This window comes from Oryza glaberrima, chromosome 1 (genome assembly GCF_000147395.1).
Source record: "Oryza glaberrima chromosome 1, OglaRS2, whole genome shotgun sequence".
NCBI classification, from domain to species: domain Eukaryota; kingdom Viridiplantae; phylum Streptophyta; class Magnoliopsida; order Poales; family Poaceae; genus Oryza; species Oryza glaberrima.
The window spans coordinates 18,505,301-18,645,257 of NC_068326.1; the positions used below are offsets into that span (position 1 = coordinate 18,505,301).

General features: G+C 43.2%; 14 protein-coding genes, 1 long non-coding RNA gene and 1 pseudogene across 21 annotated transcripts; 5 read left to right on the top strand and 11 right to left on the bottom strand.

Annotated features, from left to right (window-relative positions):
- Positions 1–10,704: 10,704 nt before the first annotated feature.
- Positions 10,705–15,144, bottom strand: LOC127759415 (cysteine-rich receptor-like protein kinase 15; annotated as a pseudogene).
- Positions 15,145–16,231: 1,087 nt separating this feature from the next.
- LOC127784928 (putative pentatricopeptide repeat-containing protein At1g64310) lies at positions 16,232–17,964 on the top strand. The gene has a single exon (XM_052312354.1). It carries the CDS (start codon positions 16,248–16,250, stop codon positions 17,958–17,960), a length of 1,713 nt encoding a protein of 570 aa, XP_052168314.1. The 5' UTR covers positions 16,232–16,247; the 3' UTR covers positions 17,961–17,964.
- Positions 17,965–19,845: 1,881 nt separating this feature from the next.
- LOC127784920 (lysM domain receptor-like kinase 3) lies at positions 19,846–23,060 on the top strand. The gene is made up of 10 exons (XM_052312342.1): positions 19,846–20,519; positions 20,823–21,026; positions 21,105–21,244; positions 21,341–21,430; positions 21,566–21,671; positions 21,857–22,008; positions 22,088–22,185; positions 22,259–22,397; positions 22,534–22,632; positions 22,724–23,060. The coding sequence occupies exons 1-10, from the start codon at positions 19,856–19,858 to the stop codon at positions 22,886–22,888; spliced, it is 1,857 nt and encodes a 618-aa protein (XP_052168302.1). The 5' UTR covers positions 19,846–19,855; the 3' UTR covers positions 22,889–23,060.
- Positions 23,061–23,124: 64 nt separating this feature from the next.
- LOC127784970 (WAT1-related protein At5g64700-like) lies at positions 23,125–26,065 on the bottom strand. Its single transcript, XM_052312402.1, has 7 exons — positions 25,886–26,065; positions 25,730–25,792; positions 25,099–25,215; positions 24,398–24,647; positions 24,144–24,302; positions 23,513–23,664; positions 23,125–23,401 (listed from the first exon to the last, which is right to left on the bottom strand). The coding sequence occupies exons 1-7, from the start codon at positions 26,056–26,058 to the stop codon at positions 23,281–23,283; spliced, it is 1,035 nt and encodes a 344-aa protein (XP_052168362.1). The 5' UTR covers positions 26,059–26,065; the 3' UTR covers positions 23,125–23,280.
- A 7,929-nt stretch (positions 26,066–33,994) lies between these two features.
- On the bottom strand, positions 33,995–37,994 carry LOC127784956 (WAT1-related protein At5g64700-like). 2 transcript variants are annotated; one of them, XM_052312384.1, is made up of 8 exons: positions 37,721–37,994; positions 37,582–37,644; positions 36,866–36,982; positions 36,459–36,708; positions 36,218–36,376; positions 35,602–35,753; positions 35,347–35,481; positions 33,995–34,378 (listed from the first exon to the last, which is right to left on the bottom strand). In XM_052312384.1, exons 1-7 carry the CDS (start codon positions 37,891–37,893, stop codon positions 35,361–35,363), a joined length of 1,035 nt encoding a protein of 344 aa, XP_052168344.1. In that variant the 5' UTR covers positions 37,894–37,994; the 3' UTR covers positions 33,995–34,378; positions 35,347–35,360. The 2 variants fall into 2 exon arrangements, with proteins under 2 accessions (XP_052168344.1, XP_052168351.1); XM_052312391.1 differs by lacking the exon at positions 33,995–34,378 and having other exon boundaries at positions 35,167–35,481.
- Positions 37,995–40,391: 2,397 nt separating this feature from the next.
- On the bottom strand, positions 40,392–48,350 carry LOC127784936 (WAT1-related protein At5g64700-like). Its single transcript, XM_052312365.1, has 7 exons — positions 44,452–48,350; positions 44,247–44,309; positions 42,897–43,013; positions 42,459–42,699; positions 42,223–42,381; positions 41,207–41,355; positions 40,392–41,113 (listed from the first exon to the last, which is right to left on the bottom strand). The coding sequence occupies exons 1-7, from the start codon at positions 44,622–44,624 to the stop codon at positions 40,921–40,923; spliced, it is 1,095 nt and encodes a 364-aa protein (XP_052168325.1). The 5' UTR covers positions 44,625–48,350; the 3' UTR covers positions 40,392–40,920.
- Positions 48,351–48,517: 167 nt separating this feature from the next.
- Positions 48,518–49,685, bottom strand: LOC127784980 (pentatricopeptide repeat-containing protein At4g38150-like). The gene has a single exon (XM_052312413.1). It carries the CDS (start codon positions 49,683–49,685, stop codon positions 48,657–48,659), a length of 1,029 nt encoding a protein of 342 aa, XP_052168373.1. The 3' UTR covers positions 48,518–48,656.
- Positions 49,686–49,790: 105 nt separating this feature from the next.
- LOC127784907 (pentatricopeptide repeat-containing protein At5g40400) lies at positions 49,791–53,117 on the top strand. Of its 2 annotated transcripts, XM_052312332.1 has the most exons (3): positions 49,791–52,108; positions 52,312–52,479; positions 52,668–53,117. In XM_052312332.1, exon 1 carries the CDS (start codon positions 49,793–49,795, stop codon positions 51,647–51,649), a length of 1,857 nt encoding a protein of 618 aa, XP_052168292.1. In that variant the 5' UTR covers positions 49,791–49,792; the 3' UTR covers positions 51,650–52,108; positions 52,312–52,479; positions 52,668–53,117. The 2 variants fall into 2 exon arrangements, with proteins under 2 accessions (XP_052168292.1, XP_052168283.1); XM_052312323.1 differs by having other exon boundaries at positions 49,791–52,479.
- A 308-nt stretch (positions 53,118–53,425) lies between these two features.
- Positions 53,426–55,089, bottom strand: LOC127784945 (putative pectate lyase 21). Its single transcript, XM_052312376.1, has one exon. The coding sequence runs from the start codon at positions 54,678–54,680 to the stop codon at positions 53,586–53,588; it is 1,095 nt and encodes a 364-aa protein (XP_052168336.1). The 5' UTR covers positions 54,681–55,089; the 3' UTR covers positions 53,426–53,585.
- On the top strand, positions 54,679–62,211 carry LOC127776851 (arginine-specific demethylase JMJ20). The gene is made up of 10 exons (XM_052303451.1): positions 54,679–54,715; positions 57,651–58,093; positions 58,190–58,336; positions 58,854–59,016; positions 59,175–59,292; positions 60,020–60,089; positions 60,195–60,275; positions 61,007–61,063; positions 61,137–61,248; positions 61,326–62,211. The coding sequence occupies exons 1-10, from the start codon at positions 54,679–54,681 to the stop codon at positions 61,811–61,813; spliced, it is 1,716 nt and encodes a 571-aa protein (XP_052159411.1). The 3' UTR covers positions 61,814–62,211.
- A 1,308-nt stretch (positions 62,212–63,519) lies between these two features.
- On the top strand, positions 63,520–70,343 carry LOC127760249 (disease resistance protein RPM1-like). 2 transcript variants are annotated; one of them, XM_052284473.1, is made up of 3 exons: positions 63,520–68,831; positions 68,910–69,017; positions 69,094–70,343. In XM_052284473.1, exon 1 carries the CDS (start codon positions 64,652–64,654, stop codon positions 67,367–67,369), a length of 2,718 nt encoding a protein of 905 aa, XP_052140433.1. In that variant the 5' UTR covers positions 63,520–64,651; the 3' UTR covers positions 67,370–68,831; positions 68,910–69,017; positions 69,094–70,343. The 2 variants fall into 2 exon arrangements, with proteins under 2 accessions (XP_052140433.1, XP_052140432.1); XM_052284472.1 differs by having other exon boundaries at positions 63,520–69,017.
- Positions 70,344–73,646: 3,303 nt separating this feature from the next.
- Positions 73,647–77,356, bottom strand: LOC127760534 (uncharacterized). The gene is made up of 5 exons (XM_052284816.1): positions 76,703–77,356; positions 75,764–75,928; positions 75,462–75,515; positions 75,233–75,379; positions 73,647–74,332 (listed from the first exon to the last, which is right to left on the bottom strand). Exons 1-5 carry the CDS (start codon positions 77,225–77,227, stop codon positions 73,949–73,951), a joined length of 1,275 nt encoding a protein of 424 aa, XP_052140776.1. The 5' UTR covers positions 77,228–77,356; the 3' UTR covers positions 73,647–73,948.
- A 9,444-nt stretch (positions 77,357–86,800) lies between these two features.
- Positions 86,801–99,886, bottom strand: LOC127781446 (uncharacterized). 3 transcript variants are annotated; one of them, XR_008018997.1, is made up of 13 exons: positions 99,639–99,886; positions 99,132–99,395; positions 96,802–97,215; positions 95,728–96,111; positions 94,923–95,120; positions 93,889–94,248; positions 90,413–90,850; positions 89,756–89,944; positions 88,932–89,180; positions 88,566–88,655; positions 88,331–88,375; positions 87,000–88,237; positions 86,801–86,848 (listed from the first exon to the last, which is right to left on the bottom strand). XR_008018997.1 is itself a non-coding variant. In XM_052308404.1 (12 exons), the coding sequence occupies exons 2-12, from the start codon at positions 99,363–99,365 to the stop codon at positions 87,278–87,280; spliced, it is 3,561 nt and encodes a 1,186-aa protein (XP_052164364.1). In that variant the 5' UTR covers positions 99,366–99,395; positions 99,639–99,886; the 3' UTR covers positions 86,889–87,277. The 3 variants fall into 3 exon arrangements, 2 of the variants coding, with proteins under 2 accessions (XP_052164364.1, XP_052164373.1); XM_052308404.1 differs by lacking the exon at positions 86,801–86,848 and having other exon boundaries at positions 86,889–88,237; XM_052308413.1 differs by lacking the exon at positions 86,801–86,848 and having other exon boundaries at positions 86,889–88,237; positions 93,937–94,248; positions 99,639–99,885.
- Positions 99,887–105,040: 5,154 nt separating this feature from the next.
- On the bottom strand, positions 105,041–108,685 carry LOC127763142 (uncharacterized). Of its 2 annotated transcripts, XR_008015680.1 has the most exons (5): positions 108,453–108,685; positions 106,981–107,317; positions 106,767–106,878; positions 106,480–106,648; positions 105,042–105,706 (listed from the first exon to the last, which is right to left on the bottom strand). It is a non-coding gene; the product is annotated as an uncharacterized LOC127763142 (long non-coding RNA). The 2 variants fall into 2 exon arrangements; XR_008015679.1 differs by having other exon boundaries at positions 105,041–105,706; positions 106,767–107,317.
- A 1,126-nt stretch (positions 108,686–109,811) lies between these two features.
- LOC127767399 (probable high-affinity nitrate transporter 2.4) lies at positions 109,812–112,301 on the bottom strand. Its single transcript, XM_052292732.1, has 2 exons — positions 110,986–112,301; positions 109,812–110,273 (listed from the first exon to the last, which is right to left on the bottom strand). The coding sequence occupies exons 1-2, from the start codon at positions 112,182–112,184 to the stop codon at positions 110,015–110,017; spliced, it is 1,458 nt and encodes a 485-aa protein (XP_052148692.1). The 5' UTR covers positions 112,185–112,301; the 3' UTR covers positions 109,812–110,014.
- A 21,971-nt stretch (positions 112,302–134,272) lies between these two features.
- On the bottom strand, positions 134,273–139,078 carry LOC127764403 (cysteine-rich receptor-like protein kinase 2). The gene is made up of 7 exons (XM_052289290.1): positions 138,063–139,078; positions 136,845–136,973; positions 136,628–136,764; positions 136,302–136,512; positions 135,791–136,025; positions 135,557–135,707; positions 134,273–134,791 (listed from the first exon to the last, which is right to left on the bottom strand). The coding sequence occupies exons 1-7, from the start codon at positions 138,862–138,864 to the stop codon at positions 134,465–134,467; spliced, it is 1,992 nt and encodes a 663-aa protein (XP_052145250.1). The 5' UTR covers positions 138,865–139,078; the 3' UTR covers positions 134,273–134,464.
- Positions 139,079–139,957: the final 879 nt, after the last annotated feature.

Here is a 139,957-nt window from a genome sequence, read left to right on the forward strand (position 1 = left end):
TATCTCTTTCTCCCAATCTCTTCCTCCTGATAGCACCTTCCCGTTCCATTGTTGCCCCAACAACGATGAGCATTTCACGAGCTCTTCCTCCCCCACCCCCAAGCAACGGCATGACGGCACCGGACCTAGCATAGGTGGCGGCGAAGAACTGGTGGCTTCAGGGAGCTAGGTTGCCCCTGTCCCCACATGTCAAGGTCCATTTCTCCCTGGGTGAGGTAGGCAAGCAGTAAAAGGAAGGCATGTAGCTTTTGATTGCTTTTACTGATTTTGTTCTTCAGTAGAATTATTGAGTGGCATGAACATCTAGGGCTCCAAGCATATCCACGGGGGTAACCAGAAAAAACTAAATAAAAAGGACAGGGTTTGAGATTGAGAAATTTGGTCACCAATTAGGTCTCAAGTATTGAAAGACTGAATTTTGTTCAGTTAATTTAGTTAGTAACCCTGATAAACTGAACAAATCAAACATACCGAGTTTTGCCCAAAATGCCGAAGCAGCCCAACATCAAACCCTAACTTCCTCACCTAACTTCTTCCTCCTGGCTTCCTCCAATTTTCATATCGCACACCTCACCTCCACCATGTAGAATGCCGCCACCTTCTCCTCCGTGACGCCCCTTCATTCTCAATCTCCCTCACACTACATCGCCTTCTCTTCCTCGAGCAGACGTACTCGGTAACTGTACGTCTCCATAGAAGAATTCCATTAAAGCATGCTAGCTAGCTTCAATTCCATCGGCTAGAGGGGTTCAGAGAGAGTCGATCGTTTCAATTCATGTGTTTTAAGTCTTTCACGTAGGAAGAACCGGTGAGATCGATATATATGATCGATCATTGGGAAATTATTCTATAAACTCTCGAGGTTGTGTCCTCTTGTTATTTGCATGTCACTTAAATAGTTATGGAAAAATTTGAAAAAAAAAATAAGATATATTAATGGCTTATGGAGAATATTGAACTTAAAATTCAACTTTTATATATCGCAACGAAAAAAAATTAATTTAATTTGTTTTTTTCGTTGCGACATGTAGAAGTTGATTTTTAAGTTGTATGTTTGTAGAGCAATATATTATATGTTAATATATCTTCTTAATTTTTTTTATAATTGTTTAAGTGACATGCAAGTAAACTAGCGTGGACATTCCCTCAAGAGATTAAAATCCACTTCCATCGATCATTCAGGGTAATGTCGTCGCTAGCTACATGTGCAGAGACGCACGTCCTATATACGTACGTTGATCATGCCGCTGTGGTCATGTCGTTGTAAGCTGGTGAGGTGGTTGCACTGTTGCAGCACCGGTGGCCCGGCGAGGTACGACGAACGCTCAAAACATTCACCACATTTCACTGACATGCATGTGAACTCACAATATTGATAGTATTGGTGTTTCATCTTAAAGTAGTATAGCTATGCCTCTTTGTATCTGGCTAATTTAGTAAGCATAAAAAGAATTAATGGCAAAAAATATGTAGCTGAATAGGTAGATAATTTTAGACTTTCGTTGCTTGCTGGGTCGGACACGTGTCTGCGGGCCGAGGAGGAGGGGAGAATAAGGGATGAAAGCGGGCCGGCTCGGCTGTGGGCTGAGCGAGGCCATGGGCTGAAAATGGCCCAGGTGTAATGAGGATTTTATTTAGATTTTTATTTAAATAAATGGTGAAATGATATTTGTATTATTAAAAATAGCAATTAAGCTCTGAAAATTCCAGAGAGTGTAATTAACTATGGAGAATTTAATAAAAATTAAATCCAGCCATATCAGTTTTATTTCCTACACTTACTTTACTTTTCAATTAATTTAAACACCTACCTACTTAAAAAATACAAGTATTCTGAAAATTTTAATTAAGTAATGTAAATCTTTCTTTAACTCCTCAATTTTATCATCTTTTCTTCCCGTTGCAACGCACGGGCACTTTTCTAAAAAAAATAAAAAATCAAAGATGATACAAAATCATTATCGTGTACGGAGTACAAATCACAACATAAAAACCGACCGATAATCCCCCAAAATAAAAAAGAAAAAAAAGTGGTGTTACCTATCATTTGAGACTTTTTCTAGCGAGCAAAAGTACCAAACAGTGTGAAAATAACTTTGGTTAAAACAAATAGTTTTAGTTTTAATACACCGTAGCGAAGCACGGGCATTTTGATAGTAAATATATATTTTTACTTACAAACTCGAAATCTAATATGAGTTAATTAGGATGGATCTAGGATCTGCCTTAGCTAGGTTAGTAGCGATATGGCGAACGACGAGCACGATCATCCATACCTAAGTTTGCTTTAATTAGTTACACGAGAATGTAGGAGCGCTGTGGGAGAGGACGTACGTTGACCTGTGATGGATTGGCCAACACGAGAATGTAGGAAGCTGTACTTTGCCCGCGCGCTTCATGCCTTCATGCAGAGCCACAACACAACACGAGAAAGAAAGAAAGAAAGGGCGGCCGTCCCGGCCGTCCGGCGCCGCATCATAAAATCCTCTTGAGCGACGTGTGACGGGCCACAGCCCACAGGGGCCTCTAATACCGGGCGCTGACGGCCAGCAGCATTAATCGCGCGCGTTCCAGCCCGCTACACCTATACTACCTCTCTGTCTTTGCATGGGCTGCCCATCATCCCAAGCGCCCTTCGTGTTTGTCAAGATGGGGGTTTTCTGGTGTGGGAAAAGTTCATTTGTGATCCCTCAGTTTGTCACCGAGTTTGAAATCCATTCCTAAACCACAATACCAAGTATAGCTCATTCCCGAACTCGCATAATCAGGTCAAATTTCGTCCCAGGGCTGTATGTCTTCTGGTTTTGTCTGACGTGGCATTTAGACTCCGGTCAGTTGTGTTGAGTCAACGTGGGACCCACGCAACCAATTTTTTCCTCTCCCCCTCTACCTTCTGCAAGAGAGAGAGAGAGAGAGGAGGGACGGAAAGAAGAGGGGAGGAGTCGCAGCGTCCCTGGCTCCTGCTCGCAAGCGGCAGAGACGGCGAGGTGTTGGGCATGGGGAAGCGTCATTGTCGCTGGGGTGTGGCTCGCACGCGTTCTAGACGAGGGAAAGAGGAGGGAACGAGAAAGAGGAGGATGCTAATGCCGACCCACCACCCCCATTATCCTCCCCTCTGGCTGCATCCCCCTCCCCTCCTCCTGGATGGCCTCAAGCAGCCTTCGCGCTGCCGCCTCCGACACCGGCTTTGCCTGCTATAGGGTCAGATGTTAAGTGGGCTCAGTGCCAACGATGCTGCTGACCCACCACCACCACTATCCCCCTCCCCTCCTCCTAGATGGCTTCTCACAACCTCTCCTTCGCCTCCTGTAGCCTCCGTGCCACTGCCTCCGACATCGGCACTGCCAACTGCAGGATCAGATGGTGAGCGGGCTCGATGCCGGCGACGCCGACGATGCCAACAGAGAAATGAGAAACAGAGAGGGAGAGGGAGAAAGAGAGGATGTGTCACTGACATATGAGATCACACCAAATATTTAACTTTTTTATTTAGGTTGGCATGTGGGTCCCACGCTAACTTGGTCATCATGTCAGCTAAAACCAGCCGCTATATTACCTTGGGACCTCCAGTAATCCGGTTTTGCGAGTTCGGGGATAGGTAATACCTGGTATATCAGTAACAAATTGAAGACCTAAAGTGAACTTATTACTTCTAGTATTAGGTCTTAGGGATGTTAATTAAACTCGGCATAAAGATGAGGAACGACAAGTGGACTGATTCCTTCCTGTTTCTACTTAGGAAAAAGTCTGACTTACACCCTTGAACTGTTGGCTGAGTACAAATAACCCCCTAGACTCAAAAACCAAACATCGCTCACCCTGAACTTTCAATACCGGATGAACCCTCTGTCATCTATAGAGGGGCGGCGGCGAAGATGGCCATGGCCTGTGTCGATCCAGTATTAGGAGGCGGCATGGTCTGAGGCCATGAGGAGGTCGAGGCTGGACCAGCGGTTGGAGACCGGCCAGGCACCAGGCAGTGCAGAGGAGCTTGCCATGGACGAGGGGCACAGAGCTTTGTGAGTAGAGATGGCTCTCCCTCCCCACACGCTGGTGATGAATCGAGATGGCGAGGAGGGTGGGATAGGAGTCGATGTGCCAATGACGTCAGATCCAAGCGATCAGAGGTATATCTCGAGCTCTCCTTAAGGGTCAATGCTGGTAGCGACAGGAAGCGGAGCTCGAGGTTGGGGTAGCCATGACTCACCACCTCATCCTCTGGCCTACAAGAAGGGGCGATCGGAGCGGGAGGATGTTGGAGGTGGTGGCCGAGGAGCCCGAGCCTCGGGGAAACATCCTCAAGGGCGACGTTCGATAACTTGCTGCCATCGTTTAGGCTCGGTGGCCCATCCATCTGACGAGGAGCTCTGCCTCCATACCATCGACCTCTGCCCCATTATCGCACTACCACCCCGTCGAGTCGTCCCATCTCCCTCGCTCTCGTATTTCTCCCGTAGGTGCGCTAGTGCTCCTCCTTCGTGGTGAGCTCAATGGGCCGACCACGGCCGCCATGCTTTAGAAGGGGAAGGAGAAGAAAGAACTAGTCATTTAGGAAGTCAAGAGAGAGAGAGGTGAGATGGGAAAGAGATAGAAATAGGAGAGAATTTGACAAGTGGTCTCAACCAATTTTTTTTAGAAAAATGTTTGCTGACGGACTGCCACGTAGGACCAAAACAACTCTGGGTTGACTCCAAAGAGTTATTTGTCCGGTTTGAATAGCTGATGGTGTAAAATGTCTGGTTTTCGAGTGTAAGGGGGTTATTCGTACTCACCCAGGTCTAGGGGTCTAATTCATACTTTTCCTTCTCTTTAAGATCTTGCATGCCCACAATTTGTAACGAGATTATGAGATTTTTTTTTAGGGGTGTTTTTCTTACCCTTTTTTTCAGGGGAACCTTTTTAGAAAGAGAGGGAGCGGTTTTTGTGAGGGGAGAAAGGAGAACAAATGTGATTTTAAAGTAGTTAAGATGTCCAGTCATCTTATCTCTTCTATTCCCGACCCGCTCAGAGACGGGAAGAGCAGGTGGGCAGCGTGGCTTGGTGATTCTTCCTCTTCCATAATGCCAATGAATTCGAAGCCCCATCATGGCCTCCCTCCAACGTGCTTCTCCCAACAATCAGGTTAGCTCTTTGCCGGTTAGTCTCCCCCAACCGCACCTCTCCTACCTAAGATATAGCTGTAAGCAGTACCACCACCTCTTAAACATGCTGCACAAGCCCGTTCCTCCCCGGGCACTATTCTCCCTGCCCAATGCCCTCTTTGGTCCCACGATTAACATCGCCACCGATTCCCAACGCCAGTCAGCCACTCCACCCACCATCACTCTAAGCCCAAACAATCCTCCACCCCTACTTCGGAAACCTGAGCTAGCTAACAATATTTTGAATACATGGCACATTGTTGTTACATTGTGGGATTAACTTTTCACCCTTGAAATAGGACCACATCACCTTAATGTGTATTTTTGTTTCTTCTTCATATCGGTGCTATCACTGCCACCATCACCATCCTTGCCCTTATATGTGCGATGCTTTGCACAATGGATACGCATCCAATCAATATACTCACCCTGATACAACATATAGCCATTTTGACATGCATGAATTTTTCGTACTTTTATTCTAAGTGGGCAGACAACCTTTTTGCTTTATACAATGTTTCTAAAGAAGATCTCCTATCAACGATAACAGCTCTGTGAAGCTTTTGTTAGTATAACCATTGTGTACTTTCATCTTTAGTAGTAATAGGACGACATGCAACTTAGTGTGCTTCTTTTTGCAACCAGGGTAAAGCAGCACTTTTGAGTCCTCTACCATGGACTTGAACTTCTCAAAGTCCCTGCCATTGGTGTAGCCCCTCTCTCCACAACATATGATCTGATTATATCAAGTTCATCAGTCTCATATCCACCTTTGTCATTCGATGCCTCTACACTGCCTTCTTCACTCTCTACATCATCATCCTTAGCATGATTGTTTTGAAATGTACAGATAGGCATGTGAGTGAACTTGTTGGGCATGAAACAGCCTCTCACTCATGCAATCAATGCTTGGACAAGGCAAGTATTCTAATGCATCCTATAATTCGGAACTCAAGTCATCACAATCATGAAGTAGGTCATTCCCCTGAAATACTCTAGGGAGCCACACGATGCATCGTACATCCATTGTTGCTCTATTTCAAATCTCGCTACCTACGAAATTATTTAAATTAAACATCAACAAATATATATCACTTACTAAAGAAATACAATACTAGACCTAGATTTATTTATTTTCAGTCCAAGACCAACATTATCAAAACATATGACCATCCTGACTTAGGGCCTGTTTGGCACAGCTCCAACTACAGCTCCACTCCTCCTAGAGCTGGAGCTCACCCAAACAGTTTCAGCTCCACCAAAACTGGGAGTGGAGTTGGGCAGAGCTCTCTCACAAAATGTCCTAGAGTTGTGGAGCTGGGTTTAGGCAGCTCCACAACTCCACTCCAGACTCAACTCTTGAAGTTATATTTAGGAGTTGAAGCTGTACCAAACAGGCCCTTAATAAAATAAATAAGTCTGCATCATTTACAGTAAAACTAGTGTATGATCTCTAAATTACTTGAAGATAATAGGTCACCTATATTTGTGGAAACATTACAATCCATAGTTCATAGGTCATCATATATACTACAACTTACTAAAAAGAACCAATGTAATCTCCTAGTTACTCAATTCTACTATTTATAGGTGACCTAGATTTATCAAATAAATATCACTATCCCACAATATAATTGCTATTGACCATAAAAGGGTAGCACTAATTAAATTGAACTCAAAATGAGAAAAATAGATCTACTTCAACAAGAGAAATTAGCGAATTGTGCTGATGAATTTAATAATCCATGAGACACAATTACCATAAAAACTTCTTGCAAAAAGAATCTAACATTGAATTCACAACAAATGAGGGAAAATGGAGAGAGAGAATAAAGATGAACTAACCTTTGAGCACCCAAACACATAGATATCTCTCAAATTTTCAAGTATATGGAGCAAAACCTTCCCCCCTCCCTATGACAAGTCGAGCAAAACCAGCAAGCCTTAGAGTATTTCAATCAGTGTTGGTATTATTTGGTTGCACTACAATCAGTGTTGGTATTTGCTACGCACACATATAAATCCACAAGTGCATGGATACCACTGTAGCACTTTCCCTTAGAGTATTTCAAGGATATCGAACACAAGGAACGTGTGTGTACTATCTATGAACAAAATTCAATCCAAGGACAACAACTGATGATAGTTTGGTTAGAGAGGATTCCTATGTCTTTTAGTTAGCTACTTAAGTTAAAAGTAAAACTCTATCGAATGCTTCAAGCATTGGCTCTCCCTTTGCCTGCCAGGATGAGTCTAGCCTTGAGCTCTATGATGTTCCCTAACATGGAGGGATATAAAGGACGAACATAGCTATCACCACCTACTGCCTACCTCACTTTCCGTGGAGCACACAACATACGAAGGTAATTTTCAACCTAGACACCATACCTAAGTTATTTATTACTACTCCAGCCTTGCGCAGAAGCTTCCTTTTCATCCAGAGTACTAGTACTAGAGCACTCAGTTGCACACTAAGCAATGAATCCGCACTGATGAGAATATATCACACTTAAAAAACTAATTAAAGAACATAAAAACTCGAATACTTAGTTTATAAAAGGAAGCATCCGCTAAGGTACAAGCGAGAGAAGAAGACTAACAATCCTAGCTTTCTCCAAAACTCCTTTGGAAGTATGCCGACAGTCCATCACTCCATAAAATTCTCGGAGGAACTCCGATATTTTGGGGCACTCCTTCAGAAGCTTCCCCTCACTCTCTACTCAAGCCAACATACTAAAGTAAAGTCTAAAAGTGAGTTGTACTCTATTTTGTTGTGCAAATTAGAGTGTGTATTAGCTCCTCCTTGTATAGTGTGCCAATGACGGTTGGAATGGTGGTTGTGGAGGTCGATGCACTGGTAAACGTCATTGGGAGACCATCAGGGACATCCGCGTGGAAGGTGGAGATGAGAGGAGCATGATTTGCGGAGGAACGATGCAAGGTCGGATTCTTCTCGTAAGTTTCTCTAGATTATCAATGAAGTTTGAAGGCAAGCCGAAACCGGTCATACCTTACCTGCTTTCACATAAAGAGAACAAATAAATTTTAACCTTTTTGGACCAAGCTTCACTAATCATAGTTATGATTATGAATATATGAAATATATTCTTTAACTAGGGCCTTCCCCGGCAACGGCGCTAGAAATGCTTGTTGGTATTTCTTACGGTCACAGATGAATCCACAAATACACGGATACTACTGTAGCATTTCACCTAGGAGTATTCTAAGGGTATCGTATTTATATTTCCGCAAGGAAGGCGGCGGTGTAAAGATAGGGTTCATATATCATTAATGAAACTATAGTTACTTTTACCATAGTCTAAACATGGGTTAATTGATAATATGATAAATGGTTAGTGTGACAGACAGGAGATTCACCTCTAATAAAGATATACTAGGCAATGGAGAAGAACTGAAGAGAGCTAAGGTTCATATGTAGATCTATACTAATAATGTTTAGTATACACTTAACACATACATGCTTACAAGACTAGGACTTAGTTCTAGGCACCTAGGTACTATCGAGAGACTACTTCCTATTGGTTTGCCAGCGTGGTTATGGCATTTACAAACTCTTATGTCATACCCGGACGTGGAGGAATATAAAGGACGGACATGGTTGTTACCACTTGCCACCTACCTCACGTTTCGTGAGGCATACCCGCATCCAACGACATTTAACTAACCTAAGCACCATGTTTATGTTAATAAATAATATCACTAATTCCTCTAGGACACCCATCCTTCATACGGACAAGTTAGAACTAGTACAGCCCGTTAAGATCATTGGACCGTTACCGTAGCATAGATCGACTAAGTGAAGTATATAAATGAAGTATAAACTATTCATAGAACACATACCTAATTGACTAGTACATAAACTATGAACCCGATAAGAAGATAATTACCTTATTAAACTATAGTCTTACAAGAGGAGTAAATTACTAAAGACATACCGGAATCTCCGAGAAGACTATAGGACCAAAGACTACTCCAAGCCTAACTGAACTACAACTAGAGAGAATACAATATATGGAATTAGAGAATTGCTCCTTGAGGTGCATGTTGTGAAGTGAAAAGGCCTTCACTATTTATAGCCTTGTAAAGACGGTTGTAAGGCGGTTGTAGAGGTTGGTGTAGTTGTAACTGTCATTCGGGAGCTCTCTAGAACATCCACATGTAAGGTGGTGATGAGAGGGGCTATGATTGGTTCGTCCAACCCTGGCCTGGACCCCACCTCTCGCCATCGACTTCACTAATCACTGCACGTGGGCCCCAATAGTGGTTGAGGACGGTTTAGCCCCAACTTTTAGTCGGTTTGAGCTTACTTGTGGGCCCATCGTTCCGTGTGCTCGCATGTGATTCACCAGAGGTATGTTTCTTTGCATGCTGGCTCATATAACTTTTGCATACATAGTATTTCTCCAATAGAAGTGGAACTACATTATTTATTACTAATATACGTGTAAAAAAATGTTAGTTCACCTTTAATTATTATGGTAGTTGACAATCGAAATTGGTACTTAACAACCGTCAACATTCGCTTTCCAGAGCCCCTAATTGCTTTGTTCCCAAGTGTTCACTAAAAATAGTTGACACATTAGATTCATCCAATCAATGTCATCATGTTTTGACCTCATGTGATGCCTCCAAGATCATCGAGGATGATGACAGATCCAAGACTGACCACTTGCTTCATGTTAACCACTTCATGCAGATCAAGCATGTTGACCATCGTCACTCCCTCCTTGTTCGGAATCATTCCAACCAAGTTATCTTGCATGATTTCCTGGCCGATGTTCATTCCAAACAGGATTCAAGGGCTACCATATATCGTGTAGAAAATATGGCATGCCCCTGAGACTTACGAAAGCACCAAATAACCATATAGAACACCTATACACCTATGAAAAGGAACCCCCCTCCCCCCTCCAAAGTAAGGAATTACATTCCAATCACATATGAAAACCAAGACCTTCTTGAGGAAGACTGCAGTGGACCTACTCGCGCTCACCAAGGACTCAACCGAAGATTAATAAAACTACCACTATGAGTCCTCGGATGCGTGAGGACTATGGTAGAAAGGCCTAGCCCTATGAAAGAGATGAAGGAGGAACCCAACAGCACAACAATCAACCCAAGCCATGACACTTAAGAAGCCCTCTTGAGATCTAGTCTTTGATCCACCAAGAGCCACTAAAGCCAAGCTTCCATACATCTGACCACCATCTTGTTGGAATCCTCAACGAGCCTAGCAGATTGGCCTAAGATAGACATATCCACCCATATATAGTTGTGTTCATATAATAATAAAGCAACAAGCCTACCCTGGCTGTCAAGACATAGGGTTATTACTATGAGGAGTGCTGAAGTCTGTATAAAAATACATGGCTTGTCTGACTGGCATCCCCCATAGGAGATAACACACGCAAATAGAATCTAAGTATACACGTTTCTATTGTAAAGATTTTTATCGAGAACAAAAGCAGATACAGTTCTTCAATGGAGCAATGTGCAATACAAAATATTTTGACACGAGATGACCCAAAACAACAATTGAGAACTATCTACCATCTACAACAGACAGTGTGATACCATTAGCACTAGGTGCCATAATAACAGTTGATGGCTCTTCCTTTGTCACCCTCATGTGGTAAAAAGCAGGGTACTTAGGCTCAGGTAGGGTCATACTCTCGCTGGTTAGCATCGCAACAACCTCTGACATAGTGGGTCGATCTGCGGCATTCTCTTGCACACAAAGCAAAGCAATGTTAATACATCGTGCCATCTCTGGTGTATGAGACTCTATTACTAATGATGTATCTATGAGTTGAAGCCATGTTTCATCTTTCCACATCTGCCATGCCTATAAAGATGAAGATAAAGATGGAGATTAAGATGCCATGTTACATCGTGCCTTTCAAAATATGTAAGTGATCTTCATGATTTTAGATAATTCTATGACTCTAGAAGAAGTGAAAAAACAAAGAAACATGACTTATGATGAAAACAATGCCGACCATGCCATTCAAAACTGTGTCCTTTCCATTTTCGGGAGATTAGGAACTCGAACCATTACATATTTATATGATAATAATACTTACGTGTCCAAGAAGGTTGATAAAGTCTCCATGCCGATGAAAACTTGATGTTCTTTTTCCACTGACAGTCTCGAGAATTAGCACACCGAAGCTGAATACATCAGATTTGATTGAGAAAAGGCCCTCGGAAGCATACTCTGGAGCCATATAACCACTGAAAGGATAGTATATATGTAGGAAACATTGAAGTCACTCGGCAGTATTGGCAGTATTATGTACAGTTAGGATGTATGAATTTGTAAGAATCTTACTAGGTCCTGACGATCCTTTTTGTATTCCCTTCAGTATCATTTGTGCTAAATATTTTTGCAAGCCCAAAATCTGAAATTTTAGGGTTCATTTCATGGTCCAATAGAATGTTGCCTGCTTTGAGATCTCTATGAATGATACGCAACCGAGAGTGCTTATGCAAATACAGAAGTCCTTGTGCTATCCCATTTATTATCGCAAGGCGTTTATTCCAATCTACTAAAGCTCTTCTTGTTTCATCTACAAATCAGTTTAACACAGATATGAGATATATAAACAAAGTAACTTTGACAGTTAGAGATAATAAACCAAAAATTATATACCGAAAATGAAGAAATCCAAGCTTTTATTTGGCAAATATTCATATACTAGTATTTTCTCCTGTCGCTGATAACAGCATCCCAGGAGCCTAACCAAATTTGTGTGCTGGAGCTTAGCTATGAGCTGAATTTCATTTTTGAACTCTGTTAAGCCTTGCCCTGAATGAGAAGCAAGCCTCTTAACTGCTATCTCCACCCCATCAGGAAATCGGCCCTAGAGACAAGTGCAAAAGAGATGGATTAGTGACACAAGTGTCAGTTTCAATTGTCTTTTGAAACTTGACTAATATTACGACCAACTTAATCAGCTAAAGCAGAGTGAATTGCGTTTTATAATATGCAAATTAATGAATAATATGTAAAACTGTTTGATTTGCCTCTATATGTAGGGCGTAGGCTCATGCTTGTGTTTTCTTTCCCGTCTCACCTTGTATACAGGACCAAAGCCTCCTTGCCCAAGTTTGTTTTCTTCTGAGAAATTACCTGTGGCCTCTAATACATGGGAAAAGTCGTAAACTGTGAATTCTGAACTCCTTCCTTCTAGTCCCCAAATTAGTGCTTCATCTTCATGCGTGTTCATCTTACCTAAATTACGAGTTAATGTGATACTTTCAGTTAATTTAGCTTACACACTCATACACATTAATTGCATATAGTACATTTCCATGTAGATAGCTGACCTCTTATATGCCTTGTCAATATGACGCAGATAAACAATGCAAGTAGTGGAGCTACCAAGGCAATGGCCAAAACTTTGCTTATCGGCTCTATTTAGTTATTAGTACGATGCAAATGGTCAGTTTGGTTACAAAGCTTGAAAAATGGAATGAAAGAAATTAAAGGGCATGTAATATTGTGCTTACTCTTGTATTTTGGCGTTGGTGGTGGCAGCGAGGCTGGCTGCGGTGCTGGACTTGGAACAATAGCATTCGACGCCGACGACCCGGAGCTCCACGTGGGCGCGCCAGTGTAGAACTTCTTCGTGTCGTACCTAGATATAGGTAAAGGCTCTAACCTTTTCAGCCTATAAAATTTAAGGACTGGGTCTAAAATAAGGGTGGCTACTTGGCTGAACTTTTGTTCATTTTTTATGGTGGAACTAAAAATATTGAGGGCTGCTATACAATAGTATCCCGTTGGGACAGAATGATACCGGTCAGGTATCTGGTCCTGATACCTTTGAGTTATCATGTCCTAATAGTGATACCTAACCAGTATCAGGTGATAGATCACTTGCGAGGTATCAGGTGAAACATGTTAGATATCAGGTGATTCCTACCACATATCAGGTGATACTTGCGAAGTATCAGGTGAAACCTGTCAGGTATCAGGCGATTCCTACCACATATCAGGTGAAACTTGTCAGGTATCAGGTGAAACCTGTCAGGTATCAAGTGATCCTTACCACGTATCAGGTGATACTTGTGAAGTATCATGTGAAACATGTCAGGTATCAGGAACCGGGCATCGCCGGTGGTCCCACCGTCCACGTCTCATGCCGGAGCTTGTCACTGGCGGCGGCATCCTCCACGGTACACGTCACGTCGGAGCTCATCGCCGGCGGCTACGTCCTCCGTCATCCACTCCTCATGCTGGAGCTAGTCGCCAGCGCGCCGCATCCTCCACCATCCACATCACGTCGGAGCTCATCACCAGCGGTCGCGTGGCCCGCGTCCTCCGTCATCTACGCCTCACACTAGAGCTAGTCACCAGCGGCAGCATCCTCCACCGCCGAAGCTCGTTGCGGTAGTCGCGTCCTCTGTCATCCACGCCCCACGCCGGAGCTCGTCGCAGACGGCCGCATCCTCCTCTGTCCACGCCAAGTCGGAGCTCGTCGGCGGTGGCCGTGTCCTCCTTGCTCCACGTTTATCCACTCTGGCGACAGCTCCATCCCCGACCGTCGCAACAACCCACGTCCATCAGCTTCGATGCCGAGCTCGCGCTGCTCCTCAACGTGGCACCTCTCTTCGATTCTGCGACGGCGGTCAAGCCCCGCGCGTCGCCGCCATCCTCAACTGGCGCGAGTAGTTGTGCTGCGTAACGATGACGCCTAGGGCGACTGACACCACGCCGCAACCTCACACGAAATAGGCTATCTCAGCCGCAACACCGCCGTGAAACGAAACCTGGTTGTGGCCATTCTTATCCGTAAGTGCGTGAGGCTGGGAGAGGATGACGATCCCGTCCTGAACGCTAGCAATGGTATCCCTGTATTTAGCATTTCCGAAAATATTTTGAGAAACACTAGGTAGGGTTGTGAAATAACCAAAACCATACTCCCTATTTCATATTATTAGTAATTTGACTTTTTTCTAATCAAACTTGTTTAATTTTGACCAAATTTATAAAAAGATATATTAGTACTTTCACAACAAAACAAACACATTATCAAACTATATTTAATGCTAGATTTAATGAAACTAATTTCATATTTTAGATGTTAAACTTTTTATAAACTTGATTAAACTTAATAAAGTTTGACTTAAAAAAATATCAAACGACTTGTAATTAATATGAAACGGAGGGAGGGAGGGAGTACCTCAGATTACACCACAGACCAAGAACACGCCCTCCTTGCCGCCCAGGGAAGCTCGCCACCGCCCGATCGCTGAAATTCGTGAGGCAGCTGTAGCATATATCTTCAATCAAGTCTGGCGCGCACTGCGCCAAGCAGTAGAACTCCCGCGGCACTGCGGTGGTGCTACTGCTGCTCCCGTCGTCCATCTCCATGCGGATCGCCGCGTAGTGCCTCCTCGTGGAGAGAACTTGCCCTACCACGTCGGTCAGCATCGTCTTCAAGAATCCGGTGAAGTTCGTCGTCGCCGTAGGCCGGCTGTCGTCGTCCCAGCCAGGTAGCATGGGCTCCGAGGTGAGGTTCATCAGGACAAGCGCGCCATCGACTATTTCCGAGGTGTTGAGACGGCGGACGGAGTCCATGTTGAGGATGTCCGTGTCGGAGAAGCGGAGGAGGCACTCGTCGTAGTAGATGGCGGCGTCCTTGCTGCGCGGGCACAGCTGCATCGCGCGCCTGAACGCGGCGTTGAAGCAGGAGCTGCAGGCGGGGGCGTCGTCCACGTCGCCGCGGCAGAGCGCGACGGCGTAGACCTTGTCCGGGTCGGCGCCGGAGGAGCCCTTGACGAATATGCCGCCGCCGGAGCCTTCGGGAAAGAGCGACGCCGACATGCCGTCGAGGTTGAGCTGGTACATGCTGTCGGCGGTGTAGTTGCTGGCGCCGCAGGTGTGCCATGGCTGGGCGGCCACCATCACCATGGGCGCCATCGCCATGCCATTGCCAAGGATGATGAGCAGCTGCAGGACGATGGGAATGATCATGGCTGCCTATCCGTTGACAAGGGGATGTGGATGTGGGTTTCTTAAGCAGCGACGAGCCGACGACCTAGGAATATGTGAAAAAAAAAAAGGTCACCGCGCGCTAGTTGGAGCGTTGCATGTGGACGGTCAGACTAGCTGGTAAAATGCAGGGGTACACCGTACACGTGTAAATTTATATACAGAACTGAGGTATATATTGATATCACAGGCAACTAGGCAAGACAGTAAAAAAAATAGTGGCTTTTCCTAAAAATACCACATCCGTCACCCAGCCGTTCGGTCAACAGATGCCTAAGGGAGAAATTAAAAGACCCAAAAGCTAAGTCAACTCAACTCGATCCACAGAGAGCGATAAGAACTAATAACTCAACTTGACTCGACAGTATAGGCAGGCGATGCTGACAAGGATCTGAACATCTGTGGAGGAAGGGAAGATGGTTGTTTGCAAGTTTGTTGCAGGTTCCCTCCTAATCTAGAACACGCCCAGCGGCACCGATGGCTGGTGCCGTCTTCTTGCCGCGTTGCCAGCGGAGAAGGGGAAGAAGAAAGGGGTACGGAGGGGCATTTAGATGTTCGGAATTGCTAGAAAACTTGCGACAGTTTTCTTAGCCCTTAGATCCGCTCCGAGATTCGTGCGGGCAACAAGGAAAAAAAACAGCGGAATATAGTGTCGTGGAGGGGAATCGAATTAGGGTGTGTTTAGTTGAGGAAATGAAAATTTTTGGGTGTCACATCGGACGTTTGACCGGATGTCGGAAGGGGTTTTCGGACACGAATGAAAAAACTAATTTTATAACTCGCCTGGAAACCGCGAGACGAATCTTTTGAGCCTAATTAATCCGTCATTAGCACATGTGGGTTACTGTAGCACTTATGGCTAATCATGGATTAATTAGGCTCAAAACATTCGTCTTGTGATTTCCTCCCTAACTGTGCAATTAGTTTTTTAATTTATCTATATTTAATACTCCATGCATATATCAAAGATTCGATGTGATGTTTTTAGGAAAAAAATTTTGGGAACTAAACAACAGGGCCTTAGAAGCATAGTGAAATGAAACTATGCACTAACCTATGTTCTGGCCTCTGACCGCGTCCATGGTATGCGCGGGAATCTCCCGCCCCTCACCGCCGCCGCCGCCGCCGCAAATGGCGCCGCCGTCCTCCTCCCACTCCCCCACGCGAAGCAGCTCCACGCGCGCCTGCTCGTCTCCGGCCCCGGCCCCACCCCACCCGACCACGACCTCCGCCTCCGCCTCCTCCTCCTCCGCTCCTACGCCGCGCGGGGCGACCTCGCCACCGCCGCCCGCCTCCTCGACGGGGCGCCGCCCTCGCCCCTCCTCCACAACGCCCTCATCCGCGCCCACGCCCGCCGCCTCGACCTCCGCGCCGCGCTCGCGCTCTTCGCCCGCATGCGCCGCTCCGCCTCGGCCGCCACCGCCACCGCCACCGCGCCCGACGCCCACACCTTCGCCTGCGTCCTCCGCGCCTGCGCCGACTGCTCGCGCCCCGACGTGGCCAGGGTCGTGAACGGGATCGTGGTGTGCGCGGGGATGTCCTCGCATCCTGTCGTCGGAAGCGCGCTCGTCAGCGCTTACGCAAAGCTTGGGCCAGTCGGCGATGCTCGCCGCGTGTTCGATGGATTGCCTGAGCCGGATTTGGTTCTCTGGAACTGCATGATGTCTGGGTATGGGTACCGGGGAATGTGGAACGATGGTCTTGATCTCTTCTCCGCAATGAGGAAAGCTGGGGAGCGACCGGATGGGTACTCAATGGTCAGCTTGGTCTCGTCTTTCTGGAATCGTGAGGCGCTAGCTTTCGGTCAAGCAATTCATGGAATGTGTATCAAGGGAGGTTATGATTCAGGACACCATGTGAGGAGCGCACTTGTTAGCATGTACTTCAGGTGTGGGTGCATGGATTCGGGCCACTCCTTGTTTGGTAACTTGCTGGATGCAGATTTGGTTACATGGTCTTCGCTAATTACAGGACTACTGCACATCTGCAAGTATGAGGAGTCATTTGGTTTGTTTCGGCAGATGTGCTACACGGGTAGGAGACCTGACAACATATTGGTTGCTAGTCTACTCTCGGCGTGTGCTTCGACGGTAAATATTAGTTATACCAAGGAGATACATTGTTATGCATTCAGGGTTGGAGCTCACACTGACATCAGAGTCTCGTCTTCTCTGATGGATGCTTATGCAAAATGTGGTTTTGCTGATTTTGCATATGGAGTGTTCTTCCAAATGCCTGATAAGAATTTAGTTATGTACAATACAGTCATATCAAACCTTGGATCTCACGGGTTTGCAACGAAAGCTATTGAAGTCCTTGATGAGATGGTAAGTGACAAGCCCAAGCCTGACAGCGCTACCTTCTCAGCATTACTTGCTGCATGTTGTCATGCGGGTCTCTTAGATGAAGGGTGGGAGTTGTTTAGGAGAATGAGAGATGAGTTCAACATAGCAGTTAAAACAGAGCACTATGTATATATTGTGAGGCTTCTTGCAACATTTGGTCAGCTCAAGGAGGCGTATGATCTTATACAAACGATGCCAGTACCAGCAGATTCCGGTGTGTGGGGTGCATTGCTTTGGGGTTGCTGTGTCCATCGTGATTCCAGCCTTGGTAGGATCGTTGCTGACAAGCTCTTTGAGTTATATCCAGACAAGGCTTCCTACAGGGTCATGCTCTCAAACCTTTATGCATCCCAGGAGATGTGGTGGGATGCTGAGGAGGTGAGGGAAGAGTTGTCGAATGAAGATGTGCATAAAAACACAGGGATTAGTTGGGTTGGCAATGCAAAGAAATAATGATTGGGCATCTATCACTAAGAAACACTACAAAGATCAAGTACAAATAAACTCTGTATTGTGTGCTCGGATAGAAATGTAATATTGTGAAATTACCTGAGACTTTATGTTTGTTCAAATTGCCTTCAACATATATTCCTTTTTGTTCTATTATTCACATAGCATTGTTTATGCTGTTCTTGTGTATAAGCATGCGATTTTAATATGCATCCATGAAACTCTCTGTTTCTAATTCATGCATTACATGTTAACGTTGTGTCGTTACATGAAGTCGAGCCTCCTTTAAATACATTGTTTTTGCTTTCTTCAGATGGCTATCTTGTACCTCTGTTTAGTTTCCATAATTCCTTGTAAGTAAGTTATATCTCACTTCTCCTGCTTCTGCAGAGTCAAACGTATATATAGATCTCTGCTTTACCAATATGTTTGTTACAGGTATGCTTAACTTGTATGACGTTCATTTGCTTTCTCCTCCAAAGCCCCTTGGATGACTTATCAGCCCTTATTTGTTATTTGGAGCTCAGGATCAATCAAGCCATTTCTGTTAGTCTGAACCTATCAGTTTTAAATTATGTTCTTTATTTAATGCTTATTTTTGTATTCCTAAAGCAAATGTAGATAAGAGAAGAATTATGATACCATATCATTGTGATACTTAAGAGAATGTTGTTATATTATGTTTCTATGGATTGAGCACTCACACCGCATTCATAATCCATTTGTTCATTTTATTTTCTCATCGCAAAAAAAAAATTACATGTTAATATTAAGGTTCTGCACCCACATATCTGTTTGTTTATTCCTGTAGTAAGTCATTGGAGATTTTTTTTTTCTGTAGAACTCTCTCTATTCTATCTGTTCCATTGATTGGTAGAGTATGTATGTGTACATATCAACATATGAGTTTATGGGCCTAATGGGCCTCAAAACCATGCACATGCACAAGTACACAGCCTAACAGTTTTTCAAACTAGAGTCTCAGATAATGGTATTGAAGCTTAGTCAACCTTAGTAAAAATGTGGGTTAGATACTTGCATGTTTATGAAAGCTGGAGAAAAATTATGCATACTTTTCATTAATTGACTTTACAAATTACACAAAATTCAAAATTCTGTGGTGGTTCAAATAGTTGTCACAAAGTTGTCGATTCAAAACTAGCAAGCCAACAGAGATGGTTATATTGATTATTGCACACTAACATGGTGGGGACAAACGTGTATTTTTTTTTTGTAAGAGGCTCATAACTTATTGCCACGTCAATAAATTCTTGGAGAAGTTCACAATATCAGTAAAATGTTCCTGTTCTTTGCTCAGGGAGTACTCTTAGCCAACTTATAGGTTCTTCTTACAGTGTAATAATTTGAATAGTCTCTCTGCAGCAGCAAGAAGGAATACTGGCATATCATTTTTTTTTCCATGTGCCTTGAACAGCCAATGCTGCTTCAATGTCTCTACATAATCATTCTGTGTCATGCTGTCCTTTTCAGTGAAATATATTTTTTTATGCTTGTAAGTGTAATCCAGTCCTCAAGCCTTGCAAAACAGGCCAAATGTTGGAAGCCAAAACAATCTTGACTCTTTCATAGTCCATGAGGTCAGCAGCTAGCTGACCAGATTTTTTTTAGTACTAAACCAGAATTTTTAGACATTGTAGGAAGCACCCTAACCTGAATCCTTAATTGTTTATGATGCCATCTTCCTATATGCCAAGACATGTGGAGCTTCAGGGAAGCGGATTAAACAAGGAACCATGGCATCAAGTTATATCACAGCCGGCATTGCCAGGCAATTGACATCTCAGGAAGTACCAAACAAGCATTAGAAGCCAGAATTGGAGTAACAGATAAACTACCCTCTGCAACCAAATCCCATTTGCCTTCCCTGTGGCTCCACCATGTCCAAGCATGGTTTCTTGTTCTTCCTCCTCTTCTTTCTGCAATACCTTCACACCATCATCTCTTTGCTTGATTCACCAGGAGGAAGCTTAGCATCACTTCCAGAATGGCAACCCATGCCATGCAATTCTGTATCTGTCAACCCCTTATGCAACTCATACCTCTATGTCACCCCAGAAGGGCGCAATTTGTCCGAAGTAGCCTCTGATTTCAGTGGGAATGCATCTCTTTTCCAGCGCATCATGCGGTTCTCTGGTTCGGAGGACTTGCTGGTGAATGTGCCGTGTGTGTGTGAAGTGATCAATGCCACCATGACTGGTCTCTTCCATGACACTAACTACAGGGTGAAGGATGGCGATACGGGTGACATTATCAACAGCAAGACTTTCAGTGGGCTCGCGTTGAATGTTGGTGATGGTCAGATCCTGCACAAAGAAGAGAAGTTGATCATTCACCTTCCATGTGGATGCTCCTCGACAGCGCCAGAGGGAGTGTTGTCTTATGCAGTTGAGGATAAAGATACCTTGGGGAACATTGCAAGCTTGTTTGGATCAAGTTCAAAAGATATCTTGGACTTGAACCCTAGTCTCAAAGATCCTAATTTTATAAAGCCAGGGTGGGTTTTGTTTATCCCGATGGGAGTTGCTGGTTCCTCAAACAAGAGTGAGTCACTGTTACTTTTTAACAGATTCTTTTATTTATTTATCTTCTGAAGTACTGAAAACTGTAATTTAAGACTTTACAAGAACAAGTATATTGCACTACTGGTACCGTTGACATGATATTAGATTTAGTGAACACAATAAGCAGATGGTTTCATGATTGCTATTCAAGTTTACAAACCGAAACTAATTTTCTTTCGATCACAGGATCTCAACTGCTGTGAAACTTGTATGTACTACTTTTTGCTCCTTTCTAACTGGATGCTGAACCTTTGCCTCTCCTTTCTTTGTTTGATGATTTTAGAGGTTCGTGGTTTACCAATCATAATAGCAGCATCCATATCAGCTGCCATGTTGCTCCTATGTGTGTTGACCATCATACTTCGCCTGAAAAGGAGATCTACTCTACCCAGTGTTGAAGCACCAGCGCATAAAATGGAGAAAATTCCCAGTAACACAAGCATTGCTGCACTGGAGAGTCGTTTCTATCCATCCATGAGAATCAATGGTCTTGTTCTTCTACCTTAAATATTATATTCGTGTTTTTACACATCCTTATTAATATTATTGAGTTGATTGGTTGCAGAAATTGATCCGTTCCAAACGGAGAGGCCTGTGATTTTCAGCTTGATAGCAGTTGAAGATGCTACATCTAATTTTGATGAGAAGAGGAAGATTGGTGAGGGAGGATATGGCAGTGTCTACCTCGGTTTCATAGGAACACATGTAAGAAACCTCTAAACTATCTTACAGAGGTTACTATAATCACAAAGCAGTATTAGATGATCATATCCCTATTCGAAATCGTGACCTTCATTGCAGGAAATCGCAGTCAAGAAGATGAAAGCAAGCAAGTCAAAGGAGTTCTTTGCTGAGTTGAAAGTGCTGTGCAAAATACATCACATAAATGTGGTACGTAGTTAGTTACCAGGAGGGAGATACCCTGGGTGATGATTGATGGAATGTTTTTTTTTTTTCCTTCGAACACATGATTCATGTAATGTGAAGAAAGTTTTTCTTTATCATTTTCAATTCTATTTTACATAGGTTGAATTGATTGGTTATGCTGCTGGGGATGATCATCTGTACCTCGTTTATGAGTATGTCCAGAATGGATCGCTTAGTGAACATCTCCATGATCCTTTGCTGAAAGGTATGTATTAAAATGAGAACCGGCATTTTCTTTTGAGGTAACAATTGTTATATCGATGTTCCAAAAGCAAACTATATATTTGGTGAAACTTACAGAATTATCAATGGAGTAACTGTTTCTCATATTATATGTGTGTTGCCCTTATTTAAGACTTACATGAGCTCTCTTTCATGTGATATTTATAGGCCACCAACCTCTATCATGGACTGCAAGAACACAGATAGCAATGGACTCTGCACGTGGTATTGAATACATCCATGATCATACAAAGACCTGCTATGTGCACCGTGACATCAAGACCAGCAATATTCTGCTAGACAATGGTCTACGAGCTAAAGTGAGCCATGCAAAACCCATCAATTTTCAGGTATGTCTGCTCAGATATTCCATCTGTTTGATTATCTTTTGTTTAACAGGTTGCAGATTTTGGCTTGGTCAAGCTCGTTCAGCGTAGTGACGAAGATGAATGTCTGGCAACTCGTTTGGTTGGAACGCCAGGCTACCTTCCACCAGAGTTAGTTTGATTTACATCTACTTGAGATGATGGTGTTTCACATGTAGTAACACTAATACCAGTAATCCTGCAGATCGGTTCTTGAGCTTCACATGACTACCAAATCCGATGTGTATGCATTCGGAGTAGTTCTTGCAGAGCTTATTACTGGTCTCCGTGCACTTGTACGGGACAACAAGGAAGCTAACAAGACAAAATCTCTAATCTCAATTGTAAGACCTGTTGCAGCCAGTTTTGAATGTTTCAGCAGAATTGTCGTTTCTCTGATTGGCACACTGATCTTTACCCAAGTGTGCTCAATATATATTTAATGAAATCAAAGGATCAAATTGGCCATTTTGTGAACAGATGAGGAAAGCATTCAAACCAGAAGATCTGGAGAGTTCACTGGAGACAATTGTAGATCCCTACCTGAAGGACAATTACCCCATAGAAGAAGTTTGCAAGGTTAGCAACACTGAAAGTTTGCATTCCGATTGATTCACTGAACATCCCAGTTAATTGACCGATGATAAGTTTTTTTTTTGTTGTGATTTAGTTGGCAAACATTTCGATGTGGTGCCTCAGTGAGGATCCACTGCACCGCCCTGAAATGAGGGAGGTCATGCCAATTTTGGCTCAAATTCATATGGCTTCCATAGAGTGGGAAGCATCACTCGGAGGCGATGGTGAAGTCTTCAGTGGCGTTTCCAATGGTAGATGATGGAGCAGCATTGCTTTGGTAATTGGTACAGAGAAGAATGCACTCCTTGTTTTTTTTGATTTGAAGGAGAGCTATTTGTTGTTGTGCATTTTGGGAATTTATATACTGGGTTCCTCACTAACTGTTGATGTAATATGTTTATATTGGACACTCCCTTTCCAAGCAGTTTCAGTAGCGACCAAATTAGTCATCAAATTCTTTAAAGAACATTTGACAACATAGATTACGATGCCATATATCACTCCAGAAACACACAGGTTAGTTTCTTTATATAATGCACAAAGGTCAGCTACAGGCAGTTCCTCTCTCTCCAATTGATTGAGCAGAAGAAAACACACAACACATAAACTGTTATTGACTATTAAGATAGGTCCATGAGAAAATAATCTGGTCTAGACTTGTGTAGCCTGAACTGGGAGTGTAGCTTCTTCCTTGCTGGCAATTGCTTGTTCAGCTTTCTTGGCCCAAAGAACGCAGTAGAGACCGCCAACCATCACCACTCCACTTATTATGCTGCAGGTGAAAATCCAAATTCATGGTGAATTCCATGACAATTTTTCATTTTTAAAGAGGTTATGAAAGGGCAAGAAGTGAGCTGATCAGTAGAAAGAGAGGTCATAATACCTTCCCAGGGTGACTGCTTCACCCAAGACAAATGAGGAGAGCACTATTGTGACAATCAGAGTTATGGGCATTGTCATTGCCAAGAAAACCGGTCCACTCTTGTCAATCACCCATACTTGCATGTAGTATGCAAGTCCAGACACAAGTGCACCCTGCACATAAATAGTGTTATCACAGTATTTCAGTTTGTTGTTTACGTTGACAGTGTTTGGATTAATAACCAAAGGCCTGGCCATTAGAAAAGAAATTGCCTCTTCATCAAAATCTTGGTTAAAAAGAAAAGCATGACAACATAAGTGAAACTATAGGATAGGGGGAAAAAGGAAAATTTAGGGAAATGTGTTCAGATGAGTTGATGAAATAACACAAGAAACTGTCAGAACAATGTGGAAATGTAGTTGTTCTATGGAGCAAATGTAATGTTATTCCATAAATGAGACCAAATATAACAGGGTAAATATCAAGGTTTCAGGATGTGCAAGTTCCTGCCAGACGCATCATTAGGATCGGAACACTTTTTTTTAAAAAAACCTGTAGTCTAATGACAAAATAAGATTGTTCAAATATATGAAAACCCTGAAGTAACCAATATTGGTTGAAAATTGGCACAGCCCGAGGATATTGCACTTACTGAATAAATCACGGCGATAAGACCTGCATCTAGTCCCAGCTTCCAGCGCGAAAAATCTCTTTCGACTGCTAGAGCAATGAAGAAACACTGAATGGTTGCAAAGACCATCTGGATAGTTGTGTTGAGTAGCTTAGAGGGATACACCTCCAACATAAGGCCCTGAGGAAGTACTATCTAGGTAAATATCATGAACACACCCAGAGTACTACTTGGTCTTGTTAACATTTTAAAGTTGCTCTTCGAAAAATCCATACCTGAAGAACTGTCCAAAGAGCCCAAGATGTTGTAGATAAAACTGTTAAAAAGATCCCTGATGTCCATGCCTTTGTAGTATAGGCAGTACTCCCAGTAGGGACGACATTTCGACTAGAAAGATGCTGAAGGTTCAGAGACTTCAATTCAGGTCCCTGGTAAAATGCGAGTATGATAACACCAACAATGGAGAAGAGTACACCAAAAACTTTTGCAATCCCATGGATCCTCTTCAAGTTTAAAGACTCCATCCTACAAGGTGCACAAGGATAAATATCAGAATCTGAATAGCATCCTCAAGTTTGTGGAAAAACGAACAACACTACATCATGTTTGCAAAATTTTTGGATGTAAATGTTTTTCAGTCTCTAGCAAGTTAGCTGTTGCCACTATTTATTCCATGGACATGATCTGAAGATAGACCGCTTTAAAAATTATTTCCTTTCACATTTTCATGATTTAGAAGGGATTTAACTGTAGTAAAATCCTATATGATGCTATGCAAAAGGAAAATATTGGACAATTAGCTAGCATAGTTGACTATTCATTTTAAGGGTCAGTTTACCATATGTCTGTTTTAGTATAGAACTTTGGAGTAGCAACATGAACAAGAATAGACAAATGAAAACCTTTTTTTTTACAAAGCATGCAAGATGTAAAAATGAAAAGCTTACCCCATTTTTTTAGATAATGAAAAGCTTACCCCATAAGAACTGCCAAGAAGAAGGCCACCACTGGTAGAAGGTTAGATATTGCAGATGATGATGTTGCTGAAGAATAACTAAGACCAAGGCCATATATGTTTACTGACCCAGCAATTCTACAAGAAAAGGAAATAGGCATAAAATGATCAATGCTTGCCATAAGCACAACAGCAAAAGGATTTCATAACTGATGCACATGGTTAACAATTATGTAGAGAAACCGAAATAACTAACTATCCTTTTGGTGACATTGTACCAATTAGAAAACCATGAATTGGATCTGTTGGGAACAGCGTAATTCAGGAATATTTCTGTAATTACAGATAACTAAATATATACTATGTATAACCCTTAAAAAGAGACAAAATAACCATATGTACTGCACTGTAACCAAGAACAATACAAATTCCCAATTTACTGGAAAAATATAAAAAGAAACGGACAAATAATTGAATATGAAAACAAAGGAACTCTACACACAGTAAAGCAAAAGGCAGAACATCAGCACAGAGTGCCTGGGTAATAAGAGCCACAAGTTGAAATTAATTCCATGCAATGTTTCAGGTAAACATCAATATCAGATAAATAAGATTAAAAGAAGTACATAAAGCATATGAAACTTTGGCTTACCCATATAATGCATGCACAAATAATTTTAGCAAGATTTTGTATGACAACGGTGAAGCAGTTTTCCTGCACAAACACACACAACAACAAGAACAAAAATAATCTCAAACATATGCTTCTATGGTGTCATCCCAACAAAAGTTAGCAAAATTTTCATACCTTTCTACCACAAAAGCAACTGGAACTAGGAATAGAATAGCAATTGCATGCCTGTAGAAAACAAAAACAGTTGTGCTCATGCCTCTATTGAATGCGATTTTGGTTACTATCTGCACACCTCCATATATGGATCTTATGAAGAATGCAACCACAAGAACTTCTCTATTCCCCATGAGATTAATTAGTGTAATTGAACTTGTATACGTAAACTTTGATTTAACGTCAGTTTATATAGGAGGGTTGATTCCTGTTGGACCCAGTTTGTAAATTACTTTGACATCAGCACACTCCACTATCAAACTGGATTTAGGTTGATTTTAGGTAAAAGTAGGACCCTCTAAGTCTAAGGTGATCCAGATAGGAAATGCATATTCACCATCACAGAACACCTAGGCTACCCCAACTTAATAACTCCATAGACAGAAAAGAGCTAACATAGGTATGGTTACCTATATGGTTGAAAGTTGCATATATGGTACTAAATACATACCGATGACATAATTACAACAAATAGCAGGACAAAGGTACTGTAATTCGAACAAAATGGCAGAAAATATGCAAGAATTATAGAATTTTCAATGCAAAGATTAGTATATACACTGTTTTTACGATAGATTTTAATACAAAGATTCTTGTTCATTCTAACTTGTTGTATTGTAGTCATTTGCTTTCATTCAAATTCCCGCAACAATGCATAGGGTGTCATCTAGTTTTTTCTTTGTGAAATAGGGATTGCTTCACCAATACTCTCAAAATTGGCCATTTAATTGTTCCATATGAAATATTCCTGAATTCCAGGGTTGGAGGGTGGGGAGCAAAGTAATGTTGCAAAATTAAAAAGAAATGCAAAATTCCTTACCTTTTTTCCTGTGGGAGAAATATGAAACAGCTAGCTAGTTTTGTTGTCTCTATGCTGTTTTGGGTTCAAGATTATTCAATGCCTAGTGTGCACACCACATCACATGCCTTTTGAGAACAAATACCACGTGCTATAACCAGTGTGCTAGCTTCATCAGCAGCTCAGAAAAGTGAGTACGAGAAAAAACATTGGGCAGATGGAAAACCGAATGGATGAGAAGGCATATGACGTTTTTCGTTCTGTCCTGATCCGTACCGATCAGAGAAGTACGTGTAGTGCTCTACCAATGAGGAAATGACCTGGCACATCACTTTGGTGTGGATCCTGATTCATGGGCCACTCATGTCTCATGTGTGCATCACTCAAGGAACTGAAAATTGAGAATGAAATGCACATTGTGATTATATATATGTTGTTGTGTTGGCTTTGGCATCGGTGGTGGAACTCGCCTGATAAGGCCTGGGCAGGTATGCCGTATGCACATCCCTGTCAGCGATGAAGAGACTACAAACTCCTTTTCCAATCTTTTCACGATGATAAGTCTGGACGATGGAGCCACATCAAACTTCTGGTGCGACGCGACAGCGAGCTCATGGGTGGGGTCGATATCCCCTTTTGGTGGGGGTCAGATGACCTCGATAAGCAAGACGACAATGAGAGAATAAAGGTCTAATTGTCTCTTCTCTATAAAAAAGAAGACCAAAGTACATGGCCGGTCCTTAAAGTTGGAGCGAGATGTCACTTAGGTTCATGATCTTGAAAAATCGATATTAGGGTCCGCGATCTTGTTTTAAGGACTCATTGAGGTCAGAGGACCTCTGACCGGGTTGACAGGCTTACGTGGCCGTCCAAAGTGGCAGCATATTTATATCCTCCCCTGGCGCATCCGATCCAACCCTTATTCTCCAAATCTTTTGTCAGTGTGATTACTATGGTTTGCGGTTGCCGGGTCGATTGGTGGCAGTGGAGACGCGGCGGCAGCAGTGACGATGACAATGACGACAAGGAGGGAGGCGGGTACGGCAGCGGGTTGGCGAGCATACGCAAAGAGGGAGAAGGGCGGGGGACGGTGGCCAGCCCTTCTCGCCGTCACTTGTGGCGGCCGCGGCGAGACCTGCAAGTGTTGGGTGGGCTGCCTCGAGTACCCTAAACTGCCCGAGTCGAGGTCGCCCTAGGTGAAGGGGAGCGGGAATAGCGAGTAGGGTGGTGGCAGCGGCTGGCCAACGGAGCGGGGCGGCGGGCGGCTTCTAGGGTTCGGCGGCGAGGGCGAGATGGTGTCGGAGAGGGTGAAGGGGATGGTGAAAGGGTTCGATGCCACTAATGGGTTCAGCTTCATCACTCCCGATGATGGCAGCGAGGATCTCTTCATCCACCAGTCCTCCCTCAAGTTCGATGGCTATCGGAGCCTCAACGACGACGATGTCATCGAGTTATCCGTTGGATCCAGCGACGACGGCCGCACTAAGGCCGTGGACGTCACGGCGCCAGGCAGTGACGCGCACACCGGCGGATCCCGTCCCAGCTGCGGCCATATCCCTACGGCTGGTCGTCCCCTCGTCGTCTCCTAGCCCTTGATGCGCTGCTGCTTCCTGCTCCGTGTCATTCACCACCGCTCGTCATCCCCTCATCGTCTCCCGGCTAGATGTGCGTGGACGACGCGAAGTAGCAGCGTGAGGGTGACCTCTGGCAAGCTCTCTCATGTCGTCCCCGAGCTCAGCCGCTGCCACACCGGGCTGCCGCCACTGCACCCCGAGTCGTCGCTGGTCCAACCTTCACCACTGTGGCCTCAAGCTTGTATAGAGCTCAGCCGCCGTAGCTCGACGCCCTCTACCCTCCACCGCTGCTCCCCTCTCCTCGGCCCTCAACCGCGTGCGGCGCACCATCGTTGTCTACCATCGGCCGTGTCGTCGTTGTTGTCCACCATCAACCGCCCATCGTCGTCCTCACCACCAGCGCTGAAAGAAGATTTGGGGAAAGAAGCTGTTGCATCGGATGCGAGGGAGCTAAAATGCAAATATGCTGCCACTCTGGATGGCCGCGTAAGCCAGTCAACCTGGTCAGAGATCCAAGTCCTTTGGATCTCAATGAGTCACTTAAACAAGATCGTGAATCCTAATGTCGATTTTTCAAGATCATGTACCTAAGTGACACCTCGCTCCAACTTTAAGGACCGACCGCGTACTTTACTCAAAAAGAACAACAGATCTTGATGCCCTGCCAATTCCTCTTGGTAAGATTATGCTTTGTTAGTACTATACCATGGCGTAAATAATAAAGAAAGATCTTAACTTTTAGAGGGGCCTTTAGTTTCTAAAGTAGTTTGTTAAGATTAGGGACACCAGCACGGACAAAGAGCCTTATAGTGAGTCTTCACCGAGAACTCCCCATTTTTAGTGAGGCTCCAACGAAATTCATCTTGCTCATGTGATAGCACAATATTAGTGATTCATGGAAATATATTGTTCCACGCTACTAATTTAGAGCCAATTAGATCCCTTCTCCGTGAAAAGTTGAGAGGGCATGTCTCCAAGATTTCCGAAATTATTGCCTGTTTGTACCTAATAATGTTGTATAGATAGGGATATTGGTCCCGCAGGGGTGTATTGCTCAGCCATTTGTCTTCCCAAAATCTAATTTGAGAGCCATTCTTACTTGTGAACGACCAATAACGAAAAAGGTCTCGCTTGTCCTTCACAAGGCTAGCCTAAAAATACGTGTCCCTGGATTTTCATTGGATTTTTGATAAAGGTTGTAATTCCAAATATGTGTCACTACCCCAGGACAGGCTAATACTGTAGGTTTGTGGGGCCTGTCACTACCAGTTTCCCTACCGGCAATGGGCTGGCGACACTGTTGCCAGCAAGCAACACCGTGGGGTTTCCTGCTGGCAATGAAATGGTTTATCACTGCCAGTTCACACCGTGGACCGGCAATGATAGTATGGCTAGGCAACGACAAGGCACCGCTTATCACTGTCGATCGTTGTCAAGAACAGGGGCTGATATCAGCTTGGAAATAAAAGAACATGACACAGGCTACGTTTAGTTCCACGTTAAAATTAAAAGTTTAAAGAAATTAAAATGATGTGATGGAAAAATTAAAAGTTTATGTGTGTAGGAAAATTCGATGTGACGAAAAAGTTAGAAGTTTGAAAAAAAAATTGAGAACTAAACAAGGCCACAGTACAGACAATCTCAGGCATGGGCTGAACGGTTCTGGTAATAAACCAAATGGATAGTCCGTGCAACCTGGCCAGATAGTCCAAATGTCACCTAGCATGGACAGTCATAGCTAGCTTTGCCGGACAGTCCGGACATTGACGTGGACAGACTATCCTGGAAAAATGATCGGACCGACCAGACAGTCTAGGTGTCGAACAATCAGTCCGTACGTCAAACCTGACTAAGGGTGTGTTTAGTCGGGGAAAAGAAAATTTTTGGGTGTCACATCAAACGTTTGACCGGATGTCGGAAGAGGTTTTCGGACATGAATGAAAAAACTAATTTCAGAACTCGCCTGGAAACCGCGAGACGAATCTTTTGAGACTAATTAAGCCGTCATTAGTACATGTGGGTTACTGTAGCCTTATGGCTAATCACAGACTAAGGCACTGTTTGATTCAGTTTAGGATTATTATAATCTAGCTTATTATGAGTAAGTTGAAACAAACAAGTAGATTATTATAGCAGATTATTATAATCTATAAGCCAGCTTATTGTAATCTAATAAACTGCTCTAAAGGAGCTTTTTTCAGATTATCGAGTGGCTAAAGACCCACTACCCCTAGAGAAAAATTACCCACTTATGCCATCAACCGAACAGATAGCTGAGGGCATTATAGACTTTAGCCTTTCAAACCCAATAATCCATGCCTCCAATAATCCAGACAAACAAACAACCCACAACTTATTCTATGTCAGCTTATTATAATCCAGCTTATAGCAATCTGGCTTAATAATCTAGATTATAATAATCATAAGCTGAAACAAACAGGGCCTAATTAGGCTTAAAAGATTCATCTCGCGATTTTCCCCATAACTGTGCAATTAGTTTTTCTTTTTATATATATTTAATGCTTCATGCATGTGTCCAAAGATTCGATGTGATGTTTTTGGGAAAAAATTTTGGGGAACTAAACGGGCCCTAAACAGTCCGGTTGTCGACCTGATGTCGAAAAAACACTGCAGCCCATTACTTTCTCCGTCCCAAAATAAATTAATTTTTAGAGTTTAAATTTGTTCCAAAATAAACCAACTTCTACCTTCTTACCTACCACCAATCCGCAAAACGAAAAAATTTATTATTTCAATACCCTCACCTACCCATTATTCAATGCAATATTAACATTAATTAAGGGTATTGTGGTCTTTTCTTTCTCTCCTTAAAAGCTCATTGGTAAGCTAGGGTTTGAGTTATTTAGGGATAGAGGGAGTATGTGGTTGTGTGTTGTGACTTGTATCAACTGTTGTCATATGCTTCTGTTGTAAGCAATTTATGAAGTCATTTATTCTCAGCAATACAATGTTCTTCACTTCTAAATCATGACCATTTGTAAATAAACTTGATCTTTGGGGCAGGGCATTCTGTTCCACTTAGCATGTACTTGTTTTGAACATCACTCAAGTCTCTTCTCAAACCACTCCTTCATCCATTTCCATTTCACATTTCTTAATATCCTAATGTATAGGAATCCAAAGATAGTGAATCAGAAATTCACCCCAAGTAGCGTCAAACCTATGTCCACCTCATAGTGTCTCATATATGTTTGGAGGTTGGCTTTTGCGAATATGTATGTGGGACCTCATGTCCTATTAGGAGAGGTTGCTACGTGTTGGTCATTATGGTTGTATCGGAATGATGTTATATTTTATAATAAAAAATGTTTTCTCTCTTTTTCATGTTATTTTCTTCTTTATGCATCGGCTCGATACCTGGGATATTCTTCATAAGCGGGGATTACAGGGTTTTTTTTATGGCATGTCAGGAGTTAGTATAGGTGGTTAGAGAGTGTTTTACTCAAGAGTATGGATAGCGATCATATATGGATTGATTGTCCTTCACATTCCTTATACTATCTTTTCTTTAGATGAAGACTAGTGTGTGAGTGTGCATTTTCTGCCATGCAGAGGCAGGAAGTGTTCTCGGTACGGGTTGTATCACCTTAATTAGTTAAGTTCAATAAAACTTCAATTATCTTATGGAATTAGAAAAGGATATGTGAATCTATGCTCACCTTGGGTCCCTGTGGAGGATCGCTTTCTGAAAATACCATTACAATCATTGAACTTTGTGTAAATCTAGAAAAAAGTTACTTCAACCGTAAACTAGTAATAACTGAACCCACATAGTGAGATGCACTTGATAGTGCAGTAGCAAGGGGTGTGTGGTTTCAACCCCGAGGTCACGTGCTTAATCCCCAACACACTCATAATTTCATCTTAGAAAACTATTTGGAGGGACGTCTCTCCCTCCACATCTCGAAAAATATGAACCCACATGGTAAAATTCTAGATCCACCCCAGATGATGCTTGGCTTCAGCCCTCGCCGCAATTTTTCTCAGTGTTTTGCTTCATACGGCAAATCATTCTACGGTTGCATTTCCTTTTCCCCCTTTTAATTGTCTGTATAACTGTATTAATTGACTTTACTCCCTTGATTTAATTAAAAAAATAGCAGACCTTCTGTTGTTCCTGAAAAAAAATTGTTGGTAATGTGCATCGCTTTAGTGTTGGATAGCCCAGTATGTCAACATGAAGGAGAGAGGTTTAAGAAGGGGACAGTACAATGCATGCAATTTGAATATGAAATGGGCAGAAAGTATTGTGCTTCTTCCCCAACAAATCCTGTCCTCTCAATCCACAATTCCTTCTCACATTCACAATAGTTGATCACATTGGCAGTAAACATGTATATTTCATTTAAAAGTACCATATACATATATTGAGGTGGCCTTTTTCCATCCACGTCACTCCCACTCAGGGCAACATGGACGGCGACCAAAGAACCACCACCGCTACCCCTCCTTCCTCGGCCCCCGCCTTACCACCGCCCGAACGCTCGTTGGAAAGGCCGGCTGGCTGCGAGGGTGCTATAGCGGTCGGGGCGCCAAGGCGACCCAAAACAAGAGAAGGCACCGCACATATCTGGGGCCTTCTCGGCTGATCCGGTGAGGATAGGTGGCACGGGTTGGAATGGCCACGGAGGCAGATGCTTCTACGACTGTATCTGGTAAGAAATGGGGGAGGGAGTTGGAGTGGAGGTAGGAAAGAGGGCACAAAGGTGGTGCCTCTGCGACTGGATACGGAGAGGAGTGACGGCACCGCTTGGAGTTGTGGCGAGCAATAGGGCAACAAGGTGGTTGTTTGTGTGGCTAGATCTTTCATCCCCATGCCTAGATCTGTTTCTCTCCCCTGCAACGATGACGACGCTAGGTGCGCGTGGTGAGATCCGGTGTGGCACGGGCAGTGAGACTAGAGTTGGAAGCTCCGGCGTGTGGCGGCGTCCAGTGGCAATGAAGGCATGAGGCAGCGGCGGTGCAAGCAAATTACATGAAATGATGCGCCAATGGTGTGAGATGGGATGGCAGTGCAAAAGGTTTGTTGGAGTTGCTAAGACCAGATCTGGCACTGCAGCTAGTGGGCAGCGTCCTGCAAGGTTGCAACAGTGCAGTGCCCTGTACTATGATGTGATGGTACTTCTGTAAAAATTTTTTGTGCTATATCAATATGAAACCTTACGCTATTCATTTAAAAAGAAAAGGAGAAGTCTAAATCTATGCAAGTTCTAAAATAGATGGTCCTCTGATCGGTCAACTATAAACTAGAAAATCAAAATTATATATATAGAAAAAAGAAGAGCAAATATAAGAAAACCCCATGTACATGGGCCTTTGTAACGAAAACCCCCATGTCTAAGCTATAAGTTTCAAAGTACCCCAGGTAAATGAACCAGGCTTCAAAAACCCCCGAATTTAATCAGTTTTTGTCTAATGGGCTTGTTAACGTGGCTATTAGCCCACTTGCAGCTGCTACGTGGTCTGCTGGTGTGGCAGGGGTGGGGAGCGAGCGCTGGAAGGCGCTTACAGTGCGCTTTTTAGGCGGGAGGGCACGCATATCAAGCGGCGTTTCTCTCCCTCTTCAGGGCTGAAATAGAGAAGGCAAGAATCATCACTAAAGCAAATCAGCACATAGAGCAAGAAGAACGTCCAAAATAAGATGGCAATTATCGCAAACTTTGAACATTGGTTTGACAAGAGCAGGATTTAATTACTTCAATCCAATCATTTAGAAGGTTTCTGGCTTACCCTTAATTACAAAATATTTGCTATAACTTGCATATAACATGTAATTTTTGGTGGACATCGCTGATTAACCACATCTAATGTACATGGTTAAGTGTGATGGTTCATCTATAGTCTTATTGCAAAATAATAAAAACTTAGTCTTTCATTCTATTCTTCATATTGCACTAGCATCGCATCCTTGATCAGCACTGAATCAATGCATTGCACGCCCTCTTCCCCTTACACCTCCTCCTCTCCTTGCACGTCCTCGTCCCCTTCACTGAATCAATGTCTCTTGCAGTACCTCTGGGCACAATCAGGAAAAACTGCTTTGATGGCATGCAGCAGCCCCTGCAAGTTTTGGATTTACACTATGAAATATTTGGTATGGTGTGACTAAATACGGGGGTTTTTGAAGCCTGGTTCATCTGCCTGGGGTACTTTGAAACTTATAGCTTATACATAGGGGTTTTTGTTACAAAAGCCCATGTCCACGGGGTTCTCTGATATTTGCTCAAAAAAGAAAGATAGGACAAGAAAGAAGCTTGGTTATGAAAGGCGCAAGCTCTGTTCATATTTATTTTTGCTGGACACAGATCAAATTATGCTAATATGATCCCAAGGCTTGTGATGTCATGTTATTTTTACAAACATCTGATGAAAAGTATAAGGACTGCTAATGTATTTTCCTCAGTTAAATAAATCATATAATATCAGATATTTGATCGTGGATCTTGAAGACAGTATTGAAATACAGGCCTTGAACAATAATGATGTCATTGCTGACCTGGATTGGATCTCTGCATATATGAGACTAGATGTAGGGCTGTTTTGCTTCGAATGTGCTACCAAAATTTTATGAGTGCCGAAGCTTGGGCCAAGTTTTGGCACTACTAAATTTTTGATCGGGTAATAATATGAATATGAAATGGATAGAAAGGTAGAGCCAAAATTTTGGAAATGCAATTTTTTTTATAGACTGTTGTTTGCTACTTACCAAAGTTTTGGCTATACCAACATTTTGGTAGTGTAGCAATCCAAAACAGCCCATAGTCTCAAGTTCCAAAAGCCCATTCGACCCTCCCAAGAGCCCATAGTCTCACTATGTCCCCTTTTAACACAAAATTTGGATTTGCTAGTGCACAACTGCCTTATCCATATCTATAGGAGGACAGGTCATCATTTTTTTTTGTTTGCGAAATATTGTAGAACTAAATATAGCTAACTAGAATCCAGCCCATGATCCTTTGAACAATACAGGGAAAACTCTACATACAAACTAATTATTTCAGAACACTGGGAGCTAGTACTACACTGACCATTGAGACTGGGCCTAAACTCGTGTTGTCTGGACTGGAACTACCATCTGTTGCTTACTGATAGCTGCCTGTTCACTTTTCTTGGCCCAAAGAACACAATAAAGACCACCAACCATTACCACTCCGCTTATTATGCTGCAGGTAGAAAAACCAAATTCATCATGAAAGCCATGAAGTTATTTGCATTTAATATAAGATAAAAGAATACATGAAGACATGAGATGATCAGAAGAAACCTAGAAAGAGAGGCAATACCTTCCCAGGGTGACTGCTTCTCCTAATACAAATGAGGACAGCATTATTGTGACAAGAAGAGTTATGGGCATTGTCATGGCCAAAAAGACCGGCCCACTCTTGTCAATAACCCATACTTGCATGTAATATGCAACTCCCGAGACAAGTACCCCCTGCACATTGTATTCAGAGTGATTCAGCAGAAATTTCAGCAATTTTCCCCTTTCTGCATTAAAAGTATTCTAACTACCTAGGTCCACTTCATAATGTGGTAACTGGTAAACTAGGAACATAGCAGAAAACATGTCAATGCAAGTGAAACAAGTATATGATTTGAAACACAGAAAATATAGAAACATGAAAAATGTAGAAAATGTGTGATGAGTGGCAGGGAGAACACAGGAAAATGCAATAAGAATGTAAGTATCCTATTCATCAAAATCCAGCAGGTACTAGTTCTTGCTTTATTGGCATTTTCACTGCTGTTTTTCGTGGAATAACAAAGAATCCTATCAAATTCATCACAAGGAAGAATATTTTTTTTTACTAGTACTCTAATGACAGTATGAAAAGCTAAAACCACTAAACTAACCATTGTTGGATCAAAATAGGCAAAAGCTGGGGACATTGAACTTACTGAGTAGATCACAGCAATAAGGCCCATATCCAGGTGCAGCTTCCATCGTGAAAAATCCCTCTCAATCGCCAGAGCGATGAAGAAACACTGAATAGTTGCAAAGACTATCTGGATAGTTGTGTTGAGGAGCTTAGAGGGGTATACCTCCAACATAGGACCCTGAGAAGCAGTACAGGTTACTATATAGTTAAATGCAATTATCATGGACAAGCCTAGAGTAACATCTTTTAAGTATTCATACCTGAAGCACTGTCCAAAGTGCCCAACATGTTGTTGATAAAGTCGTCAGAAAAATTCCTAATATCCATGTCGTTGCAGGATGTGAAGTAGCCGCAGCATAGACAGTACTCGTGCGAAAAAGATGTTGATGGTTGAATGATTTCAACTCAGGTCCTTGGTAGAACGCAAGTATGATGACACCAACAATGCACAACACTACACCAGAAACTTTTGCAATTCCATTGATCCTCTTCAAGTTCAGGGACTCCATCCTACAAGGAGAAATCCCAAAATATTTTTAATCTTGCCAACCTACTTAGGTTGTGAAAGGAATGCATAATGTAATCTCGTAATCTCATTTTGTCAAATCATTTACGAATTTTATTAAAGCATGTTAGTGCCTTAGTGGTGTAAAAATGAAATACCTACTTCATCAGAAGAGCCAAGATGAAAGCCACCGCCGGTAGAAGGTTAAATATCGCAGATGATGATGTTGCTGAGGCATAACTGAGACCAAGGCTATATATGTTTATCGCCCCAGAAATCCTAATAAGAAAGTGAAATACATATAAAGTTGTTAGTGGCTGTGCTGTAAGCAAAATGATGAAATTGACAAACATGATTAACTGAAAATAGTTGACATTTACAAACAGAACAAAGCAGTCAGGAAACTAGTCCTTTCAGCAACTTCTATATGAACTTCTAAAAATTGAATCAATGGAGCATCTTAACACTGGATCGTCATTAGCAAAGCTAATAAAGTATAACACAAAGCGTATACTAGAAAAGAGAGATGGAATATACATGTTTACAAGACTATGACCAAGAAAAGACAAAAATAACAATATAAACTGCACTTTTAACCAAGAGAGAGAGAGAGATGGTCAAATAACTGAACAGGAAAACTAAAGAACTTTGCACAGAAGTGCAATGTTATGCAAGAACTTCCAAGATGCAAAGTAGTTAACTTCATACAGAGATGTTTCGATATACAAGAACTGTCAAGATGGAAATTCTGAAACCTATCCAACTTGATATCAAGAGTCTGAAAACTAGTTGCAACCAACGTTTTTGGTCGATAACCGTGAAGATTCCGGTCAATAAGAAACCAAGTAAACAACAATATATATCACAATTTGACCTACCCATATAATGCATGCAAAAATAGTTTCAGAGACACTTTGAATGTCAGTGGTGGAGCAGTTTTCCTGTAAAAAGAACAAAAAAAAACATTAAATGCATCTTCCACAATAACAACTCAGCAAATAGGTAGAACTCTCATACCTTTCTAGCACAAATGCGACGGGAACCAAGAACAGGATAGCAATCACATGCCTGTAGAAAACAAAGACAGATGTGCTCATGCCTTCATTGAAGGCAAATTTTGTTACAATCTGCATCCCTCCATATAGGGACCTTATGAGGAATGCAACCACAAAAGCCGCTCTAGTGCCCATTGGTACAGTCTGTTGGAACCTGCAGATATGTTTGTTTAAATAGGATGGATGATTATGTTGGAGCCAGCTAGTCTGTATTTACATTAGCATCAGCATACTCCAGTATCAAACTGGGATTGATTTCCTCAGTAAAGTATAGTAGCCAGTAGGGCCCTCTAAGGTGACTGACACGAAATTATATTTGACCATGTACAGTGCATAGTTACTTCCAAGTGGTTGCAAGTTGAACAGATGCAAAGACAGACTAGACTGTTTGCAGAACATCGTCAAATAGCTTCACTGATGCCAAAATTTACAATGGAAAATTTTGAGCATCAACTTTTGAGAAGTGGATTTCAATTTGGAGCATCCATCTCCTGCGTATTCAAAAAAAAAAAATTGGAGCATCCATTAATAACAGTCACTCCTGAAAGTCAACATGTAGAAGGTAAGTCATGCTAGATAAATGGTTCACAGTAAACAAAATGGCGCTCCAAACACAAGATCTAACTAAGCAAGATGAGAACACACCTTGATGAGCATAAATAAAACAAAAAATAATGGAAAATATGGGATTACAATTATGGCCTGGTCATTGATTTGCATAATCAGGAATGTTGTTTAATTTCCAGTTTCAACATGTTTTCTGGGAAAATAAAAGATCATTTAAGATCCAGCTGTGCTGATTCACATGATGTTATTGTCATGCAACAGTGGATAATCTTGATGAACAGGGAGCCCAACAAAATGACAAGAATCAATCTATCCAAAGCCATCATGAATCAGGCGCGTAATGTCAAATGGTGCTTCCAATCTCGCTGAAGAAGCTGAAATGTCGATAGATCCCATTTACTTTGGTTCCCCCCTATGTTGTTCTGTGAGTAGTTGGCTAACTGTTGAGTGTTGGCCTGGCCCCAGCAGCATGGCTTGTAACTTTCCTGTGTGCCTGAATCTGCTAGTAAACTGGTCATCCCCAGCTGCAGGTTTGATGTCTAGCTTATCGGTGGTTTACAAAATTGCAACCCCTGCATTCATCCCAAAATATAACTATTTCCGGCTTTCCACCCGGCAATAATTATGTATATTTTGGGAACAGAGGTAGTGTACTTTGTAAAGCCAAGTAATGAAAAAGTAACCTCGGCCAACAAAAAAAAAAGGAACTGTTTCACACGAAATTTTTGTTTCCAGTAAGTACTAACTTTATATTGCAGTTACCATCCGTAGGAGGAGAGGGAAGAAAAGAAATGGAAAACTTTTTACAGGTTTGTTTTACACACTAGGTTTTCTTTTCCTGATGCAAGAAGCAAGTGGTCAGTGTGCAATGCCTTTTTTCAAAAAAAAAAAAAAAAACCGGATGCTGTTCGTCCTTTCATGGATCAGTAACACGGAAAGAATGGACGAGGATTCTCTCTCTCAAAAAAAGAGAAAGAATAGACGAGGAAAACGTTGGGCAGCTCAGAAAGAACGGATAGAAAACACCTGGCGTTTCTGGCCTGACCTATCCATGTTACTGCTGGGAAAGAATGGATGAGAAGTAGGTATAGTGCTCTACACATCACCTGGCACTTCATTTGATCAGCTGCCAGCTTGATTCCCTCCAACACTCTGCCATTCACTCGTTCATCCATCCTTGTTTAGGTTGGTTGTGTGATCTTTTCCATTATATTGCAATTTGCAAACTGATCTTTTTCAAATTTCCCATCTTGGTAAGAAGATTCGCCAGGTTTTTGTGTATTCCCTAATAAAAGAACTAAAAGAGAAGGATGAATGAAAATCTCAATTTTGTTAATTTATTCAGTGTTGGAATTTGCAAACTATTTTCTCTCTATCCTCATATTTCCCATTTTAATACAAAGATTAGCAAGGCTTTTGCGAATTCCGTAAAAGAAATCTCAGTTGTGTTAATTTATTCAGTGTTGCAATTTGCAAACTATTTTCTCTCTATCCTCATATTTCCCATTTTAATACAAAGATTAGCAGGGCTTTTGCGAATTCCGTAAAAGAAAATCTCAATTGTGTTAATTTATTCAGTGTTGCAATTTGCAAACTATTTTCTCTCTATCCTCATATTTCCCATTTTAATACAAAGATTAGCAAGGCTTTTGCAAATTCCGTAAAAGAAAATCTCAATTGTGTTAATTTATTCAGTGTTGCGATTTGCAAACTGCTTTTCTGTATCCTCAAATTTCTCATTTTAGTACAAAGAGCCACAAGGCTTTTGTGTATTCCCTAAAAGAAAAGGATGAAAGAAAATCTCAGTTGTAATATTCTAATGCTCTTTTTGTTAAAAATAATGGAGAATCTCATCAACATCTGAAGAGCAAACAGAGAAAAGATCTTACAAAATCTACAGTCCAAATGATCTCCTGGGCATTAGCTCCAACAATTGAATATAATTTAGGGATAAAAGGATTATTTGCCACTCGTTATGATAGTGTTGAATTAATTATTCGCGTGATTTATTACCATGTCGTACACAATGGATAGAGGTGAATCCTCGGACAAGAGGGAGAAAAGAAAATAAAATAAAATAAATGGCAGTGGTGATCCTCTCTTACCTGACCTCACAAGTAATCTTGAAGATGGTGGCGATCGCTGCAGGTGGCGAAGCGGTGTCGCCGTTGTTGTTCAGCTTCGGCTCCAGTTCTGGCCAGCAACAGCCATGGACAGCTTGTTGCTGTAGCAGGGGCATTTCTGGCATCACAGACAACATCCCATATGCTGCAAATGGTACCAAGCTCTTACAGAAATAAAATGCAGATCACTTCATCATGACAGTAAGCATGATTTTATACCAAGGTCCAATATATTTATATATTCTCAGTGCCTGGCTTGATTGTCGGCCACAACTCACACCAATTTCACAACTTGTAAGCACGGGATTGCTCACCCAAAATCCACCACAGAAACTCTCGTCTGAGCTCAAAACAGTAAGAAAAAAAAAGTATGTACATGCTAGTAGAAGTGCAAAAGTGGCTGAGGGAAGTTTGTTGTAAACAGTTTCAGTTCTATATTTTTTTTAGGAGAGCATGCTGCACACAGTTTCGATCAGTTTGTCGCGTCGATCTTCTCTTTCACATCTTGAGATGCTGGAACTGGAGCTGCAGTTTCTTGTTCCTCCAAATCTGAGCGTGCTGTTTCTTCTGCATTACCTCCTTGACTGCTGATACCCTCCTCTTCTATCCTCTTCCCCAAGAGAACAGTATACAGGCCCACAACCATCAGCGCTCCGCTTATTATGCTGTTCATCAGACAAGAGAATTTTAAGAAAAAGTTGCTGTTATTCTTAAGTTTTAAAAGGCAAAGCTTGTTTAATTAGCAATCGAAATGGCACCTTCCCAGGGTGACTGCTTCTCCAATGAGTAATTCAAGAATGATAGTGATGACCAGAGTCAGGGGTACTGTCATGCACAAAAATACTGGACCCCTCTTGTCAATAATCCAAATTTGCATGTAAAATGAAATTGCGGAAACAACAATGCCCTGCAATTATTTTCAGTAAATTCAGAGGTCACCTTTTTTTTTTCTTTGACTAAAAGACTTGCTTTTGTAGTTTTGTTGAACGTTGAGAGAGATCCATCTTAATAATAGCAATATAAATGAAGAGCTTCTGTTGTATTCTCCGTAGATCTTAGAACTCAAATATGCAGTTTAGAAAACTGAAAGCATCATTTCAACCATTTGTTGCAAGCGACCAGTACAGCAGTACCATACTAACAAACAAGATGACATTTTCTTTTTCGTAAGTTATGGCTGTGATTAGTTGCCTGGATGATATTGGGCCAAGCTAACCCAAGGATACAAAGGGTGAGTGTTTGGTTGTCATTGGATGGTTCTAAATAGTATTCACTGCATGGGGGTGTTCGATTGCATGTTTAGATGCACCAAAGATGTTTCAAAAAAGTGTTAGTATGACTACAATGCACAATTACGCATTATTTTACCTTATTACAATGTTAACAATTAATACAAACTAATCACTCAGTAAATATGTCATAAGCAACGTCTGGTTCTACAGCTGTGACAGATTTGGGTATACTAAGCAGCCCTAGCCCAGGAGGGGGTCTTTGAGCAAGCAATGCATCACATGGGCTTGGCCTAACGACCATCATGCAAGTATGCAACAAGTACGTCCTATCTTTGACTAGAAGAATTTCCAACATGAATGGGGTAACAAAGAACTCAGCAGATCAGGTCTATTCAGGAACACCCAAGGAAACTCATGTTTTCACTTTGTGTAGTCTAACATCAAATGGTTAAAGAGAAACAAATAGAGAAGTTTTGACACTCATCCTGCTTTAGGGTAACCAAATTATTAGTCAACATAATCTAATTAATCTTTTAACTTACACAATAGATGATGGCAACAAGGCCTATATCGAAACCAAGCTTCCATCTTGAAAAGTCTCTCTCAAGCACTAGAGCCATAAAAAATGATTGAACAGCCGAGAAGACTATCTGGAGAGTTGTGTTGAGTAGCTTAGACGGGTATTCCTCTAACAGAGGTCCCTGGGAAGTACCATGTCAGCTAAACTTTAGACAAATAAATTAGCAAACACAGCTTAATGGACTTTGCAAGCTTTTACCTGAAGTACTGCCCAAAGAGCCCACATTAAAGTCGCCAAAAACTGCAAGAAAATTCCTAGTATCCAGTTCCTTGAAGAATGAGTACCAACACGGTTTGTGTGAGGAAAAAGGTGGTGCTTGATAAAAGACTTCAGATCAGGTCCCTGGTATAATGCTAGCACAGAAACTCCAACAGCACAAAACACTATGCCAGAAATTTTCACGATTCCATGGCACATCTTTAATTTAAAAGACTCCATCCTACAATATGTAGAACAAATCATCGTAACTCCACCAAAGTTTGATCATATAATTTACTCGTATTTAATAAGCTATTTTATGTCATAGCTGATTAAGTACCAACTCTTAGCAAACTAACTAAAACTAGAGAAACAAAGAACGAATTACTTGACCAAAATTTCTAGGATGAGATGCAATTATCATACAAAAACACTTACCCCATAAGAACAGCCAAAAAGAAAGTTAATACTGGCATGATATTTTGTACTGCAGAAGCAGCTGTTGCTGAAGAATAATTGAGGCCAATGCATGATATGTTCATCGCAGCAGACATCCTTGGCAGATTTCAACACAAGTTATATTAGCACAAAATTGAAGAATCATTTTTTAAAAGTACGAGCTTTGGATAAAATTTCCAAAGAAAAGGAGTTGGTAAAGTTAAGATACAGTAGATTTTACCTTCCCTACCCAGACGAATCACTAGCATGTTTAGTTACAGTACTGGAGAATCTTAGATTTAATATGGCATCAGTTCTTTTTTTTCTCAAACACAATTGAATCAATTGTCTCTGGTTAAGATTAGATCATTGTGATGAAGAAATTATATACAAAGTTAAACAAAAATGAGGGAAGCATGGCGCATCCTTTCTTGCTTGAAAAAAAAATAAATTATACAATATAGTACCAACAATTGTCTGATATTCCCATATTGAGAATTCCAACAAAATATGAAACGATATATATTCCATAGTATTGCAAAAAGAATGCTTCATCTAGCAAGTTATCTGATAGAAGAGAAGACAAAGAAATGCTCATCTAGCAAGTTATCTGCTAGAGGAGAAGACTAAGTAACAATTCATCCTCACTACAGATCCATTTGGTGCTGCCTTGGACTATGGTTATCTTGTTTGGTAACTGATTTTTGACATTTTCGGCATTTAGTGAAGTGCTTTTCTTTTAATCTATGTTGCAAATGATAATACCATTGTGTTCCGAATAGAAGAGACATGGAAATTGACTTAGAATATTTTTTCTAACATTCTAAACTTAGAAGACGGAATACGGTTATCGGACGGAAAGGGTATTGTTCACCGATTAATAGGAACACGGACGATTAATCGGAATTATACGGAAATTTAACGTTCGCGAATATATGTACAAATTTTATAATATTATATACTTATTTGAAGATTTAGATGTGTACAACTATATAAATCAAATATGTTCATGTTGTTTTTTAATTAAACAGATAAGTAAGACATTAACTCTTCTAACACCGGATTTATATATCACATGGTAGTAGAATTGGTTGCATTAAATAACTAAAACATAAAAATATATGTTACAAAACAAAAACAATTCTAAATTAAGTAAAACAAACTACTCTAAATCATCATCAAATACAACGTATAGACGATTATTCGGGTGATTAAACGGAAAACGACCAACTAATCGCTATTTAGCATTTAGCAATCGGGCCTCATATTTAGCATTTTCCTATGCGAATTTCCCATAACAGCACGAGGGATTTCCATCTACTACAGAACAGCAATTATACTTTGACTTACCCACATAGTGCATGCACAAATAGCTTCAGAGAGACTTTGAGTGACAGTGGTGGGGCAGTTTTCCTGCAAAAATAAACATCAATGACTCAATATACGCTTCCAAGAAAATATCCACTTATCAAGGGAAAATTACAAGAAAATGCGCATACACGCTTCCAAGATGATATCCACTTATCAAGGGAAAATTGCAAGAAAATATGCTTACCTTTCTACTGCCAAAGCAACAGGCAGTAAGACTACTGCAGCTATTATATTTCTGTAGAAAACAAGAACATATGTACTTGTGCCTTGGCTAAAAGCAACCTTGGTCAGTATCTGCATCACTCCATAAATAAACCTTATGAGGAACACGACAACATGAGGAGCAGCGTTGCCCATTATACTTGTGTGTTAGAATGTTGAAGGTGACTTCTTAAATACTACCATCAATGCACCAGGAGATTCTACAAATCATATCTTCATCGAGTTTTTTTTTTAAAGCTATGTCTTCATAGAGTTAGTTTCTTCTAGATGTCCACTTAAACAAATCTATATCATACTTATATAGAGGACACACAAGCTGCTCACTGTAATCATAATTACAAAAAACTTTACAATAAAATAGCTAAAGGTGTTTAGACCTAACAAGTTGGTTATATATTTCAGCATGTACTTTTGCAACAGTAGAAGTTAGACAGCTTGAGACATATTTTTGAGACAAACTAGATATCTCAGCACAAAGTGCCTCAATATTCAATTGGTTGCATGAGGCGTCTTATTTTCAAAAAGCATCCCTAAAGATTTAGAGCATCCATCGACCAACACTTGAATATTGCTCGATGCAAAGCCATGTGCACTAGCAAATTTAAAGTGGTAGAAAAAATTTCACACAGAAGAAACAATTATGTTGTATTCTCATACATACTTGACAATATAAAATGATTAAACTTCAACTTTAGTTTGCCTTTAAAGATATGGTATCATAGATACAAAGTAATTTTTCTCTGCTTATATTAGCAATTCCGAGTAACTGCTGATTCTATCATAGCGTTAAGTTAAAGGACGGGGCAATAATATGGTATTCAACCAGGTCCATATAAGTCTTAACTAGTCTCACAGTGTTTCGTCGAGTTTCATAAAGGTTTCAGTGAGTTTTATCCAATTTCACAGGTTTCGGATACTAGCAATGATAAAATCATAGTTTCAAAAGGTTTTAAAGAAAGTCTGAACAAGTTCCAAAATTGAAATGTGCAAGTATCAGCGAGTCTCAAAATTGAAACTTTAAGTTCGAATCAAGTTTCAAAAATTGGATCATCAGGTTCCAAACCTGAAACTTAATGGCTTAAAAGAAAATGATCTCAAGCTTCAACTAGAATTTGTTCTCATTTACTTTAGTTCTAGGCTTGAAATTTGAGTTCAGAAAAGAGCTTCAAGAAAGTACAAAATTTTCATTCAAAAATTCAAGTGTTAGTCTCCTGCGTGTTCGATAAAAAAAAAATTCAAGTGTAAGTTTCATAGAAAAATTCAAGTGGAGACAGTGTACAAGCTCAGACCTTCTACAAGTCTGCATGCTCAAGCAACCCCTTGCCCTGCTTGCCACTGGCCTGCAGCCAACATCAGCTTTCGCTTGCTTACTGTGCGCCTGGTAGCCCTGGCGCAGTGCTGCAACCTCTCATGACATGCTTCGAAAACATCCAGGTTACTTGCAGCCATTGCCATTCAATGCGTACCTCTTGGCACTGTGAACATCTCTCGTGGTAACAACAGAGAGAGAAGGGGAACACAATGTGTGCTGTGGATGAAGCAGGTGAACAGGTAGTTCTTGTCAAAACAAAGCAAGTGAAAGGCCCATTATACCCATAAGGCTCTTTCTAGGAGAACAGTAATCATGGGACTCTCCGAATAGGATGATGTAAATACATCTAGTTGAAAAAGGAGTCAACAAGATCCTGTTTTGAAGGTTCCTGTTCGGTAAGCTTAAAATGTACTTCCTCCGTCCCACAATACTTGTCTTTCTAACATTCAAAAATTATCCCAAAATAGTTGTCACTTCGAAGTAGTACTTGCCACATCAATCACTTCCAATTCAAATTTCTCCCCATTATACCAACAACCACCATTCCACATCCAACTATACATTATTAATCAAGGGGTATTATAACCTTAGTACATGCTAAATAACCTATAACGACAAGTATTTTGGGACGGAAGTAGTACCCCCTCCATATTTGTATATGATGTTGGCTACGGTCATATAAAAAAAATGGAGGGAGTATTTACTTTTATCAAGAATCACAGCTCCAACTTTCAACCTTATGGTGAGTACTGCTAAGTTAGTGATTTCAGAGTATCTATTCCTTTCTAAAAGGAGGTGTACCCTTTTTGAAGACATCTTTCAGTGCAACATTAAAATAATACAGCTTTGCTCAGGGTGGAAGGATCAGTAGTGGAGCAATTATTCAGTATACTAAATTTGGAAAAGGAAAAGGGTAGAACTAAAGGACAATGAGCAAAGTGAGTCTATGAGGAATGTGTTGGATGGTATAGGGAGAGATGTGTATCGATTGTATTAAGCCTCAGGGGGCCGATATATATAGGAGTACATGGGGAGGAGATAAGGAAGGATTAAAGATATGGAAGGAGTCCACACAAATCAATCCTATCCTAATATGGCTCTAACTACCATATACTCTAACAGAATGATTACAGGATAATCTTTGTCTTATCTAGAAAGACTAGAACTCTGCAAATCTTTCATGCTGTTTTAAAAAAATGAACCACGTTTCATGAAGCAATGTGGTTAGTGGTACAGCAGTGCAATACAATATAATTCAGCACTAAAATTACAATAAGCAAGATTCAAAAATTGTTTCTAGGAATAATTCAGTGCATCTGAAATTAATTTAAACAACAGGAATGATGTGCTAATGCCCAAGTGCCCAACACAGACACACACACACACATACACACACAAGCTCGCAAAAAAAAAAAGTTAGACACCTACAAACCAGATTGTCTATTACTAGTTACTAGATAAATACCCATGCAAACAGGTAGCACTATGCTCATATGCCTGCACATCTTATACATACATGCTCAAAATTAAATTAGCATTTTTTTCTGGGAAAAAATAGATTACCATTACCTTACCATTGATATCAAAAGTTGTCTAGGCAAACAAGCTTAGTGCAGACCAACATACATCTATTTATTGTTAAAATAATTAAACTCATGTGTTCTACTTGGTGCCCGCCTAGGCGCTAGGCACCATACCCCAGCCTAAGCCATCAAGCTACTTTTTCCTACCGGTTACAGTCAGTCTGCCTTTGCGGCAGTTAGGTGCAAAGCATCGCCCTGCCACCATGCCACTGCATAGCACCAAGGGGAACACTGAAACTTATACAGCAAATTGCCATACAAGATCTGCAACACTGCATGCGAGTATGACATCACCTTACGATTAGACAGTGTGGAAAGGACACTCAACTCCTCTTGTCACCAGAAGAACCTTGAAACAAACAAGAAATTCCAATGATTTAGCCCCCCATCTTCATTCTTAACTACTTTACATCTTTTTTTCCAATTCCTACAATAATTTTAAAGAGATCATCTCAACTTCTGACAACAGCTGGAAATTTTAATGGTCTGTTCCCGTTATGGTGGGAAGGTAGAGAAGGAAGTGGAGGTACTAACTAATTCTAACTACACTTCTTGCAATTCTTTTCAACTGCATAAGTATCCAGATGACATGTTTGCACATATATTCTAAAGAATAGATAACATATCTTCAACGAATGCAATTCAAGCACATGATTTCAATATAGCACGATCAAATTTATAATATACTGTTTGCCTGATTGATTGGAACCTTTATTTTACTCAAGATTGTGTGATTGGGCCATTTTTTTAGACTAACAAATTGGTAATTTAGACAAAAAAAAATTGAGCCTAGGTGGAGGCTGGAGAGTATGATTAAAAAAATGACTAATAGTGAGCAACTACCAAACTTGTAAATATATTACATTATTTTTTTTAAAAAAAAGAAACTAAAATAGCACATTACAAAGTAGTTGTGCCTCAGAAGCAAGTATGTATCCATGGGGGCAGTCTGTCATGCAGAAAAATTGCTTATAGCCACTCCTCGCTTCGAGCCTCTATAGCAAGTAGGCTAACTGGCTTGAAATTAGCTAAAAGATGACAAAGCAGTTGGCGCGTAGAAGCAAGCATTATATGCTCATGCAGGAGTTTTAGTAAATGGTGGTGATGTAAAAAAGATGACAGACTTGGGGATTGCATAGTAGTGATTGTTACATAGAACATCATGCTAAACATTTTAATGTAACCAGAGAAGCACACTAACTCTCAAAAAAGCATCACTGGCGATAGCTACACAAAATGGTGAGAATGTGCACATACTACTTTTGGCAAAGCTCAAAATGGTCGGCCTGATTTCTTCTTTCCAAAGATCACCTCCCAAATGACCGGCGAGAATGGACCTTTCTTGTCCAAGTGCTCCCTGATGGACTTCTCATCAATGGCAAAGTTCCTGTCCTGGAAACTCCTCACGAGCTTCTCAGCCTCCTCTACCCCCTTAGCCTTGCATACCTCATCAACCAAGCCCACAAAGGTCATGGCATTCGGCGAATGCCCAGCCTCAAACATCTCCACGCAGAAGGCAACTGCATCATCCAGCCTCCCACCCTTGCACAGCCCCTGTATTAGCAACCAGTAGCTGAAGGCGTTCGGAATAACCCCATTCCCCTGCATCTTCTTGAAAATCCTCACAGCATCGTCAAGCTTGCGTGCCTTGCAGAAAGCCTCGACAACCGCGGTGTAGACGACAACCTCAGGGATGGAACCCTTCTCTCGCATAAGACCGAACAGCTTCATGGCCTCCTGCACCAGCCCGCTCTTGCACAGGCCGTCGAGCATGGCGACGGCGTTCGGAATCAGCCCAGTCTCCTTCATCTTCCTGAAGATCTCGTCCACGTCCTCCGGCTGCGCCGCCTCGTGCTCAGGCGGCGGCGGCTTCGTCGGCTCGCGCTCAGGCTGCGGCCGCTCGCCGCTGTTTCCCGCGGCGGTGGTGGCGGCTGCGTCGCCCAGCTTAAGCTTCTCCATCAGCGATTCCCCGATGGGTTGCTGCGGCGGCGGCAACGGCTGTTTCCCGGCGGCGCGTCGGAGGATGTCGGTGGGGAACGCGGCGTGTGGGGAGGAGTCGTCGGGTGCACCTCCGGGTCGTCGAGGCGGCGGCGGCGGCGGTGGCGGGGGGTTGTTCTCCGGGTCGGCGCCGAAGTTGAGGGTGCGGAGGAAGGCCTCGTCCTCCTCCTCCTGCCGCGCCTCGCGGATCACCCGGCGCCGGCGGTCGCCCGTGGAGTAGGGCCTCCTGATCCCATCCGCCCCTCCGAGGAGGAGGAGGCGGCGGAGCCCTCCGGATCTCGCCGGAATCTGCAAGCTCATCATCTCCCTTCTCCTTCTCCCGTGGCGGCGGAGCAGCAGCAGGGTTAGGAGGAGGAGAAACCGCAGGTGCGAATGGGGTTTATGCGCGGAGGCTGACGAGTGGGGCCCACATGTCATTCGGGGAAATTACAGAACTACTACTTCGAGACCACCCACGCGGCCACGCGCGTCTCGCCATGTCCGTGTCGCGCATTCCGCCGAGCACCCTGACGTCGCTCCTCCCGCGCGCCCTCAACCCGCGCGTCGCCGTCGTCGACCTCGTCGCGGGCCACCTCACCGCCTCCGACGCCCCCGACGAGGCGAGGCCCATTGAGGATGAGCTCTCCCGGCTGCTCCCCTACCTCGGCAGCGACGAGCTCACCGCCGTCGTCCTCCGCGCCGGCCACTCCCACCCGCTCCCCACCCTCCGCTTCCTCCTCGCGCTGCCGCCGCCGGCGCAGCCCTCGCCGACCCACCTCGCCTTCCTCGCGGGCTCCCTCGCCTCCTCCCGCCTCTTCTCCCAAGCCCTCGACGCGCTCTCCCACCTCCTCCGGCTCCACCCGGGCCACGACGCCCTCCCCACGCTCCTCCGCTCCAGCGCCACCGCGCCGCACCCCTCCCTCCCGGGCCTCCTCGTCAAGGCCCTCCTCCGCCACGCCCGCCTCCGCGACGCGCTCCGCGCCGCCCTCCGCGCCGCGGCCGCCGGCGCCCCGCCCGACGCTGCGGCCTTCAACGCCCTCCTCGCCGCGCTCTCCCGCGCGGGGCGGTTCGATGACCTCTGGGCCGCGCGCGCCGTCATGGCGCGCGCCGGGGTGCGGCCCAACGCGCACACGTTCAACATCCTCGTCGCCGCCCTGTGCCGCGGGGAGGACGCCGAGCGCGCGCAGGGGTTCCTCGAGGAGCTCGAGGAGCAGGGATTCGAGCCGGACGTGGTCACCTACAACGCCCTCCTCTCAGGCTACTGCCGCAGGGGAAGGCTCCAGGACGCGCTGCACCTGTTCGACGTAATGCCATACAGACGTGTGCAGCCAGACTTGGTCTCTCATACAGTTGTAATGGATGTGCTGTGCAAGGCCGGGAGGGTGCGCGATGCTCGGCGGATGTTTGACAGGATGATCCAGAGTGGGTTGAGCCCTGATGCTGTTGCTTATAGTGTTCTTATCGCCGGGTACTGTAACGAAGGGAGGTTAAGGGAGGCAAGATTTCTGCTGATGGAAATGGTCGGGTATGGGTTCTCATCAGAAGGATTTGCTCTCAAGGTTGTGGTAGAAAGCCATGTAAAATTCAGTAAGCTGCTCACCTGCTTGAACATGGTGGCACCTATAAGAAAGCATGGTGTTGTCATCCCATCGCAGAGTTACAGTTGCTTGATTGGTGCATTGTGCGAGGATATGCGCCCTAATGCTGCCAGGGGTTTGTTGCATTGGATGATAGAGGATGGGCACAGCCCTAGCTTGGCAATGTATAATATGATCGTAGAGTGCTTCTGCCAATGTGACATTGTGGAGGAGGCTTTAGATGTCAAGGTTGAAATGATCTCAAGAGAAGTGAGACTGGACTTCAATACTTATCGAGCACTCATAACCTGCTTTTGCAGGTTGGGAAGGAGCTTAGATGGTGAATCGATAATGGCAGAGATGATTGAATCTGGCTTCCAACCAAATGAAGCTATTTGTTCTGCATTGGTTTGTGGATTTTGCAAGGAAGGAGCCCTTAATAGGGCAGAATTAATTCTGAGGGCTTTTGTTCTTGATTTCCATGTCCATTGCAACGAAAGCTATAATGCTCTGATGAGAGCTTACTGCGAAACCACAAGCAGCAAGGAGTCATTAGAATTGCAGAACAGGATGTTGGAATTGGGTTTTGTCCCAAACAGTGAGACATGCAGATCACTTATTCTTGGCCTTTCAAAAAGTATTGATCTAGTTTCCAGTGATGATGGTTTTTCATGCATTAGTAGCAAGGATAATGGTGGAAATGCTGAGTGAATACACACAAATTCTAGGCTACATGCTCCACTCATGAACGAAGAGTATAGCAGATTCATTGGTTCCATAAGTTTCTGGTGGCAGTTTATCTGGCAAACACAATTTTGAGCTTTCATCAAATTTACTCTGACAGCTTAGTTGCCAATAGAGTAAGACATGCTGCTTGATGACCATGACTCTTTGCATCACAATGGTAAACAAGGTTTAGAGCACCAGAACCAGGACAGAGCGACTATGCTCAAAGCCTGCAACAGATTGTATAGGTGGGATTGTTTTCCCTGGATTGGAAGCAAGTGACCATACAATGAACTATCCATAGTATGAGCCTCTGTTCCATGTTGTCTTTGTTGCGCAGTCGTATGTGCATGGGTAGTATACAGCAGGTACTTGGTTTTGGACATACACTACTAAGGGCCTTTTGGGGATGAATTCAATATCTGAAGGCACATGTGTGCTGTGGTGAGATTAGCGGTGCATAGAGTTTATATAGGTTGAGACTACTCCCTCCGTCCCATAATATTAAAACCTAGGACTGGATGGGACGTTTCATAGTACAATGAATCTCCAGATTCATTGTACTATGAAACGTCCCATCCAGTCCTAGGTTGTAATATTATGGGACGGAGGGAGTAGCACATAAACTCATATGTTCATTAAATTAGGTGCTGAAGGGGATTTGGATAACAGCTTTACAGTTCCAAAATGGCAGAACGATGTTTTGCTTCTGCTGATGCACAGAGGATAGAGCAAGGTGATGAACCAAAAACCAAAATCAGAATCAGATGTCCATCATATTGCTCCTGCCCTCATTCAGTGACTCCAAAACTCAGGTGGCTCAATTTATAACTCATTGCATATACTTTGAGTTCGTGACGTACAATTTGGTCTTGTGCTTCACCATCCTTTTTCTTGATGATCTGATCTCGGCCACCGTTTTTTCCAAAGCTAGGCAGTTAGTCTACATTTTCAACCTTATTTAGCACGCATTTGTAAACTGACAGCTGTGCTTCATTTTCAGGCTGAGGGGAATGGACATGATCGCTTCCGAGTACAATGAATCCCCAGGCGTTGTATATACTTGTATCCCATTCCCACGTGTGATCCAATGAAGATGATTAGCCAAGTCCAGTGTGAGTTTCTGTTCTTGAATCCATCTTCCTCAACCAAGAAGACGCTGTGTGTAGAACATAAACAGACGTAGGAAACTACCAAGAAGAAATGACGAAGTTACTGCTCTCCTCATAATGGGAAGTTATGCGATTCAGTTTTATACTTGTATTCTGTTGGCTTCATCTGTTACTTCGTTAAGGTTTCTTGATGGAAAACATCAAAATTCGTTCTGACCTACACTCATCTTGTCACACGTCATCAGTTGATTGGCTTGTAGTAGTACTTTTTAGATTGTTAGTAGCACCTGAGCATAATTGGGATTCCAATCAATTGGAAGAGAGATGTCATATATCGTACTGGTTGCATACTTCTCTAGCCTCATCTTTTCCCTTATGCTTATGATTATCAGCCAAAATTTGAATTTTCAACTTTAAATTTGGAGTTGATTTTAGGTTTTTTTTTTTAATCAAAGTTTATTTTCCAGCCTTTACTTTTAAATCGTTAAGAATACGTATAATTTTTTTTCCACAAATTATTTTTCGTTTACAAATATGTCGTCTGGGTCGTCTTCATTTTTAGCATGTTTATAGTCCTTTTATCTTTTCAAGTAGATTTCCAACAAAGAATGATGATGTTGTGTGCAAATATGAACAATTGAACTTGTGATTGTGGGTTAAATTCATTGCTTAAACTTATTTTATGAGGATTACACACGTGCATGATTATTACACGATTATTACTTGGTAATGATGTACTGACACACTAAATGGATAATACATGAATATTTCTTTTTGATATACACTAGTAACATGGATGGATGGATGGATCACTCGCCCGGTGGCCTCGGCACGGGCTGCCACCCGGCGCACAGCTGCACCACCTCCTTGAGCGCCGGCGACGCCGCCTCCATGGTCCACCTCTCGTAGTACTCCTCCGGCCTGAACACCGCCGCGTCGCCGCCGTCCACCAGGCACGGCCGCGCCCCGTTGAGGAAGGCGTCCCCCTCCGACCTCACCCACCCGGCCTCCGCCTCCTCCCGGTCCGCCGCCCTCTCCGGCACGTACCTGAACACCGCCTTCCTCTCCGCCCCGGCCTCGTACACGTTGCACTGCGACGCCACCTGCGCCTCCACCCCGGCGGCCACCGCGTAGATGCCCCACCCCCTCGTGTAGTTGTTGTACAGGTGCGCCCTCCCGAACCGCACCCGCGGGTGGCGCTGCCGCGTGCCGTCGAAGAAGCAGTGGTGGACGGTGACGCGGATGCCGCGGTCGCCGGTGTGGGACGGGTCGGCGCCCACCAGCATGGTCTTGTCGTGGCGGGAGAAGCGGCACCGGGAGACGGTGACGTCGGTGCTCCCGCGGGTGATATCGATGAGGCCGTCGTCGCAGTCGGCGAGGCTGCAGCGGTCGATCCAGATGTCGGCGGAGGAGGGCTTGATCTGGATGGCGTCCACGTCGTGGCCGCGGCCCCCCTCGATCTGGAGGTTGCAGACGATCACGTGGCGGCACTCCTTGAGCTGGAGCCCCTTGCCGAGGAGGCGCACGCGCTGGCCGCGCCCGTCGATGGTCTTGTGGGAGGTGACGCGGAGGTAGGTGCGGAGGTGGATGTCGCCGGAGACGTCGAAGACGATCCAGAGCGGGCCGTGGGCGCGGCACGCCTGGCGGAGGGTGCCGTGGCCGTCGTCGTCGAGGGAGGTGACGCGGTAGAGCGGGCCGTGGAGCCCGCCGATGGCGCGGCGGCCGAAGCCCTCCGCCGCGCCGGCCAGCGCGCGGAGGGTGCGGTCGGCGTCGGCGTACGGCATGACGGGTCCTCCTCCTCCGGCCGCGGGGTGAGGCGGGTGGTGCATCGCGGAGGCGGAGGGGGCGTTGGATTCGGCAGGTGGAGGAGGAGGGGGGAAGGGGGAGGAGCAGGAGGCGCCCATGGCGGCGCTAGATGGCCGCGCCGCCGTGCCGTGCGGTGCGGATCGGATTAAAACTAAACCAACGCGACACAAAAATGTTAGTACTAGCTCAAATTTGGATCTGAGATCTGACCAAACGGAGAGAAGCGGTGCGGCGGTGATGAGGCACGGCAAGCGAGAAGGACAGTGGTGGCGTCGGTGGAGAAGCGGAGTCGAAGGGAAGACGTGCGGCGTGGCGGAGTACGGGAGAAGAGGCACTCTGGTAGTAGAAGATGACCTCGGCGTCGGCGTTGACGACGCGGCTGTGGTAAAGCGTTACCAAAATTAGGTACACTGCATTATGGAGTGGCCAATCCGCCGGCGTGGTCTGTCTCGGTTGGTCACCGATCGGTCGCCGTCTATATTCGTGATGTTGTCTGAATTGCAATAGTGTCTGAAGATGATTTGCAATAGCGCCTGTGTTCTTTTGAGGTGTTGCCTCCTCTTGGCACGCAAAAGGAAACGACGAGTTAACGTATGGTTAATCAAGTATTAGCTGGATTGATATAATATTTTACAGCAACTTTTTTATAAAAACGTATCGTTTAGCATTTTCGAAAGTTTGCGCGTGGAAAACAATAGAGCCTTAGTCCATTTTATATGTTAGGTTGCTCGAGGAAAATAAAGAAATAAGTCTATTTTGTGTGATCTTTTGCTACTTTTTATATGTTAGGTTGCTCGAGGAAATTAAAGGAATAAGTCCATTTTGTGTGCCTGATCTTTTGCTACTGATTAAGGCTGTGTTCTTTCCCTTGAGTTCCCAACTCATCTTACTCGTTTTCCGCGTGCACACTTTTTAAACTGATAGGTGCGTGTTTTGTAAAAAGTTTATATATGAAAGTTGCTTTAAAAATCGTATTAATCCATTTTTAAGTTTTATATAGCTAATACTTTATTAATTATGCGTTAATCTATAGCTCTGTTTTGCGTGCGATCACAACCTAAATCAACTCTCTCAACCATAAAACCAGGTATAACGTCTTCCCCGTCTTTCACAAACCAGTGTGACTTCTTCGGTAGTTTAGGAAGTGGTTTTTGCTAACATGGCAAGTTAACCATGGTAGACTTGCTAAGTCAGTAGGTGGGGTTCCACTTGTCAGGGATCGATGGAAGAAATTCTTCTCTCCTCTTCTCTTCTTCGCTCCTCTTCTTCCTCACACGAGCGCGACCGAGCGGAGCTCCCGTGTTGTTGAGTTGTCCACCCCTACCGTCGTTGCTGCAACGGCAGCCCTAGAAGAGGAGGAGGAGAACTACGATAGCGGAAGCACCCACAACGACGGCGACATCCGCACGGAGAAGCCATGGAAGGAGACCAAGTAGGTGTGGATCAGCGGGCCGCCCTCGCACCACTCTCCTCCTCCACCCCCGACACCATTGTCACCGCTGTCGTACCAGTGCGCATGGGCTACAAACGCCGATGGCTTCGCGTCCGCATCCACCACGTGGTGAACGTCCTCTACCATCCTCCTTCACCCCTACCCTAGACGCCTTAAACAGCCACATCCATAACCTCCACCACCAGTAAGAGAGGGGGAGATGTTGATGACACCATAGCACAATGCCAGATCCGGAGAAATGCTGACTAGGCCTAGTTAGGATGAAGAGGATGAGATGAGGAGGAAGTTGCTCATATGTGGGTTACACCTGCTGACTCAACACGTATACCACGATCAACCTGTCATATCAGTAAAAACCGCTTCACATCATCGAATGAGTCTATTTGCACCGGTTTTTAAAGATGGGGAAGACATTATACCCTGTTTTAGAGTTGAGGGAGGCGATTCAATGTGCATTGAAGGCAAAATAGACTTATATTTCCGAAAAATAAAAGAGCAACAAGAAGGAATAAGTCCACTTTGACTCCCTTAAAAGTGACCCGAATCTAATCCATGACTCTAAACCGCAAAACAGATATCTCGACCCCTGAATTATTGAAACTGGTGCAATTTCACTCCCTTCGCGGTTTTGGAGGGCGGTTTCATTGACGCGGTGGTGTTGACCTAGTCTGTTGGGTTGACGTGGCGCTTAGGTGGCATTTGAATTAAAAAGTATACGTGGGACCCATTTTTCATTCACACACATAAAAAATGTGGGGCCCACTGACACATGTCATCCTCTCTCTTTCTTCTTCCTCCCCTCTTCTTCCCTTCTCTCTTTCTTTCTCTTTCTCTCCCCTTCGGCCAGCCGCGGGGACCACGGGCTGGAGCGGCGGCGGATGGGGGCCAAAGTGGTGGCGACCGGCGGGAGCTGAAGCGGCGACAGTGGTGGGTTGGAGCTGATGCCCCAGCTCGGGCAGGTGTCCACTCAGGTCTCCCCCTGGCACCCTCGGGCCACGCCGGCACCTAGCTCTTGGATCACCGAAGCCGTTGACCGCCATCCCTCCGCTCGATCTTCTCGGCGTCAGCGTTGTCGTCGGCGCTGTCGTCCTCTGCTGCCTCCTTACCAGCCATCGAGCTGCTTGCTGCTGCTCCAGAACCCGCCATCAGCTCCAGCCCACCACCGCCACTGCTCCCATCGCTGCCGCCGCCGCTTCAGCTCTTGCCGACCGCCACCACTCTGGCCCCCGCCCACCGCCGCTCTAGCCCGTGCTCCCCACGGCCGGCCGAAGGGAAGAGAAAGAGAAAAGAAAGAGAGAAGGGAGGAAGAAGGAAAAGAGAGGATGACATGTGGGGCCCACATGTCAGTGGCCCCCACATTTTTTATGTGTTTGAATGACAAACGGGTCCCGCGTATACGTTTTTAATTCAAATGCTACCTAAGCGCCACGTCAACCCAATAGACTACTAGGACAACACCACCACGTCAGTGAAACCGCCCTCCAAAACCGCCAAGAGAGTTAAATTGCACCAGTTTCAATAGTTCGGGGGTCGAGATATCCGGTTTTGCGGTTAGGGCCATGGATTAGATTCGGGTCACTGTTAAGGGAGTCAAAGTGGACTTATTCCCAACAAGAAATAGCCCCACGAAACGAGCCCAGAAAGCCCAGTAACCAAACCGTCCCGTCCCTTCCAGAAAACCACCGGCGGCACAAATCGCGGCTGTCCCCGACGACGACGACTCCGAATTCGGGAGGACCGAAGCTGCGCAGGCTCCAATCTCCATCTCCACCTCGTGAAGCAGGAGACTCACCGCTCCCGACGGAGAAGATGGCCGGCGGCAGCTGCGGCGGCGGCAGCCGCGTGAAGGTGGTGGGGCAGGTGGAGCGGGTGGACGGGGCGACGCTGAGCTACGCGGAGTTCGTCGACCGCTTCATGAGGCCCAACCTCCCCGTCGTCCTCACGGGCCTCACCTCCTCCTGGCGGTCCTGCCACGACTGGACGCTCGCCGCCGCCGCCGACCGCCGCGCCCCCGACCTCGACTTCCTCGCCCGAAGCTTCCCTTCTCCCCTCGTGCAGGTTAGCACCGCCCGCCAGTGTGCTCCTCGTTGGCTCGATTGCTCATTGAAATAGTTAAGACGCAGGCACGGGTGATGTCGGTCGGTTTTGTCGCAGGTTGCTGACTGTTCCTCGAGGGAGTTCTCGGACCAGAAGCGGCTCGAGATGTCGATGCGGGAGTTTGTCGACCACTGGGCTGCGAGTTCGAGCAATGGGGATTCTGATGGTTCCCTGCTGTACCTGAAAGATTGGCATTTTGTGAAGGTCTGACTAGATTCCGCAGCATGTGTTATGTTGGCTTTTGTTTGCTGAATTTGTGGTATCCTAACATTATCTAGGTTTCTTCTTGCGATCATATTAAGTTGCAGTGTCAGAAACTGCAATCGTATTTGCTATTAGTTTGAGCCGGGCAGACGTGAGATTTAGTCATGTATAACATAATTGTTGCTGTATATCTGTTTGTTTTATTTGTATGCCACAAAATTTTCTTTAGCAACTGAAATTATTAGGACCAATACAGTACAGTTTTAAAGCACATGATATTACATAGTTTCAACACTGAAGTCTATTCCAATTTTGTAGCCTTTTAGGCTATAGTCTATAGAGTAATATCAGTATGAGTTAATTCCACATGTGGTATATGCCTGTGCTTATAAGATTGAACTCTTCCTTTGATAGCTCCAACAATGGAGTGTACTGAATGCAATATTTTATTCTATTCCCAATTGATAATTCATCCCCTGCTCAATGTGGTTGATTTTGTATTGTCTTGACCTTCCAGGAGTACCCTGGTTATGTTGCATACACCACACCAACATTCTTTGCCGATGATTGGCTCAACATGTATCTTGATAGTCATCCTATACATCGAGATTCTGACATTGCCAACCATACAAATGAAATAAACTGTGCTGACTATCGGTTTGTTTACATGGGACCAAAAGGTAAGCTCTGTTTTAAGATTCTACTTATGTGTTGTTCTGAGCTTTACATGTATGACATTGAGGTGTTCTTTCTTCCGTGGCTATGAACATGATCACACATTAGATGTTACACTTCAATTTACTATCTTTCTTGTATTGTGATTTCATCTTCTACGTAGGAACTTGGACTCCTCTTCATGCTGATGTTTTTAGGTCATACAGCTGGTCGGCAAATGTATGCGGCAGAAAACTATGGCTCTTTCTACCACCATCACAAAGTCATTTTGTATTTGATAGGTAATTATTGAGTTGGATGCTTCTTAGAGTTGTGTTTCACTGTTAGATGAATTTTGTCAATTAGACAGCTGTCACTAATAAGAAAATTTGGAAATTGGTGATACCTCTTAGCAGCAATTGTTTCCTGTTTTCTTTGATGTAACATAATTCAAGAATGGCAAGTTGGCAACTCATGTTTTAGATAAGACATTAAATTGATCTTTTAGGAAATACATATATGGCATTATCTGGCTCTTTGCAACTATAAGAGTGAATTATAAGTTAGTTTTCTTTTCATGCAACTAGTATGCTTGATTCTTATGGATGTAAAGCAAATTTAAACAAAGGATAAAGATAAGTCTGTTTATTTCATAACTGGTGTGAGCTATTTCTATTCACTTAGAAGTGATAACTTCCTTCTGAAGTTTAACAACCTCAGCTTGGTAGTTCTGAATGGTGGATAAGTCTTAAAGAGTATGACCTGGATTTTGCCAAAGAACTTGCATAGTTTACCTTAATTTGCAGGCTTATCACATTTGTAACGTACCCTGTCTTTGTTGCAATGTATAGTTTCTGCAATCTATTAATAGCATCCATATGTAACTAATTTTCATTTGGCAATTTATCATGGAGTGTGATCTTGATTTAATTCTTTTGCTCTGTGCTGCCTGTTGTTTTTCCATGCTCACTTGATGAAATAGTACTGTCTATTGTTACCTAATTGGTGATTGTTGATTATGCCATGTAGGAACCTACGATCTTCGGTCTATAACATAAATGATGATGTTTCTGAAAAGCGGTTTCCTGAATTCAATAATGTATTTTCTCTCAGCAATACTTATTTTGAAAAGTTCATTTTGTAGCTCCCCCCCCCCCCCCCCCCTCCTCCCTGTGGTTTAATATTTTAAATGTTCCTTTTGTAGACTAAATGGCTAGAGTGCACTCAGGAGCAGAATGAAATCATTTTTGTGCCTAGTGGGTGGTATCACCAAGTCCATAACCTGGTAAATGCCTTCATCTTCAGTTCTTCACCACATGTTGATGCATTTGATATAATTTCAATGTTGGATTAGATCTGGGCTGCAAATGATAGCCGCCCTAAAAACAGAGTGAGAAGTAGCAAACCTGACCATTGAATCAGATTTGTTTTATTAAGATTAAATATAACTGCTGAACTGTCTGAAAGATCCCCCATAATTACTATAAATTCACTCTCACACCCTTCCATTCTTCCACTTCACAATAACATAAGCAATCTGTCTTGATCTAAACAATTAGATTTGGACTGAAAACTTGAGGGTGAGTTCTCATTATCCTATTTCGAGGATGGTCTGTACTAGATGTATCCAGCAGGAATGGATGTGGGTTTGCCTTCTTGTTATTGAATGACCACAGTTCAACTTCAACTATTATTGAACTGAAATATATTTTATGGTTGAAACTGTGTGCATCTTTAAAGTGGGATCGCTCAGCCTATACCAATTTATGGTGATTGAATCATGTGGGTCTGATCCCTATGACTGCAATTGGTGACCAACCAGAGCAACTTTTTGCTCCCAAACAAATTTCTGATGTCACTGTAACTCAACTTGAACTGCCTTTGAAATGGCAGTGAGGCACTCATTCATGCCACTCTACTCTTTGCATCTTTGCCATTGGACTTTCTATTAAGGACCCCAGACACCTGCAACTGTCAGGAACTTATGAGTTTGTTCCCTTTTGCCATTTACTACAGGAGGATACTATATCAATAAACCATAATTGGTTTAATGGCTACAACCTTCATTGGGTGGTGAGCACGTAATTGTACAAACTTCATTTCAATAGCTATAGCATTTTTTTTTCTAACATTGTACACACTATAGTGGAACTTGCTTCATGAAGATTACAAGGTAGCAAAAGATTATATTGAAGACATTCGGGACATATGTGACGATTTTGAGGGACTATGTCAACGCAACTTAGCAGCAAATACAGGTAATGTTCTAATCATATGAAGAAACATAACAAATGACATACTTTCTGATAACATCATGTTGGGTTTCTCATTTCAGGCATGAACTTCTATGACTTCTTCGTCTTCATAACACGTTTTGCTTTAGCCAATATAGTTGAGCTTTACCATATTCAGAATCCAAAAGATACTGACTTCATTTCAGCCGAAACTGCTAACCACTTTGTCTATAATCTCATGTCAATCCGTGATGTTGCATCAAAAATGGTATCTACAGAAGCTTTCAATACCGAGAATATTTGTAATATCTCAGAACAAAACCGGAGTGCTTTCTCTGATATCATAAAAATATTGGAAGAAGAGAGTTTCAGAAGGTTATTGGTGGCGTTGTCAAAGGCATATAATTACATAGACAGAGGACAAAAAGATTGTCTCAAAATGAAGGATTCAAGTCAGAAGGGTTGTTTGTCAGTAACCTGCTTAAAACCTGACTGTAATGTTGTTGGTGACATTATTTCTTTCATGCGTGAGATTCATGGACCTATGGATTTGGTAACACTAATTGATAGTGCTCTCTCTGATAGATAGTTATAAGCTTACCTGGCACTGTAAACTTATGTTTGCACCGTTGCATAACCTATTTCTTTAGGAACCCTGGATACTTGACCACTGTTAAATGCTCACACCCTCTGCATTCTGGAAGGATAGCTAAGCATGACATTCCCATTACCATCTTGCTATTCTCAAATCTGGTATCGCAACCTTCATCTTTGTAGATCGTATTTCACAGTGTGAAGGATGGGTAAAGAGTACTGTACCATCTGACAGTAATTATACTGTGAAAATTTCTCATGAAGAACAAGTTGGAAATTAAGAGTACTGTATCCGGCGGGCTCCACATATTTTTTCACACTTCTGTCCGAGCGTGTCGCCCTCCCATGGGCGGCTCAGGAGGCGACGACCTCGCCACCACCCTTCTCCCCCTCCTTCTTGCTCCGCCGTCGGCAAAGCCGTGCAGTCGCAAGGACCGCGGTGGCGAGGCTTCGCCCACCTCGCGCTCGGACGGCTAGGGGAGCTGTTCGGGGCGGTGGCAGTGGTGACCGTCTAGATCCACACTGTTACGGTCGAATCTGGCGGGGCGACAGCTAGCGGTGGGGTTGAGTGGTGGTGGCAGCGACTGAGCTCATGTCATGGCGGACTACCATGGCGCGAGGTCAGGCTAGGCCATGGCACGTGCTGGGGCGCGAAGCCGGTGCATGGGAGGAGGTGCAGATGCGGGGGGCCGGCATGTGTACGATGACGACAATCGAATGTAGAAGTGGGGAAGGAGGAGACCGGCGACTGTGCCTGCAAAGGAGGGAGCGGCAGGCGGTAGGCCTCCCCGGGGTTGTGGATCCGGCGGCAGCGCCACTGGATCTGTTCGAGGATGCGGCAATTTACAGCCCCAAGCAAGCGATGAAGACCAACCTCACCGTGGTCACTGTCATCGTCGTCATCTTCATGAGCTACTGTCCTCATCACGGTCGCCGTCGTCTTCCTGAGCTACCGTCCACGTTGCGGTCGTCGTCGAGCCCTTCGCTGGACCGTCCTGCTGTCGCCGTTGACCTCACCGCTGCCGCCACCGTCGCCACCTTCGCCTTCACCTCCGCTGCTAGGGTTAGGTCGAGAGGACAATGGTTTGGCTCGACTTGGTTCAGCCGATTCGATTGGTTTAGTGATTCAACCAGGGGGCAACTAGGTCTATTAAGTCACAAAAAGGCTTGGAGTGTAGAGAGTGGTATGATTCGAAAATTAGCTGATTTATAATTGCATGTTTCTAATTTAATGAATAGTAGTGGTATTTTTCAAAAGCGACGAAGTTATAATGGCATGGATCCAATTAATCCATTCTTTTTTTTTTTCACAAAACTATCCTAGCTTTTCTTCAATCTGGTTGTGTTTAGATTCCAACTTTTTTCCTCAAACTTTCAAACTTCCAACTTTTTCGTCACATCAAATGTTTGGACATATGTATGGAATATTAAATGTGTAAAAAAGAAAAACTAATTGCACAGTCCGACTGTAAATCGCAAGACTAATATTTTTAGCCTAATTACGTCATGATTAGCCATAAATGCTACAGTAACCTACATATGCTAATGACGGATTAATTAGGCTCAAAAGATTCGTCTCGCAGTTTACAGACGGAATCCGTAATTTATTTTGTTATTTGTCTACGTTTAATACTTCAAATGTTTGTCCGTATACTTAAAAAAAATTTAGACGGGGAACTAAACACGTCCTCTGTAGCTGTACCGATCAAAGAACTCAAAAAAGAAAAAAAAAAGTCTGCCTGTTCTCCTTCTCTCTCTCCCCTTCGCACCTGTTCACCTCTCCGGCGACGAGATGGGCCCAACCTGCAGCCTGTCCTCGATGCCTAGCGAACACCGCCGGCCGCGGAGACCTCGGCTCCGGAGGCGGGGGATCTTCCTGTGTGCCCCTCCAGTTCCAGCGCGGGATCGATCCGGTCGTAGGATCTGGCGGCTCTCGTCCACGCCCTCGTCGCCGGCGGCTGCTAGCTACAACGTCCACGAATCTGGCCGTACGCCCTCAAATCCAAACGTTTGAATCCTTGATTCCATCTTATCTTACGTTAATATATGTTGACCCCGGAAATTATCTCAGTTCTTTTTATGCATTTGTTGCAAATTACACTAACCAACTAATCTGGGCATTCTTGTATTGTAAAATAGTGCCGTTCGTCTCCATCTCATTCCGTCCATGGTTATGGTATTTTTGAAAGGGTGGAAAAAAATCTGTGCTATTTTGGTTCAGGTGAAAAAGGGTCTCCATCTTTTTAACCACCTTAAGCACTTAGCGTTGAAGGTGCCCTAACAACGCGTCGGTGGGATGCTACTTGGCGACAGACGCTCCGTTAGCTGGCGACCTGCCGTTCTGTTCTGTAGTGCCAACTTGTTCTTTTTTTTTGTTCAATTTTTAGATATAATAAGACTTCTACATAGAGTAAGTGCACATGCAAAACGAGACAAATTATTAGCATATGATTGAATTTTAATTATTTAAAACTTAAAAATAGATTTATTTGATTTTTTTATAACAACTTCTATGAAGAAATTTTTCGTACGAAACACACCGTTTAGCCGTTTTGAAAAACATGCTAACAGAAACCGAGAAACATTTATGCCATTGGAGTTTAGAACGGAGCCTAATACTGATACTAAATTGCCATGCTGTCGGAAAGTAGGTGTAGCTGGTTAGCTTTTTAAATAATGTGCGTCTCCAATCTCAATCTCAATTCCTTCCGCACATGGCCTCCACCAAAACAATCTACAATAAATAAAGAAGGCAAACTCACCTGCAGAAATCCACTTCTACTCTGTGGAGATCTGAATCAAGCACACTGCACACTGCACACACACAGAAACCATGGCGGAGGGCGTTGTAGGATCGCTGATCGGCAAGCTTGGTGCGGCCTTGGCGAAAGAGGCAGCAACCTACGGCGCATCGCTGCTCTGCCAGGAAGTCTCTGCTCTCAAGCGTCTCTTTGCCCAGATCCGGGACGTCAAGGACGAGCTGGAGAGCATGGAGGCCTTCCTCCATGGAGCTGAGCGGTTCAAGGACATCGACGAGACTACTGGAAACTATGTCAAGAAGATCCGAGGGCTGGCTTTCGAGATCGAGGATGCTGTTGATAAGTTCACCTACAAGCTGGAGGACAAGCATGGGGGATTCACTGCCAAGATGAGGAAAAGGATCAAGCATGTCAAGGCATGGCGTCGTCTCGCACTCAGGCTGCAAGACATCAAGCAAAGGCTTGAACATGCCGACAGGAGGAAGGTCCGTTATGATCTGAGTGTGATTGGGAGTAGTGGTCACTCTAAATCCCCTGAACAATCTTTTCAGTTTGCGAGGGAAGAGGATCTGGTGGGGATTGAGATAAATAAGGAGTTGCTGATGCAGTGGCTCGCGGGTGATTCGGAACAAGGGTGTAAAATTGCAACAGTTTGGGGGATGGGAGGTGTGGGAAAGACCACTTTGGTTTCCCATGTGTTCAAGACTGTGAAATTGGATTTTGATGTTTCTGGATTCGTGACTGTCACAAACAGCTACCAATTTGATGATCTATTGAAGAAGATCTCCACAGAGTTCGAAATTCCAATCGATGCTGATAACATTGCGGTGGGAAGCCTAGGTCAGAGCATTCATAACCATCTGAAAGGCAAAAGGTACATCTTGGTTCTTGACGATGTTTGGCAACCGAATGTTTGGTTTAATCTAAGGAATGTGTTTCCTGCTGAAAGCACTGGTCGGTTTATTTTCACTACTAGAATGCAGGAAGTAGCATTGCTAGCAACTAAAAAATCTACAATTGAATTAGCACCGTTAGATGCACATTGTTCATGGCAGTTGTTCTGCAAAGAAGCATTTTGGAACACTGACAACAAAACATGCCCTAAGGAACTACGATGTATAGCTTTGATGTTTGTAGATAAGTGTGCTGGCTTGCCCATTGCCATTGCATGCATAGGCCGCTTGTTATCCTGCAAACACCCGATATACTCTGAATGGGAACATGTGTACAAGGACTTAGAGATTCAGCTCACCAACAATGCGATCCTTGATGTTGATATTGTTCTGAAAGTCAGCTTGGAGGATCTTCAACGTAATTTGAAGAACTGTTTTTTGCACTGCACAATGTTTCCAGAAAGTTATGCATTCAACAGAAAAAGATTAATCAGACATTGGATAGCAGCTGGATACATTCAAGAGTTAGGTAGCAAAACAGTAGAGGAAGTGGCAGAGGGCTACTTAAATGAACTTGTAAACAGAAGCCTGTTACAGGTAGTTGAGCGCAATCTATCTGGTCGAGTTCGCAGGTGCCGAATGCATGACATAATCCGTTTACTTGCCCTCAGAAAATCAAAGGAGGAATTTTTTTGTCAAGTTTACAAGGGCTCTGAGGCATGTTCAATCGAGAATACACGTCGTTTATCAATCCAAAATGTAAGTATTCAACACCTTTCTGGATCAAGTGCACCATGTCTCCGATCCCTCCATGTTTTCAGTAGTAATCGGAGAATTGATTCGCTGGAGGCTTTCCTCAAATCATTCAAGTTTCTGTCAACGTTGGATCTTCAAGGTATTTCAATCAAGAGGCTACCTAAGATTGTTTTTGACTTGTTTAATCTACGGTTCTTGGGTCTTCGCAAAACATATATCGAGTATCTCCCAAAAGAACTGAGTAGGTTACAGAATTTGGAAGTCTTGGATGCTTATGATTCTAAGCTATTGATTCTTCCAGTGGAAGTGTCCACACTTCGGAAACTGAAATATCTATATGTGGTAAGAGTTCCAGAGGGATCTTATGATAGAGTTCTTGCTTTTGATGGCCTCCAAGTGCCTATGGGTATCTGTAATTTGATTGACTTGCTGGCCCTGCAACTTATTGAAGCTAGCACTGAGGTTCTGCGTCATATTGGATGTTTAACCAAGTTAAGAACCTTTGCAATCGGTAAAGTTAGGACTGAACACTGTGCAGATTTGTGTGATGCAATCATGAGAATGACTCGTCTTGTTCATATTACAATCATTTCAGCTGATGAGAAAGAAGTGCTACAGTTAGAAACACTTCGTTTACCTTCTACTATTGCAAAGATTGATCTAGGGGGCAAGCTAAGCGAGGAATCCATGTCACGGTTGATCTCAACCAGTTCAAACCTCGTTAACCTTACTGAATTAAACTTGTGCTTCTCCAAACTCAATGAAGACTCTTTTGCTTGCCTCTTGAATTTACACAACTTAGTTGAGCTTTATCTTTCAAAGGCTTATGACAGAAGGGAACTAATCTTCCATGCAACATCATTTCCAAAACTCAAATTACTATCAGTATGGGATGCTCCAAATCTCAGAAAAATTGCAATCCAGCAAGGTGCGTTACAAAGTCTTGTTAAGCTATGGCTAATTGATTGTCCAGAATTAAGGGATGTTCCTGATGGCATCGAGCATCTGAGAACCCTTGAGCATCTGATAATTAAGGGAAGTTCAGATGAGCTCCGGAGAAAGCTTGAGATAAAAGGAAAATCGAACAAACGCAACGAAGATATAATGAAGATCAGCCATGTCAAATGGGTCGAAATTGTTTAGGAGAAATGATCAAGAAAAATGCGGTGAACTAGACGAAACAAATAGGTGAGAATGTTAGAGCAGATCATATAATCTTGAGCATCCAGTTATTCTCTTTATTTTTCAGTAGACGCATCTAAAACTAGCAGTTTGTTTTGTGCATGTAACGGCTGGCTGGAAACAGTCCGGAGTACCGGAATTCAGTTAGCCCATATAGGCGTTTTTTCAGATACTTGTGATCGAGCTTTGAGCCGCGCGTGGGATGGCACGCATGTTGGGTTAACTGGTCAATCTTTTGCATGTAACTGCCCACATTCTAGGGCACTGATAAAAGGAAGAGAAAAAAAAGGCAGAAAAGCTACTGAAGTTGGCAGCACAAAATCCTGTTTTGCTCTGTTCTCGTTTCTTCAGTTTTACTGATCACATACGAAAATATTCAGAGTGTGAGCGAGTTCCAGAGGACGATCTCGGTTGATCATTGACAGAGAAAACTTTAATAGGTACACAGTACATATGTTCTGTATGCACGCATCAGGTACATCTCCTGAAACTAAACCATCATTTTTTTCTTAACGAACACCTAAATATTTTGTACATATATTTCCCTACAAAAAAGAATCATTCAGAACTTGATGTCCATCCTCTGCGCGTTGAGAGTATTACATCCTCTGACCAATCGAGTATAGGATGGAAAACCTCTATTTTCTTTTTCTCGAAAACATAGGAGAACTGTGTTTCATTTTCTTTATTAAGAAGAAAGAAATATTTACAAACAAGTGATCTGGTACTCTTTAACTTCCATGGAATCTGGTACTCTGCCATTAGTCATCCGCACCTGAGGTGGCTTCACTGTCGCTGCTGTGGAGGTAGATCGCAGACGAGCGATGGGAGGCAGCGGTGAGGCAGAGGAAAGGGGGCGATGCAGAAGAGCGATGCAGGTACGGGTGCTGAGAATATGGGACTCAACTCAACTTCCTCAGAGGACGAAACTGCCCCTCTGTAATGACGTTTACTCTGTTAAGTGATTATCTATAAACCGGATGAGACTCCCTAACTTTGTGCAGTTTGCAGTTGTGGCACTACCATGTGGGCCAGACACGTTTGGCCCACATGTTAGTGCCACAACTGCAAACTGCATAAAGTCAGGGGATCTGTTTCCCTATAAACCATCCATGAGCTTTAATACTCATGCAGTTTATTTTTTGAGGAGCATAGAAGCACTTCTCTTTAATTTGTTCAATGATTAGTACTAATGAACCCTGACTTTTCATCCATCTTTTCCTACCTTTCCTACAGTGTACTAAATTTATTTATCTCCAAACTTAGCTTGGCAAACCATTTTTTTGTTATTAATTAATAACTAATATCCTTTTTATTCCTAGCGTGATTGTTAAAAAAACATATCGATGATTACTTAGTTATTCCAGTAGTAAAGCGTGGGGAATCACCTAGTTGGTTTGATGGCTACAACCTTCATTGGGTGGTGAGCACGTAGTTGTACAAAATTAATTTCAGCAGCTATATATAGCATATGTTTTTTCTAACATTGGACACACTATAGTGAAACTTGCTTCTTGAAGACTACAAGGTTGCAAAAGATTATATTGAAGACATTCGGGATATATGTGATGATTTTGAGGATGTTAGCGCAACTTAGCAGCAAATAAAGGTAATGCTCTAATCATATGAAGAAACAAAACAATTGGCATGGTTTCTGATAACATCATGTTGGGTTCTCATTTCAGGCATGAACTTTTATGACTTCTTCATCTTCACAACACGTTTTGCTTTAGCCAATATAGTTGAGCTTTACCATATTCAAAATCCAAAAGGCCCTCGGTTCAACAGAAACCGCAAACCACTTTGTGTATAACCTCATGTCAATCCGTAATGTTCCATGAAGAGTGATATCTACAGAAGCTTTCACTGCCGAGAATATTTGTAACATCTGAGAACAAAACCGGAGTGCTTTCTCTGATATCATAAAAATATTGGAAGAAGAGAGTTTCAGAAGGTTATTGGTGGCGTTGTCAAAGGCACATAGACACAGGACAAAGTGATTGACTCAAAATGAAGGATTCAGGTCAGAAGGGTTGTTCGTCAGTGACCTGCTTGAAATCTGACTGTAATGTTGTTGGTGACATTAGTTCTTTCAAGCGTGAGATTCATAGACCTGTGAATTTGGTAATACTAATTGATAGTGCTCTCTCTGATGGATAGTTATAAGCTTACCTGGCACTGTAAACTTGTGCTTGCACCGTTGCATAACCTATTTCTTTAGGAATCCTGGATACTTGACCAGTTGACCACTGTTGAATGCTCCCACCCTCTGCATTCTGGAAGGATAGCTAAGCATGACATTCCCATTACCATCTTGTGATTCTCAAATCTGGTATTGCAACCTTTATCTTTGAAAATCATTTCACACTGTGAAGGATGGGCAAGAGTACTGTACCATCTGACAGTAATTATATTGTGAAAATTTCTCATGAAGAACTAGTTGGAAAGTAAGGAGCTAATTGTTGGTCAGTGACTTGCTGTCTTGGATATGTATTTCAAGGTGAATCCACTGAAGGTGACACATTGACATACTGCTAATACTTTCAGAAAATGACCTCAAATGTTTCACCATAGAAGATAGAAAATACTATGTTCCTTCTTTATGTTGTTTTAGATGCGTACGGTAAAACACCAAAGTCTCACTAACATTTTTGTATTGGAGACCGTGTCAACGTCCTAAGCGACATGTAAGAAAAAATGACGTTGTTTTTCTTTTTCTTCCATGGATTATACTGATTTTGTTTTAGTTTGCTATTTTCTTTACCTTTTGTTGTGCTCCCAGCAACCAAATGGAAGTTCTTGATGATGTAGCATTAAGAGTGTCTGCATACCAATAAATGCTCTCAGCTGCTGTTGTTATGTTAGGCTGCTAGCAAATATGTATTGGGTAAAACATCGATAACTTCTTTGCTATTCAATAAACATGCAGCTTATAGCCAACAGTGCAATGATTTTTCTCTTGATAATCTCTGTTGTATAATGATGTATTTATGTGAAATTTATACATCTTAAACTCCTAAGAGAATTCCAATATGAACAGCAAATCTTATAAATGCAATCTGCTAAAAAGATCGTTTTTCCTTTTTTTAAAAAAAAAATTGTGGCTTGTTTTGCTGTTTTTTTGTTCTAAAATTCTTTACTACAAAAAAAATGCTAACAATCCATCATAATGTCTAACTGATAACTAGTTGTTAGTTGTTACTCCTTTTTTCTTATGGGAAAACGGATCATTTCCCATTGCTTAGGCAAACACTATGATTTGCATCTCATCCTGTGACAACTGATGATGTGGCCGCAGAGGCCGAAAACAACACATAGGAAAACTGTAAAAAGAAAAAGAAGAACTGATTGTTTTGTTCTTTAATTTATATAAATTCACTGTGCAGTTGCACAGGCCTCAAGGATATCTGTGGATATGAATGCCTGAAAGCAACAGATTTCTGTGATAAGTAAAATTATCTTCAAAACCGGGCCCGTTCTTTCTGATACACACACATGCATGACCAGTAAGTATACGTCCTGTAAATCAAAACCGTTTCGTATTGGATTGGATTGTTGCTGTTAGAATGGCATGGCCTGTAACCTGGAAGAAGATTGTCCGGTGTGGTATGGTAGCACTGGACCGCTGATTCTGATTGCATTGGTGCATGGCAAATTATTGTTTGTCAGATCCATCTGGGGACTAAGTAGCAGCAACAGCAGCAGCAGCAGGTATGCTTGTCTTTGTATGCACTGCACATCTGTTGGCTGTGTCTCCTGTTTGTGCTGCCATCTTTGTTCAGCTTTCCAGTGCCACATTATGCCTTTGTCTACCAGATTGTTAACCATGCCAGGAGGCTATCATGTATACTGTCTTCTTTTTTTTTATACCACTAACATGGTGAAAGAAGACAGAAGAACAAGAATCACTGGGAGAAGTGGAGGATACCTTCTCAAGTGTTCTCTTCATGCCGGCAGCCTTGAACAATACAGAGGAAGGCCGCCTCGGTTTTCGCTGTTACAGGTTAGTCATTTTACTGATACTGTATTTTTATAGCTGTGACTTTTGTTGCACGAGACCTAAATAGTTTACTTTGGGCAACTGTGGATGTAATTTACTAGTTACGTTGTCTTCTCTACATTCACCAGTTTGAAAGTTTCCTCACTCTACTAATAATATTGTTACCCTAATGGTGCAACCTCCAAGACTCCCAACACAAACTGTGTTGTAGATCTCTTTCAGACTTCACACCTTTTGTCTGTATATCAGCAAAACCCAACAGAAAATGTGTTCTAACATCACTGTTAGTTTGCATGTATAATTCAAAGGGGTGGGCTTTATTTTATTACAAATATAATCAAATAGTTTGTCACTTTCTCTTCACTTAACTAGCTAATTAAGCTTCAACATTTCTCCTTTGGCAGTTACTTTGCTGAACTGAACTGTTACGATCACCTGCTAACAATTGCAGCCGTTTCTCACTGCCGAGTGTGGCTTGTCGATCGCTCTCACACCACATGCTCCCATCAGCAAGGGACAAACGGTGTCCTGCTGCAATCCTGCTGAAATGAACTCCAGAAGCTTAGCACTGAAACACAGATTTTTCAGTGGCTCGCTCACTTCCCGGTGTGTGGCTTCTTCAACAGCGTACGTGCAGGCTCCAGCCTGCAGCAGCTGCACGTACTCTCCCTCCTCTTCTCTTTTTTACCCTTTACTGCTTTCGGTGATGGCCATGTTCTCCTACAGAGTCATCTGTTTGCTAGGGATGATAAATGTGGCGGTAATTTGGTCTGTCATCGGACTTATCGAGCCGGTATGCAAATCGAGAAACGGTTCGGTAAACTAGCCGAGTTCTAAATGGAACCAGTTTGGAATTCAAATCCCTAGCAAAATGTATTCGGAGTTCTTCGGTTCCAGTTGATAACAGAGAGGTAATTAGGGTCTGAGACTGTTTCAGTAGAAATAAGATTAAAAACAGTATTATTTTCGACCATTTCCGTTTCTACCTATATGTAAAATTTAATTTTTCTGATTTTTGACATGGCATTCATGTTGTCACTAAATAGTTAAATTCATAAATATTAAAAATCCTCGAATTTACCAAGACCGTTTATGTAAAAATGATATCGCTTCGGACCGTTTTCATCACTAGCATGGTTTTGGGAGCGGTATTCGCTGACTGGATGAATGGTTTTGTATACCATGCTGGTACATAGTAGCTGCATAATTTGAGTAGACGGACGAGTGGTCCAGGCAAAACGGATTGGATGGACGGATGGGGTTTGGGATTAGATGCTTCTGCTTTACTTCAAATGCATCATGGATGAAAACGTGGACGTGAAGGAAGGGACAAAATGCTTTGGGGGAGAAAAAAGAAAGAGGGGAAAAAAATTATACACCTACAGTCTCTAGGGACAGCATAGTATTCATGCTAGTTCCATCGTTTGATAGAACTGTATATATTCCCTTCTCTTCCCTATATTTCTCACTTTCATGGGGACGAATGCAATTGATTAATTACACCTAATAGTAATAATAGTGTTGAGAGCCCAGATCGAGGTGGTTAGTATGCTTGATTGCTTCTTGTGCTTCTAATGGTAGTGATGTGTGCTGATTGCTCGAGGTGATATTGCTTAGCGTTTAAGCTCGGTACATGCATTTTTGTACTACCTTTGGTTTTTTGCACTGTTTCCTACAATGATGTTTCCTCTTATGTTTCTCTGAACATTTGAGTCGGATCCAAGGAAGGAAGAAGGTGAATGATATGTGTTCTTCTTTTGTTTCTCTAAACATTTGAGTCGGATTCATGGAATGAAGAGAAGGGGAATCGTCTTTGTTGCGGTGGTGGTAGTGTTGTAGTTGCATAACTTATATAAATTGCATCGTCCATATTTACGCACTTACAGGACCTCTCCAGATTGAGGGATTTTTATAGGATTTTCAAAGGAATATTGTAGATAGGAAATATTTCCTTTCAGTGAAACAAAGGAAAATATCCATCCACTCCTACCTTATTTTTTTTCCATTTTTTATGTTTTTCCTCTATCTATCCGTACTGTGTTTTTCAATAATCTATTTTATTAGACATGCATTCCCCCGTATTTCTACGATTTTTCCTATTTCTACATTTTTACAGTATTGTGATGGGAATAAGCCCATACATGTGTGTTTGTGCTTTTGGTAGGAAATTTAATGAGCAGTTCTTTTATATTTAACTGAAAAAAAAAGAGACTTAACTCAAAGGAGGGAAAGAGCCGCTTATAAAATTGACAATGCTTGTATATACTACCAATTTGACTACATTGTTGAGGACTACAACACTTGTACAACCCACAAACTAGCTGATCAACCTTTGCTAGCCTTACATCCTTTGGCCTCAATCGGCACCTCATCACCTCAACATTTCAGATCATCATCAAAAATCAAAAAAGAAACCACCATTCTCCCTTTTGAGAAACCAACCTTTGGTAAAAACTAAAAAAAAAAAGACCACCAGATCCATATTTTTTTTTAAAAAAAAGAAGAAGAATTGAAGAAGAAGAAGAAATCTATCAGCATGGCTAGGTGCACTTGACGTTCTTGCCGGGGCCGCCGTAGTAGAAGTAGTTGCCCCAAACGGCGTTAACGCCGCCCTGGATGTCGTAGCAGTCGGGGTGGTCGGCGGTGACGTGGAAGCCGGCGGCGAGGGGGACAAGGCTGTTGTCCCAGTCCACCACCTCCAGGTTGCGGAAGTAGGAGGCGCCGCCGAACCCCTCGCCGGCGAAGTGCCCGCTCCCCATCTGCGTCGCCGTGTGCGCGCCGCCGTCGGCCCTCGTGTTCACCACCTCGCCGCCGAACTGCACCATGCTCGCGTGCGACGCCAGGTGGCTGAACAGGAACGACGGCCAGTACCCCACCAGCTCCCCATTCCCGAACTCCAGCCACCAGTTCCCGTGGTTCGGATCCTGCGAAATACATTTTTTCGCCATCGTTTTTAATTAAGTTGTATGCACCGGCCAGTTCGTCGTCTATCATTTTCACGAGAAATCAGTCATCTGTATTTGTTGTTAAAAACTAAGTTGTATACACTGACCAATTCGTTTAGTGTCAAATGGTATAATATTCGTTAACAGTTCACGGAAAATCCGTTATTTCTCTTTGTTTATTAAAAATTAAGTTGTATGTACCGATCAATTCAATAAAGTTGACGAACCGGTTATACCTTTCTTCTACTACAGTTTCTACTCATTCACATTTGGCACTAGTGAAATGAGGGAATTGGGACGGTGAGGGTTAAAAGGACGATGGTTTGCTGATGTCCCCTGCAGCTGGTCCTGGTACATGCTAACATGCATATCATGTTTTCAGGCCCAATCGACAGTACTACTCTATCTATGACCGTGACTATCCAAGAGTGTACATATATGTCCACATAGGATGCCCAACTATTTTGTTACTCTTAATAAATGCTACTCCTAGTAGCATCTGCTTCGTTCCAAAAGCTGTGAAGAACTCCTCTAGCTACTCCTACACCTTCTTCTAAGGTTCAATACAAAGATGCCACTGTTAAACTACAACTGAAGCGAGAGGAAAAGGCGATGCATACTATGCTGCTTTAAAGTGTCAGACTGACAGTGCAATGATGAGCAATGCGTGCTGCTGTCCTGGATGGAGCAGCAGATGCAGATGCCGGTCAAGAGCCAAGAGCGCTATAGCGTCAGTTATTTCAGGTTGGTGGATGAACACCAAGCACGGCTCAGAGACTTCAATAAGGCATACGATGGAAAACGCAGAGGAAGTTAATTGCTAACTAGTAGTAGTAGAGGATTAAATTTGGATATGCGGTTAGATTTTGATTAGTTTACCTTCCAGACGAGCAAGCTGATGTCGAACTGGCCGCCCTTGTAGCCGGACGTCGGCGAGATGGCCGCCCCCATTGCGATCCTGCTGTTCGTCTGGACGAACCCCGAGCAGAGCAGGTTGTAGCACCCCGTCGTCTGGTACGCGTCCGTCTGCTCATAATTCAATATCGTATCAAAGCCTATTTAAATAAGAAGATTCGAATGCGACGAAAAAAGAAAATGAGTGTTTTACCGTCCAGTAGGTGAAGAACCTGGGAGAGTTGTCCCCGTACAGCTGGGGGCTCACCTGTCAGAGAAACAAGCGAATGTCAGCTAGTACGTACTAGTGAGCTCCTTGGTTCTGTCATGAAAATGGAAGGAAGCACTCCCTCCATCTCATAACAAATAAATCTAAGACGAGTTTTGACATATTTAATATTACGAATCGGAACAACTCTTTATCCAGATTTATAGTAATAAGATGTGCCGTATCCTGGTTTATGTTTCGAACAGAGAAGGTAACAGTGGGGAATTGGAGATGGGAGAGATGTGGACCTGCCAGCCGGCCTCGATGGTGTTGAGGTCGTTGCCGAAAGAGCCGGCGATGACCCAGATCTGCGAGAGGCTGAACTCCTCCGGCGTGCTCACCTTGGGCGCCCACACGTTGATGCTCGCCTTCGCCCCGTAGTACTCCTCCCCGGCCACGTACCCCACCGCGTGCTGCCACACCCCCAACTTAATTTCAGTTAATCAATGCACTTAATAACCCATCTAAAATTAATCTGCAGTTAATTGCAGTCAAGCAGGCAGCTGGGATGGATAGAGAAATGAGATAGTAGTATACTCCTATTTGGGATCAATGCTGATGCAGCAATGGCGACAAAAGCAGTCAACCGAATAGGGTCAAAATCGGTGAGGTTAAAAACTGGTCACTGCCTGACTCTGAAATCTGAATGTCCTTGCGGCGGGTATCGTCATCGGTGTAGATTGTACGTTTTTTTTTATATATATTCTCAGCCATATGACGTGACACTTTCAGCTAGTCTATTTGTCGTCAGCTGCTCAGATATACAGAAAGAGAGAAAAAAAAGGGGACAAAAACAAACTCTGGTACCAATCGGAGATATGCAGTGCATATGTATTTCGAGCGCTATTTGAAAGGAGGAAAAATTCGAATTGAAAATAAATGAAACTGGTTTTGGAATTTTGAACAACTTTATTTTCATATCAAAATTGAAATGATTCAAGAACAGAGAGCTATTAAGTACTAGGAAATGATGCAATGCCATGTAGATAATGGCTGAACGAGAGGAAAGATTGGAAGAATGGATTCTTTTTCTCCCTCTTTTCAAAATCGAAATGGTTCAAGAACAGAGAGAAAGAGTAGTAGAAGTATGAATTAACTATGAAATAATGCAATGCCGCCATGAAGTGAAATAAATCGAAGAAATGGATTTTTCTTTTTTTTGTTGTTGTTGTCGAAGAAATGCTGACCTCGTGGCCGCCGGAGACGGAGTCGCGGCGAACCCTCGCCGTGGGCGCGCGGCCGAACCTCCTGACGGAGCTGGCGCGGAGGACGTCGGCCTCCGTGGTGCGCCTGATGGGCACCGACCCCTCCGGGCACGACGCGCCGCCGGCGGACGACGCCCACAGCTGGACGCCGGCGTCGCCCGCCGCCGTGTCGTTCGGCCCCGGCCGCGGCCGCCACCCCCTCGGCCTCTCCGGCGGGCCCCGCAGCGGCCTCTGCCCGCGCAGCCTCGGGTGGTCGAACGCCGGCTGCAGGTGCGCCGCCACGCAGTCGATGAGGTCGCCGTCGGGGCTCTCGATCGTCCGCACCGCCGGCTTGTTCACCCGCCGCAGCAGCGCCTGCACCCTCCTGTACCTCCGCAGCTCCCGCCCCGCCCGCAGCGCCGCCGTCGCCGACGACGACGTCTCGTTCGCCGCCGCCGCCTCCGCAGCAGCAACAAGAACCAGCACCACCACCGCCACAAGCAGCGACGAGGCAGCTGATGACGCCATCAGCAGCAGTGGAGCTTCTTCTTCCTCCTCCTCTCGCTGACGATGCCGCTCTCGCGCCAAGATGAATACATCGATCGGCAGGCTCCCTCCCTCGAGCTCGGAGTACACACTCACTGACACTCTGAGTGCTTCTTCTTGTAGCAATCTCTGCTTCGCCCAATGAAGAAGAAGACGAAGACGACGACGCAGAAAGCAAGCAAGCAACCAATCTGGAGTGAAGTAGCTGGGAAAACCGCCGTCTAAGCAAAGGTCTCGGCGACCAAGGCGAAGCTAAGACTCACAACGGCAGCAGCTATATACCACCACTGGACACTGGCACTAGCACTAGCTAGCACCAGCTGGTGATCATCATCTTGCTCATGGCTAATCAGGAGAGAGAGAGAGATCGAAATCAAGATGATGAGAGAGTTAACTAGCAAGCTAAGCTAAGCTTAAGCTAGGGGGGCCGGGCCGACAAAGCATGAGGCTTTGCAGCATGAGGCAATTGAGTGAGTGAGTGAGATACAAGAACAATTATTATAATTTACTACTACTTGAGAATTGAGAGGAGAGGAGAGGAGTAGCTTTTGGGAAAGGGGCACCCTGCCCAACCCCAAGTGGCCGGCCATGGCAATGGATTGCTACTGCTACTGCCTTGCTTGGGCTCAATTGCTCACTGCAATTGAGTACTCCTCCTTGTACAAGAATTTTTTTTTTTTTTGCAAAGGAAAAGACATGTAGTACAATGGCTTTACTGTAAAGCAGTTTACATGTATACTTGTACAACATCATACAGGTTGGTAGAGCGTGTATGGCAAAGGCCCATACACCCCCCCCCCCCCCCCCTCTCGAGTATTTTCTGCATCTGTGTATGTGCTACTGCTTGTACTGATGTGGTGTTCTTCTTTGACTGATGAGATATGCTAAGATTGTTCTCAAAAAAGAAAAAAAAAAGATATGCTGAGATTGACATGAATGGAGTCGGGCCATGATGAACAGGTTGGTAGTAGACTTTTTTTCTTTTGCAAGCAAATGCAAAGCATGTCTACCTACGTGCATTTCTCTTCAAATCTGAGCGCCCTGTAATGTGTGAACTAGGAGATGCACTAAATTGGAATGCTCAGACTACACTCAAAAGGCTTCTAGTAGAAATTTTCACATTCCTGACAAGAGGGAGAATTTCATTAACACAACTACTAACCAAGTTCCATGCTTTGATGCATTAGGGCAGTACTGCTTAAGGTAATCTTTTGTTAAGCAAATACTCCCAAAGTCCTAAAATATAGTAACCTAACACTGGATCCAACACATTATAATACGATTAATAGTAATACGATGTGTCTAATCTGATTCTAGGTTACTATATTTTATAACGGAGAGAGTATTACTTAACCTAAACAACCAGCACGACCAAAAAAATCTCCTCTGCCTGACAATTTTAAATCTGACAATCTTTTTTCAATGCATTAAGCAATACTAGTACTTAATCTAAACAACCAGCCCAACTCAGTTAATCTTCTATTCCTGACAATTTTAAATCTGGTCAATCTTCAGACTGTGGGTGTTCTCATTGGAGGAGTGGTGGTGGTGGTGCAAAAGCAAACAATGCTCTCAAGTTCAAGTCTCAACAAGGGGGCCAGCAGGTTGCTTTGGGTTGGGTTTGGGCCTCCCTTTTTGATTTTTTTTTCCTCTCATCCTTCTCTTCTTTTCATCTCCCCCCATCTCCTTTTACCTCTTTCCTTCAGTACATTGGGTTTTGCAGGAGCATGCCTGCTTGTTCCTCCTAAATAGCTACTCAACCACACTGTTCTTGCTTCTTCTTCTTCTGCTGCTGCTGCTGCTGCTTGGTCCTTGCTATTAGGTCAGTAGACTTGTGGTCTCTGTACTGTATGTATGGTGGTCCTCCATGTCCTTGCTTTCACTGCTTCCTAGGACCTTAGCAATGCTACTCCTAAGCTTGTTTTTACATGCCAAAAAGGCTTCTATGGGATTTGTTTGCAGGCAAGAATTTTTGTTTCTCACCATCTCCTTCCTTGCCAACATGCCACTTTTCTAGCAACAAATGCTCTCTTTTCTTTAAAGAAAAAAATTCTGAAATGAATAGCAGCCAACTTTAGCGCGACCCCGGGAACTTGCACTAAATTTTAAAGTGCAGGTGAGATTTGAAAAATGTGTTTTGGACCATCATATGATATGTCCGGAGTACAAGTTTGGAACAAGAACACCACCTTTGCTGGCTCTGAAACTGTTGCCAACACAACCACAGGGCTCAAGCAGTTTTTGAGACATTTTTGTGAGTGGTGCTGCTTTAATTTTGAATAAGTTTTGGCAGCGCTTCTGCATGTGCTGCCTTGCCTGTTCATCAGAAGAAGAAGAGTTGCAGAGAAATCTCTGTGCCTGAGCTCGTGATCATAGCTCTGGATTCTGGAATAATCCAACAGTCTTCTTTTCTAACGAAGATATAGATTTTATCTCGATTTTCATTAGCACATTTTTCAAACTGCTAAATGATGTACTTTGTATGAAAATTTCCTCTATAGAAGTTGCTTTAGAATATTAGATAAATTTATTTTGCAAATTTATAATAATTAGAGCTTAATTAATTATATGTTAATGATTTGTTTGTTTTTCGTGCCGAACTTTATTTTCTTCTTGAATAGAGAGGAACACCATCTCTGAACTGAACCTCGGTACAGAGTCAAGAACAGCAGCTGCTGACTTGCTGTATACAGTTACAATACACGCATGCCTCTCTCAGATTTCATTCCCATTTTCAGACTGTCAGAGATCTCTGCATGCTTTGCTGCAGTGTGTAGTATCAAAGCTTATTTAGTTACTGCCCTCAGCTTTTTACCACTTAGTTAGGATCTCAGGAGCGCCCTTTTCTTCTAACCAAAAACAAAAGATAATCTCTTTTAATTGGCTTGCTTAGCTACTGGTAATCATGCTCTGTGTTACTGTTGCTGTTCTACAAGAGGCCGGCCTTTTTTTTTTCTGAAGCTCTTTGATCGAGGAGCGGCTGGTGTGGGCCCGGGTGTATCTCAGGCTGTCCAGAATGTTGTGAGCACTGCTTCTTTCTTTAATTCTCCTTTCTCTTTTTTTTTCTCCTTTTTTTTTTTTGAGCTGATGCTGCTCCCGTCCTGTGTCAGTGAAAGCTTTGTGTGGATTCAGAGCAAAGGAATAAGCTGTGGGGAATTATCAAGATTTTGGATTAAATTATGTGCATGGATGGATGCTGTTTTCAACGGCGTAATCTGCATATGCAGATGCAGCGATCGATCTCGCGTTAATTTAAGTAGAATAGAACACGGGAGCGTACATTTGCATGTGGCGGTAATGATGCAGTCACGCCCTGCAAATCCCATTCATATGCTCTCGTAGTAAGCTAGTGCAGGAGTAAATAAATTCTGCTTTTTCTTCTCTCCAAAAGGTTAAGCCGATAGAGTAATCCTCAGGTCATAATAAAAAACTTCGACTTCCCTCCAAAAGGTTAAGCCGAGAGAGTAATCCTAAGGTCATAATAAAAAACTTCGATTATCAATTTATATAAGAATGAATTTATAAAATCTGATAAGTTTATGATAGTATGATACATACTCCGTTTAATCATCACATAAGGTTTTTAAGATCCTCCCAAAATGATCAATCTTTAACAAGTGCATCTTTATTTATTTGTGCCAAAAGTAAATGAGTATCATTGGATGCCCTGCATGCAACCAACCAAGATTAATTTATATTGGTCCAACTACATGTAATATTTAAAACTTGATGCAATCCACGGAACACGAAGCGACGTAGCACCTTAACCGATGGTAATATAGAATGATGAATGCTTTATTATCTTTGGTCTCAGTATTTTCAAGGCAAATCTACACACACCATTCTTTCCTTTTAAATTAAGCATCTTAAGCAATTATTGATGTCAAAGTTCACTAATCCTGTTCTAAGTATCAAATATTTATGATCCGAAAGAATAGTATTTATTCTTTGCAGGCTTAAGCAAAAGAGCCAAGTCCATCTAATTAACACTGGATTTCACGATGAGACAGAGCGTTGCATTGCTTTCATGGGCTTTTGTGTAACTCAATTTGGCGTTTAAGTCCCAATTAGCCTTGCCAAATTTTGATAATTCTATGCTCAATACCACTTGGGTTGACGACAAAGTTTGATAGTGACAATTGTTTTTTGACAATTTTTACTTGGTCTCTACTGGTTAGAATCAATGTAGGTCTTTCATGATTTCATCTATTTTTGCGTTGATTGTTCAACTTCTCTCATTCTTGATGCCCCCCTCCCCTCCCCCCTTGTACAATTCAGCTAACCCAATGCTTTTACTTCCATATCTATTAGTTGTGGTGATCTCTCACCATCTCTGGTGATGTTCTTCCCTTAATAAAGATACCACACTGCCCTGATCGTATTTGGTAGTTCATAGCCTGTTTTCAATAAAAAAACACACTCTTTTATACATCAAGCTTCTTTCATTACCAGGCATCTTATATGATGTTCTCAACATTGCAAAGAGTCACACTCATTATCATTATCATTAACTCTAATGGGTGGCACAATATTATCATCCTTTCAATAGCAATGCATTTTTCCCTCTCAAATATATTAACTTTTAAATTTAGATTTCAACCAAAATAGAATATTGTTCTTTTTTTATTCCAAATTCTAAATGTTCATGCTTGACATTGACTTTTTCTTTAATATTTTTCTATTTATATTCCAAATCGTAATATGTGTATATTTTACTTTGAAACTTGCAATCCAATTGCTAGTTTTATTAAACTTTTAGTTTCTCTCTTGGGTAGTATCCATGTTTGGAATAGATTCTTCTCATAATATTTTTACTAGTTATTTCCAATATGTTATTTCGAATTGTGGACTTTACTATGAAATGTGCATCGGAATAAGATATATCTGAATTTAATTGTGTTCAGTTTCCAAATCAAACCTATTCTTGGATGTCATTCTGTCTGGATTCTTATCTTATGTTAACATTTCTAATCCTAATTTTGGATATTTATAGACTATATTTTTTGTAAGGAATCTTGATGTACATATTTGGCATTGTCACATCTTTACATTTTACTATAATTTTATTTTAGAATAATAGTGAATTAGGGATTCTATTTTGGAATATAAATTAAAACCAAACTTCTTCTATTTACTTGAGAGTGCTTACCGTGTGCAATTTCTGGGATCAGCAACAAACTTCTCCTTCAAAATCATATGGTCCTCAGATGCACAACCCAAGCAACATTTTCACGGTTGGTTGATTCTTCGCCAGAAAGCACTCACAGCAGAAAACCTCCTAATCAGGCATTGGCCATGCTATTGGATTTGCTCCTTATGCGAAAGCGCTTTTAAAGACACTGATAACCTGTTTTGGGATTGCCCCTTCACAAGGCAAGTTTGGAATTCCGCATCAGCATACTTGGGTTTTTCAAACGCTTCCACTAAACAATTGATACCAGAATGGCTCACTTACCTTTACTCGTCGATAACTGCAAGGCAACAACACTCTAAGATCGCCTAATCACTTCCTGGTGGCACATTTGGAATGAAAGAAACACGAGAATTTTCCAACAATCATCAAGAGAAGCTAATGAAGTACCTGGCCAAATTCAAGAAGACATAGATCTACGAAATTTTGCCTTCAAACCTCCCTAATGTTATATGTCACCTCTTCTATCCTAGTCGCTCCTTTTCATTTCTTTGTTTTTTTGTTCTAGTGTAGTGTAAAGAACTCTTCTTTGTTTTTATTCTTTCTAATATAACCGGCAGTCCTCCTACCGTATATCGTTTTTTTTTAAAAAAAAGAGTTGAGACAAGCCCCAGCAATTTGCTCATATTCTTAATTGGAAGCTAACAAAATCAGTTTGATTGGTGTATATCATCTTGTTCACTTGGTTAATGGTAGGGCTGTCATAAATGATTGAGGCTAGAGAGCAGTTCGAGCTTGGCTCATCCTCGTCTTGATTTTAAGCTAGGCTCAAACTCCAAATGAGTCAAGCCCAAGACAAAGCTCGAGCCTTGCCAAGCCGACCTTAAGCTTCTAATAAGTTTGACTTTGTATAGCTTTTATTTTTTCTTCACCTTGTTGATTTTATAAACTAATAGACAAATATACATTAGTATCTACCTACCCAATAAATTAGCATGTGTTAGTATCATATATCTATCTTAGTTATTTTTCTACTCTTTTATGAGTGTGACGAAGTAGATAGCTGTATTTTAGAACAAAAGAAATATGCTATATATACTATTTATGGCTGAGGTTGGTAGCTGAGCTCGAGTTTGATCGGGCTTGATTAAAAGCTCGAAGGTGGAATAGACTCGGCTCGAGCCTGGGTAGAACTTCACTTGAGCTTGCCTCGTCGACAGCTCTGGTGGTTACTCTACAAGTTGGTTGGTAGAGTGACCCTCAAAGAGCTTCTGGTGACTACCTTTACCTCACATATATTTATTTTATCAGGAAGTTTTTTTTAAGATAATGGGAATATCAGGAAGTACTTGGCTGTTATTTTCATTATGGAAAGTGCCTAAGATTCCCTGCACCCCTGCTTCAAATTTGACCTTCTTTTGTCCTCCCTTTCTTCCTCACAAGAACAGAACATACTCCTTTATGTGATACACGATCGATTGCATTTGTATCATATCATCTATGCGTTAGCTAACCAACCATGCATATGCCTGAACCTCTGATCCTGAAGAAAGAGAGACCGAATGATGGACGCACTGCCAACCCTGTTCTTTGGATTATACAGTGCAAGTTCAGAGTAAAAACCACTAGTAAAAAAAAAAACAAGCGTTGTTGCAGGTGAAATGAAACGTCTTGTCGATCGGCAAAGGAATTTGCTCTTTTTTTGCGTCTGTCTTTTACTCGAGAGATCGGCCTCGATCGCCGGTCAGGAACTGGAAAAGGGTTTCGAAGAGGATTTGCTTTGCAGTCGCGTGACACATGCATGCATTGAGTACAGTGAAATGCAGTGAGATCTGATCGAATGCTTTGCTTTAGCTTCTTCAGTTCAGTTCAGTTCAGGCCCAGCTAGTAGCCTCCTCCTCGCTCTCTTTCTCGTCGATTATCTCTCTTTCTCACAAGTTTCAAAGAGTCTTTGCTGCATCTTCTCGCTACTGTTTGAGTCGCCGGTCGATCGATTCAGAGTTCAGAGTTCAGAAGGCTCCAGTGGTCGAATGATATCAAGGGTTGGATGACTGACAGTGTCTGAACCTGCCAATTTCTTCAGGAAAATTTCTACCTAGAGAGACTGGATGTTTCAGACAGTGTATAAGATCAGTGCACGGCAATTGCGTGTGACAGAAATTCTGTTGTTCACAAGAGGACGGTGAAATGTGAGTAGTTTTCTCAGTTCTTCATTACTTTAACAATTTGATGAACTGACTGTTGTTTAAAACTCTATACAAACAAGAAGCTTAAATTAAGTTATGGTGTTTTTTTTTCTCAGAATTTTTTCATAGAATGTGCACATTTGGTCAAGAAAGATCCAGACATGAAAACCCACTTTTCATGATTGAGTACAGCACATCCATCAAAACCTCTTACACAGATAAATGATCCAACATGCAACAAGAAGACACAATCATCACTCCCCATTGAACAACGCCGCCTCACACACACACATGAAGGAATTAATGCAACCCCCCCTTAATGATCATCATCCACACTCCATAATCCTCCTGTAAAGCCACTAATAGCTGGCTTAAATTGAGATCATGGCATGCATGCAGATGCAGAATTAGTAGTAGTACTACCTGGTTAAGTGGGTAGGCAGGCAGCAATTAGAATGTCTTTGTGGGGGCTAAGCAAGGGGAAAAAAAAGGCTAGCTAGCTGGTCCCTTTGGTGACAAACATATGCATGGCATCTTCAATTCTAGGCTTGCATTGATAGGGTAGGCATATGTCTATATGCATGCTGATGCAATTCTTGATTAGGTGAAAAGTGTAGTGAAGGTAGCATGAAAGGAGAGGATGAGGAAAGAGGAGCATCTACCGGACAAACTTCCCCTTTTTCCACCAAAAAAAAATGCTCTCCACATCCTTTAATTAGTTTGCAACTATGCTCTGGTCCTCAAAATTGGGTTGGGCATATGTGGAATTAGTGTGCAAGCATGGTAGTTCATATAAGATGTTTTTGCAATGTTTTCTACTGGTAGTAGAATCAATCTAGACCATTTATCTTTTCTTAGGCAATAGATCATATCTATTTGCACTAATTTTTTCTACTATGATTTTTTTTCCACTGTAAAGGTACTCGTTCATATTTTGTCATGTAATGACTCATGAGATATGGCACGGGCTTCAGAGACTACATCAACTAAAATTTTTGAATTTAAGATCCCCTGAGTCTTGGAAGAAAAAAAAATGTTCGTTTCGTTTTTTAACAGAGAAAGATCTCACCACAACTCATTGTTGTTTACTTTATCTCCATAAAGGTAAGTGACCAAGTCATGGGTTCGAGGTGGTCGAGATAGCTTCTCCATCTCTATAGTCTTTTCCGATAAATAAATTCTATTATTTGCTATAATGAGGTTTCCACCAAATGGACTTGTGGTGTTCAATCTCTTTATGCATGTTATGTGATCAGTTTTATAGGAGTTCATCGAATCTATGTAACTGATATGTGCAAATCGACTGTGCATACTCAAATTCATGTTTTCTTGACTGCTTTCTAATGTCATTATATACTTCACGGTCAATTTTCTTTTCATAATCTTATCTACTTGTATTGCATTTCCTCCGTTCAAAAGTATAGGGATTTCTAAAGTTCTTCACGGTGATTGATTTGTTAAAACGAGGAAGTAAGTGAAGAAGTTGCTATATTCTACGCTAAAAGTTTCTATATTTTGAAATGGAGGAAGTATTTTGGATGTAAAAACATGAAAGGGGATATCCACTCAATGGACCAGAATACATCTTATGGTGGTCAATGAACCTATCGATATGTAATTACTAAACTGCTCAAATTGCTTCTGCGGTCTTTTTTTTTGTTGTTTTTTTTCCTAACTAATGAAAATGAGGAACCGGAGTGCATACCGTCTGGTTCTAAAGAAAGCAAAGTGACTGCAGCCATTGGAGACAAATAAGCTCGTAATATCTAAGGAAAAAAAAAGAAAAGCACTACTCATGTATTGCTAAAATTTACTTAGACCATGGAGCAAGCAGCTTCCTCATTGACCACGTACACGAAATGAATGTGGTAACTGGTAATCCACGAATTTGACGACGCACAGCAATTATTAATAGAAAAACAAATATGCTTACCTCATAATCTTTTCGACACATGTTGGGAGCTCTGACCAACCATACATATCAGAGTTTAAAAGAATCACACATTTCATCTCAGAGATGTCAATAATTTAGTAACCCAATTAACCCCCCACCTTGATTGAGAGGGCATCAAACCTTTCCATGTAGCTATGGAAAGGAAAAAAAAAACATAGTTAATACCTGTTTGGAACGAGAGAAACTTTCTCGATTCCGACAGAAAATGAACTGGTTCCTACCAAATTACTGCAGAAAGGAAAAAAGGACATCAAATTCCTGTGTTACCTGTAAACTGAGTCATGTCCACACTCAAATGCTCAATGCATGTTGGTTGAAACTTGAAAACAAACCTGTTTCAAAGAGAACCAGTGTAAACTAGAAGATCACACTGATTGACAATTTCACTGTTACAGCATCCTACAAGATCAATATTGCAAGCAATTCTCCCAGCATTAGACCAAAACATTAAACATTAAACATTAAAAGACGCATGAGAACGACCTGGTGAAATTCTTCAGCATTTTTCACTTCAATTGGAGCCTGTTCACAAAATTGCACCCACAGGTACACAAGATAGCGACATTTCGCTACCACTGTTCCCCAGACAAAACCAATATTCAACCACCTGAGTACTTAACTCGATCCCTTAAACTTCCGACGACGACAAGTTGTTTAACTTTAATTAGGTATAACCTAAATGAGGTGAAGCAAAAAAAAAAAAGATGACAGGTTCAACTTCCTAAATGATTCTGTTTGATCAGGAAAAAAGAAAAGGTGATTCAGGTCCCCTGCTGCTCATCATCGCTAAGCATCTCCGCAGCAGCGAGTATCATGTCCACCATTTCATATCTCATGCCTTGCAGCCCAGGATCATCCTTCCTATGGAGTTTCAGCATCCTTTTCTCATGCCGCGCCATCCCCTCCTTTGCTCTCTCTATCGCACATGATGAGCAGTACCATTTCCCCTTGGGTATTGAAGTTCGACGGGGCGTTATGCAGTAGAGATGATAAGCTTCATCACAGCCGTCACACAGAATGGTCAGGTCATCATCTCTGTCAGAATGGCAAACTCGGCAAAGGCACGATGGGCAGTACCAGCAGGGCTTGTCCAGCTGCTTGTCACTAGCGATCTGTGTAGCCTTCAGGCAAGAAATGTGGTAGTACTTATATAGACAATGGGTGTGACCACATACCAAGAATCTCTTGTCCTTCTCCTCGGGATTTCCACACATCTTGCATAAGCCCCTGACATCAATATCTGACAATTCCACATCCTCAACAGGCTCTGCACTGGGAATCACAATTGCTCTGGAGTTATCAGCAGGTGCCCTTTCACTGGCAGTTTCCTCACACCTTGGAGGCCTGCAAAACTCAAGGTCCTTGCATGCGACGCAATGTCCGTGCAAACGATTTGGTTCATAATGGACCAAGGCCATGCCAACTTCAGCTGATTCGTTACAGATGGTGCTGCAGGTTTTACAACACCAGCTTCCAGTTGAAGTGGATGGCACAGGAGGTTCAATGCATGAGACGTGGAATGCTAGCATGCATCTCTTGCATGTGAGGATGCTATCAATTTTCGCTACTTTGCCACATTCATTGCAGTTAGTACCGTTTTGTTCATCGCAAACATCCATTGGATCTGGTTGATCCAACTGGTTGAAGCCTTGTGAGGTTGAAAGTACCGATGCAGTTGACTTGACCATGTTCATGGGTTCCAAATTGGTCGCCGCAGCTCCCTATATGTTGGTACAATAATATTGAGCAAAAGGCAGGCAAGGCATGACATAAACAGAAAAGGCAAAGAAATAGCCTAGCAACAGAATACTCACCTTCAGATTCTCTTCACTATCATCTGATCCCCTCTCTCTTTCAACCTAACGAATGTAATACAAAATTGTAGTGTCAAGAATAATGTCAGATGAACTATTTACAGAGAATATGAATCCAAAATTCAACGCAATTCTAATTCTAATTGAAACATAAAAAAAACTATAGGAGATTTCAAAAGGAAAGAAAAAATATAGAACATGAGAGCTATAAAAGATCTAGCCATAAAGTACTTGCCTGCTTTGTGTAGGACGTTTCTGTGAGGCTTGAAAGATTATTTGCTAGGTCAATGATATCTTGACCAGCCATTTTAAGATCTTCCCATAACTGCAACCATATCAAAACTATTTTATTCACCATTTATCACTACGAAAATGTTTTGAAAATTAATGAAATGACATGCAGCTCTCTTGACTTGTTCAAAAGAAAAAAAAAAGGTTTAGAAAATAGATGCCTCGCATGATAAAATGCAAACTCAGTTTTGGTAAAAAAAAAAAAAAAGCTGATAAACACATGACTGAAATAAAAGGCATCATATATCTGAGATACAAACATAAGTCAAAGATAACTGGAGTGGAGTATATTCTAAAGTAGTGGGGTTACCATTTTCAAATCATGTTTGAATAATAATGGTGCACGGCCATAATCTCCATTTTTCATCCTTGAGTCAATCATGGTAAAATCAAAATACTTAGTCCTTTGCTCATCTTGATGGACAGCTCTGCCAAGCACATTGCACAATAAGGCAAAATTCTCTGACTTTAAAACATCCACAAGAACACTCTGACACTTAGCAATATTCCCATCACTTGACACTTTTCTGTTGGAATCCATTTCCACTTTGTCCCCAACCTGATAGGATAAAGAAAAATATTTTGAAGTCTGACAACAAAATGCAGTATCCTCTAAATAGATTATTAGAGTTGTCGATTTGCAGTGCTTCCATGATTCAAAGAACTACAGAAGAGAATTGCATGAAGAGAATGGGGTTGATACCTAATGTTCCATGCAACAAACATGCAATCAAGGATTCCCACTAGCCAATACATAGTTTGCAGCAAAGAAATACTGTGGGTTACCAATGGCATATTTGGTTATTTTACTAGCCTTACATAGCTTTTCTAGTGGGCAAGGAAAAACCTTGCTGGAGAGGAGAACCGAATTGGCATTCTATGAAAGGAAAACCTTGCTGACCTTGTCTAAAACCAAATCAAGGGAACAAAACAACCACCAACCTTACTATGAAAGAATGGGTAAGGAAGCCAAACATGACATAAATACTAATACAACACTAGAGGGAGAACCACTTCTTGGTGGGTGGTAGAGATGGGGTGTGTGGGTGCATGGCGGTGCATCTGAATAGGCATCTTCCTAGTAAATTATAATCGCAAAAGAACGAATATTAGAGTATAACAAAAAATACTTACAGTTCCAAATTCAGCAGAACCGTAAAGAAGTACATCACGGATGCAACTCTGAATGCCAGGACCCTCTAGTGCACATGGCAAATGCATCAGTCCATCTAAAACATATCGCCAGTGACTCCAACAGTCATATCTTTCAGTTTGCTTCTCAGATTTGTTTTTGCTACTATATAATCCATTTTCTTGAAGTCCCTGTACAATTAAATTTTTGATGAAAAAATAGTTTATTCCAAAGTATTGACCATGTACACCAAAGAAAATATTGCAAAAGAGAGGCATCAATGTAACTCCTTTTTATGTGTTTTAGTGACAAGATAAGGCAGTTAAATCAGTATCAGACTGAGTTTACTAGGATATGCAATGTTAATTCTCACATGATTTTGTACAAGCAAAATGTACAGGTAAAACTGATAAAAAAGTTCAAGTACTAAAAAACTCTGCTACAGCCAAGAAGATGCTATAATTTGAAATTCGTACAAACATTTACATGAATCCTAGTCTAAGTCTGAATACAGGGCAAAGTTCTCCATCAGAAGAATCGAAGCATACAAATTTCTACAAAACAGCATGTAATTCATCAATCTGTTATGTAGTAATTATCCAGTTCCTAGTTCTGAACTTCTGACAAAATGCATGACAAGAATAACAACAAGGACAGACCTGATAATTGTTGCTGTTCTGTGGAGGATGAGTGGTATTGCATACTGTGTTCAATGTGTTTGATTGTCTTTCAGCTTGATTAAAATCTTCAGAAGAACCTTTTCCCTGCATTACCTCAGCAAAATTCTCTTGATCAAACTGTAAACTCTCAGAAGAGCATGGCATGTTGCAACTGTCAATAACATCAAAATTCAATCTTCCTTCTTTCTGCTTCTCTCTTGATATCATTTTATCCCGAATAGTTTTAGCAACATCTTCTGGAACATTTAGGCATTGAGGACGATTCTGCCACCCAACAAGATGCCACTTCAATCTAGTTATGCCATGATAACCCTCTAAACTGCACCACTTGCACTTCCAATGGCCCTTCTCTTTGTCATGAATAAGCGAATGTTCCCATGCATTGTCCCTCAATTTTGTTGGGTAATTGGAAAGTACCTACAATTTCATACAGCGCATCTCTAAGTATGAAGTTAAATTGCAGCATGAATGTTGAAAGCGCCATGTGTAACATAGCACCGCAAACATAATGCAGTGCTCATTTGATGAAGTAATTATGGTACAAATGATGAATATAAAAGTAGTCAAAGATAGTATTTTATTCAAAGATAGTATTTTATTAAAGAGGCAAACTAATAAATGAAGAGAAAATTGGACATGAAACACATTGAATAAGCTTGTAGATTTGACTTAAAAAAAGGTTTCCTGTCCCAATTTATCAAGGAAGTCAGATGTGACTCTTAAGGAATCCCGTTTCCGAACTGAACAGGAATGGAGGATTTTTATTGATATAGTGTATTTACCACAAGTAGTAAAGACTAAAGTACAGCGGTATGCAAAGTATTTAATGGATGAGCATATGTCCCCAAGGGGAAAGAAGAAAGAAATGGACTGTAATGGATGATTGAATGTTATCAATTGCTACCTTCTAGTTCTGCTATTCAAATAAGAGGATACTGTAGGAGAGTAAATTGCATTCCAAATGGAACATTGCGGACTTTATGTGAGAGCACCGAAAGGCAAGATTTGATTTGCATACGTAAAAACAGAAGATAAGATCAAATGTTTGTTTATACTTTAGTTTGTGACAAAACTAAACGACAAAAGTAGCGCATCACACTACGACACTAGTAAACTTTAGTGAAATAGACTATATAAAAATACACATCTGCAAAACTTACTAGTTAGCAGAACAAGGCTAAGCATTAATGGTACTAGATTAATGCATGTGCCAAAACAGGTATTCAAATTAAAAATATATTATATATACATGTAATGAACAATAAATATTTTTCGGTCATTCTTTGCCAATGGAAATTCAAAACTGAATTGTGTTCTTGACTTCGCTAAATGCCACGGGCTGGGTTAAATGCTTAGGAAAGCAGGTGTTGCCTTGTTGGCTTTCAATAAAACCGTATCTCTTCTAGAGATAACTAAGAGCCTAAGACAGAGATCTGATTGCTTATATTCTGATCATATAAAGGAGCTGCCTACTATGAGTTGTAACACCCTATGGCCCAAAATTCACTCATGTCCAGCCTCCATATGGGGGCAGGGGCCGATGGGCCACATGCGTAACACCTCACTGTTAGGCTTTTTTGTTTTCGTGAACACGCAGGAGACCCTGCACATCTTTTCATTAAGAAGAAGAAAAGTAATTACAAGAAAACAAAAACAACAAAAGTTCCAAAAGGCAAAAGCTACCAACAACCAATCTACCAAGACCCTTTGCCCCTACGACACACCACCAGGCACCCTCATTTGTAATTGACTGGACAACCAGGTTCACATTAGGAGAGACACCATTGAAGACATAGTCATTGCGATGTTTCCATATCTCCCAAGCTACAAGGATTACCAAAGAATTAAACTGTTTTCTTAAATCCTTGTCAACCAGCACTCCTGCGTATTCATGAAGAGGAAAAAAAAGCACTATTAGGTTTTCATTGTCACTTCACCCAAATTGGTTAATCGGGAAGCGCTACATCTTGGAGCAACATTGATTATATGCTAGCGTAACTCGATGTATACTGGCAGTGTGGTTGGTATTACGGGATGCGATTTGGGAATTACAGTAGATTAAGGATAATGGGCAAACCATGTATGTCTTATTAATATTGTGGTATCAAACCAAATCATATGCAGATGCTACGCACACAACACACTTTGTGGGGTCTCTTGCGTATTCAAGAAAAAACAACTGGGTGGGGCTCCTAAAGTCGTCATATTATTCATTAGTAAAATTGTCACCAATAATACCCAGCTGTCGTTGCCCTTTGTTTCTTAAAGTATAGGACCTGTGATTATGGATTTCCCTTGTTGGTCTAATAAATCTCAGGACAATTTATACACCAAAATTCCAAAGGGTTTTCCATTTGATCTGCAGAGCACCCAACAAATGTGGACATTATCAGTGAAAATTAACTGATATCACTGCAAACCAACAAAATCCAAGGTGTAAACCATCTGGAGTAGAAGTAATTAAAAACACTTGTTTCAAGTTTTACCTTTGAGTTCTTTCACCTGGTTTTCCAGTTTCTATTACCAAACTTTCTCTACTTTGGCTTATCAATCATGCTGCTATGGAACTACTAAATTTTGGACAGACTCATGATCGATTTTAATCAGGATCTCAATTCTTTGTTGTGGCTAGTACTCTTATACATTTTTGTATTTTAGTACACTGTACTGATCATTCTAAAGTTAGGCATATTTATTTATTTATTTTGAGGGAGGGGATCGTATTGTAATATTTCAATAGCAAAATCAATCAGTGAAGGATAGGGCTGAGTGCCCTCTGGTCGAGCAGGCTCATCCTGAATGGTCGGAAACTCTACTCGGCATGGATTCTGTTTGGGCAAAGCCCTTTTAATTATTATAGTGCTTGATTTCCCTAACACACTAAGGCACCTTTATATTACAGGTGTTGAAGGATAAAATTATAATTACTAAATGAATTAGGAACTATATCAATGACACAATAGGAAATAGATACTAAATATTGAATTCTTCAAGGCACTGCTGCCATGCGTGTACGCCTTTGATACTTACACCCATAATGCCAGTCCATAACACATTGATTTTCCTTAACGGAAGTTACCTAAAAATGAAGAGCGTAAATGGAAAAACATGGCACACAGTGTACCTTTCATGGGATTACAACCTCATTGTGTTGATCATATTAGCCTAGGTTGGCCAGATTTGCAAATAGAAATTACAGTTATTTGTGAATGATTGCTGCAACCAAGAATTTTATCTATGGCAGAAAGTTTCATCACAACATAAAGCCACAAACGGAATGCTTACACCTACCATTCTTTTGCATCTGAGACTAACAGATGGCCCTTTGACTCATTTCAAATTCAATCATTGTTACCTTAACGAGTACAAGCATTTCTTGACATAATAAACTGATGACAATGACATGACAGGAAAATAGAAGGACAGAACAGGAAGAATAGGATTAAAAAGGATACCCCACTGCAATCATTATTACTAGATGGTAGAGGAGGATTCTCTGGTACCGGATTGTTGTTCTGCTGTTGCTGACTCGATTGCCCAAGAATATGTGGCCTTGAACGAGCTTGTTGCCCAGCCTTTTTCACATTGAGCCTTCTCTTTAAGTGAATATGATGCCGTGCCTTTGCAAAAACTTCTTTTGGAACACTTGGGCACTTAGGATGTCGAAACACAGCAGCAAGATGAAAATGGAGCCTAGACGTTTTGCCATACCCATCCAAACCACAATATCTACACCTCCAATGACTTGCAGATTCATCAACGATAACTATATGCTTCCTTATGTTAAACCTAGTTTTTTTAGGGTGTTTCAAGACCTACAAATAAGTGTAGAAGGTCAGAACACAGCATAATTTTTATGCATAACAGAAATATAGCTTACACATGTTACTTAACTGAAAACTAGAAAAAGGTAGTGCCTCCCTCCAGAAATATAATAAAGCATATTAGTTTTGTTTGTTAATATAGAGCTTATTTCATATTCCGGTGCAAAATAAGTGCGGTTTTCCCTCTATACATCAAATAAATGTATATGCTTGAATGCATTTGACTTAGCGCTTATAGATAACAATTTATGGGGTAATCTACAGTTATTTTCAATGCCTATTTGGTCTATGAGAAAGACAAAATATGCCTTGGAATTTTGGACAGAAGTACATGCTGTCATGGTAGAAAAAATGTATTGGAGAATACCCATCTTTTCCTGTAAATATTTTTGTCTATGACTGGCATATTATCTTTTTTGCATTTTTCAATTGTGGAGTATATCTTACAGTATACAACTTATGATGACACTCTAATTTTATTTTCTGCAAAAATCTAGAGAAGTCATAACAATTGCACTCAATATAAAGGTTCCACAAGTATTAGTCATAGCACAGAGCCTGTGAGGAAAAAAAATAACCCATAACTTGATTGTCAATAGCACAAACAGAACTGATACCTTTCTACAGGATTATGTTGTTTTTGTCAGGTTGAAGAAGGAAATTACCTCTTTGTGTTCCGGATTATCAGTTTTATTGTCCATAGTCTGCTGCTTATTATTGTCAAGTACTTGGCACCTTCCATGTTCCAAGGTGCAGTGCTCCTCAGGTTGATCGCTGCTTTTCATCAGCTGTCCACCATGGTTAAGTAGTTGGTTGCTATGTTCTGCACCCTGTTGGTTGCTTCCAGCTGCCACCTTTTCAAACTAAGTAAACCAAAATATGCAAGTAAGTTCCAATGCTAGAAAAACATTTGTCCAAAGAAGTGAGACAGCTATGGTACATTCTGAAGAAAGTGGGTGTGTCTGGTTTTATCCCCTTCTCGGTGTTTAACTTGCATGAAATTTCAAGTGTAGGTCTCCAGAAGTTATTAGAAAATTGGCTAAATGTAATGAGGATCATTTCTCTATGGCCCTGAAGCAAGATAAAGTAATTACAGTTGTATGGGATCCACAAAGATGTCTTGAGAACAATTTTAACTGTTTTGGCTCTATTTATCTTGCCTGTCAAATTCCATATCTTTTATTGTGTCAATAATGAATATTTCCACTCAAATCAGTATTAACATAGGAAATGGTGGGTGCCCTAACAGAATATGAAGCCAGTGGCAACCCTCATTGACTTGAGATGGATGTTTGCATTATGAGTGGATGTTTCAATACTGTGCAAGGTGTGATTATCGGTGAACAACTGATAATCACTGCCTTGGGCTGTGATGAATCTGAAGTAAATTTACTGCATCTAAAGTGACATACTCAATAAGCGAGGGAACACCCTAAAGAAAAGGATATGGGATGAATAAGACCATAATACCTCATTAATGGTGCACTCTGATGTTTGTATATGCAAGGAATTTCCTAAAGGTTGTCGATCATCTGTCAATGGTGGAGTACCTTCCACCTGTATTTCTGAGAGATTAACTGCATCCTCGTCAAATTTGACATTGAAAGGAGATTTTGCAGCGCTATTAAAAAGATGGCGTGCTGCCCTTTTCTCTTCAATAAAGTTCAACACTTTTTTTGATATTTCCTTAGGAATATTTGGGCAACTACTATCAGTAAGATGAGCCTTCAATGTAGTTACACCACCACTTCGACATAAAGAACACCACTTGCACTTCCATCGTCTTTTATTTCCATCAAGATCCACTGCATGCTCCCACCCAATATCTCTTATCCCTCGTAACAACATGGTAGCCTGCAAATCAATGTAAACTTTGAATTTGAATCCATACAATATAATTGGTAGTTTATTACTGCTCAGAATAAACCAAAAAAATGTAGGATATAAATATTTAGTGAACAATTACAGTACTAGGGCACAAGTTACGTGTGAAAGGTTTATAGTTAGCAGTTAATGACATGTGATTTTGCTAGTCTTTAAGGATAATAAGTTAAGAATTCACAAAGTCAAGAGATATGAACTCATACTTTAGTGACTATGTTGTTTTCACACATGATGGCTTTGCAGTCTCTATGAAATTATTTTTCTAAGTTCACTTTTCAGGGATCAAATATCTTTGCTATGACAGCTGCATAAGTACTAGATTTTGCTGAATTAACTACTCCGTCCGTTTCACAATGTAAGACTTTCTAGCATTATCCACACTCATATAGATGTTAATGAATCTAGACGCACATATGAATATAGATTCATTAGTATCTATATGAATGTGGGCGATGCTAGAAAGTCTTACATTGTGAAACGGAGGAAGTACATAAGTTAGTAGGTACTGAAGCATATACATAATACATTTCAAGTCCACAGGTGTATGATTGCTTACACTAATCAAACAGATGGCAACTAAAATACTCCTGATGATGTTTTTTGTAGAGATCACACTGAGTAGAAAATGAAATAGAGAAAAAAAAGTACCACTTTGTATACCTTGGGATAAGTAAGATCCTGATTATCATGGTTCGTTTGGTTAGTAACTTCTTCAAGAACAGTGTCTACTCCAGTCAGCACCTCTGAATCAACGGGTAAAGGATCTTTGCCAGACTTGATATCATCAGAGGTGCTCTTAGCCGTCACACAGTTATCACGATTTTGTGCAGCTCGCTTCTTTCGCCTTTCTCTTTTCTTCCGCAAATGCTCCCTTATTTTTTCAGAGACGTCAGCTGGAACTTTTGGGCACATTTTGACATCCAGATCACCAGCAAGATGCCGCTTAAGTCTAGAGACACCACCACCATATCTAGTCAGGTGACAATACATGCACTTCCAGTGTTGTCTGTTCTCGTCGATCATTATGCCATGCTTCCATCCAATGTCCCTACTTTTCCAAAATGTTTCAGTCACCTGCAAAATCAAAAAAATTAAAGAGTGGTATGGTAGTCATGATATTAACTTATTCTGCACTATAAACACAAATTTCAGTGGATATGCCAAGCCATAATAACTTAATGTCCTGAAATAGAATGTATAGCACAAGGGAAACAGCAATTGGTAAAGAAACAAGTTACGGAAATTTTACAGTTGACAAAGTAAAGGTATACTTCCAACAAAGTTTTGTTTCAGAAAATGTTCTACCCAACATTATTTTGCTGGAAACCTAATTGGCAAAATACCACTCAAGATTCTAACATGACAAAATCAATTTACCACTCATATTTCAACATTAACAAAGTATTCGCAAGTTGTAACATTATTATGCTCAAATTTCTATGTGAGTTTACGACATTCTGTAACTAAAAAGTTAAAAATTACATGCCGTTATATCACGTGAGACTTTTGCCTCTTGACTCAGAACCTCTTTTCCATTTGTGATGCTAATGAAGAGAGTGCAATTGAAACTAGATAGAGTTACCCCATAAACGTTGATACGAGGAATTTCAACATGTCTACGAAGTCATTTAAAACCAAATAGAACTCAACAGAGCAGAAAACTAGGAAGCAATATAGTTATTCAAAAAATGCAGATTGAAAACTAAGAAATACCAAATATCTTACTGGAATAAGATATTGAGTATTTTCAGGTTTCCTTCCTTTGAATATTGCTACTTGTTAGAAGAAAAGCATTATCCATAAGAGATGAAACTTTGGGAGCAGCTAGATCTAGAGGGAAGCTGTGAGCACTATATTTGCACATTACCTCAAAACCAAGATTAGCAGGGTTGTCAACCAAAAAAAAGAGTGAGAAAATCCATGAACGCTCTACTGTGCCCTTTTCACATGGTACACAAAACCCATGCGAAGAAGACCAAAGCAAGAACAATTGCGAGTAGGGAAAATATCAAATATAGTGCACTAGAACTCCAAGTTATGAACCTGAATCCATTAGTATGGAACATTGTCTTTTGTAAGTAAAAACTCCCAGTATCTGAAAGAATGAAGTGGTGCTTCGAGTCTCTATGACAAAAACTAAAACACTCAACAGAAGAGAAGATTGGAAAGCAATATAGTTCTTCAATAAAAAAAGGGTGATTCACAAAATCAAATAAGTGAATTGTCTAAAAAATACTTAAGTCTTACAGGAGTTGACAGTTGTGGGATTCACAAATGCATTGTAGAAGATGAAACCCATAGAACTTATGGATGAGAAAAAAACATATACAGTTTGGTAAACAGGACCAAGTAACCCAAAACATAAGCATTCCATGTTTGCACCACAGTATGCCTTTTCTTAACGAAAGATAGAGGTTGTGCCCTCCAAAATATTCTGTTCTGTTTATAATTTAATAAATATCAAAAGTGAACATAAATTCCCAGAGGAGAATTATGTACATTCCTTTCTAGAATGAACTGACATGAATGACTATAAAAATGCTAATGGCAGAACATTATCTATATTTATTCACTTGTTTCATCACATAATTTGAACACAACATACCGACAACTAAGTAATGAATTATTGCTCTACGCACTCATAATAAATCTTTGCCATTTCTTCCAGACTGCAAAATAAAAGCATTACTACTACAATTTTTTTTTTTTTTGTCATGCAAGTACAAGATCCTAATTTCCTAGCCACATATCGCCAGGTGCAGAATTAAGCTATTCCAAGCATCTAACAATCCCATGCTATCATTCCATTCTATTATACTACAAAAAAGAAACAGAGATTTTAGCAAGTCCACAAGCTACAAAACACTAACATCTAGCACATCACACCAATGAAACAGTTTTAGATTAACTTTTTCAACGCAATTCTCAGACTAATAACTTTTCAATGCAACAAACAGGCACTTTCAGAGTTCTTCCCCCAAGGATTATACCTGCCGTGCCAGAACATCTGCAGCCTTGGCCTCTGCCTCTGCCTCTGCCTCTGGCTGTGGCTGTGGCTGTGGCTGTTGCTGTGGTTCCGGCTCTGACTGCGGCTGCGGCTGCGGTTGCTGTTGCGGCTCCGGCCGTGGCTGCCGGCGCCTCTTGTAGGTTCGGAAAGCTTCCTGGGGAGAGGAATCCCTGAAATGCACCTTCCCATTCCCTTTATCCTTGTCAACACCATCCATCTTCCACAGCCAGGGTTTCGGCCAAGAAACCTGCAAAACAAAACAACCAAAAAAAAATCCTCAGAACAAAACATCCCAAGCAAAAGCAAGAACCGTGGAAAAATACTCCAATTCTCCACCCAAGAATCCTAACCGGATAGATTCGAACCTCTTCCCCCTCGACAAAAACTAAAATCAATCACCAAGGAAGCTCAAAATTTTGGGGAGGGAGAAAAACGCGGTCAAAACCGCAAGAAAACAGCGGAAAGAAGACGCAGCTTTCTCGAGTCCTACCGAAGATTGATTGCCCCGGAGGCCGATTCGGGGAGTAATGGCGGATGGAGTCGGAATTCTAGCACAAGTAGACGGCGCGAGGTGGGGGGAGGCGAAACGAAAACCTGCAGGAGAAGGGGAGGAGAGGAGAGGCTGTATGGGATACAGAAGAGAGGAGAGGAAGGGAGTAGTCTGACAAAAATCCGGCACTTCTTTGGTGTGAGAGTTTACTTGTTCTCTCTCTCTCTCTACTGCTGCTTCTCTCTTGCCTTTCTCCTGCTTTGCTTTTGAGCCCAAAAAAACCAAAAGAGCCCTCTTTTATTAACCCTTCACCTCTCTACCAAAAAAAAAGCTCCCTCTTTTCAGCTGCAAGTTATTGTTTCTACTCCTAAGATGTTCTTATCTCTCTCATGGAAAGTTTCTTTTTTTTTCTTTTTTGGTTTCATTCACAAGTTTTATCTTGAAATTTTTCGATTATAGTTTAGGAAGGAGCAGAAGGAAGGGAAAAAATGTTCTTTTTTTTTCTGGAAGTAACTGAAAGGTTTTGAATGCTGCAGATACTGGTGCCAGGTGGTGATGCATCCAGTGGTATTAAGGATTTGTTCTCTAGCAAAGGATTTCTGCCTATTTGGTTATGGCCCCTTCCACAGCATCGATTTGCAGGAAGAAATGAATGAGTTGAATGATGCAGCATTTTTGTCTTGCCATATATCAGGCTATCAGTAGTGATGTAATCACTACTTCTGACTTCTGGAGGATACATAGGTGAGAGAGAAAGATTAGGAATCCAAACCATTCTTTCTTTCTTTCTGTTTTCCCTTGTGTTGGATTCGGGATTCAGGAATGGTAACTTCTGAACTCTGAAAGGCTGCTAAATTTGGTTCAGAGAACCACTGCATTATCTAATCACAAGAGGGTAGGAGTACTTAATTCCTGTGCTAATTGCATTCTCTTATTGTTATGGAGAAGATTCCCACTGCTATTGTTGGGTTCTTGGGGCCTCATCCCCATCGATGTTTGTGAATTGTGACACCTGGGCCTGAAACAGCAAGCTGAAAAGGCCAATCCTTCTTGTTACAGAACTGAATACACAAAACCAGCCCAAAGGGATTGTATTGAAGCAAAGCTGTTCACTGCCTCTTTATGGCCGCCCACATTAAATCAATCTTTATCTTGACATTTTCTTTGTTCCCTAGAAAAAAAATTATGTTCCCTTTCTACACAAGGCTTACACAAACTTCAAATATTCTCTATGACTGCCCACATTGAATCAGACTTCAAATATCTTCCCCCCCCCCCCCCCCCCCCTTCTTCTTGAAAAACAAAATTGATTTGCTCATGGTTTCCTTGAAAGTTTTTGATATAGTCAACCTCTTTCTCAGGAAGAAACACACAAAAAAAGGTTCTTTCTAGGAAGAAACAGAAAATGGGTTAATGCTGTTGCAAGTGCCAGGTGGTGTCTTTAAGAGTTTGTCTCTAGCCAGGATTTCTGCCTATTTGGTCATGTTTCCAGCACATCAAAAACAGAAATAAATCAATGAATGATGCATAATTTTTGTCTTTCTATCTATCTGCAGTGATGTAATCAGTAGTTCTGACTTCTGGAGGATACAATGTAGCCCTTTTCTCTCTTCATGTGTTGGATTCAGGAATAGTAGCTTCTGAATTCTGAACCCAAGGCCGTTCTATTTGGGTGGAGTTTAGCAGTACCAGTTGCTGTGCTAATTTTTTTTCTTACAGAGATAAGTTATTTTCTTAGAAAATGGTAAACTCTGAACAAAGGAGTTTCTTTTTTTTTCCCTATAGATGAGTTTACCACTTGTGTTGTTGATTCTTGGAGCCTCATCGATGTATGTGACACCTTGGGGCTAGAAGCATTGTTTCAACGTAATCAGTAAGGATGGGACGTTTTCAGCTGGATGTTTCAGGCCCAGGTGCGACATGCATCGATGGGAAAATTAAAATTTTATGGCTTTCAAACATTGCATCAAAATTCTCATTTTGGCAGTTTCTTTGTTCCCCTAGGAAAAATATAGAAGAATGATGCTTTGATTGTGTAGTGTTTAAAAGGGCACAGTTATAAAAGGACTCTTCCCTTTTCTGCTCTGAAAACAAACAACTGCGGAACTGAAGTTTGCTTTGCTTCTGGGCTAGCTGTGCCAATTTATTACTCCCTCCGTTTCACAATGTAATACTTTCTAGCATTGCCCACATACATATATATGTTAATGAATCTAAACACATACATATGTCTAAATTCATTAACATCTAAATAAATGTGAGCAATGGTAGAAAGTCTTATATTGTGAAACGGAGGAAGTACTTGTTAGGGATAATTGGTGTATTGCCTTCAGAAAACTTTGATTTCAAGTGTCAAGGGTGATCAGTTACATTTTCATCCAAGTAATAAATAAGTAATGCATATGAGAAGAGTACCAATCTTGAAGGTCCTTAGGTTTATTGATCAGTTTGACTCGGTTCAGCCAGACAGCTTAATCTATTGTAGGAGTAGAGAGCATAAACTTGTTCAGTGTTTAGTGAGTTACCATCAGGATTGGAAGACATTTTTACATGATGATAGAGATTCTCCACATGATTTAAGCAAATGAAATATCACAGGAGGAAAAAAAACAATTTCGATCGAATCACAACTGTGAATTTCTAATAAAAAATACTAATATATTTGCAATATATACTTGTTTTCCTACTACTATCTAGGAGTACTTTATACGACAAGCAGAAAAAAAAAGAAAAAAAAAACAAACAACCATACACAGTTACTGAAACGCCTATAAACTCGCGCGCGTCGCCGGTGATGTCGCGGCCGTGCTTACGCTTGAGGTGGTGGTGGTCGAAGTCCTCGCCTCGCCGCCGAGGTGGGTGGCGCCGTTGGTGGCGAGCACCTCGAACACGACACTGTCGATGGCAAGGATGCTGACGTCATCGAACGTGCCGCCGCCGCGGCGAGGTCGAAGACGAGCGAGTGGACATGGATTCTCTGCAGTAATGTATTTACAGTAGCAGCTACTGGCTGACAAGTGGACCCAGTTCCACATGTCAGTGCCAGCCAGACAATCCTCACTGCGAGCGAGCACGTTCTTCTCTTGTCGATGCCGTACATAGGCGATGGCGGCGGCGGTCGATCTCGGCTCGTTGATGATGCGGTCGACGGTGAGCCCGCCCGGCGTTGACACCGGCGTACTACGTCCTTGGTGAGTCACGGGACGTACACGTCAGCGGCGTGATCTGGGCCGTTGGTTAATCTGATCGGACGGACGGTCAGGGTATAGTGTGCGCGCGTAGCGTAGCGTCTCGTGCCGGGGCCGACTCAGTGAACCAGCGCGGACCGAACTCTGGACTGTATATTGGGCTGTAATGCTGAAGGCCTTGGTAGGAATAAGTCTATATTGCCTCCCTCAACTCATGCCCCTGGTTGAAACACATCTCTCAATCGCAAAACCAGGTATAACTCATCTCCCAACTTACAAAACCGTAGCAAATCGAGTCCCTAGGCGGTTTCGTCCTACGTGGCACTTATGTGGCGGGTTGACTTGGTCTTTATACCACGTGGCATCAACGTGGCGTTTACGTCACTAAAATAAAAATGAGACCCATATGTTAGTGAGTAAAACAATAAATATTTTTTAGGCCCACGTGTCAACTACCTTTTCTCCTCCTCTTTAACCTTTCTCTCTCTCAGGTGGATGGTGGATGGTAGCAACTGGATGGCGGCGGCAACGAGACGGAGCATGGTGGAGGATGAGGACTATGGCGGAGGCCGCTGAGTTTGACGGCTAGGTCAGCGAGGCCAACGGATGAGCTCCCTGTTGCAAGCGGTGTGCGAGCATCTCGGTGTCGATCTCTGCGAAGGGGACGACTCCCCACGCCGGCTCGGCACCTTCTCCTCCTCGCCGACTCCCCACGCCGCCGCCTCCACCTCCTCCCCTCCGCTCTCCTTCCCCAATGCCGACCTTGTCCTCCGCCTCGACCCTTGCCCCGACTACGAGGTGGATTTCGACGTCAGCGAGGATCACCACTCCTCCATCGACCTCCACGTCTCCTCCGCGCCCCTGCTTCACTCCCACTACTTCGGCGCTCTCCTATCTGACCGCTGGAGCCCTGCCCCCACCTCCATCGCGCGGAGGGAGGAGAGGCGGCGGCAGCGAGGCTGAAGGAGGCGAGGACAGGCATGAGGCGACAAAGAAGGGGCGTGGGAGGGGACACAGTGGCAGGGAGGGAGGAGATGAGGCGGCAGCTGAGGGGCGCGAATAGAGGTGGTGGCGAGGCTTTCTCACCTCTGCTCTCTCTCCGCTCTCGCCGAGCCACTCCACCGAGATCCCGCCGCCTGCTCTCTCTCCCCTCCCGCCGTCCTGCTGCTCCCGCCAAGCTCCCGCCGCTCTCACCATCTCGCTCGCTGCAAAGGATAAAGAGGGAGGCGTTGGGCAACTGACACGTGGGCCCAAAAATAGTTTTATTTTTATTTTGGTTTGTTTTCATTTTAGTGCCACATCGATTTCACAATGGGATAAGACCAAGTCAACCCGCCACGTAAGTGCCACATAAGTCAAAATCGCCTCCAAAAACACCGGTAGAGTTGATTTGCAACGGTTTTGGAAGCTAGGGGATGGGTTATACAGGTTTTGCGGTTGAGGGGTGCGATTTAACCAGCACATGAGTTGAGGGAGAGAAACTAGACTTATTCCGCCTTATTATAGTTGTATGGGCTGGCAAACTGACAGCCCACCCAACCTGAACAGGCCAGGCTACCCGGGTAAAAGGACTGAACCATCTTTTGTTAAATCTCTATAACCGATTTCAGGATAAAAAATCTGGCCTTCTATTGAGCCACGTGGCACAGTAAAAATTTGGTAAGACATCTTCAAAAAAACTACCACGTGTCCATGAAGAGGAGCTAAAGAGCCTGCTTCGTTGGAAGTTATGTCTCCTGTACACATACATGATACATACACCTATCAGAAATCTCTAGAAAACTCAATACGGAGTATTGCCAAGTCCTCTCGAAGACTCTCCAACGGGGTAATCACTCAATACAGAGTATTGCCCAGCCCTCGAAGACTCTCCGACGGAGAGATTACCTAGTCGTTGGAGAAGATGAAGAGGCCACACTCCCGTGCACATCATGGTAAATAAGTGTGTACAGTTCATGGCACAAATTCTATAGATTTGCAACTTTTCATATGGTACCATGGAAAAATGATGAGTATTGTAGCTCCTTTAAACAAAATTTAGAACACCTTTAAATAAAATATCATCACCTTTAAATAATGTGATTTGCTACACTAAATTTTAACTTAAAAATTGATTGAAATTTTTATTCGAATGTACCTTTTTTTTGTTTCAATAAAATTGAACTAGATTCTTATAAAACTTTGCAAAATTTATATTAGCTTTGTATTTAACATAATGTCATTTTAAAAATCAACACAGACTCCATTACACATATTTTATCATTGTTTTCCCAAACTACATATCTATACAAATTAAAATACAACAAAGTTTTCATCAAAAATCTATTGATATGATATTTACAATTTAATAGCTTATGATATGGAAATTTGAGGATGTCTTTTTGCAACAAACATAATGCTTCTTAATAACACGAAAACAAATGCAAGGGCTATAAAAACAAGCGTGCCAATTGGCACGCTTGTTTTCTAGTTTTGCTTATAAGCGGGCTCATGGATTGGCCCGCTCGCATCCCTACTCTCAGGTTCCATGAATCCTAGCCAAAAGTTCATCAGAGAACAGTGCTTTGTCATTTTGAGCACACAGCTGTGAAGACTTAGGCCCATGCTATTTGAAGTTTCTGATGGCTGAGAAGTATTGACCAAACTGGAGTGTGGACACAAATTTCCTGCCCCAAATGTCCAGTGATTCAGTCCATGTTAGATGTAATAACAGAGAAACTGAGGCAACTTCTGACATTCTGAGTATCCGTGAACCGTGATTGGCATAAACATATAGCTTCAGCTGCCCTTTATGCCACTTGTGAAGCTTCTGCTTCGAGGTGCAGACGTGCAGCTTCTGTTCATTGTTAGCATGCATTATGGCATCATGATTGATTCATTCTGAGAAAATTAGAAAAAAGAAAGATGTCAGCTGTAAATCACCTTGATTGAATGGAAGCAATCAGATCCTCAAATAGACATCCAAAACCAGAAACAAAAATGCCTATACTGATTATTATAAATCTTATAAGAAACCTGATGGAGTACCAGTACCTAGTATCAAATGGATGTCGGCTAGTGATAAAGCATACTTGTTAATAATTTGCAGCAACAACCAAAATTTCCTCACATTCATTTAATTTGATATATCAAACAAATATTGCTATAAATCAAACATTGAACTTATAGCAATGCAATATGCAGCCTGTGGAAAACAACAAAAAAACAAAACAGACAATAATTGGCAATACTAACTTCTACCAAAAAATAAAGAGAAACTTGATCCAAAATATCCATCCATTAAATAGCTTCAGTGCATTATGCAAGGGATAATTACACCTAGTCCATTCGAAGCCAAATATCGTTGCATCTAGAGTAAAAACATTAACATTTTGAAAAAAAACTGATTGGTTTACCAATATAATTCTGCAACAAAAGGGCGAATAGATACACATAGCAACAATCATGCACCGTGTGGAAAATTTTGAAATCTTTTTTTGTTGTGTTGCAACATAAAGAGTGATCAGTGAAACAAGACTTATCAGTGATCACATCTAGGTTCTGAACATTTCTGTTCTCACGGAATTAGTCCGAACAGTTCTGAACCTGTCCATTTATCCGAAGCTTGAATGGTTCTGAAATCTATCGTGATGTTTGCTTGTCCAAAGTGTTACCTGGGAATTGGCAAATTTGCACAGGTTGGCCAGAAAGAAGCTCTCTGTCTGCTGCAGCTCACCATCATCTTCCCCGAGGTCAGCATGTTTTCGCTGTAAACCGCAGCGAGGAAGGCGGAGACCACCTGGTGCTGGAGTGAGTTCCACTCAGCTATGTGCAGCAAACTCACTGAAATAAATTGTTGCAAGCCATAGCGGATTACTACTGCATTGCCTCCTTCGATCATCAGACAATCAGTTTCTAGCTACCTTAGCCATAAAAAAAAATCAGAGTGTTGTGAATTTACCTTATGTGCATGACGTCATCAGCAGTCCACTTGGCTCACCCTAGACAAAAGAACCTCGAATTCAAGCAAAAGCCATAATTTTCACTTCATAATAAACTCAGTAATTTCAAGCCTGCAGATTAATTGTCATCAACAGTGAGATCAATGTTGGTGTCACCCAGTCACTGTCAATAGCAACTCGGTACGGGCGTGCTTGTCATCCAAGCTGAAGTACCTGGGGTTGCCCAGGTCAGCGAAGTACCTGGGGTTGAAGAAAATCTTTAAATCTTACCCATGATACACTCCTAAAAAGTTTCTGAAAACTGCTTGGCCCCATCTTTATTACATCATCTGTTGGAACCCTTATTCTCTGAAGCACTTATCTATTCTCTGTGCTATTTATGTAGCTAAGAGAACAATTCAAGTTATGTTACAAATGCATTATAGCAACTTCAAATAATATATATGGAATATGCAGCTTCAAACAAGTTACATGTTCGCTGAACTCAAGGAGCAGGTTTGTCAAACAAGAGATGTACACCATATGACCAACACCTACTCTGCCTAGCGACCTGCATAAATATATTATCAATGTATCAAATTCAAGTGCATGGTAAAGACAGATGAGTTGGCATAGGAAACAACCATTTTGTGAGAAAGTAAACTTCTGTGAAGAATAATCAGAAATGATGGAATTTAGAAGACTTAAGAGTCAATGGCTCAATGCCATGATTTTTAATGTATTGAAACTATTTGTTAAACACGTCAGTTTTTAAATTCCATTTACAAAAGTTCAAAATGCATGCCTATTACATAGCATGGGATTACAAGGGGCATAAGTAATAAAGATTGTAATACTGCGAGGAATAAAATCATTGTTCACACTATTTTTCAAATATCTCAGGTACTTCAATATTTTATTTGCATAAATGAATATTGGGCAGTAAGAATGAATGAAACGGTGGTCTATATGGAAATTTGGCAGGTTGTGACAGTTATCTGGGAAGAAATTTCGCGGAGGATATTGTGCTGATCCATTCCTGTACTAAGGAACCAAAATGGCAGTTTGTTTAACTAAAAACAAAAATCAAATTGGCAAGCATTATGTGGTTTCTCACACCTGTATTCATGATAAAATTATCGAATATTTTAGCTGTAGCTGATGTTCAACGAAATTGGCAAGCATGATTATAACCGATGATTCAACGAAAAATAATAATTTCGAAAAAGCAAAGCGCTAATGTCTAGGCGCTGCCTCCAGAGAGGCCCGACTGCCTCCATAGGGCATCTTTAGATTCTTTTTTTTTTAATGGATGCAGCTAACCGGCAGGGGTCGCCTGCCGTGCCCCAATTACCCATTACGGGAGGGGATCTTTTCACTGCTCCTCCTTTTTTTTTTTTTTTGCAGCTGGCCGGCAGGGGGTCGCCTGCCGTGCCCCGACAAGGGGATCTTTTCACTGCTCTTTTTTTTTCCAGCTGAACGGCAGGGGGAACACGCCCGGCCGTGCGCACAGAGACGATCTTTTCGCTGTATTCAGTCGGGGTGGGTGCCCCAGGCGATGGAATAGAATCGACCCGCGTTGATAAACAGGTCGCGCTGTCTCTGAATCGGCGGTGTGGGACAAAACTCGATTGCTGGATGGATTCAGTCCGAGCCGGAAGCGCGGCGCGCGGACCGACCTAGGAGTAGAAGAGGGCGAGGCGTACCTGCTCTCCACGGAAGCCGGCGGCGAGGGCGCCGCCAATCTGGCCGGAGCTAAAAGTTTCCCGCCGGCCGGCCGCCGTCGCCGTCACCGATGCCGCGGAGACTACGCCCGTGGGACCCAGATCGTCCGCCCAAAGGGCACACCCGCAGCCGGCTGATCGCCGCCGGACGTCGGGAAGCGGCGCCGTCGGAGGAGAGCGAGAGACAAGGGGAGGGGGAAGCGGTGGCATGTGGATGTGGGATCGATGAAGTATGAGGCCATATTTCACTCGTCTGGGCTGGAGCCCAAGCTGCTCAAGGCCCAGTTCACGCCTGGGTTGTTCTTTTTTTTTTTCCCCAAGGACTGGTTTTTTTGTGCTCAAAGTTGGTGGGGTTGTTAGTTTGAAGTTGCTGACTATGGCCTGGTTTAGTTTTCAATTTTTTTCTTAAAAACATCCTATCAAATCTTAGGACATATGCATAGAGCATTAAATATAGATAAAAACAAAAACTAATTTCACAGTTTGTATGAAAATTGCGAGACGAATCTTTTGAGCCTAATTAGTTCATGATTAGCTAATTTCTACAGTAACCTACATGTGCTAATGATGGCTTAATTAGGCTCAAAAGATTCGTCTTGCGGTTTCCATGCGAGTTATGAAATTAGTTTTTCATTCGTGACTGAAAACCCCTTCCGACATCCGGTCAAACATCTGATGTGACATCCAAAAATTTTTCTTTCACGAACTAAATAGGTTCTTCAACTTTTGCACAATATATAATAGAGTTTCAGTGTGATTACAGAATACAGAGTTAGGCCTAGGTTTCTAGTAGTCATTAGTTGTTCGTAGATCTTCGTGGTCATTAACCTTTACTCCTCCATTCCATAGTATAAATTGTTTGATATTTTTCCTAATCAAAATTTTTAAGTTTGATTAATTTTTTTAAAAAACAATATAGTAATATTTTTAACACAAAACAAATGTATTATCAAAATATATTTAATATTACATTTAATGAAATTAATTCGACATTATAAATATTGCTAAATTTTTCTATAAATTTGATCAAACTTAACAAAGTTTGATTAGCGACTAAAAATATGAAACAGTGGGAGTAGAAATTTGAGTTAGTGGTGTGTATTTTCTTTCTTAGAAATGGAAACCATCCCATTCGATGGCACGCTTTGTAGGATCGTAAACGGTGCAATTTTTTCGCAAAAAAAAGACTTCTACTATATATATGAATTTTTAAAGGATGTTTAAATCAATCTTTCAGCTCTATGATAGTTAATTAATTCGTTTTGCATATTCGAATAGTTAACACAAAATCTTTCAACATTCAGCTATGAAGAAAAAAAAGAAAGACCCCAATCTCAGACGTTCCATGCAATTCATAAATATATTCCATCAAAAAACGGATTCACAAACTATCTTCAATCCTCTATCTAAAACAGGGACCATATTGACTACTCTTCCTAATCTTTTCCTCCTACTAACTTTTTACATGCTATGATACAGTAGATGAGATCTTATACACAGATACACATGTACAAATATATATAGCTGGGAATTTTTTTTCCGTTTCATTTCAGAAGCATGTAATCATCATCGTCATCAACATCGCCGTCGCCGTCGATCGTGGCCGATGGGCCACAGAACATGCCGCCCTGTCGCCGGAAATGGATGAGGGCGACGGGGAGCGTGCAGAGGAGGCTGGTGATGCCGGTGCAGGAGATGGCCTCCTCCACCGTGTACCTGGACCCGCTGAAGAAGAGCCGGTTCGTCACGATCGCCCCCACCGCGCCGCCGCTCGCCGTCATGCCCGACACCACGCCCAGCGACCTGCGTGTATTCACGCACCCACCAAATCAGCCAAAAACATTTAAAATGGGCACTGAAAATAGGTTAGTGAAATAATTCAGCAATTTTATAAAATTGTATGATTTGAGAAGGAGATATGTTTTTAACTTTTAGCCGTCCCAGTAAGCCATCTCCATATAAATTTGGATAAGTAATTACTCAGAAATTTATAGGTAGGATCTGATTCTTTTAGGGACTGAGGGTGTAGACGATGGATCCATTCATGCATGGTAAAACATGGGTACACGCAACAACATTTTGAGCATGCATCGCTGTCGTCAATTATTTTCAACCTTCACGTTTTAGAAAACGTTGGTTAATTTTGTTCATCTCGGTCCACCAGATTGAATCCTCCGGTTGCTTTCTTCAATAATTAAGTGTATATAGTCGGATGCTGTGGACGTCAAGAGTACCGCTACCCACAGATTCTGTTTTATATTCTCTAAGATCCTACCAATTGTTATGGCTGGCCGACGTCCTTGTACTACTTGGTAGTTGGCCAGTGTGAATCTGTGTGTGATGACCTCTCGTGTATCAGAGCCATCATCTTCTACTCGAATGAATCCATAATATTTAAATAAAAGGGGCAATTAAAATATACTAAAACCTTATTGGCGTAGCAAATTATGTGTGGTTGAAGCTAAAGTGTAATTAAGAAGATTTTTTAGTTAGTTAATTAATTTAATTTAATTACCTTTTGCAGACGAAGGGAACGATGCCGAAGGTGAGGCCGGAGGCGGCCTGCACGAACGCCGCGCACGCCACCATGACGGCCACGGTCGCCGCCAGCGACGGCGCCTCCGCGGCGCCCATCCTGCCGACGAGCACACAGAGCGCGGCGCCGGCGCTCTGCACGGCCCACAGCGCCCACAGCCGCCCGCGCATCCCGAACCGCCTCGCCACCTCGTCGGAGGCCACCCCTCCGGCCGGCCGCGCCACCGCGTTCATCGCGCCGAAGCACGCCGCGGCGGCGCCCGCGGCCTCCATGGGCAGCCGGAACCGCCTGCGGAAGAAGTCCGCCGCCACGTTCTCCATGATCAGCTCCACGCCGTAGCAGTGGCCGTAGGTGAGGCCCAGCAACCACGCTCGGTAGTCGCCGACGCCGCCCCGCACCACCGCCCAGAAGCTCCTCCTCCGCCCGCCGCCGCCGCCGGGGCAGCGACCACCGCCGCCGCCCGGGAGGTCGTAGGGGAAGGCGAGCACGGCGAGGCCCGTGGTGACGAGCATGGCGCACGGGAGTAGGTAGGTGACGCGCCACGCGACGGTGACGGGGACGCCGAGGCGGAGCACGACGGCGTCGTAGGCGACCGGCATGACCACCTGCGCGGCGGCGCTGCCGACGTTCGCCCACCCGGCGGCGACGGCGTTGGCGAGCCCCACGGCGGAGGGCGCGAAGATCCGCGACATCCAGTGCTGGTTGGCGACGAAGTTGGCGAGCGAGAGGCCAGCCACGAACCGGAGCGCGACGAACCCCGCGGGGGAGGACGCGAACACGGCGGCGAGCGCGAGCGCCAGCGCGCACACGAGGCTGGCGACCCCGGACGCGCGGCGCGGGCCGAGGAGGTCGCAGGCGGGGCCCATGGCGAGCCTCCCCACCAGCGTCGCCGAGAGCGAGGCCACGGCGGCCGCCGAGGCGTCGGAGGGCGCGAGCACGAGCGCCGGGCGCATCGCCGGGAGGATGGGCGGCGCGGCGAAGGCGGCGAAGAAGCACGCGAAGAGGGACATCCACGCCAGGTGGAACGCCTGCGTGTGCGGCCGCGACAGCGCCATCGGCCGCAGCTCCGTCGCCCTCCCCTCGTCGTCGACGACGCCATCGCCATAGCCGCCGTAGTCGTAGTAGTAGCAGCCATCTTCTTCTTCCACCAGCTTCGTCTTCTTCTCCATGGCGACCATGGAGATGGAGGGGCAGAGCTAGCTCGAATTCGTGGCGGAAATTAAACGATGGAATCAATTAACGAGCTGGCCAATGAGGGGAGGGGTTTAGATTTTGGCGCGAGCGGTGGTGGTGGTGGTGGGGTGGTGGCGCGAGCGGTTTAAATACGAGGAGATCGCGGGGAGGAGAGAGGCCACGTATACGTAGGAGGGCGGTGGGGTTTCCAAGGTGGAAGCAAGTAACAGCTAACAGGTCTCACTGGCAAGTGGGCCCTGGAGAGGGTGGGGCCCACATGTCAGTCAGCATGTCGTTCTATGCAAGCGCGGTGCAATTTGCATCAACGATCATTGATTAATTGCATCAAGAAGCTACTAAGCTGGGCGCCGCGTGCATGGGCGTGTGGCTCCCGGGGGGCTTGAAAAGGGATGAACGTTTATACTAGTAGCCTAATTACGTGATGAACTGACGATGATGATGACAAATTAATCAGGGCCGGACGAACGGGAGGTTTTTGATTAAATGATCGACCGTGACTCGTCGTATCGGTCGTGCTGCTAGCTGCCCAGGGTGTTGTACTGTTGTGTGTGCATGTCTCAGCATCTTTGATATGATGTAGCGCGGTCGTGTGTGCACTGTCCAACGGTATGGACCATCTAAAAAAAATATCTCTGTTTGGTATAGAGCAAGTGATGATCGAATTAATGGCTCCTTTTTCTTTCAAGGGAAAAAAAAAAATCTCTGTGTGCAATATCATCATGCATCTCTCATTCTCTCGTGTATGGCCGTATAGTCCTTAAAGTTTGTATCTCAGTATCATGAGCGAATGATACTCAAAAAAAGAAAAAAAATTGAAGAAGTATCATGAGCGAATGACGCGGGATGTCGAAAATTTCATTCTTCGCCAGCTCTTTTTATTTTTTGGGGGGTTGTTTAAAAAAGCTGTTAAAAATAAGACTGAAACTGAAAATAATTTAGGGCTCGCTTGATTTGGAGAAAAAAACATAGAAATTTTAGAGGATTTCAATCCTATAGGAAAAATTTTCTATGAATGCCTTTGAACCAAATGATGGAATCTTATCCAATCTTTTAAAATTCCTATGGAATGGACAAATCCTATAGAGATTTTAGAGGAAAATAGCAAGATCTTAAAGCTCTTGGAATTTCTTTGAGTCTATCTCTCTTATCCGATTCCTGTGTTTTTTCAGCGGTCCAATCAAACGGTCATTCCTATATTTTGTAAACTTCGATTTTACACTTTCATTTCTATTAGAATTGTATTTATTTATGCTTAGCTAATGGTTAGAATTAACTTTTTTTTTTTTGCAGATCAACTAGTACTGGCGCCTTGTGCAACTGGGGTACTTAGTTACTGTTGATCTTTTTAGGCTGACAGAGACACAAAATGGTTCCACCATTTGGGAATTGGGAGACTAGTAGCTAGGCAGAAGCTGCTTCATTGCAGTCTTTTCTTAGCCTGCACATATAATAGTTAACAATTTATAATTAATATAGAGCTCACTTGTGGTTCTTGCGTTCAAGCCAGCTGTAAGTTTACAACCCGCTTCTCCTCTCTCTCTTCTCTTCTCTCTTCCACCTTAAATATTTAGCCGACTTGTAGCCTCCTGTGATACTTGGATCTTACTTGTGTTTCACTGTACTTATGCGTTGTCGTTCTTTGATTACGTAGGCAGCGGCTAGCTAGCCCATGCATGATCCAGGAATAATAAAACACTAACGGGTAATAGCTGCACTAATATGATTGGTGGTTGCCTTGTCACCCTAGTTAACCTACTAATCGCGCTCGCCTTCACCTAACCGTAACTTCCAGAACTCTCCCTTCTCTTGCGCAAGCACCAAACCTCGTCGTGTACCCCCGATTAAACATCAGCTAATCACCCTTAATTAACCTAATTAACGTCGCCACGTAGGACCAGTGGGCCCCACGAAAGGAGACACGAGGACGGCTGCGGGGGAAGGAGGTGGGCCCAGGCGCGCGCGGAGCCACCAGCTCAGCATCTGGGGGTGGGGCCCATCAGCCCATGAGCCCGAGAATCAAGGGCCTTGGGTCTCTCCGGGAGGGCGAGGGGTTGGCGCTCGTGTCCCCGCGTTGCAGCTTCAGTAGCCGGAGGGGATCCGATTGGACGCCGAGAAATTCCTGAATCTCCCCGTGAATCTCTTGCTGCCTCCTCGGAGCGTCGTTTAGGCAAGTTTATACAGGAGATTAGTGGCAAAATGCTATTGTCAAATTCGTTTGTCATATGACAAAAGTTGACGCTGGGAATGTGTTCGTATCATCACCATTCAGAGGAGTTTGCTTAGTTTCAGCAGTACGAGAAAAACCGGAAAATAGAGCTCTTGCGCCGCTCTCACGCGGGCGGCTCGGGAGCGAAACCCTAGCCGCCCGCGCCACCCCCTCCCAACGCCTCCAGCCACCTCGCCGCCGGAAACCGTGCGGCCAGCCGGGAAGGCGGCGGCGGGGAAAACGTACCGGCGGCGGAGCATCCCCTCGGCGTGGGAGGCGGCGCGACGCACGCACGGTGGAAGGCGGCGGCCGGAGCGGCCGGCGGGGCTGATTCGGTCGCGCCGGACGCGGATCCGGCCTCCCCGGTGGAGGATCTGGCCCCCCGGCAGCCAGATCAGGAGAGGGGTGGCGGCGGCGCGGCAAGACGACGGGTGGCCTCGAGCTCCCGACAATGGCGGCGCGGCAAGACGGCGGGCGACCTCGTGCTTGCGGCGACGGCGGCGCGACCTCGAGCTCGCGGCAGCGGGGGCACGACTCAGCGGAACAGCTCGCGGCGGCGGCGGCCGTGACAGCGCGGAGGAGCAGCCTGGCCGGCACGCAGCGGAGGCTGACCGGCCAGACGGCTGTTGGCGACGGCGGCGGCGGTCGTGCCCGCCGTGGTGCTCGTGGCAGTTGGCGGCGGCGTCGGCTGGCAACAGCGGCGGAGGACATGGCGACGGCGTCGGGCTGGCTGCTTGGTGGCGGAGGATGACGGCGCAGCGGTTTGCGGAGGCGGAGGCTGGTGTCGGTGGTAGCGGCGACGGTGGCCGTTGCTGTGGACGGTGGCGACGTCGGCGGATGCGGGTCGCTAGCGAGGTGGCTGGGCGTTCGGCAGCAGTGGCTGCGGTGGCGGTGACCGTGTCTGCGGTCACCGGAGGCATGGCGGACTCGGATGGCTAGCCGAGTGCGTGGCAGACGGCTGCTTTTGGCTGGCATGTCATCGTTTGGTGGAGGGGTCGGAGACCGGCTTGGCACAGAGAGGCGCAGCCAATGGCAACAGAGGCCGGCTCGGCACGAGAGGCGCGGGCGGCGGAGATGGAGGCCGGCTTGGCGTGAGAGGCGCGGCCGATGGAGGGAGGCTGGAATGGCGCGAGAGGCGCGTCCGGTGGAGGATGCCGGTTTGGCGTGAGTGGCGCGGCCGGCGGTGGAGGAGGCGACCTAGGTGTGAGGAGGAGCCGCCGGTAGGAGTAGCGCGGTCTTCGGCGCACGAAGGCTGGCCGGCGGGGGACGCCGGTGCAGGGGTTCCACATGTTGGCAGAGCTTGTGTGGTGGTGGAGCATCGGTGTGTCAGTCGTGGATTCGCAGGTGGTGAGCGGCGGGTGAAAACCTAGTCTGGCATTGGCCGGACCGACAACGATGGTTCATTCCCCCTCCTGAGGGCATTGTCGTGCTGTCTCACCCCTCAAGGGTGGTTGCCGGGCGAAAGCCCAGTCTTGGCTCCTTTGAGCTCCGACGGACGGTGGCGGCGGTTTGTCGCTTCTCTTCTTGAAGACGTCGTTTTGGCATCCCCTAGGGGGGCGATCTCACCTGTGTCCTTTTGTTGGTCTAGTGGCGGTCGGTCAAGCTTAGCGGTGGCCGTTCCAGTGCTAGCCTTTTCCTGGGTTTGTGTGTTGGCGATGTCGGTGTGTGGGTGGTGTTTTTTTTCCTTTTTCTTGGTTATGACCCTCCAGGGTTGTAATCTTGTAATTTTTTCCTGCTCTATCAATAGAACTTCGCACCGTCTCGTGCGAGTCGTTTAAAAAAAAGAGGGGTTTGCTTAATCCTTCGTGTTCTTTTTTTTTACTGGGAGATCCAAAGGATCTACGCACCCTCGTGTAAACACTTAACAATGATACGTGGGTCATCTTCGCTCTTTTGAAACTTGGAAGGCACGAACCGTGGTGAAAACCCTGTCTTAATTCTCCTCGAGACCTCGACAGATGATGATCTCAGTGCTCATCGTTGTTTTTCTTCTTGGAAACATCAACCAGGAGGCTCCACTACCAAAACTACTCTCAAACAACTTGTACATGCTCTCTCTGGATGTTTATCCTCTTGCGACGATGCCCCAGCTAATGCAAGTTGGCTATGTTGGTGAGCCTTGTGAGAGAGAGCGGCTTCATTCTTCTTTCTCACCCTCTCTTCTCTAACCCCAAAGGTGTGAATAGAATTGAGTGTGATGTTCGACTGTTAGGGTTTGATTTTTGGGAGGTTTCCGTTGTAGCTTATTTGTTGGTCTAGCGATGGCCAGTCCAGTGCCAGCCTTTACCTGGTTCTGTGTAGGTGCTATCGGTGTGTGGTGGTGTTTTTTTTCTTTCCTTAGCTACTATCTTTCAGGGTGTTAGCCTTGTAATTATTTTCTATTCTATTCAATCAATCATCGCATTGTGGTCATTAAAAAGAATTACTGTGGTGATACACCTAGTAATTGAAAACTTCACTCCTATCGTTTAACAATTTAACTTGCTTCTTATAAGCCACAACCGAAATTTAAATTTCAAAACTTAATTTTGAGTTGCTTGGCGGGCAATTAGCAATTACCTAAGGCTAGCCAATATTACAATTTGTTTTTAAACCCACATCATGACTGGTTGCAAATGCACTCCTCCATGGGTAAGCCTCATAGGTGACGGAACTCAAGACCGATGCCGACGAGCATCCGTGATGGGCCCTAAATTATCCCGTCAAAGGTGACCGTGTCATCTTTGACGTGTTGGTTTCACGACAGGGTCATCCAAGACGATCTGTAGTTTAATTGTACCTCATCGGTGGGTTTTCGTTGAGAACCGTTTAAGGTGACTGTTGTCGGTTACACCTTGTGCCTAACACACATGTGAGTGATTTGTTATCTTCTTTCCTATAAGTGAGTATCAAATTTAGTTCTCGTTTAATGATTATTTTTTATAATTTATTGAGCGATATATGACTGGAGAATCTTTGGTAACAAATGTTTTCAGGCATTTTCTTGAACCTTGGATGATGCAGGAGGGCATGAAAACTTTAGAGTTTCAAACGGATCAGAAGAGAAATGCAACTGCTGTTAGAGAAGATAATAATAATAATAATAATAATAATAATAATAATAATAATAATAATAATAATAATAATAATAATAATAATAATACTATTGTTGTTATACCTGAGTAACTACTTCATTATCGCTGGAGGAAACACTGATTAATCACCACAGACATGATCGAAGACTAAACTCGCCCGGTGAATGACGCTATAGAGGAGTGGGGTGAATATAGCGTGTCAAAGCTTTCCCACAAAAATACTTCTTCAAAAACATTATGTAAAAATATTCTTTAGACTGTAGCTTAATTATGCCAGATCTAGAAGATCACTTTAAAATACATATTACAGCGATTAGATCCGTTTTTTTCCGGCTAGGCTGTTAGGCGTTTCTGCTGGCGATCGCCGCAAGTCCGGCCGGTGGCTGATCATCTTCGTCGGCTGTGAGCGGCTGGTGTTGCGCTTGTGCGGCCTCGGCGCCGGCGTCTTTCAGTGTTGCCGTGGGATGTAGCTGTCCGGCAAATCGGTTGTTCCGGCTGGGTACGGCTGGTTTTGTGCTTGTCCGACAACTCAAGGCCGGCATTTTTCAGCTGTCGTCGCCGGCGTCTTTCAGCTTTGCCGCTGGATTGCTTCCACTGTAGCTGTCCGGCAATGTTGGAATCACGAAGAAATATGGAGGCAGCAGCAGGCGCCGGCGGCTCACCTTGGCTCCGGGGTGGGCTGCATCCTCGTCAGAGGAAGATAGAGATGCTCAGGCTCGGTTCAAGCTGGCAAAAATGGTGGAATTGGCGGCCTCTTCTGCTCCATGGGGATTCTCGGTTGCAGCTAGCGGTGAGAAATGAGTTAGATACTTCGTCGGCCCGGGGAAATTTCCATCCGGGTCATGGTGATGGTGGTTTTCGAGGAGACCGAGGTCGTTTTGGCAGAGGTCGGTATGGTGTCAGGAACTTTAGTGGCCGGCACGCACGGTTGGAACGGCGATGGAGGTGGAGATCAATGAACGGCAAGGGACCCGCGTGGGGAGCGCACGCGGCTCGGGTGGCTTGGGCCGGGGGGCGGCCCAGGCGGGAGGAAGAGAAAGGGGGAGGGGAAGTGAACTTCGGCAGAGGGAGAGGGAGGGGATGGAGGTGGGCCCCGCCGGGGCAAGGGGAAGGCTCCGAGAGAGAAGGTAAAATAGAGTGACGAGAGAGAGAGACGACTCGGCCAAAAGGAGCAAGGAGGATTTATTTTGTTTTTTTTAATAAACTGTGATTAGTGTTTTTATTGTTTAATAAATATTTCCGTTGCTCTGAAAATTTAAGTAAAATTTGAGAACTCTTTTTAGACAACGGAGAATTTAAGAAAATACTCCGGGCCACATTCAAACGTTTCTTGTATGCATTTTAATGTTTTCTAATTTCTTTTCGAATTTTAACAAATTCTATTATTCCTTTTAAATTTTTTTTTTAATTTGGGATAAATTTATCAGGACGTGGCAGTTACGTGCCATATAGAACTCTGCTTTTATATTTACGACCCCTGCTTACACTTGCAGCCTGCAAACTTTAACCTTAATTTTTTTCATTCAACTGAATCCATTAATCAATCATTCTCACATTTACATGAATGATCAGTTAATCATCAAATTAATAGTTTATATAAAGATGAGTCAAGCGCACCGCAATAGACGGCCGCCACACTTGCACAGGGAGGCGAGGTCAAGGGGGCTCCGAGATTAAAACTGCGACCCCACTTTGAGCCGCACTTTCTTCTTGTTATTTTCTGTTCAAACGATGTTATCAATGGGATGTAGAACGTGAAACTATCCCAAGTCACCATGATATATAGTCCTAAAATATAGCTACAAATAGTACGGATAGATGGCCCTTGAACTGATCTTTTGGTTATGTGCACTGTTACAGTGCAGAGACCGGTAGTGTCCTAAATCTAATTCCACCACAGGAGAAGCTTGTCAAAGATGTGATATGTCGACGACCTTCTCCTCACTACTCCAAAGGGGTGAACCTCACCGTGGATGTCAACTGGTAGCAACACGTGAAAGAGCTTTTGATACCGATCGACGACATCTCACACTAACACAAAATATATTTTTTTTTGAAAACACATCACAATTTATTTAAAGACAACGTGAATTGAATTTCCGAATACATCGCCCAGGAGATACATAAGAGTTGAACAAGCTAAGAGTTGAACAAGCTTTAACAAGAGAGAGGTCAACTGAAGAAAGGAAACAAACTTCCTAATGAAACTAAGCAGCAATAGAGCAGCAAATCGACAAGTTACTGCGGCGATACCGTGACGGCTGCATCCTAGGGAACGGCACATATGAGACTATCCCAACTACTTAACTATACTAGGGGAGGGGGGACGACCCATCTCCCTCCCGCCGCCGGTGACAAGGCTGTCGGAATCGATGAGGAAGAGGGGTCGACGAGAAAGCTTTACTAAGGCTGTGTTTAGTTTCACGCTAAAATTAGAAGTTTGATTAAAATTGAAAGTTTAAAAAAAAAGTTGGAAGTTTATATATATAGGAAAGTTTTGATTTGATGAAAAAGTTGGAAGTTTGAAGACAAAACTTAACACAAAATCTTAGAAGTGGTATTGGACGGAGCTCAGGCATCAAGCAAAATACTGTTGACTAACTAATTGGCCCTGCTTGTCAGCGTGTTGGGAGAAGCCACCGCTATGGATTGGAGGTCCAGGTTGAGCCTCGTTAGAGCATCTCCAACAGCCTACCCAATCATGCTCTCTAAATACCTATATAGCCAACTCTCTAATTGATTTAGCAAGTTAAACCCGTTGCTCACTCCAACAGCCTCTTCATCCACCCTCTCTATTCTGAGTGTATGACACTGGGACCCGTATGTCAGTCTGTCACACCTTCCTCCCCCTTCACTTTCCTCCCAACTACATCACCGACGGCAGGCCACGAGGAGGGAAAAGCCGGCGAGGGGTGGCGCCGGCAAAGGGGCGGCGCGGAGGGGCGACGCCAGCGAAGTCGCGGCGGCGTCATATGCGCGGGCGGCGGCCTTGGCGGAGTCGTGGCGGCGTCGTAGGCGCGGGCGGCGGCCTCGGCGGAGTCGTGGCGGCGTCGTAGGCGCGGGCATCGTCCTTGGCGGAGTCGCGGCGGCGTCGTAGGTGTGGGCGGCGGCCTCGGCGGAGTCACGGCGGCGTCCCTCGTAGGCGCGGGCGGTGGCTACCTCCCCTTCCCCCGACCCCAGCCCGCCGTCATCGCCTCGAGGTCGGCGGCGCGGAGTGCGCCGATGGCGACGGCGTTCTGCGGTCGGAGGTCCGGCTCGTCGTCGCCGTTGCCATCGCCGTTGCCGTCGCCACCCCGCTCAAGATCCTGGAGAGTCGAGGGGAAGACGAAGGGCGGCGGAGCCAGAAAGACGACGGCAGCGGCGGCGTCGGGAGGAGGACGGCAGAGGGAGCACCGGGAGGACGACGGCGGCGGCGCTGGGTGGAATGGGCGGCGGGCAGGGAGGGAGCTGGGACGGGTGGGGAAAGGGTGAGAGAGAGGAGAGAGGGGTGGGACCCACACCAGATGGCCAGCCGTCCTGGCTGGCCAACTTTGGCTTAGTGAGGTGGGGAATTTAGCCAGCCGGATAGCTTGGAGGGCCATTTGGTTAGTTTGTTGGAGTAGATTTTTTTGTCTAAATTAGCTAAAATTTAGCTTGGAGAGTCATTTGGCTAGTCTCTTGGAGACGCTCTTAGTCGTTAGATATACTAGAGTCTGCGACACGCCCCTATCTAGCACATCTCCAACTTTTTTCCTTCAAACTTCAACTTTTCCGTTGGAACTTTCCTACACATATAAATTTCTAACTTTTTCATCACATCGTTTCAATTTCTTCAAATTTTTAATTTTAGCATGGAACTACCTTAGTTATTTAACAAAGTAAAAAAGTTAGCTAGTTGACATGACATCGTTTTTTAATATATAACATCGTTGACTTTTTAATAAACATTTAACCGTTTGTCTTATTAAATTTTTTTTTGCAAATACAAAAATATTTAAGTCACGCTTAAAAAATATTTGATGATAAATTCACAATACACTTAAATAATTTTTTTAATAAGACGAATGGTCAAACATATCTTTAAAAAAAGTTAATGGCGTAATATATTAAAAAACGGAGAGAGAGTAGCAAGTTTCCTCCTTGCGGAACCAATCTATACCGTACACGTACAGAAAAACTACACGGTAAAACAAATACAGTATCTGCTACAGCAATCCTACTCGGCATGCCTGGTTTCTCTACCTTCTGAGATGCTTGATGGCTTGGAATATCTAGACCTCGAGGACATTGCCGATGGCGGCCCAACTCCGTGAAAGCTTCTCTGCCTCTTGTTGTACCCGCAATGGCGTGTTTGCTCGCACCAACTGTTCCTGATGTCTTCCAAGCCTAATAAATTCACTTTAGATATACCATCACAGAGCCAAGTCGTCCCAACCATATGGACAGTGTGTGTGCTACACGAACGAGGAGCCTGATGCACACCAACTTGTGTGGATTTAGAGTAGCATGTATTCCTCCATCCAAAACAAACGAATGTAGTCCTGGAAGTGATATATTTTATTTAGAATATAAAATATATCATATCCAATATTAGGTTGGTTTTTTACGAGATAAATGGAGTACGCATGTATATGGCCCGACCAGCATGCATGGCAGCATCCATTTCGATCTTCCCAATCTGCCTTTAATTTCCTGCCTAATTTATTTATGAGCATTGGCATCAAAAAGGAAAATTGCTACCATTATCGAGTAGTTGCGCTAGCTGGGGGCCAGGATCAACTACGAGTTCTGCAATAACTTGGCATTCCTAAATCTCACACCTGCAATATTGGTTGCTCGACTTGTCGATCATGTGTAGTGCTCTAAATTTCTCTTTCTTATTAATTAAAGGTTTCAGCTGGCATCTTTCCACCAGCCTGTGAAATAGTATTGTAGAATAATTTTTTTGCTATTAGATAAAAAGCATGTAATAGGCATTAAAATATTCTTGCTACTAGATAATATACATTTTAGAAGTGGTAAATAGCTACTACCAAGCCATAAACTTACTAGTAGGACCTAAATAATTTATGGTGAATTCCACCTTGTTGTTTTAATTGTATCAAGGCTCATCTTATATATAGTTGGACTTTTCTTTTTTTAAGAAAAAGATAGCTTCCACCTTATTTTCAACCTACATGTATACATTGTAGAGCCTCTTCAATCTATTAATGCTACCTGACACGAGTCACCTTAGCTTATTGCATCGTTGGATAGTAAACATTGAGAATGGCCTAGAGATGGAAGCCTCTCCGTTGAGGTAACATGCGCGTGAGCCTTGAAGTAACAGAGATATTGTTAATTAGCCTCTCTATTGAGGTACCGAGCCACGCCTTAGCGCGCATGCATGACCAATGATCGCCTAACACATGAAGGACCACACTAGCTGGCATGTCGAATGCTCCTGATGCCTTCCAAGCCCCAATGCACCCAACCTAACTATCTGTACATACATGTATATGTTGCATCTAATTTGGCATGCGTAACTTGCACTCTCTACCTAGCAAAAAAGCCGCCCATCTAGCATATATATATGGGTCTTCTCTCTAAAATTTTGAAGTAACCGTAGATACCTAATCATTTAATTTTTCGGTCTACTACTTTTTCCGTATTTGTCATTTTCTTTGGGTAATTATCCTTGTCATCACACAATCTAATTATTAAATGTGTTTTTCTCTCTCTGAAAAGTCTGGAAAATTTGATACTCGAAACAGTCAACCAATACATTGCAGATGGCCAGTAATGCATAGCAGGCATCTATTATCTATACTAGGTGAAACCCCGCGTATTGCTGCGGAATTTAGTATGATAACAACAAAAAAAAAATAACGTGTAAGATATCTAGATAATATCAGATTAAGTAAATTAATGTGGTTTATGATAATTTAAATTTAAATTGTATGTAGAATGGTGATTCAAACGTAAAAAGTAAGATGGTATGAATTTATGAAAGAAGAAAAATAGGGAGATAGTTTGAACCGTAGACTAATCGTCTAAAGACTAAAAACAATTGATGCGATATGACTTAATTAGAGGAAAAAAAGGAGAAAGATAATTTGGACCATAGATTAATCATTTAATCACTAACTAAGTGAGGATGAACTATATAAGTATATAGGATATCATAAAACATAATAGATATACATTAAAACATTATGTGAATTATGTTGGATGATAATTTAACATGTTTGTATTTGAAAATCTCTTAAATTATAAAAACTATAAAGATATAGCATGTTTGTATAATATTTAAATGTGATGATTGTTAGTGGATGATGATGTGGCATCTTGTTAATTAGTGGATGATGATGATATGGCATCTTGTCAGTGGATGATGATGTGTCATCTTTGCATGTTAAGCTTAAGGAGTTAGTGGGAGATAATTTTATAGTAAGATAGGATATGCTTCGTGCTTGTGCGCTTCTTACTGCACAACAAACTTAATTTTTCTCCATCTGCAGCTTAAGCTTGTTTTCTCCTAAAGATAGGACAGAGCAAACAATTCTGTCCCAAAAATTAAAGGAATATTTTGTTGAACCAGGTTGAGGCAATAAGAGATGCCAACCTTTTTTTTTTATTTGCCATTAGGTTGAGGCGATAAGAGATGCCAACCTTTTTTCTTATTTGCCATTATGTTAAAAATAGTTATATTTTGGGATAGAAGGAGTAATAGTAGTATGTAGTTAACGCCTAGCACGTGGAATACACTGGAACGGACATTAACTTAGTTAACGCCTAGCGTCACGGTGTTCTCTCCTCTATCGAAATCTACCGCTCGCCACTAATAATATTATTTTCTATAAATGTTAGTTTGGAGCTAGATGATTCTTCGGCCAAATACAAGTCATCTCATAATTATCGTTCACCACGTATCCATTTTAGAAAATAGAATACGTTTGATATTCAGAACACCATGACAATAAATTAGTAATAGGCATGAGACATCTGTCGGGAAAAAAAATAGCTGATGAATTCCGTCAGTAAAGGTTGCTGACAAGCTATATGTTAGCACATGAGTGCTTAATTTGCGGACAGATTCTAAGATAGAGAATTTAGGTCATAGTATTGTAATCGACAAAGAAGGGAAGGTGATACTGCCTGCCGCAGACACAAACATAGTACCAGAGGACCAATAGTGGTTTCTACCCAAGCTCTGCTAGAAAAAGAGTCAATCTATTCTATACCATGAACAAACCGTGAGATCTACAGTATGTCTGTGACGCCCTTTATCATTATCAATGGCATATAATGTATTATCTCTTTCAGTGGCCTCAACGAGATGAACACCAGCATTGCTTGCACCATGCTCTGCTCATTTGGATGAACACCATTCCGTGCATGCACAACAGAGGATTTACTCGGACCACCTTTATACTGTCGCGCAGCAACGATTCCCGACGCATTTCAAGCCAAGATATATAGCTAGACAGATGCCACAGAACGATGATTAGCTCGCACGTGTACATAGCGATGAGCCGGAGGCGTTGAGCACACAGATTTTGTAGAGCAGCAATCATATGTATAGAGCTTTTTTACGGCACATTTTACCACTAGTATATACTACCAGTATATTTGATCTAACGGTCTAAAATTCATCCGATCTCCCTTCCAATTATCCTGTAGTATAAATTAAAAAGGGTATATTTGTCTTTTTATCTAAATGTGTGGGGGTAATTTTGTGATTTCACGTTTCATCACTGGTCAGATCCGATCCACGGGCGCCCCTTTGTGGAAGTCGTGCCCAATCGTCTTCCTTTTGAGAGCAGCGAGCGCCGCCGCGCCGCCGCCGTCAGCCACTATCGTCGCCGCCGCCATCGGGAATCGAATCGATTTCCCTCCTCCTTTCCTCCTCTCGTGTCTTTTCTGGCGACCCAAAACCCTAGTTCTTGAGGGAGGCGACGGGCAGGCGGAGCTGCAGAAGGGCGCATGCCACTGTGCCATAGGCGTGCAGCTTCGGCAGCTCGCAGCGGCAAGAGCAGTCGGGCGGCGGCAGGTGGCAGTGGCAGGGCAGGGCTGATGGGTGGTGAAGAGGTAAATTTTTTTGAGAACTTCAGAACATTCCAAATTGAAAGGTTGAAATTTATTGTTGAAATTGCATTTGTGTAATTGTTTGTGCCGTTTCCGCTGATATTGTAGTATATTGCACAAAATGGTACACGCACAATTGTTCTGAGCAAACTATTGAAAACACTTGCCAAAATAATAAAGGAACAATCCATTTTTTCAGTAATACTAACTCCTTATATTAAAGGAATTAGAACAAAGACATTTATTTCGGATAGTATGTTGGGAGGTGTAGCATGTATTAGATCTTCCTTTTATTGTTCTTCTTGCGAGCGTCCCCCAAGATTGCAGCTAACTTCCTTCTAAAATTTTTTATATCTTCCTGCAGAATTCATATAGGTATTTATTAGATAGTAACAATCAATCGGAGAAAGTAAAGATGATGCAGAAATATTTAGTGCATCTTACATGCGTGTATTCCTTCGACAACCTATTGCCTTGCCAGTGCTCCATGTTTTTTAATACAAACAGACCACATGAGACACTGGAAGAATTGAATTATATTAGAGAAGTGATAACATACATTTAGGTAGTGAAAAAAACTATTATTGTAGTGGCTGCATAACATACAGATCTCCTTGTAATGGCAAATTCTGTACGACCGTGACTTCCCAGGAAGTAATTTTTTGGTCAGGCCATTGAGTTGGTATGTGCTTTTCATCTGGTTCCAACATCTGAAAATATTGCTCTACTCCTTCTAGCTGTTATGTGAGAAAATGTCATTACTGTGGTATGTTGATGTCCTTTTTGGTTTATTTCTAAGTAAAATACTTACAACTTTTCTTAGTTCCTTCTGTTGTGTGGATGAATTCGCCACGGAGTCAATCACTTGGATGATGCGGCGTTTGCGTGTATGACTGCCAGGTACCAATGGTTTTTCTTTTATGTTCATGGGGAGGAAAATCTGTACAAAGAAATCATTTTTAGGATATATTAGTAGTATAGAGTTGTTGAAAATTTCATAGTATTGTGGCATAAATATTACCATATCATGCTTTAGATATCTATTTGCCGTTGCTTTAGCCATTGCCCGATCGATGATGTCTTTGGAAACGTAGTGTTCGCCATCTCTTTGTAGCAACCTTGTTATTAACGGTTTCTCTAGGAACACCGTATCTTCTGCCCTAGTCCCTGTACCTTCCTTCATATCTTTCTCACGTAGACAAGTAACATATGCATCGATTATCTAAAAGTAGAGGAAAATGCCAGGTTTTGATTGTGCTAGTAGTTGCATGAGACAATAGTTTCACGGGTTAGTAAACTTACGTGATCATCCAAATAGCTCGTGCTTGATTCAGTCACCGGATTAGTCAGAATTTGCATTGTTTTTTGGGAAATTGAGACATCATCGATATGCACCACTAGTTGTGATTCTGGTGCACTCATTATACTTTTAATGGTTTCCTCATCTTCTGCGGTGCACTTGAACTCTGCCATTGAAGTTAAATCTATAAGTGAACCGCAACAGAAAAATTAAGCGGAGTAGGATGTGATGATAATTATAGGACTTTTACCATTGGATATTAAATTATGTGCTTGCGCATTCTTTGGTTTCTTCTTTGTAGCCCCTAAATTGTAGACGAAATCAGAAGATGAGAATTTAGAGCGTGCTTGCACCAATTGCTCGGGAGGTTTCGGCAAGGAGATGCCTAGACAACGCCTCCAAAAGGAGAGAAGCGACAGAACACCGCCGCCACTGTTCTTTAAGGTCTCAAAGAGAACCGAGACTGAGCTTTCGTTTGGCACCCACCCTTGAGGGGCGAGGCCGTCAGGTGTATGTTGTGCCATTCAATGGGAAACATATTGCACGCGCCACATGCTCGCGGGCAAATTAACCGCCGGTGCTCATGGGTAAGGGATACCACACAGTACACCGTGATTGTTTTGCCGGTTCATCCAGGAGATGTAGTGCTGCAGCCTTGATCAGGTGTGGCGTATCCATGAAAACAGCCAGCGGATGCCAAGCGCAGGCACTGTCCTACACGGCGTATCTGAATGTTTCATCGGTTCCTGATGCCTCCGAAGCCTAACTAGCTTGATGGACATTGTCTTTAGTTTTCATGGAAGTGCCAAGCTAGCCATGCATAATGCACAGTGCATGACAAGCAAGTAATAAATAGCGTATAGCAGGTTTCAGTGCCGGAGACAACGTGGGGGCTGGGGGTTCTAAAGACCCCCCTACCTAGCTCCTAATGTACCATTAAAGTCCCCATAATACCCCCCTAAAATTCTAATCCATATATTTATACTTTGTATTAGAAATATAGCCAATTTATATGAGACATGTTTCAATTTTTATTGGCCACTTTGGTTTAGCCCCGCTATAATTTTATTCTAGCTCCACCACTGGCGGGTTTAGCGGATTAGTGTCTGGATAGCAGATTGCGTATAGCGGGCGCTATTGCAGATGCTAAGTTTTAATAGTGGAATTAAGAAAAATAACCATAAATTTAGATTGCATATCAATCTTAGCATCAAGTTTCACTTAAAATTTAAAATTAGACTGCATGTTTAATTACTTCTACATTTCATAACATAAAAATTATAAAATAACATATAAATATATAAGATAAAGAAGATAAAGAAGACAAACAATGCTAAATTATTCTATCCATACGTGAAAACGCACCGTTTAAGCATTATAGCGATCTAACAAAGTCAACAGTGGGTTGTTATAGCGGTCGTGAAGCGCTATATCATGCTGCTATAGCGGTCGTGGAGCGCTATAGCGGCTGCTAAGTTCCAATATGCTATATGCAGTCTGCTACCTTGTAGCAGTAGCGGTAGAGGTCGCTATTGCGGGCGCTACTAACACTATTTATTACCTTGATGGCAAGGCCTCACTGTTTGTTTTTGCACCGTCACAAATATATCCAACATCCATCGTGATTTATGTTTTGATGTATTTCTCTCTGCATGCCTACATGTGCACTAGTGATTGATATGCTTGTGAGCTAGCAAAGTAGTTGGGCTGGCTGGGAGGAGTTCAATTTAATTGACGGCGAGTCTCTTAGCTATGTCGGTATTAAATTTTCAAAAGAGTGAAGAAAATGTATGTACTAAATCTAGTAAATTCATGTATGAGGCTTGTCCGATCCTTCTCTTTTGGACAGAAATTGAAAGAGAGATGAGATTATCAAATTTTACCAGTCAACTTTATTATTTTGTACGTAACAAGTAGGACTACATGCATAAATATCAATAGCAGAGCTCGTATAACACCTACAGGCGTCCTCATGAGTCATGAGCATTATTCAGCCTCATGTGTTGTTCGCTAATGTATCACTTTTATCATACCAATCTCTCCACCGTCATGGCATTTTCTATTTCCTTATTGTGATTAATCAATGCTTGCAGTTACACACATGAACACATAACACACTCACAATAATTATAGGGCCTCTAGGAGGTTGGGGGATATGACTCCAACCACTGGGTGCCGCTGCCTCCATCCCCCAACCTCGCATCCATCCTCAACAAGGTCGGGGGATGTGGATCCAGCCTCCGAGCTCCGTCTCCTCCAACTTCGTGCGCCAGGCGCCGCCGCCTCTATTCCCTGACTGTTTGGCAGGCAACCTCGACACGAGAGGGTACAAAGATTATAGGCAAAAGCCCCAGCCACTACTACATATGATAGATTTTTCTGGACGTCATCCCATTTTGTTTCCATGCGGTTCATAAATGGAACCGCACGGGAAAATAGGGGGACCGGCGCCGGGCTGTCGCCCACACGGGAAAATCGATTTTCTCGTGCGGTCCTCCTAAACTGACCGCACGGAAAATGAGCCAATTTTTCCATGCGGACCTATTTCCCTCTTTTCCCTCTCACCCACTTCAAAATTTCTCCTCACCCCTCCCCTCTTATATATTTTCCTCTCTCTCTCTCTCTCACGCCTCTCCTCTCCTCTCCTTTCGTCAGGCGACGGCGGCGCGCGGCGACGGCGGCGCGCGGCGACAGCGGCGGCGCGGCAGCGGTCGGCATCGACGCACGGTGGCCTCAGCTCCACATGGCAGCAGTGGAGGCGCGGGATCCGGCGGGCAGCGGCTGTCCCCGCACAGATCCGGCGGCCGGCCGGCCTCCTCCACGCAGGATCCGCTCTCCTCCCCTCTCCTTCCATCCCTCCCCATATCCGGTGGAGGGGAGGGGCGTCGGTTGCGGTGCGGCCGGAGGGGAGCACGGATCCGGCAGGCGGCGACGCGGAGTCCGGCGGGAGGCGGGTGGCACGGAGGCCGCTGACAACGACAACAAGGAGGAGGAGGCGGTGCCGCCGCCGATTCTAGGTATTTTATTTTTTTTCGGTTTTTAGTTTTCCCGTGCGGGCGACATAAGCGCCCTTACGCGGAAATCGGATTTTCGCGTGCGGGTGCGCCACCCGCACACGAAAATCGCGATTTTCCCAGACCCTGGGTGCGTGCGGACCGCCCATCCGCACGCAAAAATCATTTTAGCCGCATGCAAAAATCGGTATTGTAGTAGTGAGCCCTTCGAGCCAGCAACTACGATGCCTACTGGCGTCGCATTACCCTTTGGGTGTTGTTTGCATGAATTTTCTTACCCTCTTCGATAGAATTCTTCAGGTGAAAACCACATCCTGGGGCTTCTCCGGGTGAGCGGCGGCAGTACTCGGTGTCGCATACTTCTTGGAGGCATCGTTTAGAAGTTCCTTTCCCTTGGAATGTCGTAGTCTGCTTGTTCTTCAGTGGAGGTTTGAGCGTAGATATGTAGTGTGGCTATTTTTTTTTCTCTTTTCTTGACTATAGTCTTTTAGTGCTGTAGACTTGTAATTTTTACATGCTCTATCAATACGAAACATCGCACTGTCTTATCTTGTGTGTGTTGTTTATCTGCTTTGCCCGAGCATTTCGGGCTGCACTGCCTAGCCAAGCCCACCACGGCCTCTGTCTCCGGTTCGGTTGGTTACACCACACCGGCCGACGGCGAAGTCGCCACTGCCAGCCCCGGCAGAATACCGGTGGTTCAAAATACGGGGAAATGGGGAATGGACAGCTGCTCAAACACTGTCATGATCCGCAGGTGTTGGCTGGCGCCACACAGCCAGCCCCAAGGCTCACCAGTTACTGGACACTGATGAACACTATCATAATGATCGATGATCAAGTATTTTGTCAGGAAAATACTAGTTTTAATAATGGAATATAATATCCCGGCCTTTGCTCAAAAAGAACTACAGCCAATTATTACAAAGATCCACTTCAGAAGAGAGTGTAGTTCAAGACAAGTTGAACACACCAAACAAGAGAAGAGAGGACCCAAACTGAGAAAAGCAAAACAAAATGTGGAGCTAGAAGGCCTCGTCAAGGCTTAGGACTGAAGTTCGAAGCCAATGTATAAACCAATGACAATATCCTTGCACGAAGAGGTTTCTCCAAAGCAGTGCCCCCAAGAAGGATGCGACGTGGATCGCCGCCACCGCTCGTTCGGAACCGAAGCAAGGTTTTCACCCGGAGAATATGGTAGGGAAAGGAAAGGGGTATGCTGAAACAACGCCTCCAAGGAGGGGAACGACGCCAAACGGCGTCGCCGTTGTCAGCCAGCCAAATGGCTCGGCAAGGCTTGCGCCTGCGATTCCCTGTCCAAACCCACACCACCAATCCGCACAAAAAGGATCGTCGTCGGTCAACAACATTATCCCTTCAGCGATTCGACCAAGGCCACCGCCCACAGTTGTTCCCGCCATCGACGGCGCGCCCGCACCCGGACTCCTCCTTCCCCGCCGCCAGACCCCTTCCCCGCCTCCACATACCGCCGCCGACGACGACACACCGTCAGCCAGATGATGGCCTTCAACCATCGCCGCCTTAGGTACCATCGTCGACAGCCGCCACCGCCACTGCCACAACCACCACCGTCGCTAGCCGCCACTGTCAGCCACCGCCACCGCCACGGACACCCCCGTCCAGCCACCACCATCAGCCGCTACCGTCGCTAGCCAGCGCCGCCAGACGCCAGCCGTCCAGATCCGGCCGAGGTGGCGCGGTTCGGAGGTGCAGCACGAAGCGCAGGTCGCCGGCATCATGGAGGAAGGCATCACGGGCACGGTGTTCACAGCTGGAGCATTGACGAGGGCGCCGCGCCTCCCTCGTGGCGGCGAGGTTCTTGACGAGGGCCGGCGTCGCGGCACGCGCCGCAGTCGTCGCCAACTTCGTCGCCGCCACATCCGCCACCATCGCCGCCGCTAGCCATCCCCCTGCCAGGTCCGCGGAGCAGCGCCGGCGACAACTGAGCCCGTCGCCGGTCACCCCGACCAAGCGGGGAGACCAGATCTGGGGACGGATCTGGTCTCCCCATCGCCCGTCGCTGGAGCCGTGGAGAGCCGACACCGTGGCGCTCCACCGCCGCGCCCAACTCCGCGCCGTCACCGCGTCGTCCCCGTCGCCACGACCTCGCCGTCCTGCCGTCATCGTCGCCACGCCCGCGCCGGAGTGAGGTGGAGCCGAGGAGGATGGCCCTGCCGCCGCCATCCCAACGCGTCGCCCGGCCCGGCTTTGCCGGCGACGAGCTCCGGCGGCGGCGAAGCACGGAGGAAGGAGGAGGAGGAGGGGCGGCGGCGGCGGCTAGGGTTTCGCCCCCTAGGGTGGCACCTTCTTTTACTAGTTAGGTTTGTTTCTTCAGGAAAATACTAGTAAAATTTCCAAACTGTCAGTTGATCATTCTCCAACCGTAAATATATGATCCGAACCAATAAGATCATCACTGTTTAATTAGACGATAAATAGATACTAACAGACTTGCTGAGGCCGCTCATCGGACTGTCTGCAATGTACACGCGTGATGCATGAAAACAAAACGGTAGTATTCGCAGTACGCCTCCCTCGTGCTCGGACACATACCCTACCAGGGTCCGAGGCTAAGGAAGAATTAATAGCACATGTACGGTTCACCGTGACTTCCTACTGACCCGTCGAGACTAGGTAGACAGATTTTGTGATCATTGATGGCCGTGCATCTGCTCGAACTGCGGCGACGACATTGTTGTAGGCTAGTCTATCCCCAATGGTGTATTCACGCGCATCATCGATCCCCGGTGTCTCCAAAGCCTAACCAAGCTAGCTAGATGGGAAGTGCCTTGTGGCTGACCTCGCTGCTTATCTGCATCTCTAATGTCCATCTCGATCAATCGTACGTTGATATCTCCATATATCTACAAGTGTAATGTATTTTTGAGCTAGCAGTAGGTAGTTCAGCTAAATTAAATTTGATCAACTACATACCTCTCTTTGGTCTTGAATTTTCTGAAGAGTGGTAGACAACAATAACAATATATATATATAGTATGAGATAAATTGCATGATGCATAAGGCTTTTGCTTGTCAGACCCTTTTCTTCTGAGCAAAAATTAAAAGAGAATTAGGGATTAGTAATTAATAGGAGTACTATTTTATCAGTCCAGTTGATTATTTTGCATTTAAGTACAAGTACATTGCAAAGTTGCTTGCATGTGACAACCATCCAATGTACGTGCTATAGATAGCCAAATGGGCCGCCCGGCACGGCTCAATCCAGGCACGACTAAGACCTGGCCCGAGATTAGTCAAGATCCCACACCTCCATCAATCAATAGAAGTCACATGAGTTAATATTTTCCATCCAGATATGCACCGAGTCTCTTCCAAAACAAAATATGAATTCAGTCAATAGGATCATCTTAGTTTGCACCGACGACATGCACAAACAACTATCAATAGGATCGTCTTAGTTTACGACACAAACGGCACGTGTGGCACCTGGCGATGGCCGGTAGGCAGGGTTTTCAATTTCAAAATAGGGTTTCCTGCCGGGGGTTCCACAATTTCAGTATTTTTGACCAAAATTATTTATTTGAAAATTTGATTAATTTTTGAATGAATTTGACCAAATTCACAAAAAAATACAGAAAACCAAAAATTTCGTGCGAGATAGGTGCCTATCGGTGGAGGTGAAATTTCGTTCTGAAATTTCAATCCCTGGTAGTGGCAAGAGCGGTTTGGTCATGTGACGTTTTGGGAGTTGGTACGATAGAGGCTAGCCGGCGGTAGCGCTAGTGTGTGGAGTATGCGGGCTAGCGGAGGTCATTTTGGTGGCTGGCAATGTGTTACAACAGCAAGGGGAGGAGGGATGCGATAGTTGAAAGCCTAGCCTATGATTGGGAATGGCAATGTCTTTGGGCGTCGTTATTCCTCTTGGGGTTGGGGGCATTGTCAAAGACACCTCCGCCTCCTTCCTTAGCGAAATCTCTCCTGAGTGAAAACCAAGGTTAGGTGTTTGGACCGATGATGCCGGCTCACAGCGTCATGACCTTCCTGGGAGCATCATTCTAAGGAGATCTCATTCCTGCCTTGTCTCACCTCTAAACATTTGGTCTTCGAAAGCACTCTTGGAAGTCGTCATGATGTCATTATGTTCGTTCGAGGGACGAGTGGATCTTCTTCTCTCTTGACCTCTCCCTCGACAACCCCTTCTTCGCGAGGATGACTAAGAGTCTATTAGTGGCATTCTGTTGGTGTTGTTATAGGCCATGTGTCTCCTATCGAGATGGACGATAGCAGGTTTGGTGCTTGCTCTTTCCTCGTGGGTGTGTGTTAGGACTTAGGAGCTGCCGGTTTGTGGTGGTATCTTTTTATTCTTTTTCCTGATCACAGCTTTCCAGGTTTGTGTTTCTTTTTTTTTTTTTGCTATATCAAATATAAAATCTCACACTGTCTCGTGCGGTTCGTTAAAAAAAAAAGAAAACATAGAAATTCATTTATAACTATGTACAGGTATGACAAAAAAAATACATTTTGAAGAATGTATCTCTGCTACCAACATTGACAACTTTCACATGTACATCACACAAAACTGTAGACCGTCTTGATATATATTCCTATGATATTTTTTTTTTTTAAAAAAAAGAAGCTTAGCTTATCTTCCACTTAGATAGGACCGAGATGAACCTGATACTGAATGAGCCGAACGTGCGGACAGCAACCGAGACTGTTCGCCTTGTTTGATATCCTCAAAGGCCTCGACATCCAAAAATGGAGGATCACTCAAGATAATCTCCACATCATGCCTGTGGCTTCTCAGCAACTCCACAACCTTCGTCATTGTAGGCCTGTCGCCAGCGTTTGCTTGGGTGCATGACAGCCCAATCTGCACGACATGCATGACCTCATCCCTGATGGTATCCTCGTAGATGCTGCGGTCAGCGATCATTTCTACTGCTTTGTTCTTGTAGTGGTTCCATACCTTGAATGTAAAGAAGATATTCACATTAAACATATTGCAAGATGGAATTGCTTAGGACCGACTGAAATTAAAAAGATAAAAATGAACTTAACAGTGTCACCTTTTTTTTTGGATAAAGTCAAGTAAATACGGTGGTTTGAACTTTGAACAAGCATCACTATGCTTTGTAACTTGCCTTTATTCAATGCTTTTGCTCATCCATCATCATGTTGTTATACAAGTCAAATAAGCAACTTTTGAAGAAAAAAATTGATGTAACTGTTTACTTATATCTGTAGAATAACCATAACCATATAAAAGGAGGAATGATGCTCAATGGAACTTATCCATTTGCTATTTTCATCTATTATTTTCCCCAAGCTAAAGTAATAGGGCAGAACTCCATATCAGGTCAGCATTAGTGATTGCTGTACTTCTAGAGTTCTAATGTTAACTGAAGTATTATATCACTACATTGCACCTAGAATTCTTAACCGTCTTGTTCTTCTAGTGCAGTTGACCCCTCTGTTTTTAAGAAATGATTATGGTTATGGATTTAGCTGCCTTTTCCATTTCACAAAATTTTATTCAGGAGTTGAAAAACTGCGTTTAATGATAGGTATATTTCTATATTGATTCATTCCGTTATTAGCACTTCGACCTTGATAGCCATATTAAACCCAAAAGGTAACGCTGAATATCGATACAATCATGCTTCTCAAAGCAGAATAGGAAGTCAAAACAAGTTTAAGAATGAGATCAGTAAGGTAAGAAAGAGAGCAGTACCTTTGTTAACAAGAAGTGACCTCCATGTGAACCAATTGAGCCGCTACATCTTTGTCCTGTTACAAGCTCAAGAACCAGAATACCATAGCTGTAGACATCAGCCTTCTCTGTAAGATGGCCATGTGCCAAATATTCAGGAGCCATGTATCCTCTGAAACAAGCCAACAACGTTCTTGAGTGAGCTTAATAATTATTGAGGAAGAACACTGCAAGAATATGAAAAGTTAGTCTTACAGTGTTCCAGCAACACCCGTGGTGAGATGAGTTCTATCCTCTCCAAAAGCTCTTGCAAGGCCAAAATCTGTTATCTTGGGCTTAAACTTATCATCCAATAAAATATTACTGGCTTTGATATCTCTGTGGATAATCCTTGTTTCTGACTCCTCATGGAGGTAAGAAAGTCCCTCCGCTATGCCTTGAATGATATCAACCCTCAAATTCCAGGTTAAATTTCTGCTACGACTTGCATCTGAGAGGACACATAAATAGTTATTATAATTTACAAAATATCAATTTGAACTTTAAGTGAAAGAAGTTTTTTTACCAAGTAACTTATGTATCAGAATTTGCACAAGATAGTCAAAATAAATGGATAGGTTGGTATAGTTAAACAGATGACTGAATAATGAAGACCCAGACATCTCAATAGACCAATCATAAAGGACAAAAGCAAGTATTTTTTACATTCACAAATATAAAAAGGGAAGCACCGAATATACGAAACAGCATCGAGCAGGAGACTTACCAAACAAGAAGAGATCGAGGCTCTTGTTGAAGTAGTATTCATAAACAAGCAGGCTCTCTGGACCATTCACGCTGCAACCAAGCAGCTTAACTAGATTCTTATGACGAACTTGACTTATGAGTTCAACTTCGTTGAAAAATTGATCAACCCACTCCCTTGTATTTAGGAATAGCCTCTTCACAGCAACTTGTTTTCCATCCAAAAGAATAGCCTATAGAGCAGGTTATATTCTTGGTATCAGTATATGGAACACCAAAACTCAGTTTAATTTCTCTCCAATTCTGAGGGGGAAAATTAAGCGAATTTTTAGTAGTACTTGACTGTACCTTGAACACAGCTCCATAGCTCCCTTGACCAAGTTTGTTTGCTGGATCAAAATAGTTTGTTGCTTTCCTTAACTCTTCGTATTTGAAATTTAAACTGGATTGTGCAATTCTCACAGGGACTCCATCTCCGTAAATATCTGTAGTTCATTATAAATATGGCAGGTCTGAAGAAGAGTGTCAAGTGGAAATTAAGCATGTTTCAAGCTGACATACTGACCTATGAATGATTTGGACCTTTTCTTGTTCCTAAAAATTTTCTTCTTCCATGCCAGAAAAACAACAATGAAAACAATAACAAAGGCACCAAGGGAAGAACCCAATAGTATCCAAACAACGTCATTATGCCCTGCACATTTGATGAGAGAGAATTATTAGTACAAAAAGAAAAAAGAATGACTCAAGCAGTACAGAGTAACTGGACAACAATGATTTGGCGTGTGTTGGTCAAATTAAGGTACCGAATGAACTTTTGGAAAAATAAGTCCTGACAAGTGACAACACAAACAGGAATAATTCATGGGTGTCCCCAGTAACAGATTGTAAAAGAACAACACAAAATGGTGTTAATGAGAGTACTTTTTCCTTTCCTAACGACCCCAGGAAACTTACATGTAAAAAGAAGAAGAATCACACAGAGGACAGGAATATTAGTAATACCTATGTGCTTTTAATATAGCTTTGTGAGCTTTTGTTCAGCTCTGTAAGTCTGCATACGAATAGTTTGACAGTTCCATGCAGAAAATGTAGAAAATGCTTAGGTCAAAACTGATCCAAAACCGGTTAGTTTGTTGCCGGTTTTGATAACTGATATAACTGGTTTTGAAAACTGACAACCCTTCGTTAATAAATTCTACAGGGCAAAGAAAATTGTATTCATATTTGGGCACTCCCATAGTAGAGTATTCAGTCAAAAAAGTAAAGCTTGCGGATACTTTGCTCCTGCACTTTAGTCAAGCATTTCCTTTTACTATTGTTTTAGGTGGTGTTTTTTTCTCCTTTTGATGAAGATGAAGATGAAGATTAAGTTTTTTACACAAAATGAGGTGGTATTTATGTATGATTGATTGAGTTTTAATTATTATAAACTTGAAAAATAGATTAATATGATATTTTAGAGCATACAAAGTTTTCACACGAAACACACCGTTTAGCAGTTTGAAAAGCGTGCCACAAAAATCTTAATTTTCATCCAACTCTTGTTGGAGAAAAACGGGACCTTAGCATGAATGCATATGATAAACCGCTGGAAAATGTCAAGATTGGGTGGCATCGAATTACAATTGAATTTAAGAACGCTGCAAAGTGGCAACAGAAAAGTCAATTATGCCGTCTGAATCTCAGCTTTTTCGAAGACTTTAAGCTACTAGTAGAACGCTTGAAACAGTAGTGACCTTCCGAAATTGAGAGAGAGAAATCGAATCGAATTTGCATTTACTTGATGATCCTGATCCGGCAGTGGAGTTGAGATTCCAGAAGAGGCGCGTGGAGTAGCGGAGGTAGCAGCCGGTGTAGAGCGCGCGGCCCTCCGCGGCGGCGGGCGCGCACCGCGCCGCGGCGGCCGCGGCGGCGCGGAGGCACTGGCCGCAGGCGGTGGCGTTGAGGCTCCCCCAGCACTGCGCGAGCGCGAACGCCGTGGCGCCGCCGGCGGACGCCGACCCCACCGCGTACCCGTCGCCACCCCCGGGCCCCGCGGCGGCGGCGGCGCCCGTGACGTTGGCGAGCGCGGCGCGCACCGCGTCGGCGAACCCGCGCGGGTTGGCGCCGGTGTAGTTGCCTCCTCCCCCCGTCCCGCCCGCGCCGCCGACGCCGCAGGTGACGTTGTCGTCGGGGCCGAGGGCTTCGGAGAAGAAGGAGTAGTTGGCGTAGCGGCCGAAGCAGCCGTCGAGGTAGAGGCGGCCGCCGGCGCGCGGGTAGCACTTGGGGAGGAGGGACCTGACCTCGGCGAAGCAGAGCTTGCAGTCGACGGGGGAGAGGTCGCGGTAGCACTGGCCGAGGCCGAAGACGGCGTTGGGGTTGAGCCCCGCCGTGGTACCGACGGCGGAGGTGCCGAAGCCGTTGGCGCTGACGTTGCTGTTGAGGTCGTCCATGGCGGGCACGAAGTTGTCCGCCAGCGCGGGCCCCGACACCGCCCCGCCAGGCGCGCACTCCTGCCTCGCCACCGCCGTCCTCGGGTCCCCCGCCGCCCCGCCGCACAGGCACAGCAGCGCGAGGAGGAAGAGGAGAAGCAGCGCGGCCATGGTTCGCAGCGGGGCACGCGTGGAAGGTGTTCGTCCGGGGATGCGTTGCACGTTGGATGATATAGTTGGGGTTTGGTCACCTCACTGGAGACGTCTCTGCGGACTAGTAGTTCGGAGAGAGTGCAAGATGGAGACGGCGGTGGCGTGCACGCGTGGGCGTGGCGCGGCGGCGGCGGCGGCGCGGGGCCAATAAATGAGCGGGCGGCGACGATAGTAACGGGTGAGGGATAGGGTGGCTATATATACGCAAGATAGATGTAGAGCCGCCTGCGTGCGTGCGAGCGAGGGAGGCGACGGCGGAGTACGTAGGTACGGCGTATCTGCGATGCTGCAGCGCGTGGTGGAATGCTGACACCGGTCCGTCATCAACGACCAATTGGACCAAAAATTATCATCGTCTTGCGTTGGACAACTACTACTACAGTACTACTAGCTAATCCGTAAGTGATTTGAGATGCACTGACAGTGGTAGGGCCGTGTGGTTTTAATCACGAGGTCCCGTTTAATTATATTTTCTCCATTAAAATAAAATATTTGGAGGCACGTCTCTTCTAATAAAACTCATTTTTTATCTCACGTTTTCTTCTTTAAAATAAAATGTTTTGTATCCCACATTTTCTTCTTAAAAATACTACTCACTCCAAATATCTTTTTTTTTAATACGTAAGGCTATGTTCGGTTGATCACCAAGAGGGAAGGATTGAAATTTATTCCCTATATATTATGGTGTAGAATTATTTCCATTAAACTCCTCAAATCTCCTTCGATTCTCTTCAAATTGAACAATGTCTAAGGAGTTTTATATTACTTTAAAGAATGTACAGTCAATTATTACAAAAGGATTGCTGATGGAAGATTGATGCTTATAATATCCCACCTTTGACTAAGAACAAGAAAATTACTTACAACACCAACCAAAACATATAGAAAACAACTTATATCCATGTTTAGCAAGGAAGTGTATAGCCATGGTTTTGCAAAGGTTTGACCAAAAATCCGTGCTCGGCCAGTGTTGCCAGATCTATGTTGGTGTGAATTAAGTTGACAAACACAACGCCCTGGGAGATGTACTTAGCTCCAATGCAGGTCCAAA

Excerpts from the sequence above, each read along its gene's own strand:
- LOC127784928 (XM_052312354.1), top strand. The coding sequence starts at position 16,248 with ATGCGCGGGAATCTCCCGCCCCTCACCGCCGCCGCCGCCGCCGCAAAT.
- LOC127784920 (XM_052312342.1), top strand. The coding sequence starts at position 19,856 with ATGTCCAAGCATGGTTTCTTGTTCTTCCTCCTCTTCTTTCTGCAATAC. Across the intron at positions 20,520-20,822 it reads TGCTGGTTCCTCAAACAAGA|AGGTTCGTGGTTTACCAATC; the intron begins GTGAGTCACTGT and ends TGATGATTTTAG. Across the intron at positions 21,027-21,104 it reads TCCATCCATGAGAATCAATG|AAATTGATCCGTTCCAAACG; the intron begins GTCTTGTTCTTC and ends GATTGGTTGCAG.
- LOC127784970 (XM_052312402.1), bottom strand. The coding sequence starts at position 26,058 with ATGGGGAATAGAGAAGTTCTTGTGGTTGCATTCTTCATAAGATCCATA. Across the intron at positions 25,216-25,729 it reads TTTGTGCATGCATTATATGG|AATTGCTGGGTCAGTAAACA; the intron begins GTAAGCCAAAGT and ends CTTTTCTTGTAG. Across the intron at positions 23,402-23,512 it reads GAAGCAGTCACCCTGGGAAG|CATAATAAGTGGAGTGGTGA; the intron begins GTATTATGACCT and ends TTTCACCTGCAG.
- LOC127784956 (XM_052312384.1), bottom strand. The coding sequence starts at position 37,893 with ATGGGCACTAGAGCGGCTTTTGTGGTTGCATTCCTCATAAGGTCCCTA. Across the intron at positions 36,983-37,581 it reads TTTTTGCATGCATTATATGG|GATTTCTGGGGCGATAAACA; the intron begins GTAGGTCAAATT and ends CTTTCTTATTAG. Across the intron at positions 36,709-36,865 it reads ATCTTGGCTCTTCTGATGAA|GATGGAGTCCCTGAACTTGA; the intron begins GTAGGTATTTCA and ends TTCTCCTTGTAG.
- LOC127784936 (XM_052312365.1), bottom strand. The coding sequence starts at position 44,624 with ATGGGCAACGCTGCTCCTCATGTTGTCGTGTTCCTCATAAGGTTTATT. Across the intron at positions 42,382-42,458 it reads CTCTTTGGGCAGTACTTCAG|GGACCTCTGTTAGAGGAATA; the intron begins GTAAAAGCTTGC and ends GGTACTTCCCAG. Across the intron at positions 41,114-41,206 it reads GAAGCAGTCACCCTGGGAAG|CATAATAAGCGGAGCGCTGA; the intron begins GTGCCATTTCGA and ends TCTGATGAACAG.
- LOC127784980 (XM_052312413.1), bottom strand. The coding sequence starts at position 49,685 with ATGATGAGCTTGCAGATTCCGGCGAGATCCGGAGGGCTCCGCCGCCTC.
- LOC127784907 (XM_052312323.1), top strand. The coding sequence starts at position 49,793 with ATGTCATTCGGGGAAATTACAGAACTACTACTTCGAGACCACCCACGC.
- LOC127776851 (XM_052303451.1), top strand. The coding sequence starts at position 54,679 with ATGGCGGCGCTAGATGGCCGCGCCGCCGTGCCGTGCG. Across the intron at positions 58,337-58,853 it reads AAGATTGGCATTTTGTGAAG|GAGTACCCTGGTTATGTTGC; the intron begins GTCTGACTAGAT and ends TTGACCTTCCAG. Across the intron at positions 61,064-61,136 it reads GCTACAACCTTCATTGGGTG|TGGAACTTGCTTCATGAAGA; the intron begins GTGAGCACGTAA and ends TACACACTATAG.
- LOC127784945 (XM_052312376.1), bottom strand. The coding sequence starts at position 54,680 with ATGGGCGCCTCCTGCTCCTCCCCCTTCCCCCCTCCTCCTCCACCTGCC.
- LOC127760249 (XM_052284472.1), top strand. The coding sequence starts at position 64,652 with ATGGCGGAGGGCGTTGTAGGATCGCTGATCGGCAAGCTTGGTGCGGCC.
- LOC127760534 (XM_052284816.1), bottom strand. The coding sequence starts at position 77,227 with ATGGCGTCATCAGCTGCCTCGTCGCTGCTTGTGGCGGTGGTGGTGCTG. Across the intron at positions 75,516-75,763 it reads CCATCGAGGCCGGCTGGCAG|GTGAGCCCCCAGCTGTACGG; the intron begins GTCCACATCTCT and ends TTTCTCTGACAG. Across the intron at positions 74,333-75,232 it reads TCAGCTTGCTCGTCTGGAAG|GATCCGAACCACGGGAACTG; the intron begins GTAAACTAATCA and ends TGTATTTCGCAG.
- LOC127781446 (XM_052308404.1), bottom strand. The coding sequence starts at position 99,365 with ATGGATGGTGTTGACAAGGATAAAGGGAATGGGAAGGTGCATTTCAGG. Across the intron at positions 97,216-99,131 it reads CAGATGTTCTGGCACGGCAG|GTGACTGAAACATTTTGGAA; the intron begins GTATAATCCTTG and ends TTGATTTTGCAG. Across the intron at positions 96,112-96,801 it reads AGGATCTTACTTATCCCAAG|GCTACCATGTTGTTACGAGG; the intron begins GTATACAAAGTG and ends ATTGATTTGCAG.
- LOC127767399 (XM_052292732.1), bottom strand. The coding sequence starts at position 112,184 with ATGGTCGCCATGGAGAAGAAGACGAAGCTGGTGGAAGAAGAAGATGGC. Across the intron at positions 110,274-110,985 it reads GTTCCCTTCGTCTGCAAAAG|GTCGCTGGGCGTGGTGTCGG; the intron begins GTAATTAAATTA and ends GAATACACGCAG.
- LOC127764403 (XM_052289290.1), bottom strand. The coding sequence starts at position 138,864 with ATGGCCGCGCTGCTTCTCCTCTTCCTCCTCGCGCTGCTGTGCCTGTGC. Across the intron at positions 135,708-135,790 it reads ACGGGTGTTGCTGGAACACT|AGGATACATGGCTCCTGAAT; the intron begins GTAAGACTAACT and ends GGCTTGTTTCAG. Across the intron at positions 134,792-135,556 it reads GTCACTTCTTGTTAACAAAG|GTATGGAACCACTACAAGAA; the intron begins GTACTGCTCTCT and ends TTTACATTCAAG.